Source organism: Halichoerus grypus, chromosome 11, assembly GCF_964656455.1.
Source record: "Halichoerus grypus chromosome 11, mHalGry1.hap1.1, whole genome shotgun sequence".
Taxonomy (NCBI): domain Eukaryota; kingdom Metazoa; phylum Chordata; class Mammalia; order Carnivora; family Phocidae; genus Halichoerus; species Halichoerus grypus.
Genome location: NC_135722.1, coordinates 24,000,996 through 24,145,174, shown reverse-complemented (window position 1 = coordinate 24,145,174; position 144,179 = coordinate 24,000,996). Strand labels below are relative to the sequence as shown.

The window sequence follows — 144,179 nt, the reverse complement described above, 5'->3', positions numbered from 1 at the left end:
AAGAGTCGCATGCTCCACCAACTGAGCCAGCCAGGTGCCCCATTTTTGGTTCTTTTTTGAAAAAAGAAATTGCTCTTTTTAGAGCTATCTTGGGTTCATAGCTAAATTAAGCCAAGGTACAGAGATTTCCCGTACTCCCTGCCCCCACACATTCATAGCATCCCCATTATCACCATTTCCAAACCAGAGTTTCCCAGCAGACATTTCCCACCAGAGTTTTCATGTGTTACAAATGATGGACCTATGTTAATATATCATTATCACCCAAAGTACATGTTTACATAAAGTTTCGCTTTTGGTGTTACACATTCTATGGATTTAAACAAATGTAAAATGACAGGTATCCACCATTATAGTAACATACAAACATATAGTTTCACTGCCCTCTGTGTTTGCCTATTACTTCTTCTTCTATTACTTCTTTCCTTCCCTCTAATCCCATTTTATTGTCTCCATAATTTTGCCTTTTCCAGAATGTCGTATAGTTGGAATCATACATGTGTAGCCTTTTCAGATTGAATTCTTCCATTTAATAATATGCAATTAAGGTTCTTCCCTGCCTTTTCATGGCTCTATAGCTCATTTCTTTTTAGGACTGAGTAATATTCCATTGTCTGGATGTTCTACAGCTTATTTATCCATTCACCCACTCAAGAACGTCTTGGTTGCTCCAAGTTTTTGGCAATCATAAATAAAGCTGCTATAAACACCCATGTGGAGATTTCTGTGAGGACACAAGCTTTTATCTCCTCTGGGTAAACACCAAGGAATGCAATTGCTGCGTCATGAGATAAGATGCAATTTACTTTTGTAAAAAACTGCCAAACTGTCTTCCAAAGTAGTATTCAGTTCTTTTTCAAAACTTCCCATTTTTTTAATATTTTCTTCTTTTCTCACGTTTTTAAGATGTATTCAATCAGTTAATGTATTCAATCCCTTGAAAGTGTAGATCGGATTACTCTAGCATCTGGGGTTCCGGGTGGTCTGCTCCTGCTATTTGTGTGTCTCCTGACTTTTGCACAGATAGGGTTGCCATGTAAAATTTAAATTTAGCCTTAAATTTTAGGTAAACAATAAATAATTCTTTAGTATAAGTATGTTGCATGCAATATTTGAGATACGCTTGTATAGAAAATTATTTTTTGTTTCTCTAAAATTCAGTTACCTGAATGTCTTGCTTTGTTTTGTTTCCTAAATCTGACAACCTGACTCACAGAAGCTTTGTATTTTGTGATTTTGGAGAGTAAGCTCATGCTCATCCAAGCTTTTACCTGTGATGCTCCCATTTTGTTTGGATTGGAATACATCCTTCCCAAGACATGTCATTTCCTTGTGTCAGGCAACCCAGGGTAAAAGGCAAAATTGGCTCGCTTTTATATTAATTATTTTGCCTGGAATTTGAGGCTCTGGATGATAGTGTAAATTTAAATACTAAACGTGTATGACAACAGGAGGAGCCTTCCCAGAGACTTTTATTTTCCCCAACCAGAGTTCAGGCTAAGATGAGCAATCTTTTCTCACACTGCCCTTTGCTGGAAGGATAGAATTTTTTTGAGGGTCTTAGCTTTATTCAGGGTGTTGGAAAGATCCAAATTCCCCACACACCCACCCCCAGCTGAAGCATATTAAGCCCAAATCACCTGATAACAAAGATCACACACACACTCACACACACACTCTCACACACTCATACACACACATTCTCACACACTCATACACACACACTCGTACACACACACACGCACACAATCAGGGCAGCCCCAGTTTCAGTTCACACCTATCACTCCAATTTTGATTCTCTCTTTGTTTTGGCCCCCTGGGGATTTTCCTTACATTTTTATGAGCTCAGCTATGCATTTAAAAAGATGTTTGTTATATTTTATAAAACATTTATAGGAGTTTTATAGAGGGAAGGTTTTTAGGTCATGTAGTTCGCCATTATTGCTGGAAACAAAGTCCACCTGATCTCTTTCTAAACCCTGCTCTCAAATTCTGCTTGCAATAAGCTGGCCCTTACTTGAGGAGTAAATGCCCTATTTGGTTATTCAGAAAGATTTCCCCACAGTGGAGACATTTAATAGGATTGGACCTGAAATAATCCATGAAACAAGTGACCCAGGAGTTAATAACAAATTCTGTTCTGTTTGCCACTGGCAAGTTTGAGATATAAGCCAGGAAAATGATTAAAAGGGAAGACGAAAGGCAAGGATTGGGAATGGGAAGACGGTGGATAAGGAGGGATTGTTAAAAAGAATCCCATGTGGTAGAAGGGCCAGGGGGCAGCATTTGCCCCTGGAACACCCGGCCCTCAGATTGACCTTCAATCAGCATCTGAGCTGAAGTGATGCCAAATTGAGGCAAAAGAGCTGGGCCTCCGCCTGGTACATTTAGGATTAAAGGAAGGTCAGGTAACTTCAAGGAAAATGACTTTCCATCTGCAGTCAGCTTCCTGCCTCCACCATAGCTCCCAACTAGGCAAAGTCCAGCCATTACCACTTGATCTTTGGCTGCTTGACCCTGTAGACCAGGCTCTGCCGACCTTGGGAAGAAAACAACACCTTGGCCGTCACACGTGCCTCTCGACCTTGCACTTCAAGGGGCAGCACGTTCAGTTTTATCATTTAGTGAGACCATCTCTCGGGACCTATTAGCAACATCAAAATGCCAATGAAGAAGAGGTTGAGCATCTCTGACTTCTCAAGGCATCAAGCTAATAAAAGATGTCCTCAAAAAAAGTTGCTGAATGGCTCTGTTTTCCTCCATGTGTTTGCAGTGGAGACCTATCTGAAGTTTCCCTTTAATCTATATTCATGACCCAACTCCACAGGAAATGTGTACCCTTTCCGATGCTGTGATCCTGGGTGCATGACTCATACCATACGAATTATCGTAATGCCTTTAAACTTAGCAACTCAGAAGCCGGTGCTCCACGTGAAATCCCTCTTGGGTGATTACTCATGTGATTACTCATGGCTCAGGTATGTTCAGTATATATCGGTACAGTTATGTTGGTTATTAGACTATTGAAATACTTCCAGTTTGGTTGATACATGCCTGCTGCCCTGAATGCCCAGAGAGCCTCTCCCACTTTCCCAAACACCCCAGTCCTTCTCCTGAACAATGCCCTACACCCATGATCCAGCCGCTAACAGGTGAACACCTAGAGGAGCAGGAAGTCTCTTGGACCAGTGTCCCAGGACTAAGACCAACAGTAAGTTCTGATTGCTCCTTATACAATTTGAATAACACCCCCTGGGTATAAGGTGTAATAAACAATGGAGTCGTCATCCTAAGCCCTATCTTTGGTTGCCCTGCCTTATTCAAAGCCTTCATTTATTTGGCAAGCAGACACTGAGCATCTATTCTTTCCACAAATATTTCCTGGCTGCTTACTTTGCGTCAAGCACTGTGTTAGGTGGTGGGGACAGGTCAGCAAACGGGAGACATAGTTTCTGCTCTTCTGGAGTGTCGAGCCTGGTAGAGGAGACAGACATTAAGCAAATCATTACTGTAATAAATGGGATGACAGGAAAATACATGGCCCTATGAGAGTATTAATAGGGGACAACCTCACATTGGAGGTTGAGGGATGTGGCATTTAAACAGAGACCAGAGCAATGAGTGGAAGTCAGCCAGCGTAGAGGGGAAAAAAGGGAGTGGAGAGAGCATTTCAATCCGAAGGAATTGCATATTTGAGGCTCGGAGAGAAGGAGTTTGCTGTTCAGAAATGAAAGAAGGTCAGTGTGATTGGAGAGTGTGGTCTCAGAAGGAGAATTGCGGGATTTGAGGCTACAAAGGTAAGCAGGCAGCTGCCCAAGTGCCAGGCACAGAGGGCAGGAGATGGATCACGTGACCCCTGCCCCTTGGGGAGGCTACAGCTTGGTAGCAAAGAGCTGGAATCTAGAGATTCTAGGTTCTGACCCTGGGTCCTCCATTTTTTTGACTCTGTGACCTTGGGCACTTACTTACGCTCTCTGACCGTCAGTTTTCTCATCTGAAAATAGGGATAATTAGAAGACCTACCTTTTATGAGTTAACACATGTAAAGCACTTAGAAAAACGCCTAGCACGTAGTAAAGAAACAGGAAGTATTAGGAATTGACCCCTAGGACACAAGTAAAGGCACAGGCAGATTAAGTGGTTTCTTTTCTACCCATTTCCACCCACTCATATAGTAAAATAGTCGTGTTTAATAATTGTGTTTAAAGACACCTCACATTGGGGCGCCTGGGTGGCTCGGGGTCGGTGGAGTGTCTTGACTCCTGCTTTCGGCTTGAGTCATGATCTTGGGGTGGTGAGATCTAGCCATGTATCTGACTCTGAGCTCAGTTCAGAGTCTGCTTGAGATTCTCTCTCCCTCTCCCTCTGTCCCTCCCTCCGCTCATGTGCACTCTCGCTCTCTCTCTCTCTCAAATAAATAAATAAACAAAATCTTAAAAAAAAAGACACCTCACATTGTCTGTGTTACTGTCACATCAGTTCACGAGAAGCTTGCTTGTTGACCCCCCTTCCCATGAGTCATCCTATGAAAAGCCAGTTTCACATGTCTTTGGGGGTTCACTAATGATTCTTCCCTGAACTAATTTCTTAGCATATGCCTCCAAAGACAAGCCACAGAAATCTGCTGATAAAGGGAGATCATCCAGATAGTCAAAGAAACAAGGCCATCATCTACAGAGCTGCTAAAAAAAAAAAAAAAAAAAAAAAAAGAATGAACCAAAGAGGATGAAACCACCTTTCTGAAATCGATCACAATGAGGAATAGAAGGAAAAAGAAATTCAAACTAGAAAAGGCACACCAAGGCCCCGAAGTGCTTCTGACAGGTTTACAAAAGACGTTCCCAAGGGCTTAGCTGGTGCCCATAGAAATGGTCAGGGTCCTGGGAGGAAACAAATAGCCTTGGGTTGCCATCCCAAGATTAGAGGTCCCTGGGGATCCTGTGGAGCTGTCATCAAAGCCATCATGGCATTAATCATTCTGGGCAGGAACGGCGGCGGGGGGGGCAGAGATTGGAGGTGAAAAGGGCCGATTGAGTTCCTGAGTCCTTCCCCAGAGAATGCCCGCGTGGAGATCACTGTGTGAAGTGTGCTCTCCTGAACTCGATGAACTTTGGGATTATTCAAGCTAAAGACAGGCAGCTCGTCCCTTGAGGTTGTGTTCTGCAGTCTGGCGGGCCTCAGGGGTTTTTCGCTGATCTATGCTTCCAGCACCTTCTGTGAAAGACCACACATGTGAAGTTCAGTTGGCAATAGCACCCCGTTTGCAGAGAGGGACCACAAAACATTTCCCCACCCCCACCCCCAGAGGACTTGGCAGGTAGAAGGAGCATTTGTCATGGTTGTGCCCACCCGGCGGCCATTGCTTCAAGAGCATCTGGTTTACTTTGGGAAATTACCCTGTTGTGGGTGGTTTGATTGAGTCCTAAATCTAGACATCCTCATATAACCGACAAGTGGGCATGTGGTCTCAGCTCAGTCAACTGGATTCTTCCTCCTAAGACTTTGCTTCTTAAGCAAGAAAAAAACCAAAAGCTGAAAGCCTATTTATTCTGGCTGGTGATGGAGTGGAGGGGTTCCCTACCAGAACTCTCTGCAGCTGCCTGGCACCTGTCTGTGCAAAACTGTCTACTTCAAGCCCCCTTTGAAGCCCGTGAGTGCATCATTTGTTACCATTTGGGTATTTTTTTTAAGACTGTATTTATTTATTTGACAGAGAGACAGAGGGAACACAAGCAGGGGGAGCAGCAGAGGGAGAGGGAGAAGCAGGCTCTCTGCTGAGCAGGGAGCTGGACGCGGGACTCGATCCCAGGACCCGGGACTCGATCCCAGGACCCCGGGATCACGACCTGAGCTGAACGCAGACACTTACCGACTGAGCCACCCAGGCGCCCGAACGTCTCTGTTTCTTATGTTTGCCAGAGTTTGTTTCTGTGGCTTACAATGAAAGACTCCTGACTAAAGAGAACATTCAAAAAGTAGGAGGGGTAGAAGGAATGTCTGGAAAGATCTCCTCTGACAACACATACTGCGCCTGCTACATCGCCACGAGGATGGGTAGGGATGAAGACTAGGGAGTCAGGGGAGGCAGAGTATCTGCCTCTCCCCATCAGCTTGATTGGAGAGCAGCCTTTGACCTTTCTGGCACCCCCGTTCTCGCCTGGCCCCGGGACCTGTGCAAAGGCAGGCTTAGAGGCCCCAGGAGTTCTCTCGTGCCCAGCAGTGTGTTGGTAAACGTTTAATGAGCGGGTTTGGGGAGGAAGAAGGGAGAGAGGCTGATCTGCTGTGTTCACCAATTTTCCTGGTGTAAAAACTCCCACCATGGCCAATTTCAGGCTAGCAGTGTGCTGTCCCTGAATGAAGAGTCAGGAAGAGATGCGCACCGAAGTGAGCGTGAGCCTGCTGCGCCTCTCCCCTCTGGCTGTAGTAGTTGCTTAGGAAAGCTTCCGGGTAATGATCACGACTAACTTTTATTAAACATTTTCCATTGTTCCCTTCCAGGTACCATTCTAAGCACTTCACAAGTATTAACTCATTGGATTTAATCACGACCTCTGAGACACGTACAATTCTTGTCCTGTTTTACAGATCAGGAGACTGACAATACAAGAGAATAAGAAATTCTTCAAAATCATAAGGCTTGGAAGCTGAGGTGCCATGGTCTGATCCCTGATTATTGACTCCAGGGACATCTCACTTAACCATGACACTGTGCTGATAGAATCAGATTATGAAAGGCATCTGCCTTCTAGTGTGGGAGGTGGCCTCAGACTCAAACATCCTGGCAGAAATGGCAGTGGCAACATCCCCAGGTAAACTCAACACAGATATTTTTCTTTTTAAGTCCAAATTTTATTTTCTATATATACATTCTGATTATTTATGCCCCATCCATCACCAAAGGATGAAAGGTAGCTTGAAATAGTCCTGTCTAATAACTATTGAGTACCTACGTGAACCATTGACTTGTCCTAAAATTTGCCTCTTCTCACAACAATCCTTTAGAGACAGGAGTTATTCTACCGATTAGCTCATTAAGAGTTGATCTACCAAAGCCCATATAGTTAATAAATGGCCAAAGCAAGGTAGATTTTTTTCTCATTCTCTTTATTTCATTGATGTGGAAACAGGCACAGAGAAGTTAAGTAATTTACCCCATGCGACATAATTAAGCAAGCCCCAGTCTGTCTGCTGCCAGAGCCCATGATGGTCATACCATCCTGGTGATATTTCCCTCTAAGCAGACCCCCGATAGTGCAGCTAGAAGTAATTTTCCTAGAGAGCCCTGTCTGGGTGGCTTAGGAAGGGGACTCTGCCAAGTGCCCATTGAAGGGCCAACTATACTTCCAGGACTCCGAGGGCTCCCTCCTAACCATTTCCTTAGGATCCACTAACCTCCTGCCATTTGCTCATGCACTAAATCAACACTTTTTCCTCTGAAAATCTCCTCTCTCTGCGAAGGTCAGCAACAGGTTAAAGGAACGTAAAGAAGCATACTGAGTTTGGTTTCTGAATAACGGTGACTTCTGATCTTCTCCTGCAGCTTTCCCTGCGGGGACGGGGCTGGATGGGTGAATTGCGTCACCAGAGTGCAGGATTCTCCTCGTGTGTGATGCCAGAGCTCGCTCTTTGGATACGTACACGACCCAACCTGACGGCCTTGACAGGAGTGATATGGATGAGGTTCTCCCGTTATTGGTGATAATGAGACTTTTCCGGTGGGTCTGTCAGTTACGGAACAATCGATGTCATCCGGTAACTGGCAGCTTCCCAGCTAAACCACCGCTCAGAGTCAGGGCTGCGGAAACATCGTATGCTTTGAGGAAGTCACTGATGCTGGTTCAGGAAGGGTTAACACATCCCAATGTGCCTGGCGTAGCTCATCCAGCAGAGAGAGGAGGGGGTGTTCGGGGTGGGATATGTGTCACATTCAGACACGTATCTATAGCAAAACAGTCGAGAAACAGTTTTAAACCGCATTGTTCCCTGTTCTGGTTTGCATACTAATATCTTTGGGATTACTTTCCCAGCTCTGGCAATCAGTCACCTGTAACTGGGGGGGAAAGCAGGCGACAGAGAGCCCCAACGACTGAGTAGCATGCCCCCTGCTTTTATGGAGCTGCCTTGTAGCTCCTTGAACTAATCTGGGGACTGATGATGAGGCAGTCCTGTAGGAACATCTGAGAACCGCCCAGGGTACCTCTCAACACCTCTTCTACTCCAAATAATGTATACAAAAGACGCCCAGATTCAAAAAATTAAACATAGAATTGCCATATGATCTAGCAATCCCACGTCTGGGTATATACCCCAAAGAATTGAAAGCAGGGAATTTGTACCCCTATATATATAACAGCGTTATTCACGATAGCCCAAAGGTGGAAACAACCCAAGTATCTATTGATAGATGAATGGATAAGCCAAATGTGGTCTATGCCTCCAATGAAATATTATTCAGCCTTAAAGAGGGATGGAGTTCTGACTTGTGCTGCAACGTGGATGAAAGCGGTATGCTAAGTGAAAGAAGTCAGACATAAAAAGACAAGCACGGTGTGATTCTACTTCTCTGAGGTCCCGGGAAGAGTCAAATTCACGGAGACAGAAAGTGGAATGGTGGTTGTCAGGGGCTGGAGGGAGGGGAAAATGGGGAGTTCGTGTTTAATGGGACAGAGTTTTAGGGAGGGAAGGTGAAAAGGTCCTGGAGATGGATGGTGGTGCCAGTCACACAACCATGTGAATGTACTTAATGCCACGGAACTCTACACTCCAAAATGGTTTAAATGGTCAATTTTATGTTATATGTATTTTACCACAAATTTAAAAAGAGAGAAATGCAGTATAGCACACGTACTGTACTTACAGATCATGAGCCAAATGAAAGCAAGCGCAGCCATTCATTGTTGTAAAGTGCCCGAAAGTGTTAGCTAAATGGGCGTGCTTTTCTCACCCTACTTAATCTTCGGGAAGGTATCGTCAGCTTCTTTTGACAGAGCAGGCAATCAAAGTTCAGAGGGGTGCACTAAGTTGCCCAAGTTCCACTACGGTGCTAGAGCGGAGAGTTTAACCTTGATCTGCCCATCATCAAATGCAGCACGATTTACATACTCCTGAAATGCCTGGAAAAAAAGCCCCATTCTTTCAGGGCATTCGTAAGCCAAGCAGTCCGAGGAAGCCGAATTCACCTGCTCTCTGAAACACGGGGCACCCCCAACCCAGAAATACTTTCAAATTCACCAGTAGAAGTCAACTTATCATTTGCAGAACTAAAATATACAGACGCTCTGACAAAAGTTAAGTGGAGAGAGACCCGGAGAATTTCCCTAATAAAGATGCAACTATCTGTCATGTGTGGCTTTGGTTGGCTTGTAGAAATAAAGTCACAGGATTCAAAGCACTCCACTGTAATCAAGAGGACCATGCCTGATCTGCATTGGTAATAACCACAAACCACCCGTTATTTTCCTAACCCCAGTTGGAATAACTTCCTTATACCTGGCCAGGTCTCTCTGTTGGTTTGAAACGATGTGTCCTCTGCAGTATGTTTTTCTTATCCGTTTGAACATCTTGGGGATGTGTGTTTTTCCCAGGTATTGGTGTCACCTCCACTATTTCTGTTAGGGTGTTCATTATAGCCTCAGCCATGATCGTAACTGTGGTTAATACCATGGGCTCGAGGGTCTTAACTGTCCGGGCACAGATCCTGGCTCTACCACTTACTGGTTTTATGACCTTGGGCAAGTCACTTCTCTGTGCCTCTGTTTCTTTATCTGTGATATGGGGATAATAATAGCATGTGAGTCATTGGATGATTGTGACATTTAAACTCTTGAATACATCAATGCATCTCAGTTCCCAAATGCCAGTGATATAGAAAAGGTCTAAGATCATTTATCTTTAGAAGTGCACCCATTACTATTTCAGGAGAGGGAGAGGCAGGGAGTGGGAGATGAGGAAAGGTGGCTTTGAACCAAGCATAAGCATCACACATTTTCCTCTGGTACCAATTACTGTGATAAATTGAAGGTGACAAGTTATTTTATGACATAAATGCAAATCAGTATCCACTTCCCTGTTATTTTCCGTTGCCCTGGCACTTTAATGGTCCCCATAAGTTTGCTCCACTTGCCGCAAGTATTGGTATGTTCACAGTCAGCCAGAGAATTTACTTTTAGGTGGGGAGTGCAATGAGCTGAGCCCACCGGCTGACTTAGAAAAATGATCGCATTCCCACCCACAAATTATTCACAAAGCTAGTTAGCATTTGAGTTTTTGTTGGTGAAATAACACAATAAATAGAGATTTGTCAACGGGGCTCATTTCCACCTGCCAGACTTGACTCTAAATATTAGGCACTCACGCATTTGTTGGTGCGTGTGTGTTTATGCGTGTTTATTAGAAAAACGAAAACCTGCCCCAGAATGTAACATTCCCCACAAATGCCAAGGCGCTGAGATGGGCTGCTCCTAAACCCAATGCCAGGGAGAAAAGAGGAGGGGCCAGCACTTCTCGGTGCCTGAAACTCTACTCCAGGGATTTCAACATGAAAGGTGACAAGAAGGAGAGAACCACTATTTGTTTGCTTTTCACCATTGAAGCTGATTTCCTGTCCTGCCAGTTCCACTGGCCTGTCATCCCTTCTCTTTTGATGTTAATGGGGTGGGGTGGGGGGCGGAAAAAACAAAAAGTAAAGAAAAAAAAGAGAGAGAGAGAGAGAAAAGAAGACCTAGGAGATAGGCAGCCTTGTCACTCTCAACAGGACCGTACCGCCCCACCTACTGCTCTCAAGCATGTTGGCGTTAACAGTGGAGGCTCTTAAATACACTGCTGGATTAATTTAAAATACAACTTCAGAGACAGCCCCTAATTGTTAAAAGTGCTTTTATAAGGGCATAAAGATAATCACAGAATTAAGTCATTAAGAGTCATAATAAGGAAACTGGTGTACAAAATGCAAGGCGATCTCCAATGTCACGGGACTGCTGGAGAGCTTGCGGCTGCATTCATTCATTGACCTGTTAACCAAATATTTAGTGAGCCCCTACTACCCCACTCCGGCCAGGAAGCCACCAGAATGTCCCACATGCTGAAGGTTGGTAGCTTTTTCTTTTTTCTTTTTCTTAAAGATTTTATTCCTTTGAGAGAGAGAGGGAGATAGGGAGAGAGAGAGAGCAGGAGCGGAGGGGAGGGGCAGAGGGAGAGGGAGAAGCAGACTCTCCGCTGAGCAGGGAGCCTGATGCGGGGCTCAATCCCAGGACCCTGGGATCATGACCTGAGCCGAAGGCAGACGCTTAACCGACTGAGCCACCCAGGTGCCCCGGTAGCTTTTTCTTTTTAAATTTTTCTGCTTCGTCCCGAGAATTGCTGCTTGACTGTGCATGAGTTTGTGTGTGTGTGTGTGTGTGTGTGTGTGTGATGCAATCAGCATGCAAGAGCAGGGCAGGCTGAGGGAAGCGGGCAGTGAGACATATTTTTCATGCATGCCACAGAGAAAGGAGCCTTTGTACCAACACCTTTCCTTAAGTGCATTGCATTAGGCATTCCATTCCGTCTGACAAGTTGCCACTCGGAGACACAGTCTACCCCTCCCCCATCCTCTAACCTGAAACCCGCCATTGCTTCATATCAAATGTTTAATTTCCCATTGTTTGAAAGAAAATGGTACGTAAAGCATGCGTTGCCATGGATGCAAAAGCCGATGATGCACAGAGAGGTTCCCGAAGCCTGTAACTTTGCATCTGCCCAGGTAACAAGGTGCTGAGTAAGTCAGAGGTACAACTGACCCTCCCAAAGACACTTCCCGTGGAAAGTTCTTCAGCTGTGGCCGTGCACTGGTATATTCACCCGCATCAAACTCTCCGTTCCGCCTAAAGAGGATGTGCCTGTTCTGCGGTCAAGAAGGGCATTTTCTTCTCCATGGAATGCTTCCAGGGTTCAAGGCCTTGGCCGGAGGAAGCTTGTCTGAAAAAGTTGCGGAGCAATGCTGTTGTCATTCCCGAAGAATGAAAGCAAGGAAGTTTAGTCTACGCACACTTAAGTTTAGGTAGTAGCTACGAAAGCCCAATAGGCCTTCCGTTCCACTCCTAGGTACACGTCCGATAGAAACGCATGCAGATCTTCACAAAAGACATGCTCTAGAATCTTGATAGCAGCACTAAGCTCAATAGCCCCAAAAGGGAAATGGCCCACACGCCCAACATGACAATGGAAGGCCCGTACACAGACTACCGAAGAGCAATGTGCACAACAGGAATGAATCTCACGAAGGACAATGGCGGAGAGAGGCCAGACCCAAGGAGGACCTGCTGTGTGAGTCTACTTACACACAACTTCAAAGTAGGCAAACTGATCTGTGGGGCTAGCTGCCCTCAGGGGAGAAGGAAGGAGAGGGTATGGGGAGGGCTTTCTGGGGGGTGCCAGCAACATTCCATTTCTTGAGTAGGTGTAGGTTTTGTGCACTTTTTTGTGTGTGTAATAGATTTCACAAAAAATAAAAAGTTAAGAAAAAAAAACCCTTAATGTTGGCCTTGAGGCAAGCAAGGACAATTAGCTCTCTTGGCTCCATGTGAATGTGCGGTTTCCTCAGGGCCACTTCAGGGAAGGCTGAGGGGCAAATCAGGACAGTCAGTCAGCTCAGGGCGGGAGGGAGGCAAGGCTTTCTGCTCCCACCCGGAGGCTCAGGGGTCCTGACAGTGAAGCAGGCTAAATCACTGCCTCAGTTTCCCGAAAGTACACATTCTTTTGGAAGATAAGAATTCACAATGGCCAGTGGTTTTTCACTTTTTCTTCTGTTTAAAATCAATTATCAGAGGCATTTCCCGAGGCACACACATGTTCACATCTTTGAAGTGGGCGTGTGCCTCAGTGTTGATGACGGGAAAGCCTTGTGTCAGTGTAATTGGGCCCATTTTTCCTGTTGCATCAAATAACAGTGTGTCTTAGATTTCCCACAGCACAGAGGTGTTTTGCTTCTGCCCTCTTTGCTTCACTAGAAGCCAGCACTAGATCTCTCGCCCCCTTTCCTGGCCTGGTTTCAGGTTCAGAAGGGCCACTGAGAAGCCCCTAAGGAGATATTTGGAAGGCAGGAGAGAAGAAGCCATTTTTCTCTTGAGGTAGTTATAAGCAGACGCATGGGTGGGCTGAGATCTGCGGTGGCTTCTGGGCAGACCTTTGAGGATCCCCTGCTCTGGGATAGCCAGACCAGACGGTCAGAGGCTGTGTAGGGGAGGAAAAAGTTTTGCTGGACCCTCTTAAGGTGCCTGGTCAGGTCTGCAAATTCAACTGACAGAGATTAACAGAAGAAAAGCATACAACTTTTATTGAATGTTTACATGTACCTGGACGCCTTCACAGAGAAGGAGGACTCCAAGAAACAGTATATTTGTGAAGAACTGTCAAGACAGAGGGGTCTGGGTTAGCGGAAGTACAAGGTAAAGAAGTTGCTAGAAGATGAAGGTAAGTTTAACAAGGTTTATCTGTAGAGATTTCTCAGCCCCCAGTTCCCCATCTCTGGGGATCAGAACGCCTTCCTTCCTCCTGGTACAGGGACGGCGCTTTTCACTCCGGAGTTTCACAATCCATTTGAGGAAAGAAACGGGGGAGGTTGCATGATATTCCTGCTTTGCTGTTTCTCAAATTCCTTCAGCTTAGTCTGCTAAGGTGCCATATCTGGGGGCAGTGTGTCCTAATCCCATCACCTGCTTCTCTGAACTTTGTTCTACCATCCCCTCTTGCCTCCTCTCAGTTTTATAAAACTTTAATTCCCTGGACCATAACCTTCAATCATGGAGTATATTGAGTGGCCTTTGTTTTCCCGACTGTTTATCCTTTCTAGAATAATAAAAAGATACACACAAAGGATTCTACCATTCTAGACCTAATGTCTAGACTTTGAACAGTGCTGTGAAGCTTCTACTAATCTCTGGGGCTCGCCTGAGGAGCTGGCTTCCACAGTTGAGCTGTAAAACCTCCATAATCCCACCTCCGGCTCTTTCTGTGACCTCACTCACCTAACACCCATCATCCCTTGCTCTCTGAGCTCCAGCCAAACGGGATCATTTTTGGTTTTCAGTTCTTTGACATGCCTCATTCCGCACTGACTCTGAGACACCACACTCTCTCTTCCCCTTATCTGGAGCCTCTGACTCTTCGGTGCCCTCCCCCTCAGCCACCTAACATTCACCCTCGAGGCATTAATTAGTCACTTCCTCAGGGAGGCTTACAGTCTGGTGGGAGTCAGGCATTGCAAACAGTAAGTAGGAAGGAGGCACTACAGGGTATCATTAGAATATGGAGCGGGAGGCCTAATGTATTCTCAGAATCACAAAACACCTCGGTTTTTCTGTAAAAACCCAGTCCCAAAGACAGTATTCCCATATCTCTGGTATCCAACACCCTCCCTGGGACGTGGAGGACACTGAGTAAATATTTGTTGTTTTTCAAACCCCCCCCCCCACTTCATGCGTAAATAATGTATTTCCCTCACAACAGATGGGACTCCGTTTTATAGCAGGTGGGATTGACAGCAGAGCAGAAGGAATTCACATATTCATATATTGGGCACTTTCCGGTGCACTCTGCATGGTGCCAAGCACTTTGCCTACATTACCATCATTTAAGCCTTATGAGAACACTAAAAGGTAGATGCTATTAACATCTCCACTTTACAAATGAGGGAACTGAGGCTTACAAGGCTAAGAAACTTGGCCAAGGTCGGAGAGCTGCCCAAGTCTCAATCCCTCATCCCCTATTTCACAAGTAACTGTTTATGATGTCATATGTCCCTCACGTGGCTGGCAAAAATGTCTCAGAAACAACAACAGTTAATTTCCATAATAATTGTGTGAGGTTGTTTTGAATGTGTCCTGATATTCTATTTTGTCACTTTAGCAATGACGGGCTTGCATTTCTACATCGCTTAGCTACGGTGGCTTAGTCTTGACCTCTCACCTCCCCCGGCTTTTTGAAATTGCTTCATTTCTCCCCCCTTCAAAGGAAGCCAGCCCTGCCTGGGTTAGGAGGCCACAACAATTTCCTTCCAAATCCCTCTTTTCTCAGGCTGCCTTGAGATTACCCGTTCTCTTGGAGGCTGCCCCACCCCCATCCCTCAGTAGCCTCCAGAGCGCATGGCCTGCCTGCGGAAACAGGTGGGGAATTAGCAACATTGTGTCATGGCCAAGTGCAGTACAGGCTCTGGAGTTGAAATATCGGTTCAAATCCTGGCTCCACCACTTAGCGTGTGAACTTGCATTAAGTTACTCTCAGCCTCAGTTTCCTCCCCTGTAAAATGCAAATGAGAATAGTATCCACCTGATGAGGTTGTTGAGGGGTCTAAAGGATGAAACAAAATACTGAGGGAATTAAACAATGTAACAAAATGCGCCGTGCTTAGAGCAGTGCCTGGGCGACAGTAAATGCTCTATATATGTGAGCATTTATCAGTGTCCATGTCTCATACCTGAGAACTTGAGACAGAACATCAGCAGCTTTATCCCGTGTTCCAACTGCAACCCCAGACCTCGTCTCTGTTTTGTGTTGTTTTCCTTCTCCCAATGATCCAGAAGCTAATACCCCCTGGGCTGTTTTGCAGTAAATTCAAGGAAGCTTGGATCCCAGGAAAAAGAATCACTGTACCCCACTGCGTGAGCCCTTGGCACCCCGAATTCAGTAAATTCAGGGAAGCTTGGAATCCAGGAAAAAGAATCCCTGTACCCCACTGCGTGAGTCCCTGGCACCCACCTTTTCTGGAAGGGTTTTCTTCCACACAGCAGTGCTAGCATCTTCTCTCACTTCTCACCAGTGCTCCCGTGGCAGAAAAATTCATTCCCCCCTCTAACTGAATCACAGCTTTAATAAAGCTATTGTATTTGACCACAGGCTTAGGAAACAGTAATATAACATAATAAGAAAAGATCATTAAAGTTCTATAAAGCGAGCTTTCAGCTCCTTCATTTCCAGTGTCCCTGAGCCTTAGATAAGGGATAAACATTTTTTAATCAAAATCTAAATAACAGTAAACCTCACTTTTCATTTCATTTCAAGTATTTTTCCAGTTAAGTATGGGGTGTTTTCTAATTTCCTGTGTAGATCAGATGAACTATAGAAGTTGGTTGTTGAATTTTTTTTTTTTTATGTTTTCGGGGCACTTTGCTGACTGCAATTTCAGCACATGTCTTTGGTAAGTTTGTCAGAGAAGTGAGCCAAGAATGATTAAAATTCTGGAGACTGATCTGTAAGAGAATAAGAACAAATCAGCACTAGGAGGAAAAACACTTATTGGAAGGATAACTGGGTACGTAGCTCAGACAGACTGAGGAAAAGCAGACATTAATTATATGATGCAAAGGGTTATGGTTGCAGAATTTTTTATAAAGGAAAATAGATGCCACCCCATTTTTGCTTATGTGAAAGACAGTGGTTATGGGCACAAGCCCAGAAGTCCCAGGCAGAGACTCAAGTCTTGTCTCTGCCATTTGCATGCTGGGGGGCCTTGGACAAGGAACTCAACTTCTGTGAGCCTCAACTGTCTATGTGCAAATGGCAGTAATAAAAGCCTAATCATTCATAAGACGATCATGAGAAGTCAAGATGGACAGTGCACAGTCCATCTTAACACAGTGTCCAGCACACCAGAAATCATGTTTTTCATTATCGATGTTTGTGGCGATAATTCTTCATTTCTCCCCCTTGTTCAATAGTACCGTATTTTGAACAATGAAAAATTTCCAACAGAGTTGTTCAAAGGGAACTTATCTGAGGCATTTTTAAACAGTCTGGGTTAAAAACAAATACTGTATTATTCAATTCATATGTGGAATATAAGAAACAAAATGAACAAACAAAGGAAAAAAGACACGAACAAAGGAAAAAAGATACAAACAAACAAATCGGACTCTTAAATACAGAGGACAAACTAGTGGTTGCCAGAGGGGAGGTGGGTAGGGGGATGGATGAAGTAGGTGAAGGGGATTGAGAGTACACTCATTGTGATCAGCACCGACTAATGTATAGAATCGTTGAATCATTAAATTGTACACCTGAAACTAATACAACACTGTATATGAGTTATATTTCCATAAAAAACCAGTTTGAGTTAAAACATAAGAAACCTAAATCATGGGTAAGCCCGAGAGTAGACTAGCAAAAGGGGATTTGACACTTCATCAACATCATCATTTAAAAAAAAAATTCTTTACTGTATTTTATGGAGTCCAAGATGCATATTTTTCCATGTTTGGCACCTCTCAAATTGAGAAGTCTTACAATCCTGACCAGGTTTTCTTTCCTAGTGCTATGTGGAATGAGTAGTGCCTATTCCAACTGATGGCAACTAAGAATTGCTGAGATAGGGTTTTAAGCATTCCACCTCCGGCTGTACTTTATGAGTAAATAAGTCCAGTCTTGGCCCTAAATAATTTACAAGGTGAGATGGACAATGTCTAAAGAGCATTGAAACAACTAAGTCAACATTACATGGAAACGGAGAATTTGCAGTTCTTTGTTAGCAAAAAAAAAAAAAAAAATTAAAATTCCATTTCACCATTTACTTATTGTGTAAATCTGATCAAGCTACTTAATTTCTATGAACCTTGATTTTCTCCTCTAGAAAAAGGGCCTAATAACATCTCTTGAAAGGTCATGGTGAGGGGCGCCTGGGTGGCTCAGTCGTTGGGCGTCTGCCTTCGGCTCGGGTCATGATCCCAGGGTCCTGAGATCGAGCCCCGCGTCGGGCTCCCTGCTCCGCGGGAAGCCTGCTTCTCCCTCTCCCGCTCCCCCTGCTCGTGCTCTCTCTCTCGCTGTGTCTCCCTCTGTCAAATAAATAAATAAAAATCTTTAAAAAAAAAAAAAAGAAAGGTCATGGTGAGGGTTGAACACGTAGAAGGTGTGTTTTTCATGCCCCCTGGTATCCAACCTGATGTCTCTCTCCTCCCTGATGCCCCCACACAGAGCAGCCAGACCAGTGTAACCTCAAGACTTCTGTCCTGGACTCCATCTAGGACAACATTTACTGCCTCAGCTCTGGTTTCAATTAACAAGCCATAGTCCCCCACTCCTTTCCCTCTCTGTGGGTTTCTGCCCCCCATCTCTGCCCTGTAGCTGCCTGGACTTACAACTTCTCATTCTCATTGGCAACTCTGATGCTTGTTGCCAAATTGGATTTCATAAGACCCTGCATGCTGCAGAATACATACCTCGTAAGCTCCATGAGGGTAGAGCCATGACTTTCTCATTCATCGCTGAGTCCATGGTAGCAGTTACAGAAAGATGTGGAGGAGAGGCTCAGTAGCAGGTCTCACTGGGCTAAAGTCCAGTTGTCAACATGGTTGCATTCCTTCCTGCAGGCTCTAGGGGAGAATTTGCTTCTCTGTCTTTGGCAGCTGTTGGAGGCTACCCACATTCCTTGGCCTGTGGCCCCTTTTCTCCATCTTCAAAGCTAGAACCAGATTGAGTTCTTCTTGCAACACATCACTCCAGTTACCTCCTCTGCCTCTCTCGTCCATTTTTAAGAACCTTGTGATTACATTAGACTCGGCTGGATAATCCAGGATTATCTTCCCATTATAAGGGCAGCTGATTGCCAACCTTAATTCCATCTGCAATCTTAATTCCCCCTTGCAGTGAAACATAATGTATTCACAGGTTCTGAGGATTGAGACATGGACATCTCTGTGTGGGTCATTACTCTGCCTATCACCTTAGGTTAGGTTTTCATTTAAAATAGCAAACATTTGTGAGAACCTCATGTGCCATACATAATGCTGGCTAAGCATTTTGCCTGCATTCCCTGCTTTTATCCTCACAATAACCCTAGGAGGCAGGAACCATTATTGTCCTAATTTTAAACATGTCGGAGCTAAAGAACACAGGGATTTAAAAGACCTGCCCAAGGTCACAGAGCTAATCAGTAGTAGAGCTGGGATTTGAACCAAGGGCCAAGCCTAGTCCCAAGGCCTTACTCTTAATGGCTAGACCATATAATTATGGGTGGTGGCAAGAACATTTATAGGAGTAGATGAACTTGGATGAGGAACAGAGGTTCAAGATAAAAGTTCCAGAGAGTACCCTAAAATCAAAGTGGTAGTTTGATGGAGGGGTTTCATAATGAGTAGCCATACTTCCTCAGTCCGGAGCCTTTTCCTTGCAAGTGACAGAAAGTCCCACCAGGACAGCTTATTCTAAAAAGGGAGATCAAATAACCCCCCCCCCAAAAAAAGCAAGATTATGACTTCAGGCATAGCTAGATCCAGAATTTGAGAGATCTTATCAAGAATCAGTTTTCTTGGGGCACCTGGGTGGATCAGTCGGTTAAGCATCTGACTCTTGGTTTTGGCTCAGGTCATGATCTCAGGATCATGAGATTAAGCAGTGCACCAGGCTCCATGCTCAGCACAGAGTCTGCCTGGGATTCTCTCCCTTTTCCTCTCCCTCCCCTCACTTGGGTTCTCTCTCTCTCTAAAAGAAATAAATAAAATCTTTAAAAAAAAATTGGTTTTCTTTTTATTCTTGAGTCTGTCTTCTTCAGAGTCGACTCTTCAAGTCCATGAGATGGTGGAAAAACAGTCGCAGTGGCCCTAGCTGCTATATCCTATCAGCTTTTAGGTGCAGCAGGGAAAAAAGTGAATGTCTTTTTCCAAAAGTTCCAAGATGAATTGCCTTGCCCCTCATTGGCTCTGCCAGAGTCTCTGGTCCATCTTGGCAGTAACTACTGTGGTCAGGTGAATGCACGTGCTAATTGCTTAGTTATGGGTTACATGTTCCTTCCTGGAGTGAGGGGTGGTCAGCATCACTAGAACAATATACACTCAGGGGAGTGGGGAAGGGATAGTTTTGACTGTAGATAACAGACTCACTTACTTATTATCTCACATAACAAGAAGTCCAGGGGCAGGCAGTTCCAGATCAGATAAATCCAAAACTTAATAATGTCAGGTGTCTGGGCACTTCTCTGCGATCCTTTAGGTTTACCACTCATGACCACAAGGTAGTTTCCACAGCTGGTTCTACACAACAAGATCATAAATCAGGAAAGAAGGGAAGAGTTTTCTCCTTACAAGTCTTTTTCTTTTGTTCAGGAAAGAAAATGTTTTCTGGAAGCTCCCCATGAGATTTGTCTTGATGTCTCACTGGTCAGTGCTGGGTCACTTGTTTAGCTTTTTGAAGATTCATGCCCCATATCTGAGGACAATAACATCTAAGTATCTGGGAAAATCAGGGCTCTGTTAGTCAGGCAGAATGGGGGGGTTGAATTTTGGGTAACCAGCTGTGTCTGCACCAGGTCCCTGGAGGGAAATTGGGGACTGGTCACCAGGAGGAGGCTGAGAGGATACTGGTTGACAAAAACAATGGATTTCAATTTGGGTAAAGTGAGAGCAGAGAAGGTTTCAAACCCTGGAGCCCCCTAGGTGCTCACTGGGGAGTTTATAAAGTCCATAAACCAAACTGAGAAGTGGGATTGCCCCAAAACTTTAGGTTTAAATATATGGACTGTCAGAGCTAGCATGTACAATAGGATTTCGGTGATTGTTTGGGAAAGTAGTCACAATGATCCGTGCCACTCTGCACGCTCTATTATAATGTGACTTTGAAAGTCTTCAGGACTTGGAGTCTTTTTCTTCCCCCCAGGAATCTTGACTGGCCTCCCACTTGCTTTGACAAATATTATACAAAGTAACACCGTGTGACATCTGGCCTAGGCCTGAAAATGCTTTGCAGTTTCCATTTTTGCCCTCTTGGAAGCCAGATGCCCTGTCATGAGTCTGTTATCCAGCTGGAGGGCCCTGCGGAAAGAGAATGGCCCTAGAGGATGACAGTTCATGCAGAGAACCAGAGCTGACCCATATAGCTGCCAACCAGGTGAGTGACACCATTCTGGATGTTCCAGCTCCAGCTGAGCATCCAGCGGCAAGCAGCTGCATGAGTGACCCCAGCCAACACCGTAAAGAGCAGAAGAACTGCCCAGCCGAGCCCAGACAATTCGCGAGATCCTGAGACATAACGGATCATTATTGGCTTAAGCCCCTGAGTTTTGGGGTGGTGTGTGGCATAGCAATGGGAAATTGAAACAGGAATCACTTCCAGTTCACACATTTCACAGAGGAGGTTAAAAACCAAAGAAGGGAAATAAATTGCTAAGCGCCACACAGCTCAATCATGGCAGAAACATGGCAGGCACCCGGATTTCTGCTTTCTCAGTTCACTGCTCTGATCGTTAAACCTGGCATAACTATTTTCATACAGATGAAATGAGTGCATTTGCAAGCCTTGCTGGTGTGCATATACTGTAATAGCTTGCACTGAGCTAGTGTGTATTATGTGCTGGCACGGTGCTAAATGCATTATCTCATTTAATTGGCACAATGAGCCTCCAAAGTAGGTCTGATGCAACCCTCCATTTTAAAAATAAGATAACTAAAGTTAAAGAAGAGAAAGAGAGAAAGAAAGAAAGAAAGAAAGAAAGAAAGAAAGAAAGAAAGAAAGCAAGCAAGCTTGCTCACAGTCGCTCAGCTAGGTAGGTGGTGGAATCAGGATTCAAATCTAGATCTAGCAAGTTCTGAAGCACTTCCTCCTATAACCATCCTGGAACATAGCTTCCACTGACCCATAAAAGCATTTTTTCAACCAACCAAGTTTTTCTTTCTTGCACGATGCCCGACTCTGCATTTCACGTCTTAAATGTGCCTCCAGGTCATGATGGATTTCAGGATGAAGACAAAGTACATATGTTTGCATCATTCTAAGAGTTTTTACTTACTGGGCATTTGCTCGGGGTCACTAAGATTCCTTTTAAGGTGAGAAATAAAAAAAGTCTTGAGTTTTGATCCCTCCCAAGAGCTATAATCATGGCACTTGCCACCCTACCCCCACGCACCATCCACTCTGCATCAGGATTCAATGGGCTCTTCTCACCCTTAAGTTACCTTGTGAAGTGAAGGATGGAAATTGTAGTGTTGTGGTTTAGCAAGTTTGTATGAGTCTTGCTGAGCAGGGAGAGAGAAAATAAGAAAGGAAAGAGGAATGGAAAAGAGGGGATATGCATGAAAGAAGTTGGACAGGTGAAAGGTAAAATATTGGTCTCTTATTTGGGGCCGAGAAACCTAAGACTGCCTTCCCTCATCACCTTATTAGGATGACTGTATGACCCAGTGTACCCAGGACAGCTTTGGTCCATGCCTAGTGTCCCAGCATGATGGTCAATAGTGCTTATTGCACTCTCAAGGTATCCCAATTTGGATGATAAATCATATGGTGGCCCTTTCAAGCATGTTCTACTCTCAGCCCACCTGATCAGTTTTCATGGAAGAGAACTAGATATGAGATGCTATGAAGGATGCCAAGGTCACCAGGGTCAAAAGACATGGCCCCCTGACCTCAAGGAGTCCACTGCACGGTAGGGGTGCCCTGTAACAGCTTTTCAATGTGTGAAGCACGGTAACAATGGTGCTATTGGGCACACTGGTAGGCGGCAGCTGGGGGAAGAGCTGGAGCAGTGCATTATGGGCAGAGGGAATATTTGGCAAAGACACGGACGCTTGGAAAGGCCTGGTGTGGTTTAGGGAACCACAGAAAGCAATCGCTCCTAATGGCCAATTGTAAGGCAAGATTCTCCTCCAAAATATTTTTCAGAAAAGGGTCACCTTGTATTTGGTTTCTTCCCAAGTCTCTCATTTTATGAGGTCATCTCCTGGTTACTTTATTTTAGATAAAAATAAGTTAAAAAAAAATTTGAGGAAGAAGATGAAATTGTTTGAGAGAGAGAGAGAGAGATTTAAAGATGTAATGCGTCGGTAGTGTTATTCCTTGCCTCGGATATGTCCTCAAAATTGTGAGTGCGGGCGCCTGGGTGGCTCAGTCGTTAAGCGTCTGCCTTCGGCTCAGGTCATGATCCCAGGGTCCTGGGATCGAGTCCCACATTGGGCTCCCTGCTCAGCAGGAAGCCTGCTTCTCCCTCTCCCACTCCCCCTGCTTGTGTTCCTGCTCTCACTATCTCTCTGTCAAATAAATAAATAAAATCTTTAAAAAAAAAAATTGTGAGTGGTACATGTCATTATAAAGTGGCCTTTTAAAAGTCCGTTAAAAAAAATAGCACATGGCTACATTGTGGAGAATACACATGTATACACCTGTAGGAGACTTTTTAACAATGTTCTATAATTATATAAAAAGGCACAGGTACATGTGGCTTGTGATAAAAATTCCAGTGGCAGCATCATTCACGGTTTCAAAAAGTTCTATGTTACAAACAACATCCAAACGCCGTGAAGACAATCTGCTTTGAAAAGCTGCGTTCTGTGACTCAAAAAGTGGCTCTAAGTGATCACGAGAAAAGCACTGTTCTCAGCGCTGCCCGTGGAGTTAGTATGATTATTTCATGAAATTGGAGAGACAAAAGGAATAGACCTTTAAATTAATATTTCATGTGCTATTCAACTTAAAACTTAACTTTTAAGTTAATATGTTAAATATTACTAGTGGATGTGTAAAATGTTCAGCTATATCCCCAAACATTTATACATTCAAGTTGGCCCTTAGAGCTTTTTGGGGTGGTCCTCATGAGAAGATGGGAGAATTGCCCTCCACTGGGGTCACCTGAGGTTTTGCATAGGCAATGGTTTGTTCTATTGGGGACCAGCCTGTAGAGTTGGGGGAGTAGCAAGAGATGACGTTGGAGAGGTGAGCAGGTGGTCAAATCCGGGATGACCTTGTGTGGCATGCCAAGTCTGCAGGAGGCAATGGAACTCTTTGAAATTTTGTAAGATCAGTGTATCTTAATTAAATTTGTGTTTTGGAAGGATTACATTGTTGGTAATTCAAAGGGTTGACCCGGAAATGCAAGAATATCAATTTCTGGTGGAAATACAAGCGCACTGGCAGTGACAGTCCCATTGGTCTTGTTTTATAGTGGCATCCTCAGGGCCTGGAAGAGTGTCTGGCTCATGGAAAGCAATCAAACCAGGTAAATGAAAAACCTGAGTGAATGAACAAATGGCCCACTCTGAAACTCACTGTTCTTACTGCTCATTTCACCCTCATCAGAAGAGGTTAGCTCAAGAGTTTTCGGGATGGTTTTCCTACTTTTGACTCTGTGTCCCCTCTGGTTTAATGTCTTTCCCAAGGGGAGCCCTTCTTCTAACCAATTCCACTCTTTTGATGTCTCATCATTATAGTCTGAACGACTACTATGGCTATATATTACCTTAAAACTTTTGTGCCGAGGAGCCTGGGTGGCTCACTTGGCTCAACATCCAAGTCTTGGTTTCAGCTCAGGTCATGATCTTAGGGTCATGAGATTGAGCCCCATGTCAGGCTCTGTGCTAAGCATGGAGCCTGCTTAAGATTATCTCTCTCCTTCTCCCTCTGCCTCTCCCGGTTCACACTCTTTCTTTCTCTCTCTCTGAAAAAAAAATAAGTAAAAATTTTTAAAAATTCAAAAAAACTTTTGTGGAAAGATACCACTTTTAAGGAGCATATTTAGGGAGAATAAGTCACCTGCTACCTGCCCATCACCCTCTACTCTTAGTCACTTCATTGTGGCACCTCCCCAAATAGAAATTTCTTCATTCCTGGTTAGGCCTAGAAATTGAATCAGGATATTGAGAAAACTGTCTCACTCTAGGGACTAAAATAAAGTTGGATCACTACCCCAAACTGTATACAAAGGTGCCCTCCAGGTGGGCCTCACTGTGAAAAGTGAAAACATGGAAAGATGAAAGAAGAAGTTGTATGTTCTTGGGGCAGAGCAGGACTTCTTAAACAAGATGGATCTGACTCCATCAAAACATCAGATCTCTATTTGAAAAGGACACTGCTATAGATAGTGTTAATAGACGGGTGACAGATCAGAAGATATTTGCAATGTCTAAAACCAACGGGGGTTAATATCTGGAAGGTACAAGAAAATCCTGCAAAACAATAAGAAAATGGCAGATAACTTAATCAAAAATAGGTAAAAGCTAAAAATAGGTTATTTATTGTTGAAATAAGTTTTTAGGGGGCACCTGGGTGGCTCAGTTGTTAAGCGTCTGCCTTCAGCTCAGGTCATGATCCCAGGGTCCTGGGATCGAGCCCCGCATCGGGCTCCCTGCTCAGTAGGAATCCTGCTTCTCCCTCTCCCACTCCCCCTGCTTGTGTTCCTTCTCTTGCTGTGTCTCTCTCTGTCAAATAAATAAATAAAATCTTAAAAAAAAAGAAAGAAGTTTTTAGGCCCAAGATGGAGCCACTCTGCCCAGGAGGCCATGTTTGCAAACTTTTATGTTCCTGTGACTGCTCCACGTGACCAGAAACAGAATATATCCAGTCAGCCAATCCGCAAACACCAGTCCAACTCTGGGTTCTCTACTTATTTCCTGTTCCTTGATTTTTCTAAATAAGACCAGATATGTAATGCAAGCCAATCATGCCCTGTTTCTGCATTATTGCTTCTAATGCTCTGTATAACTTTCAGTTGCCCAAAATCTGCTTATGAGGCACTGTACTCACCCAATCCATGGATTGTTTTCCCTTGAATAAAGAACATCAAACTCACTACTAAATTGTTTTTGTTTTGTCATTTGACACCACATAACAAGAGTATAAAGAGCTATTCATCTTTATTAGCAACCCCCAAAATGCACATACAATACCACAATGAGTTATCACTTTATACCCACTAGATAGAAACACATTAGAAATTCAGGTAATACCAAATGTCGAAGAGTGGATATCCAAGGTTTTAACAATCACAGCATTGGGGAAAGAAAGAAAGAAAGAGAGAAAGAGAGGAAGAAAGGAAGGAAGGAAGGAGGAAAGAGGGAGGAAGGAAGGAAGAAAAGAAGAAAGGAAGGAAGGAAGAAAGAAGGAAAGAGAAAGTAGGAAAGAAAGAGAGAGAAAGGAAGAAAGAATTCTCGAGTGTCCTATTTATATAAAGTTTAACACGTAAACAGAACGGATTAGTTTTTAAAGATATCTACATTTTCAAGGACATTTATCAAACACATTAAGAGAGTTTCTGTTAGAAGAAGTTGGGGGAATGGACGATAAAGGGAAAATAAAATGAAGTTAAAACAAAGTGAAACGAAATAAGAAAGCTCCCTTGCACAGACTAAAGGTGGGTTGTGCATCTGCGTAGCATGATTAAGTAGTCCATCTGCACCTGAGTTCCAAAATAAATAAATAAATGGATAGAACAAGCCTGGGAAGATTTCCCCTCATAATCCCTGATTTACAAGTGTAGTCCACTAACTGCTGAAACACAAAGTCTTTAATTAGTTCCTGTCCATAGGTGACTGCTTTTCCAACTGGAATAAATGGAAGGCAAATTTCGAGATTTTTCTCACTCCCAAAGAGTACTGCTCTTACAGTGATTAAGTGTCTGCTCTCATTCCCTGAAGCCCACTCAGATAAAAGCCAAGACCACCCCTACGAAAACATTTCCAAGGAGAGAAGTTTGAAAACATAATTTTGCCAAAAAAAAAGAATTAGCATCATCCGGAGGTTAGGGAGCTGGCTTGAAGACCAGGGAGGAAGTTAGAGATTAACTCACAATTGACTGGATGTTCTTTTTTTTTTTTTTTTCAGTTTTCACATGTGCTGCTTTAAGCAGCATACTTCTTATGCACCATTTAAAAAAAAATTGCTTCATTTTGTTTATTGTGACTGGATGCTTTTTCAAATAGCTCTCTTGGCATTTAGTTCCCACATGTTAAAATGGGGGCATCCACTATCAGGGACTTTGCAGGAAGTATCTTAAGAAAACTAAAACAAGTATCGAAGGCATCTTGAATTCTGGGGCTGAATGAAATGGTGATTATGAAAATGAGGTATTTTTATTATTTATTGTGGCTATAGGAGTTATTTAATGCTATGAAGCAAGTAAAATACTAAATGAAGTAATTAAAATAGCTCCATCAAAGCTAATCTGGGGTTGTCCTTACACATACCTTATTTTTTTAAGGGATAGGAGTGTTTAGGGCATTACAATATTAATAAGCAGTGAACCATTCACTTGTCAGAACTGGATGAAATGAAAACGTTCAAAAGAGTGTCGGGCCGAGGCAACATTTTGGCATTCAACTTCAATAGGCTTTTGAGGAAAAGAAAGAGGCCCAGGCTTAGAGCCTTTCTTCTTTATATTTCAGCAGGGTTGGGATTGGCCAGGGGATATCATATTTCACTGCACTGACTTTAATAAGGTAAGATGTTGGCTAATATGATAACAGCATGAGATGAGATTTAGGTGATCTCAGGGGCTTGGGGCAGGGGGAATGCAATCAGTCACTAAAGTGATAGTCTAATTACGTAAGAATGGGACCAGCTGAGGGGGTGCAAATACCTTCCCTGAAGCAGTGAACTTAGAAATTCCATACCGTTCTCTTTCAATTTCTAGACTTTTTTTCTGAAATTAAATGTACTATGTTATGAATCTTCTAAACCCAGCTCATCTCTTCGGAACAGATAAAGGGGATAGAACCTGATTTCACAGCTGGAAGGGAAAGCCAGGTAAGGTTACTGGGCAATGGCTGTCACCTACTTATACCACAGGTGAATATGGTAGGATGGAATCAGATACACCTGAGTTTGAATCCCACCTAGGCCACCTTTGGGTTGGGTAGCGTTTAACAAGTTTCTTTGCCTCTCTGCAAATAAGTTTCCACGTGTGTATAGAGTCTAATAATTGAAGAGCTATCACCCACATAAATTAACAGACCCCTCATTTTTTTTTTGAATACAACATTTATTTCTACAAGTCCCACACGCTCTCCCTGGCTAGTATCAAATGCAAGCTGCCCTGTTCTCCACAGGAGCATCTTGGAGATGCCTTCCAGCTACTGTGAACCACAATGGCAAGACAGCACCAATGCCAGTAAGACAGCCCCCAAGATGATTCAAAGTTCTGGGGTAATCTATTATACACGAGTTTACAATGAATACATATTTTATTATGAAGAGTGAGGTGCTTCTGTAACAGAAACCTAAAACGTTGGAGTGGCTTTGGAACTGGGCAGTGGGAGAAGCTGGAGGGACTTGGGAGAGAGTGTTAGTGAAAGCCTGAAAAGTCTTGAAGAAACTGTGAGGACAATCCTGATGGCTTTTGAGAAAGCTGTAGATGAAGGGGTAAGGGGATATAAAGAAAACGCTATTGAAAACAGGAGGAAACAGGTCCCTGTAATGTAGGAGCAGGAAGTTTAGCAACACTGTCACCTGTAGGAATGTGGAAGGTAGAAAATGTGTCTAATTAATTGAATGTTCTAGCTAAGTACATTTCCAGGTAGAGCGTTGAAGGTGCTGACCGATGTCTTCTTCCTTATTACAGCAAAATGTGAGAAGAAAGAGAAAATCTAGAGAAGGACTAAAAAGAAATATCCAGAACTTGCTAGACTTGAAAATTCTCATCTTCTCTAGATGAGGAATAATGCTAAAATGAAGAAATGGTTTCCAGTCAAAAATAAACTCTAGGATCCTGCAAGGAGCACATCGTCAAATGATGAAGCTGAGAATGTAGCTATAAAACCCTTTGTTCAGACCTTAAAAAGACCTACAGCAGTGATTCAGAGGATTATTCAGACAAACAACAGGGATTCAAAGAAGCTGATGTGTAGTGCCTTAGCAGCTTCTGCAGAGGGACTCTTCAGAGTAGAGAAGCGCTTATCCTAGAGAGATCTGTGGGTATGGCTTCTGAGCAATGGAGTGGTGGCTCAATTACAGTCATAGGAGACTCACAAACTTTTAAAAGAATTGTATTGGGAGAAACACTGCCAGTGTGGACTAAAGGGGACAGAGACAGTACAAAATGAAAAGGAGCCTTTCAACCCCCTAAATTCTACTAGCAGGAAGTGGACTGATAAATTACATAGCTGCAAACATGGGCTACTTTTCACAGAAAAGGAAGGATGACTCAGAGAGTGGAATCAAGAGCCCAAAGGGTAAAATCAAAAGCCATGGAGAACCATTTCCTGGCATGAGTAGGACCGAGCCCTAATCAAGGAATTTCTAACCTGTCCAACTGGATTTCAGGTTTACTATGGACCAGTGACTCCTGTGCGTCTCCTATCTTTTCTCCTTTTTGAACAGGAGCGTCTGTACCAGTTATCCTAAGCCTGCCCCACCATCGTAAGTTGGATGCAGGAACATAATTATTCAGATGAAGAGGAACTATACTTTAGGAGCTTCATTTAAGACACAAGAAGCTTCATCTACAGCTTCACCTGATTTAAATAATAAAATTCTGGACTTTGAGCTGATGATGTAATGGGTTGAGATTTTAGGGGATCTTGGGAGGAAATAAACATATACTGCATTTGAGATGTGAATCATTAGAGACCAAAGGGCAGACTATGGTAGCCAGCATCAAAGATGGTTCTGAAGATTCCTGCCTCTTGAGGTTCATGCCCTTGTGTAGTATCCTCCCACAACGAATAGGGCTGATCTCTGTAACTAATAGACTATGTTGGAACTGATGATGTGTGACTTCTGAGCTTAGGCCATAAAAGACATTGTATCTTCTACCTTGCCCTCTCTTGGATCATCACTAGCTTTGGGAGAATTCAGCTGCCGAGTCATGAGGACGCTCAAGCAGCCCAAGAGAAAGTGGTGAGGCTTCCTGCCAATAGCCATGTGAGTGAGCCATCTTGAAAGCAAATCTTACTTTTCTAGTTAAGCCTTTAGGTGACTATAGCCCCAGGTAACATCTTCACTGAAATCTCTTAAGAGATCCGGAGTTAGACCACCTACCTAAGCCACTCCCATATTCCTGGCTCACAGAAATTGTGTGAGATAATAAATGTTTATTGCTCTTAGCTGCTACTTTTTGAGGTAATTTTTTATGCAATAATAGATTAATATAACAAAGTTTCTATCTCTGGATGCTCCCAAAGATTCCTGGGGAATCATACCATTCTGGTTTCTGTGCAGAGGGGTACAGAAGGTCTGTCTGAGTCTGCCATACCTCAATGACAGAATTTTATGAAGTCCCTTTTGAACAGTTCCATCAACTTCTGCCTCTAAGATCATCTTACCATAGAGGATTCAAAGAAAGATTGTGAAGTGTTAGATACTGAACAGCACAGTACGATCTTTTCACTCTCTGTCAGATAAAACTAAGAACAAACAACAACAACAATATGACAACAAAAAGACATCTGTCCCTCCCCACCAAACACCCTGGACATAAAAATCTTCTTTAAGACATTAAAAAATTGTTTTCATTGAAAAAATATTTTCTAAATGTGATAACATTATGTTCGTATCACCTGTTATTTCCTTTTAAGCCTGGGGTGGTGGAAATAACCAAGCAAGAAACACTCACTATTCACTAGGTATATTAATGTTGATATTTGAGTTGACATTTGTTGAATTTTTTTTTTCCAGAATGGTGCATCAATCCCTGTTTCAAATGCAGATATAGAAATAATTCCCAAAGAAATGAACTGGAGAAAATAGAAATGTATATGGAATTGGAACAAAACAAACCTTCTGATTCCACCCCACCGCCCCGGCCCAACAGCCCAACATTCTACAGAATTGTTCTGAGGTTAAAAAAACAAAAGATTTCAAAAACATAAATCTTTGACAAAAGCCTCACACGGATTAAGCATACATTATATATGTGGAGACAATGAAAATTATTTCAAATGATTTTTGTCCCACCCCATGCCCTAGCATTTTTGGGAAAATCATAGGGAAATGCTAGCTCAAAATTACCTAAGGGAAATCAGTGGAAAACAGATACTACTCCATTCCCCTCCATCTGCTCAACCACACCTCAGCCTCTCCCTGGACTAGATCAAAATGTCCTTTTCCTCTCCTAAATACAAAACAAAAGCTCCTAAATACAAACACAAAAGATATGGGGTGGATTTAGGGGTTGCTTATACTACCAGCAGCCAGCCAAAAATGCCCAATGTGTTAAAAATTAAGTTTAGGGGCGCCTGGCTGGCTCAGTGATGGAGCCTGCAACTCTTGATCTCGGGGTGGTGAGTTTGAGCCTGACGCTGGGTGTAGAAATTACTTAAATAAATCCATCTTTTAAAAAATGTTTAAAACTTCCTTCAAAGGGTCATTATATGCACTAAATATAATTTGTGCCAATAATAATAGTTAAAATCTAGTGAATACTTCCAGAAGACAGGCACCTTTACATTTCATCCACAAAGGAGCCCCATCAGGTAGATATTATCATTATTTCCATTTTACATATCTTTTTAAAAAGTGGAAAACAGAATGATCAATTAACGTCTCCATGGTCACAAAGCCAATTAAGTTGTAGTACCAGGATTTGGGAGCCCTTAACAGTGGATCTTCCAAAACCAGCTTTTAAAATGCCACAAAAAGATCTGGCCTGATTCTGGGCACTTCGGTATTGGTTAATAAATAACAGTCCCTTTCATTTCTTTCGGAACCCAATCTGGATCTAGGTGGTCTCCTTACATAAAGGAAAATGGACAAATCCTCTTTCCCCACCTACCTCACCTGACATCTCAGAAGAACCCAAGGCAAGCACTCAGAAAAAGGCACAGAGGTTGCCACCCTAGAGATTCCAAGCCCCTAAGAAGCAGGAATGCAAATAGACTTTGCAAACAGACAAAGTGTAGTATTGCTTTGGATCGAAAATGTCTGTTTGCAGAGCCTGACTCTGAAATTCCCTGAGCCTGGGAGAACAAACACAACCCTTCCCGGGGCGCTCTGAAAATCCCAAGCGATCAGGTTCAGTCTGGTAAAAAAAAACACTCAGTCCTGGCACCCTGCAGAACACCTGGCGGTGGGGACTGGGATGGGCGGCGACAAACTGGAAGGACCGAGACTGAAATGCACACGTACACCTGCCTAGCGGCCTTGAAAAGTCAGGTTGACACCTCCAGGGCCGTGGGAGAATTTGACCCCGCCTCCGCAGCGAGCGGGAGACCTCCTCCATCCTCCCCCTCCTTCCGGGGCGGCCGAGCGCCCCCTTCCCCCCACTCCCTCTTCCCCCCGCCCCCGGGGAACGCGGAAAAGGGCCCTTGCCACTTTAAATGACTCAGGAAGTGAAAAGAGGCCGCTGACAGGGAAAGGGAAAGCGGAACCGGGGCGGCGGGGCCAGCGGCGCGGCGATCTCGCCGGGGGCAGCGCGAAGCAGGGCGGCGCGCGGCGCGGGGGCCGACGGGGGCGCGGGGCTGCCGCGCCGGAAGTGCCCGCGCCGCCGGAGGAAGCGCAGCGGGCGCCGAGCGGCCGAGCCGGCGGGAAGGCCCCTGGCTCCTCGGCCGGGCAGGGGCTGGCGGGAGCAGGCGGCAGCGGCGCCGCGGCCCCAAGCCTGCCTTGAGACCCGGCGCGGCCAGTGCCCGGGACGGGACCCGGGCGGGGAGGAAGTAGGGAGGAGGCCGCGCTGAAGCCCGGCGGCGAGCTCCGAGGCCCAGCGGCCTGGGCCGCGTCACCGCAGCCACATGGCCTCCGGAGTGGGCGCGGCCTTCGAGGAGCTGCCGCACGACGGCACGTGTGACGAGTGCGAGCCGGACGAGGCTCCGGGGGCCGAGGAAGTGTGCCGAGAGTGCGCCTTCTGCTACTGCCACCGCCACGCCGAGGCGCACAGGCAGAAGTTCCCCAGCCACCACCTGGCCCAGTACGTCCACGGCGCCGCCCAGGCCTGGACCGCCGGAGCCCCGGGGCAGGGCGACGCCAAGGAAGAAGCCGAGGCCAAGGTGGAGAATGAGCGGGACCTAGAGAGCGAGGTGGGAGAGGAGAGCGAGTCCGAGGAAGACAGTGAATCCGAAGAAGAGAGCGAGACGGAGGAAGAGAGCGAGGATGAGAGCGAGGATGAGAGTGAAGAGGACAGTGAGGAAGAAATGGAGGATGAGCAAGAGAGCGAAGCAGAGGAAGACAACCAAGAAGGAGAATCCGAGGCTGAGGGAGAAACGGAGGCAGAAAGTGAATTTGACCCAGAAATAGAAATGGAAGCAGAGAGAGTGGCCAAGAGGAAGTGTCCGGACCATGGGCTCGATTTGAGCACCTATTGCCAGGAAGATAAGCAACTCATCTGTGTCCTGTGCCCTGTCATTGGGACTCACCAGGGCCACCAGCTCTCCACCCTAGACGAAGCCTTTGAAGAACTAAGAGTAAGTATTGGGCATTCAGAGCATAGGCCTGGAGGTCTGTACACCTGGGTTTCAACTCAGGTGGCCTAGTTGTGGCCACATTCGCCTTCACCATGACCTTAAAAGGCTAGTCTGTTCAACTTAGTGAGGGCAGTGCTTATACCCTCTTTTTGGTTGAACTTTGAGAATCAGTTGAAAGTTCTGGACTCTGACCCGATGGGAAATATATGTACACATGAAACCTAGTGTACAGTTTCTGGAAAATTGCAAGCCTCTGGTGTCTGGATCCCAGTTAAAGCATTCATTGGGAGTTTTGACCCCATTTAAGCCAATTCCCACAGCATCGCCATTGTTGAGACTAGTGCCTTGACTTGGTAAGGCAGTCTCTTTGCGTACTTGAGAATATGGGAAACCGTGCTTCAGCCAGATGAACCCAAGCAGATGGTTCCTCTGTAGTGAAGAGACCCCCTGACAGGTGGTGGTTTCTGTATTAAGGTCATATGTGCCCCCAATTTCATTCAGGTTCTTCATGTGTGACAATTATTTGGAAAGGAGGATGAGAGGTTGGAAGCAAACTTGGAATGGGAGTTCCTGTGTCCACCATCTTTGGCAGGAGGGCAGGACCTTTATCTATCTTGGACCTTGCTGATCCCCTAGAACAGTGTTTGGAAAGTCGTAGACATTAATAAATCTTTTTTGGGCCAACAAATTTTTAAATGATTTGCCTTTTACTTATATTGTTGATCTTTATAGTCAGAGAAATTGCTGGAGTTAACCAGGGAGGAAAGTTGGAGCAGAGTGACCAGTTCATTAGTGAATGTTGTCATGTTATGACGATTTTTGTTTCCCTAAGTAACCTTGCAATTACTGGCACTGGGATAACAAATACTTTGTTAATGAAAATTTCCTGTGTTGAGATTTTCCTTTTTTTTAATTGTAAAATACACAAAGTATATAAAAATGTATGCACAGTCTAACAAAAAATTATAAAGCAAATTCTGATGTAACCTCTACCCAGATTAAGACAAAGAATATTAGTAGCAATATTGAAGACCTATGCCCTTTCCAATTATAACCATTTCCCTTCCCTATAGGTAACCATTTTCTGGACTTCTGTGGTGATATTTCCTTGCTTATCTTTATAGTTTATCACATATGTATGCATTCCTAAACTTACTTGAGCTTGACACAGTTGATGTCATATTGTGCATTCTTGTGGGTTTTGCTTCATTTTTTTAGCATTGTGTTTGTGAGATTCATCCAGTGGGAGCTGTGGTTTGTTCATTTTCATTGTTGTGTAGAATTCCATTTTATGACTATGCCACAAGTTACCTCTTCTATCAGTGATGAACATTCGATTTCCAGATTCTGAGGTTTCTGCTTATTATGAACAATGTTGGTATAGACATTCTTGTTCATGTCTCCTGGTGAACATCTACATATATTTAAATGGAATGTAAACCTAGGATGAGATTGTTGGGTCACAGACTGTGCATATCTTAAATAGCACCAGATTTTGCCAACTATTTTCCAAAGTGGTTGTACCAGTTTGCATTGCCTTGAAGAGTGTATGAGAGTTCCTGTTATTCTGTATCATCACCAGCACTTGCTATTAGAGAATTTAAAATTTTTGTCAATTTTGTGATGTATGGTATCTTCTTGTGGTTTAAATTTGCATTCCTCTAGTTACTGAGGACTTTGTGTATCTTTTATATCTCTCCTTTTGTGAAGTGCCCCATTGAGGTTTTTTTGTTCATTTTTCTGTTAGGTTGTCTTTTTCTCATTAATTTATAGAAATGTATTCTGACTTCTTTGTTGTTTCTGTGGGTTGCACATATCTTCTAGTCTGTTTTTTAAAACTGTGCCTTGAGTAGAAGCTCTTCATTTTAATATAGTAGAATTTATCAATAATTGCCTTCTATTGTTAGTGCTTTTTGTGTCTTGTTCCACTTAGTATTGCTTTTCCCATAGTGGAAATAGGGGCTCAATTTCATTTTTTCCTCTTGCAGGTAGCCAGTTGCTCTAGCAGCATTTATTGAAAAGCCTGTCTTTTCTACATGGATCTGCTGTGCCACCTGTCCATATGCCTGTGAATATGTTTCTTGGGTCTTCTGTTCTCTACCATTGACCTGTTAGTGCATCTCTGTGTGAAAAACATGTTTTCTTAGTTACCATAGCTTTGTAACATGTCTTAGTATCTGGTAGAGCAAGTTCTTCCACTTTGTTCTTCTAGAAAGTCTTGGCCTTTTACATTTCTTAGAAGCATACTATAAAGTTGTGTTAAGAAAGCCTGCAGAACGTTTTTTGTATTGAGTTTATAAACCAATATATAGAGAATTAACAGCATTCCAAGATAAAGTCTTCTCATATATTTAGGTCTAAATTGCCTCATGATAAGGTTTTATAATTTTTTTTTCAGAAAAATCTTGTATATCATTTTGACATTTATTGCTGGATACTTAAAATTCTACAGTATTGTACAAAATTTTAAAATTTTTGTTTTCTAATTGTTTGTATATAGGAATACGATTAACTTTTATGTATTGATTTTTATGTTAAGATGTCTGCTAAATTCTCATAAATATTCTAATAATTAATGTGTAGATTAATTCTACGTACATGACCATATTATCTGCAGAGAGGGACAGTTTTTGTTTCTTTCCAGTCCTTATATGTGTTGTTTTTTTTCTTGTCCTAATACTTTAGATAGGACCTCCAATATAATGTTGAATAGAAGTGATAGTGGGTATTCTGGTCTTGTTCTAATTGATGAATAATTTACATTTCACACATAAGTGTGATAGTAGTTTGTTTTTTTTCACAGATATATTTCATCAGATTAGGAAAATTCCTTTTAATCCTAGCTTAAGAGTTTTTCTTTTCTTTTAGATATTATTTATTTATTTATTTGACAGAGAGATAGCGCAAGTAGGCAGAGCGGCAGGCAGAGGGAAAGGGAGAAGCAGGCTGTCTGCTGAGCAGGGAGCCCAATGCGGGGCTCGATCCCAGGACCCCAGGATCATGACCTGAGCCGAAGGCAGCCGCTTAACTGACTGAGCCGCCCAGGCACCCCAAGAGTTTTTCTTAATATTCAGTGGCTACTGAATTTTGTCAAGTGGTTTTCCTGCATCTATTGGGGTGTTCATCTGATTTTACTAGGTTAATGTGGTAAGTTATGTTAATTGATTTTTTAAATTTAAAAATCAGTAATACGTTCACATGCCTCAAAAGTCTCTAGTTCACCTTTGTCCTTTTCACCTGGTTTCTTCCCCAGCAACTATTGGTGACCACTTTTATTAGTTTTTTGCACATCTTTCAAATGTTTCTTCTTGTATTTGTACACAGAAAGATGGGTGTGCATAAATATGGTCTTATTTTCATCCCTTCATGTCACTGTATTTTACAATTAAAGCAGCTTTGCATTTCTGGGGTAAATGCAACTTGGTCATGGTGAAGTATCTTCATGTTTTTAAATTTGGTTTATTAATAATTTAGGATTTTTTTCATTTGTATTTATGGGAGAAATTAGCTTGTAAATTTTCTTCTTTGTACTGGGATTCTGCTATCCAGGTTATGTTGGCTTCATAGTATGAGTCACACTGTATTGTTTCTCACATCGTTTCTCTCTTTTAATGCTCTGGAAGTGTTTGCTTAAGATTGGTATGTTTCTTCCTAGAATGATTGGTAGAACTGACCATGGAAGCTGTCTGGACCTGAAAAGAGAAAGAGAATTTTGTTACTTTGTTTTCTATTTTTGATTATGAATTCAATTTCTTTAATGGTCATAGGTCTGTCCAAGTTGTCTATTTTTCCTTAGGTCAGTTTTGATAAGTTACATTTTCCCAGAAGTTTGTCCATTTTGTTTAACTTTTCAAACGTACTAGTATAAATTTGTGAATCATATCCTCTATCTTTCTTCATACTGTAGCTATCCTCTTTATTCCTGTGAGAACAGTAAGCGTGTTGGTCATAATCTGTTTTTGGTAATTCCAGTATGTGGAGACTTTATAGATCTCCTCTGCTGTTGTTTTTGATGGTATTTTTCATGTTTCTTTATTTCCTTTTGTGTTATGTTTGCACAACTCTTCATTGCCTTTGAAAATTATTTGTGGGGATTTCCCAAGCCTTGGCATGAAGCTGTATTCTTCGAAAGAGGATTGACTTTGCTTGTGCTAAGGCCTGAGAGTACAATTTGTTTAGAACCCCCTTAAACTAAATGAATTGCTTGAGATTTCTTGGATCACATTTTCAGGAAGTACCTGCCTAAGTTTACAACTTCTTAAAGATTTCATTTTCATCCAGCCCTGCAGCTCCTCCCCTCCTTCTGTTCAGCTCCAAGGCAACACTCCCACAGTCCTCTTCAGAGGGTGAGATAGTGGCAAGTTTAGTTTGTTTTTACTCTAGGATTTTACTCTTTGGCAGGGGTGAGAGCATCCGAAGTCTGTGTGGAAAGGGCTCTTTTAAATGTCTCACCCTGGGGGCACCTGGCCGGCTCAGTTGGTAGAGCATCTGACTCTTTTATTTATTTATTTGACAGAGAGAGAGAGCGAGAGCAGGAACACAAGCAGGGGGAGTGGGAGGGGGAGAAGCAGGCTTCCCGCGGGGCAGGGAGCCCGATGCGGGGCTCGATCCCAGGACCCTGGGATCATGACCCGAGCCGAAGGCAGACGCTTAACGACTGAGCCACCCAGGCGCCCCACATCTGACTCTTAAGGTTGTGAGTTTGAGCCCTACATTGGGTGTAGACATTACTTAAAAGACAAATTAAAAAACAGTGTCTCACTCTGAGCATGCCACAGCTTTGCTTTCTCTTATCTTCTCCTTTTCCAGCTCACTTTGTAACCCCTATCAAATGCACAGCCCAATTTCTTGCAGATCAGTAAATGTCTTCAGATTGAGAGCCGCTTCCCATACTTTTTTATTTATTTATTTATTTATTTTGAGAGAGAGCACAAGTGAGAGAGCACAAGAAGGGGGAGCAGCAGAGGGAGAGGGAGAAGCAGACTCCCCACTGAGCTGGAGCCCGATATGGGGCTTGATCTCAGGACCCTGAGATCATGACCTGAGCTGAAGGTAGCCGCTCAACCAACTGAGCCACCCAGGCGCCCCTCCCGTACTCTTATGTTAACATTGGAACAGTATTGCTAACTAAACTATGGACATTATTAGAATTTCACCAGTGTTTCCTCTAATTACAGGATCCTGTGGTCACATTACATTTTTTTTTGCTTTTGATGAACTTGATAGTTTGGAGGAGTGCTAGTCAGGTGTTGTGTAGAATGTCTCTTAGTTTGGATTTGTCTGATGATTTTCTCATGGTGAAATTGGAATTAATGGGGTTTTGGGCAATATAAATTCTCTTTTTTGCTTTGCTTTTTTAACTTAGCAGTATGTCTTGGAAATCACTCCACAGATATGTCTATTTATTTATTTATCTATTTTTTTTTTTGACAGCTACAAATACTCCATTGTATGTCATTTGTTAAATTCTTAATTAATGATATTGTGTTTTTCAACTCTAGGATGCTTATTTGGTTATTTTTTAAAGCTCTATTTTTTTGAATCTTTTGGGGTCTGATTTTATATTTTCATAATTCTTCTCATATCTCATCATTTTTCATCCAATACTAGACATTGTGTTTAAAAGAACTATAGACACTAGAGTAGTATTTTCTTTTCTCCCCCTCAGAAGTGGTATGCCATTTACTCTACTAGGCAGCTAGGATGAGGGGCTGATTATTTTGATCCAGTAAAGATTTGAGCTTGATCAGAGCTTGGTTGCAGCTTTAATTAGTTTCAGTTCACTCTGGTTTCAAATGTTTTGAGGCCAGTGTACATTTGCTTATTGGAAGAGAGTAAGGCTCTTGGAATATTGAAAGTAGCACAGCATGATGATGGTGAGGGAACAGGGTCTTTGTTACACTGCATTCATACAGCCAGTATTTATGGAGTATTAGCCAAGGGCAGGAGCTTCTAAGCATTGGGGATATAGCAGTGAGCAGAATGGAGAAAGTCCTTAATTCTATTGGAGCTTACATTATATTGGGAGGAAATAGAGAAAAACCAATTAGCAAATAAACATGTAGTGAATGTTATAAAGAAAAAATGAAACAGTGTAGGATTAGAGAGGAACAGAAAGTATCCTAGCTCTGCCACTTGCTTTTTGACATTGGGCAAGCTATGTAACAGTTTGGTCTTATTTCCATATCTCTAAAATGGGTATGAAGTTATGAAATAAAACAGGATTTTCATGTGAATAAAATGGTTTAGTTTGTGATAAGACACTTTAACAATGCTTAACACATTGTAAGTTCTCAGTAAATGTTAGCTGCTGATTTTATTATTAATATGAAGAGTCTGGTTAAACATACATGTTCTGATAGCTTCGTGCCTAACCAGGCTGTGAGTGGCTGGTATTGGTGGAGGAAGGCCAAATTGTTGCGAAGGGTTGCTGACAGAGTAAAGCAAACTTCAGAATGGGCAGAGAACCAAGGTGACTGTATGGCAAGAGGGGCCTGAAGTTTCTGTCTCCAAAGGATTTTTGTGGGTCCAGATTTGAATTGCGCATGTGTTCCAGCTTTATCATAGAAATATAGTTACACAGCCCAAATTATGATCTCTCACCTGATTTATAACCTCTCATCCAGATATGCAGGTTTCTCTTACCATAATTTCTGGCTCTGAAAATGGGTCATTGGGTCTGACAAAGGAACTTGATCTGGCTTATGGATTTATTCATATGAAAATTCTTATATTGTCAAGGGGATTTGCATTCATAGCTATGTTAATGAGTCATTTTTGTTGAACAATAGAAGTGCAATTAGATGGTCTCAGAACTCTAGGCCAGTAGTTTAAAAAATTGAACATAACCTACAATAGGGGAAGTATATTTTACACTGTAACCTTGTTTACACACACACACACACACACACACACTTTTAAATAACTCAAATGGAACACTGTATGCCTTACCAGATAGGATGTTTTCTTTTTCTTTCTTTTTTTTTAAATTTTTTTATTGTTATGTTAATCCCCATACATTACATCATTAGTTTTAGATATAGTGTTCCATGATTCATTGTTTGTGCACAACACCCAGTGCTCCATGCAGAACGTGCCCTACCAATACCCATAACCAGGCTAACCCATCTTCCCACCCCCCTCCCCTCTAGAACCCTCAGTTTGTTTTTCAGAGTCCATCGTCTCTCATGGTTCTTCTCCCCCTCCGATTTCCCCCCCTTCATTCTTCCCCTCCTGCTACATTCTTCTTCTTTTTTTCTTTCTTAATATATATTGCATTATTTGTTTCAGAGGTACAGATCTGAGATTCAACAGTCTTGCACAATTCACAGCGCTTACCAGAGCACATACCCTCCCCAGTGTCCATCACCCAGTCACCCCATCCCTCCCACCCCACCCCCCACTCCAGCAACCCTCAGTTTGTTTCCTGAGATTAAGAATTCCTCATATCAGTGAGGTCATATGATACATGTCTTTCTCTGTTTGACTTATTTCGCTCAGCATAATACCCTCCAGTTCCATCCACGTCGTTGCAAATGGCAAGATCTCATTCCTTTTGATGGCTGCATAATATTCCATTGTATATATATACCACATCTTCTTTATCCATTCATCTGTTGATGGACATCTTGGCTCTTTCCACAGTTTGGCTATTGTGGACATTGCTGCTATAAACATCGGGATGCACGTACCCTTTCGGATCCCTACTTTTGTATCTTTGGGGTAAATACCCAGTAGTGCAATTGCTGGATCATATGGTAGCTCTATCAGATAGGATGTTTTCTGTTATTGTTCTATTCTGTTCAAAAGAATTCTGGATTCTCACATTAAAGTAATTATATTGCCTATTAATGGGTGTGTCCTGTGACTTGAAAAGTACGTGTCTAGTGCACTGTAGGATCACTGAAGGAAAGGTAGAGTTATAAAATGGCTAAAGGACAAGTGGTAAGCGGAGTTCAGCAGATGCTTATGAGCATCTGTGGAGTTCTTAACATGGCTTTATTATGTACAGATCCAAAGGGTTTGAAGCCACACCCTTTGCCCTGGAGTGTGCCTTTAAGAGGAGTATTTGGGGAGCAGAATGTTTGGTTAAGTGGCATTGGGAACAACTGCAGAGAAGAGCCAGTGAGGGAGCACTAGGAGCAGGGTGGTTCGAAGGATATAGGCATATGCTCAGAACAGCTGTGGCTCTAGGAGGGCTAGAAATGGAGGTATGTCACTGCTCTATCCCGTCATGGTTCATGACTCAGGCTCTTTAGTCAGCTCATAAGAAGCAGCTCTGGTAGGGAGGGAGAAGGTTGAAGGTCTGCCAAAAACATCTAATTATATTATTTTTAATTGTCTGAAAGGTTTGGGTTATCTTCTAATAAAACTATGAAGCCCTGGCTTCAGAATGTTGCAGTATCTTATTTATTTGTTTAGAATAAGACAAACTAAGACTAAGGTCTTTAAAGGGAATGGCTTCCTGTCAGTTAGAGCAGCCCCATATGGTTCTATGGAAAATTTCTAAGAGAGGCATACAGTTCTGGGATTGCCCATCTGAGTCTACCCTTCAGAATGTACTTACTTAACCTGTAGTAAGTCTTGGAGTTAATACAGTGACGAGGACAGACAGGGCCCTAGCTTTCATGGAGTTTTCCCTCTAGCTGGGGAGAAAGAGAGGTAATTTGGGATGGTAGTATGTGCTATGAAATCAGCATGTCATAGTGAAGGAGTGAGTGGCATGGCAGCAGAGGGTTACATTTTGGTGAGGTAGTCATGGAAAGCATCTCTGAGCATATGACATGTGGGCAGAGACCTGAATTTATGAGATCTAGCAAAGATCTAGGAAAACCCTTCTTTTGTGTTACCAATTGAGTACTGCTTATGCAAAGTTCAGTGATTTGTAGCAGAGACGATTGCTTTGGTTCCTACAACTTTTTATAAAGGGATTGTTGGCTCTTGAAGTGAGAAGATTATCATAATTCTCGCTGTTTTAGTGTTCTGTTAGCACAGGTAAAAATACTACCCTGTGGAAGGAGTATGAGCTTGTGGGGAGGTCCTGGAGGGCTTCTGCAGGGTTGAACATGGGAAAAGCTGTCTCACTGTGTCCTGTTAAAGCATGGACTCTTTGTATAATCTTCATTATTAAAATTATACCTTATAATCTAAAATTAAGAAAAATTCTGGGAGAAGAGTGGTTAAGGTAGAAAGAATAGTGAATGCAAAGGTTCTAAGGTAGAGGTGAGCTCGGGGTATTGGAGGGACAATAAAAAGGTCATTATGAAGCAGAGGGGAGTGAAGGAGGAGTAAGAGGTGAGGTCAGCAAAGTAAACAGCGTGTTTCTCACCTTGGTATCACATTTCTGAATCATCTGTGGAGGGCAATTCTTTAGAAAATACCTCTGATTGGCCCTATCCACGCCAGGTAAATCAAAATCTCCGGGATTTGTCAGGTATTTTGTAGAATGTCCTTTTATTGGGATTCGTCTTGTGTTCATCTCATGATTAGACTAGAGTTAGTGGTTTTGGGGAGGAAGACCACAGAGTTAAGGGTGCATGCTATCAAGATGACTTATCACGGTTGGTGTCTGGGAGCCAGAACAGATTAAGAGCTGGCACTTATTATATTACTACTTATGTGGTAGGCACTGTTCTAAGCTCTTTATACATATTAATTTGATCCTCATAACAATCCTAGAGGTCCATTTTATTTATTTTTTAAAAAGATTTATTTATTTTAGAGAGAGAGAGCATGTGTGCAAGCACGAGCAGGAACGGCAGAGGGAGAGAGAATCTCAAGCTGACTCTGCACTGAGCACAGAACCAATGCATTTTTACCATCATGACTTGAGCCGAAACCAAGAGTCAGATGCTTAACCAGCTGTGCCACCAAGGTGCCCCAAAGTACATTTTATTATCTCTATTTTAAAGAGGAAGGAAACTGAAGCATAGGGAGATCACGTAACTTGCCCAGGGTCATACAGTTGGAAAGTGGCAGAGCTTAGCCAGGAGTCCTAATAGCTGACTCCTGAGAAAAGGTCCAAGCTTTTCCTTCTCTCTCTCCCAAGAATCCAGTGCCTTCTTTTTCTCTTCCCTGACCTCTCGATCAAAATAGAATGGGTTACTGGGCATTATGTACTATTAGATTATTGCTTTTCAGGGTAAGGTTGCTGATGCAGTAGTCTTATTATTCTTAAACCCCTCTGAGAATAAAGGACTGTGTGCCTTTGACATCAGCTTTTCTTGACTACAGCCCACAATATAGAAGTTGCCCTGTCTATTCGTTGGTGTACCCACTTCTCCTCCCTTGCATCTGACCCAAGACTGAGAAGCCAAAGGTGGATCTGTGTCAGTGCTCATTGTGTCTTCTGCTGGAACTTACAGTTCAGTCTGAGATGACCAGCTCAGTTTCATATTCCTGTCCCAGTTGGTTCTTTTAATATCCAGAGCCACAGTCTAAACTTGTGTGGCAGGAAGGAGCACAGATGCTTATGGACTGTCAGAAGAGAGGGGGCAGAATATATACAAGGAATAGCTGGAACAAAAGCTTTGGTCCTGATATGTGGGGTAGAGATGAGAATGGGGTAGGAAACACAGAATTCTGGCCCTGGCAGACTTAAATCCTTTGTATGTGTGTTTTGTTTTTGTTTTTGGGGTGTGTGTGTGTGTGTTTATGTGTTTGTGTGTGTATCACTGTCATAGATCAAGCCAACATGGCATCAAAGAATATTAATATTGATGTCCTTTTCATATGTCACAAAATGAATGAAGAATTAAAAAAATAAAATCCTTCAGATATGCTAAAGGCTCAATCCATAATGTAGGCCAGATAACTATATTCTTGTTGAACATTTAACTATATCTTAAACTCACTTCAGATGTGTTTAACTAGTTTTTGGTCAGGTAGCAAAGAAATCTGCTTTTAACTTCAATAGAGTATTAGAGGAAACATTCATTTTAATGTGTACAAGCTATAGCATATAGTTAGCATTAAAGACTGGTATTTTAGGTTAATCTTATTTCTCTGAATAATTTTTGAGCATTTATGGTGAGCTGTGTGACGAATATTGAGAATAAAGAAAAGTTTTTGACATTAGGAAGCTTATAGTTTAATAGGAAAGACAGTCTTTTCAGGTGCTTATTTGTGTATAAATAGAGCAGAGGTACAAACAGTATACTATGGGGGCTCAAAGAAAAGAGAAACTAATTTCAGCTGAAAACATGGAATCAGGAAAGATTTCTCGGCAGGAATGGTATTCAAGGTGGACGGGATGGATAGGATTGTACTAGGTAAATATAGACTAGACTGCTAGGTAGCCTTCCTGTGTTCCCATAGCAACAGACTATATACATTAACTGTAGCATTAATTACAGTATACTCTGAGATGTTATTTCTTTCCATGTCCCCTGTGGGTTATAGTTATAAACTCTTCTAGGGTTACTACTATAAGTTGTTTATCTTTGTTCCCAGTACCTAGCACAGTGCCTGTTGAGTAGTAGATGTACGTGGAATATTTGGTGAATATATGATATGAAATATCTCATCTAGTTTCTAGGGTGTTGTTGAAGAACTGAAAGAGACAGTATTGCATAATAATTTAGTGTATCAATGTTTACATTAGTTCAGCTGCATCTAATATAATGAAATAATTTGGAAAAATCCAAAATAATAGCAACTCAAACAGATACTAATTTCTCTCTGTGTAAACGAAGTCTGGATGTAAGCAGTCTAAGGCTGGTGTGGAGGAACTGTGATGTTATTAGGAATCTACGCTCTTTCTAGCTCCACTCTGCCGCCCTTAGGGTATAGTTCTTGTCATGGACCAAGTTGACTGCTGGAGTTGAGCCAGCACATCCAAGTTCCAGGATACAGGCATAGGAAAGCGAAGAAGGACACACCCCTCCATTTTAAGGAAACCCTGCAGAAGTTGCACACATTGCTGCTTATGTTTCATTGGCTAGAATTCAGTCCTGTGGCCTTTTCTAGTTGCAAGGGAGTCTAGGAAACAGTCTTTTCTTCAGGCTACAGTGTGTCCAGCTAAAAGCTGGGGTCTGTTACTAAGGAAAAATGGGAGAATGAAATGAAGGACCAAGCAGTCTTGCATTAGTTGGCTTTGCAATCTATGAATTTGAGTATTTATTAGCTGTGTCATGTGGGATAATTCACTCAGCCTCTCTGAGTCTTGGTAACATCAGCATAATAATTGCTTCTTCTTGTTGGGTTATAGTGAGGAACAAAGATCATACTTCTAAAGAGCTTAGCGTAGTGCCTGGAGGATAATAAGCCCTCAGCCATTGGTGGCTCATTCTTATTACCATTTTAAAGCCATCTAAGGTTCTATTCTGAGTTCAATTCCAAACCAGTTAGTCTGGCAGCAGAAGTTCTGGACACCAAGTTTCTTTGGGTGAAAAGTGTTCAGCCCCCTCTCCTTCTGCTCCTTCTGCCTGCTTTATTCTGGTGGGTAGATAGGCTGAAGAAAAACTTGTCTTCGAGAAGAGGCTCCTGTATGTTTCAGTGTCCTGCTGGTGCCTAATGCACTAGCTAACCAAAACACAGCTGGTAGGTCTAATTTTAGGTTCACAAGTCTTGCTTGTTGTCCTCTTTAAAATCTGTTTTACATTCTGAACTGTGGGAAATTTTTATAGAAGCAGAGGGGAGGCAGGGGCAATACATTATTTTCTGGTTAGGAAATAGCTTCCATTTTCTTTCCAGTAGGCAGTCATGGGAGAGATATTATAGGCACCCTTCTGTTCTCTCTGTCCTTTGGGTCGGTGTAAACCCTGGTGGGGTGTAAGTTGTGAGTGGTAGACTCTGACTTCACGTGCATGAAGAATGAAAATACTGGTCTTCAGCTGAGGTTATAAAACTGAGACAGTCTAGAAACTCTGCTGTTGAATTTTGAGGCTCTTTCCAGAGATGAGAATATAGTAGTAATAGTTATTGAGTGGTTTTAGGTCAGGTGCTTTTCATTCATTGTTTCAATTGATCTCAGTAGAACTCCCACAATAAGCTATGTTACTATGATTCTCATTTTACCATGAGGAAACTGATACTCAAAGAGGTTGAACTTTGTGGAAGGTCACCTAGCTAGTAAGTAGAAGGACTAGGGTTTGAACCCAGGTCTGATGCCAAAGTACATGTACTTTCCACCACCCCATGTTGCCTCTACTCCCCCATTTTAATTATTTCCACTTACATCTAAACTTTAAAGTTGTACCAACGCAGTTTTCTGATGTTTACCTTCTGTATGAAAGTATTTAATACTTTCTGAATATTCTAAAACCGTTTTCTCTTCTACCTGAAGTTTTCTTCTAGATATTTTACAAAGTATTTTGATTAATAACAGGTTGTTTTGTCATTTTTTTCTGTTCATCCCTTCTCTATCTCAGTACTTGGTACTTAGTAGTGCTTCAGTATGTTGTCATTCAATTAATAATAACAACAACAATGATAACTAAAACTTATTGAGAACTTAGTATGTGCCAGGTTCTGTACTATAAGCTTCCTACATGTTGGTTTTTTTTTTAATTTTATTTATTTATTTGACAGAGAGTGAGAGAGAGGGAACACAAGCAGGGGGAGTGGGAGAGGGAGAAGCAGGCTTCCTGCCGAGCAGGGAGCCCAACGTGGGGCTCGATCCCAGGACACTGGGTTCATGACCTGAGCCAAAGGCAGACGCTTAACGGCTGAGCCACCCAGGCACCCCTAAGCTTCCTACATGTTATCTCATCTAATTTTTACCACAGTTCTTTGAGGTAAAGTATTTATTAAGATATTTTTATATAGTGGTTGAAGTTAGTAGCATGATGATTTTTTCCTTTGATCTATTCATTCAATCAGGTAGAGTGTTTGGAACAGTAGGAAATTTAACAGTGAGTAGTTCTAAGTTCCTGTTCTCATGGAGCTTATATGGTATGAGCAAAACAGACATAAGGAAGTTCAACAGTAAATTATATTTCAAATGATGATAAGGTAAATACTAGGGATAACAAACTAGGGGAAGGAGGAGGAGAGTGACTGGGATGGGAGAATAAGAGGGAGGCTATTTAAGGACGTGAGAAGGAGTTGTTTGAGGTAGTGACTTGGGTAGACTTTGAGCCAGTGATGGGAAGATCTAGGGGCATAGTGGCCCAAGTGGAGGGAATAGCATGTGAAGAGGCTCTGAGGTGAAGGAAGCTTGCTGGGGAATAGAAAGGATGGCTGGAGAATAACTGAGTAAGGGTAAGGGGATGAGGGAGTAGTAGTTGAGATCAGATTACCAAGTAGGTCGTGATGAGGACTTTGGATTTCCTTCTGAGTAGCCATAGACTATTCAAGCAAGGGAGTGAGTGAGTGACTTAGGTTCTTAGACTTTGACTCTGGTGTCTGTGTGGAGATGGACAGTAGGGTAGCAAGAAGGAGAACAGTGCTCTTGCTTGGCCTGAGGAGTAGGACAGATGGTGAAGAGTAGTTGGAGGTGGCACGTGTTTTAGAGCTAGCTTTAAAAGACTTGGCGATGGGTTTCTCAGAACCAAAAATGATTTTGGATCTGAGCAACTGTATAAAAGTAGTTGCCTGACATAGGAGTAGACTTGGAGCTGGAAAATCAAGTAATATTGGTAAAGAATTTTTGTACATGGCATGGTGATAAAAAATTCAGTTTCATTTCCTTTTGACAAGGCCTTTGCTTTCTGATTTGATTCCTTAGGAAGACTTGCTGTATATTCTTTTAGTCTGTTTCCACTGCTTTCCCCCCAAAAAAACTTTTTGTAAAAATAGAAAGTTGGGTTGATCTTTTTTTTTTTCTTTTTAAAAGCATGTTACCAACACAAGGCCAGTGGGATAGGAAAAAAACCAAAACAGCCAGCCAGTATTCTTTCTGAACTCAGCATCTTCTGATTTTTTATAAAGAGAATTCAATATTTAGGAGCCAGCTTAGGATGTTTAAGTGATTAACATTTACAGTTCTACAGAGAAATTACTGTTCTTTTGGTGCCCAGCTGCTTATTGGCATTAGACTAGACTAACTCCCATTAAACAGAGATACTTCTTGTCAAGAGACAAAAGTCAAGAGATATTTCTTGTTCTGTTGCCGCTTTCATCTACCATATTCCACCTTTGTTTCTGCTCCTCACACATTTTCAAAGGACGTTTACATTAAAATGAGCTATATTACTTTTTTTGTTTTGGGGGTAAACGGATGAACATGTGTTTATGAGGTGTTCTCAACCCCTTTAAAGAGAGACATCCCAGGTTTTTGGTGTTCAAATACAAGGACCCTTAGAGGTAGAAAACCTTCAGAGTGTTACTTCCAGGGATAGCAACTTCAGATGTCTGTAGGGACCAGAAAGGTAACGTAAATCGGGAGGCAAACCAGGGTAACCATGGCAAACTGGAGAGAGTTTGCCTGGTGTAAAGCGGATAGCTGCTGCTTAGCTTCAGCCAGTTGCTGCCATGTGGGAATGAGAGCCCAGTATAATCAGATCTTTCAGATTTTCAAAAGAAGCTAGAAATCTTTATTGCTAGGTCATATGTCCTGATTTTTAAATGCTGGCAACTAATTTAAAATTCCAAGTATGCTGTGTGGGATAACACTCTAAAAGTCCAAAAAAAAAAAAAAAAAAGTTCTGTAGGCTGCAGGCTACAAATTTGTAGATTCTGATTTGGTCCATTTTCTTCCTTCACAGATTGAGAAATAGAAATCCAAAGATATAAAATGACTTTTCCAGGCTCACGTAGGTAGTGGCAGAAGTAGGAATAGAACCTGGGTCTTTTTTCTGTGTGCAATTGTCTTAACACGGAAAGTTAAACTTTTTTGGTACCTTGAGGAAAGCTAATGTCCCTTTCCCTAGAAAAGTACATGTACATTCCAAATTTTGTACACAGTTTTAGGGGTTTTAAACACCCTGAAGTCTGTACATAAACAGGTAAAGAACCCTCTCTTGTACCTGCCGGTTTATATGTTTGCAGTGTAAAGGGAACAGTATTTAAGCAAACTCACGTAGAGAAGCACTGAAGAAGCCGTAGGTCTGTCCTCCCTTGCTCACTCCTACCTTTATGTATTCTAAATCTTAGACAGTAGGACTACCTTTAGCTAAGTCTAAGACTCTTCCTACTACTGTCTGCAGTACCAGTCCCTCCAATCATTTGTTTCAGGTGTTTTACATACATATATAGCACCCATGGAGAGTAACAGTTTTTTCTTTTTTTTTTTATAAATGTTATTTATAGTATGTATCCTTTCGCAAGTTTAAAAAAAATTCGGTATGTCTTGCCTTGTATCCAGGCACATTAACAGATCTACTTCATTCTTTTTATTTGCTATATTATATTCCACACTTTGTTAATTCCAGAGCTTATTTAGCCACCCACTGTTGATAGATGTTTAGAATGTTTGCAGTTTGTTCAGTACTACAAACAGTGCTACCATAAGTATTTCTGCGCATGCCTCCTTGACACATGAGCTAGGTTTTCTTAAGGGGATAAAGAGAGAAATGGACTGGCGAGGTATGTGATTTCAAAGTAGCTTCATCATTTTGTATCAGCAACATATGGAAGTCCCTAGTTTCTCCAAAGCCCCTCATCACTTGATATCAGATCAGAACTTTTTTTCAATATGATGGATAAGAAATATCTTAATTGCTAGTAAGTTTGTGCATCTTTTCTTTTAGTATGTATGTTAGCCATTCTGCATTTCTATTATATCATATCCTTTGTTTGGATTTCTTTTGGGCTTATTTGACTTTTTCTTATTTATAAGAATCCCTTTTGTATTTTCTTATGTATTGTTGACACCAATCTCTTTTGCTGTATATATTGTAAATCTTTTTCATTTGGATTGTTCTGATCCTGGTTTTGCTGCTGACTGACTAGCTTTGTGATTTGAGGGGCATTGTTTGACTTCCACAGAACCATTTTTGACCATTGTAAAGTGAGAATACACCACCTCTTAGTTACTGTGTAATTGTGAAATGCCAATGACAGAGTGTATAAGCCCTGTGATTTATAGGTTCCTCATTTGATTTCCACGAGCCATTTTCTCAGCTGTAAATTGTGAATACACTAGTTTTTAGGTTTATTGGGAAATGCCAGTGAAAGAGCATATAAAAGTGCTTTGGAGAATAAAGAATAACTTCAAGTGTAAGGCATTTGTCCTTTCTTTGGCTTTGTTATGACTCATCCCCAGGAGTTGGCTTTTGTGAAGCATGCTACATCTTCACAGATTAATCAAACTCTGAGAGGTGGGTGTCACAACATACCACTTGTTTCTTTTTATTCTACATTCTTTCAGGGCAGGAAAGAGGTGTGTAAACAAGGTATGTTCACACTGAACTCCTGTGTTCTTGGAACGTGTTAGGTGGGATGGAGGTGGAGAAGAACGGTATCAGGAGACTCTGACTTCACCACCCATAGTGCTGGCCGCAAGGGCTGACACAGTAGAATCAGGACACTTATGGAACCAAATGTCTATGAGGTTAGAATTAGCCTGCCCTTTGTTACTGTTGTGGTCCGCCTCTCAATTAGAACACAGTTTTCAGAGGCAGTTGTTCTATTCCACCACAAAAGGGAAGTATGAGGGTGTAATTTCCGATCCTGGTTACCTTTTGACTGATGACTGCCCTTTGCAAACAGATTAATTCACTAAAACATGATAACCACCCTTTGCTCTGGGGACACTTAAACTCAGATACCGCCTTAGACCTAGATAACCCTGTGCCCCTACCCTGTGCTGCATGCTTTAGAGGGCCCTTCCTTTAGAGGGCCTATGCCCATTCCCTTCTTGACTACTCTTCAAGTACCCAGGACCCAAGAATTACCTGACAAAATGTCGTGAACCTGCTTTTGAGGCCTGCAGAGCCTCTTTCTGAGTCTGTCCTCCCAAAGATGGATCAAGCCATTAGACTCTACCCCTGATGTGTGCATTACTGGGTCCCAGGTGTGACCAAGGGTGACTGTTTAGTACACCCACAGCTTGGGTGTACTAGCTCGAACATCTGTATACTATACAAGGCTTTTTGGGGTACAGAAAGTGTGTGGGGAAAGAAAGGAGGTGAATCTGGGGCCAGCGTCATCCACTTATACTTTTGCTCCAGCCCTGCAGCTGTTGGAGGCAGGTCTGCCCAGCGGAGCCTCTCCTTTCTGACCATCTGCTTATTTTATGGGTAGAAAAAAAAGCCATTGAGGAATGTTTTCTTCACCACCCATTTAGAAACTGGGTATCGCTGACTCAATGTAGACCCCAGTTAATCTCTGAGAATAATTCTCAAAACGGGGGTGGGGGTTGGAATGGGTGAATTTCCTGAAGGGAGAGTATCAGTGCATCTTCCTCTGTCTCTCCCCTGGGTAGGCAGTGCTGCTGATGCTTGGTGAAAGGAGGGAGGATTCTGCTGACACACTGTATTTTTATGAAAGAAGGCTAAGGGTTCCCTTATCTCTCCACACAAGGCACATCTGCCTGCAAAAGTGTCGTCTGCTTCTGAGGGATGCCTTCGTCGTTCTGTGTCTTTTCTGCATGTTTTAAGGCACAGTTTTGGTGCATTCCTTTCTGTTCTGTAGAGCCAGGGGGGAAGTCATAATATATCAGGGCTTTTGCTGAAGAACTTAAAATGGGCGCTGGCAGCTGGGATGTGGGGGAAGAGAGCTTTCCAGGGACGAGTGACCTGCTTGTTCAGCCAATGAGAAGCAGGTTACAGAAATGATATCACCAGACAGACTTTATTGTCTGATCATCTCATAAAAGCAGGATTGTGTCTGGCAACTTAACCCTTTTTTAGGTCCTTCAGGTCTCACCCACTCTGGTATGTGACCTCCAGATTCTTTTTCCCAGCTGTCTGCTGAGAGATCACAGAGATTAAAGATTTAAATTGGTGATGAAATTTGGAGAGTTGTAAACCATCATTTTAAAACTACAAATTATTAAAATTTAGAACCCCAACTAGAATGGGAATGTCAACTACACTGTGTTTGGAGAGCACATCTAAAGCTCCCCATCTAATCATGTTACACCAGGCTTTTGCTGGATAGACTTGGGAAAAGGAGTTAGAGGGAAAACAAGACTGAGCCTTTAGTCTATTTTAATCTACATAAAGGGGTCTTAGTAAGAATTTCCTGTTTTAGAGGAATTGGAATTGGTTCTGAAAATTTGGAAAATATTACTGATTCTGAGACCAATTTTGAGTAACATATTTGTAGTGTTTGTTTATATTTTACCTCTTGATTATCCCTTCCCCCATAAAAAATGTCAGTCATTTTACTTCTTCATGCTTCCTTTCATCACTGTTGAGATGCAGGTGATGATCCTACCTGATCCTACACAGGAGTTGAGATAAGAAAATAAACTAATTTATGTGATTTTGGAGTGTGCTACGCACATGTATTATAGTTAGGTCATTCATGTCTTAAGATTGCATGTTCGTTCATTCATTTGTTCAGCAGACTTTTTCAAATTGTTCTTGATGCTGGGCACAGATACAGAGATAGAAGCTATAGTTCTTACCCTTAAGGAATTTAAAACGTGGGGCGCCTGGGTGGCTCAGTCGTTAAGCATCTGCCTTTGTCTCAGGTCATGATCCCAGGGTCCTGGGATCGAGCCCCGTATCGGGCTCCCTGCTCAGCAGGAAGCCTGCTTCTCCCTCTCCCACTCCCCCTGCTTGTGTTCCCTCTCTTGTTGTGTCTCCCTCTGTCAAATAGGTAGATAAAATTAAAAAAAAAAAAAAAGGAGTTTAAAATATTGTGAGGCAGACAAACAATAATAGAAATGTCTCATGAATCTGTTGCATTTACCATGTTCCAGGCCCTTTTCTGAGCACCTTAGCATATATTAGTTCATTTAATCTTACTATAATGCTGTGAAATAAGTACTGTTATTAGCTTCATATTACAGATAAAGAAATAGAAGCATAGAGACGCTAAGTGACTTGCCTAAGGTCACACAGCTAGTTGGTAGAGTTGGGACTTGAATCCAGGCTGTGTGGCTCTAGAGTCTATTCTCTAAATCTCTGTTGACCAGTACAGTAGTTACTAGCTATATATAGCTCTGGAGGACTTGAAATGTGGTTTGTCTAAATTGAATTGGACTGATTTCAAAGACTTAGTATGAAAAAATGTATCTAATATCTCATGTTGAAATCACATGTTGCAGTGATAATATTTTGGATATACTAAGTTAAGTAAAATCTGTTAGAAATTAATTTCACTTTATTTTTGTGGCTACTAGAAAACTTAAAATTACATATGTGGCTTGCATTTGTGGCTTAACATTTCTCTTGGACTGTGCTACTCTAACTCGTTATAATGCAGGGGCACTTGGGTGGCTCAGTCGATTAAGCGTCTGCCTCTCTCTCTCTCTCAAATAAATAATATCTTAAAAAAATAAATCGTTATAATGCGGTAGTAATAATAGGAGACGTTTGTTGAGCACTTACTGTGTGCCACATACTGGGCAATACCTTGACACTGTTCTAGTTAAGCCTCAAAATAACCCTGTTTATTATCCACATTTTAAGAAGGGGCAGGAGGTTTTGAGAAAGTCAGTAATTTACCTGAGGTTAGTCCACTCGTTAATGACAGACCCCAAATTTGAAACCTTGTATGTCTGACTCAAAAACCTGTACTCAACCAGTACACTGTAATACCATTTCCAATTAAATCTTAGGGCATTTTCTTTGTTTTTATTTCTATAAGAATATTTAATACTGCATACTTCTGTATCTGGTATGTAGAAGTTCAAGATAAAAATCACTAGGTCATAAAGTGGACATCCTAGATCAAAATCTCTTTTCAGAGCTTCAGCTCTCAGTGAACACTGGCACAGTTGAACCCTAAGATGAAGCAGTGAGTCAGCCTGTACAAATTGCATTTAATTTTCATTCCAATGGTTCTCTCAGATCACTGGGCAATTTATGTCATGACCCTCTTTGTCCAATAGAGAGAGGAAGAGGGGCAGTGGAGCTTTCCTTAGTCATTCAGTTCTCTTGGCTAATAAGAAGAAAAAATTGCTTTCCATTTCATTGTTTCATGAAATGCTGTTTGTGTTTGAGAGAGCAACAAAACGCTGTCTAATGATCCCTGACTTTTCTTTCTTTTAGAGCAAAGACTCAGGCGGACTGAAGGCGGCTATGATAGAGTTGGTGGAAAGGTTGAAGTTCAAGAGCTCAGATCCTAAAGTAAGTATTGTTTTGGAATTGATTGGGTATTGTATTTCGTTCTCCTTGAGCTAAGTTCGAGGGATGTTAATGATCATCTATCTGAACATCGCATTGAGATCTAATTAAGCCTGCCTATCAGAAGCAGTGTTTTAATATGCCTAGAGATAAGTCATCTGTTTTTTCCCTTCTCTGTTTTATGACTTACAACATATAATCATTAATTGTTTTCCCTGAACTGCAGACAAGTGCATTTTTAATCTTCCTTTAACAGGCCTTTGAGACTACTGTCATCTGTGTCCATTAAACTCAGTCAAAGGCATCCAAGGTACTGATCATCTTAATGCTGGGGACTGGAACAGGCTCCAGACCCATCCAGTTGGTGTTCAGCACTAGTGTCTTGTCTTTCTCCCACTTATAGCAACCAGCGGCCACGGTGAATGCTTTTGTCCTCATGACCTGGAGTGTGGTCTGGGAAATGGTTTCAGCTTCCCAGCTTTCTTTGCAATATGTTGGGAGCTATAAGATTGATATTCTGGGAGACTCCATAGCGGGGTGGGGGTGGACTGGGATCTGAGCATGCCAGAGGGAATCTGACTAACACAGCCTCCCTTCTCCTACCCATAGACTTCCTGTGGCACTACTGGATATTGGTCCCAGCTGGCTCTGCCTGAGAGTCAAAGCCTTTTACAATCCAATAAGGAAAGGAGCACAATTTTGTTTGACTTTTGGTATCCCCACCCCCTTTCTTTTAATTTAAAGTTCTTTATATGGGGAAAAGACTAGCATTTCTTGAGTACCCACTGAGAGAGCCAGAACACTGTGCTAGGAGCATTACATATCTTTTTTAAAAATTGTGGTAAAATATACATAATGAAATTTACCACTTTAACCATTTTTAAGTGTATAGTTCAGTGGCATTCAGTATTCCCATTGTTGTCCAACCATCATCACCATCACCATCCATCTCCAGAACTTCTTCAGTTATTCCAAACTGAAACTTTCTGCCCATTAAACACTAACTTCTTTTTCTCCCTCTGCTCTTGCATACTTGTGATTTTTGTAACAACCTGGTAGAGTAGCTTATTATTCCCATTTTATTGATAAGGACACTGAGGCTTAAAGAGGTGGGGCCATTTGCCCTGAATCTAGTATAATTTATTTATTTATTTTTTGAATCTAGTATAATTTAGAGCTGGGATTCAAATTGACTCCAGTACCTGTGCTCTTTCTTTTATGTCACATTGCAGACCAAGCACTGGGGTTCATCTCCTTTCTACCATCTAATCCCGTTGTGCCCCGATTTTCTAATCTGAAACACTATCGAGGCGGAGCCACAGACAGTGACAGGCTTTTCAGAAGGTGGCTGCAGTCTCCAATCTACTAAATAACTTTCTCTTCATACAGCATTGGAGGTATTGGACATTGGTAATATCTCTTGCCTTCTGGTGTAGTTAGGACTCCAGAGATAGAGGGTATCTTGATAGAAAAAAGTTGGTGTAACCTTTATCAATTTTCTTAGCTCAAAGTAGAAAGACCCCTGGTATAAGTAGTTTTCCTTTAGTGAAGATGAACTAGTTAATTATTAAGGATTACTGAAAGCTTTTTTTTTTTTTACCGAGTTTTTCTGGTTTCTGGGGCAACAGCTATCCTGAAGGAGACAACTGTATTTTCTGTTTCTGCCACACCCACATGCTTGTAGGCAGTGAAGAGCAAGAGGATGTATACAGATTACACTGAGTGGCTTCTGTGCATGATGATAATACAGGTAAAGTGCTTTGGGGTCCTTTATGAATGCATAGAGTGCCTCTAATAGGAAACTTGCCAGAGGTGAAAAAATTGAGTGGTCCCATGAGAGCAGCTTGTAGAAGTCTCAGGATTTTCCCATGGTGCATCATGAGCTAAAGGATATTTCTTAGGACCAGACTTGATCTTGGATATGTGCATACACACCTCTTTTATCTTCTCTTTACCTTGTCCTGAATTATTTCCACCAATCTCCTTTATTTTCAGACCCCGTTCTGGTCTGCCATATGCATATACTGTACATACCTGGAGCCAGCTTGAAGAAGGTCCAATGTCATTGCAGAATGACTGCCAGATCACAAACAGGTGGGGGGGGGGTGGAAAATGGGACACTATATACATAGTTTTTGCAGCAAATAGTTGTCTTCCAAGAGAAGTTTTTAGTCTGTTCTGCATTCATTCCCTCAGAACTCTACCATCCCTTTTTTAAGTTGGCCTATTTAAGAAGGGCAGAATCTCTCAGGCTTTATGACCTGTCATTTCCTGGCACAGGAGCTTTTCATAGAAGCACTGATTTGAGTCATGGAGCACTGAGCGCTATCACTGCCTCACTTCCTCTAGAATTCCGTAAAGCATCACATAGCTTCATTAGTCCAGACACTGAAATCTACTGGGGACTGAGTTAATTTTTACCTCTGAGTTTTGTCAGAGAGGAGTGGAAGATGACTAGATTAACCATTTTTTAAAATTATAAAATAATATATGCTTATAGATTAAAAAATACAGATATTCATAAAGGAAAAGTCAAATAAATTTCCCCCAAGCTAACCACTATTAACAATTTGGTGTGTAACCTTCTAGACATTTTTCCCTGTGGAAATATACCTCTAAAATTTTTTACAAGAATTATACTGCACCTATGGTTTTATTACACAGAATATTTTGGACATTCTTCTGTGTCAATAATGTAGACTTAATTTTTCTTCTTAATGAGAAGCCTCATTTTGTCCAAAATATTTGTCACATGCCCTTTTTTCTTCCAGACCAGTTGTTCTTAACCTTTAATGTTCATAAAAATCACCTGGAGAACTTACAAACTACAGAGTGCTGGGCCCACCCCCACAGTTGCTGATTCAGTGGGTCTGGGGTGACTAGAGGCTATGCTGACCCTGGTGATTTTCCTTCTCTCTTGTTTTGATTTTTTTTTTCATTCCTTTCAGCAAATGGCCAGAAGAACCCTTATAAATAAGTCTAAGTGATTTCAACTTCAAAAAAAAGTGAGATCCATAAAAATCCAGGCTTAGAAAACCAACAAATTGAGCGGAGGTAGCAGAGGAGCAGGGGAGAGGAAAGGGAGGTGGCCTGCGGCTGCTTGAGAGGACAGGATTCCTGTAAAGTGCCATATCCAGCAGAGAAGCAGCAGGGCCCAAAGAGTGAGAGGAGTTCTGGTCAGGATTTACAAGGATCAAGACTCATGCCATGGGACAGGAGTGGGTTGAGTTCTAAAACCAGAGGAACAACAGGAGACACCAAATCCCAGCCACTAGGGGTGAGCCTGAGGACAGGAATCAGAGCCAGTGGTGGTTGGGAAATAAGGCACAGAACCAGGTTAAGTTGTGTGCATGCACTACTGGGTTTTACCCCAAAGATACAAATGTAGTGATCCGAAGGGGTATGTGCACCCCAATGTTTATAGCAGCCATGTCCACAATAGCCAAACTATGGAAAGAACCCAGATGTCCATCAACAGATGAATGGATAAAAAAGATGTGGTGTGTACACACACACACACACACACACACACACACACAGGAATATTATGCAGCCATCAAAAAACCCGAAATCTTACACACACACACACACACACACACACACACACACACACACACACAGGAATATTATGCAGCCATCAAAAAACCCGAAATCTTACACACACACACACACACACACACACAGGAATATTATGCAGCCATCAAAAAAACCGAAATCTTGCCATTTGCAATGACGTGGATGGAACTAGAGGGTATTATGCTAAGTGAAATAAGTCAACCAGAGAAAGACATGTATCATATGATCTCACTGATACGAGGAATTCTTTTTTTTTTTAAAGATTTTATTTATTTGACAGAGAGAGACACAGCGAGAGAGGGAACACAGCAGGGGGACTGAGAGAGGGAGAAGCAGGCTTCCCGCCGAGCAGGGAGCCCAATGCGGGGCTCGATCCCAGGACCTGGAATCATGACCTGAGCCGAAGGCAGACGGTTAACGACTGAGCCACCCAGGCGCCCCACGAGGAATTCTTAATTTTAGGAAACAAACTGAGGGTTGCTGGAGTGGTGGGGGGTGGGAGGGATGGGGTGGCTGGGTGATAGACATTGGGGAGGGTAAGTGCTATGGTGAGCGCTGTGAATTGTGTAAGACTGATGAATCACAGACCTGTACCTCTGAAACAAATAATACATTATAAGTTAAAAAAAGAGAGAAGATAGTAGGAAGGGAAAAATGAAGGGGGGGAGGTCAGAGGGGGAGACGAACCATGAGAGACTATGGACTCTGAGAAACAAACTGAGGGTTCTAGAGGGGAGGGGGTGGGGGGATGGGTTAGCCTGGTGATGGGTATTGAAGAGGGCACGTATTGAATGGAGCACTGGGTGTTACATGCAAACAATCATGGAACACCACAGCAAAAACTAATGATGTAATGTATGGTGATTAACATAACGTAATTAAAAAAAAAAAGTTGTGTGCATGCAGGTTGCTATGGTGAGCCCTGTTTTAAAGGATGCATATCTCCAGGGATCTAGAACTTTGTATATAATGGAGAGAGTATTTTTAAATTAAACAAACAATCTTTGTTTAATTTAAAGTAGTCTTTTAAATAGTAAGCCATCCCAATGTGTTTGATATGATCCAGTTTGCAAACATATTTTTTTCAGTCATACTATTCAGAAACATCTATTGCACAAAGTAGGATTTTTGTCTGTAGATTTCTTATATTTATGATAGACTTTAGGGAAATTAAAAGATGTAGTTAATCAGGTATGTGCATGTGCATGTCCGTGTCCATACCTGGATTTTTAAGAAATTGAAGGTATTCTGAGTTCTTTAAAACTCTCCTGTGAAGTGACTGTGCAGTTATCTTTCATAGTATACCCAATGGAAACTGAAGCTCAGAAAACACATGGAGTCCCTTCCCTCCCTTCCCACTGCCCAGCCTCTCAGAAAGCACTGAACCAAAAACATAACATGCTAAACTCAATCCAACTAACGTCTTACTATGCAGTTAATAACAGCCACTCTCTCTGTTAGTATTGATTGCTTTTCTTTCCATCTAACATGCGCTGTTCCTTGTTCCTATGGCTGGTGTGCTTGAAACAAACAGAAACACAGCTGTGTATCACGAAATCATACTAATCTTACAAGAAGTTATTCTCAAGAAAAGTGCCTTAAACTCAAGCCAAGTGGCTCACATTATTCTCTCAGATTGAAGTGGGATTAAACATGGGACCTAGCCATGCTAACACTGCCTAAAACATATCAGGTTTTTTTTTTCTGTATTCAATCTCTGAAGGTGTTCTTACTGAAGTTTAAAACCAGAGAATTGTCTAGCAACATGAAATTAAATAGATCTGAGAATTGTTTTATTTTTATTTAGCATTTACATGGCATTTTATAATTGCAAGAGAACTTTACAGTCCATTTTAGTAGCTGATATCCTTGACATGGAACATAGCCCAGTTCTTCACTCTCCTGTGCTAATCAGACTCTTGTTAAAATGATAGGTTCCGGGGCTCCTGAGTGGCTCAGTCGGTTAAGTGTCTACCTTTGGCTCAGATCATGATCCGGGGTCCTGGGATCAAGCCCCATGTCAGGCTCTCCACTCAGTGGGGAGTTGGCTTCTCCCTCTGCCCCTACCCCTGCTTGTGTTCTCTCTTTCTCTCAAATAAAATAAGTAAAATCTTAAGAAAATCTTAAAAAAAAAAAAATTAAAAAAAAAGACTCATTAAAGAAACGATAGGTTTTGCATGTACAAAGAGTAATGGATATAAGCAAAACCTACTTGAATTCTTGTTAGTGTCCTGTTATTTACCAGGGTCAAGCCAGGCTTCATGCTGGTCCTTGCCTTGTCCCAACACAGAAGCATTCACTGGGGCAGTGTTTATGCAGCCAACTGAAGCAGAGAATTGAGCTGCTTCAGTTATCAAGTTGATTCATTCAAAAGTGTTCCTTCGGTTGGAAAGTTATTAGAATTATTGACCTATTTCTATACTTTTCATAAAAAAAAGAAGATGTAAGTAGTAATCTTGAAGGGCATTCATAGTGTTTTATCTCTGTACCCTCAAGTCCTAGCCTGGTAGTTACTAGATGATGTAATAGTAATAGATACGCATGGTAATAGATATGCGTTATCTATTACAGTAACGCTATAAAAGAAATATTATTTGTCCTTTTTTATGGAGGAACAATCCAAGGTTTAGAGGGGGTAAAGAGCTTGCTAGTAAGTGACAGGACTAGGACTTCACATGTGTCATACTTCACGTTCTTCCCCTGCACACAATTGTTGAACCCATAGATGAGTAAATATAGAAGTATGTGCTGTCCTCATTAGCAGTATGACTCTTCACTGACTATTTTTCCCTTACATTCTCCTTCCTACCTGCCTTTACTAGATAGGGCAGCCCACAACCCCAGGATCCAGGACTGGAGAATGGCCTTTTCCAACAGAAAGTATGGGGAGATGGAAAGGAGTTGTGACAGCCCAGAGCATTTAGCACTGGAAAAATGAAGAATTGAGGCTGGTGCTTCAGTAGTTTCCCGTTAGTGATGGAGGACACCAGATGGGAAAATACCTGTGCTGTCTCAGGCCTGAGCTAGGCTCTGAGGCATGGAATCCACCGAGGAGCAAATGCAGCCCCTTTTCATCCTCTGTAGACACTTGGGTGGTAGAAAGAGGAGAAACAAGCTCTTTGCCCTCCTTCACCATCCCCCTGCCTTTATCAAAACAAAATGAAACAACTTCCCCTTTTACCCATCCCCCAATTATAAAAGTGTTACATGCTGTCTAGAAAATTGTGGAAAAAACAGACCAGTATATAGAAGAAGAAAAAAAATCTCCCTGCAGTCGTTTGTAAACTTTGAGTACCTCTTTTTTCAATTTAATTTAATCTTATTTAAATTCAATTGATTAATATATGGTGTATTATTAGTTTAAGAGGTAGAATTCAGTGATCCATCAGTTGTATATAGCACCCCGTGCTCATTATGTCACGTGCCCTCCTTAATGCCCATCACCCAGTTACCCCATCCCCCCACCCACCTCCCCTCCAGCCACCCTCAGTTGGTTTCCTATAGTTAAGAGTCTCTTGTCATTTATCTCCCTCTCTGATTTGGTCTTATTTTATTTTTCCCTCCCTTCCCGTATGATCCGCTGTTTTGTTTCTTAAATTCCACATATGAGTGAGATCATATGATAATTGTCTTTCTCTGACTTACTTAGCATAATACCTTCTAGTCCATCCACATGAGTACCTCTTTTTTTAAATGCAGATTCTTGAGCCTCACCCAGAATATCTAATTTGGTGGTTCTGAGACTGCTTTTTTAATATACAGCCTGGATGATTCTAATGCACATGGTCAATACATCACACTTCAAGACACACCTGTGAGAAAACTGGTTAATATCATGGTGCTTTGCCTTTCAAATAGAGAATTAGTATTCTCTCTCTAGATAACTATTATTCTGTGTGTGTGTAAGTATATATACAATTAGATAACTGTATATGTTTTTGTGTGTATAGACATGCATACATAGTTTGTATCCTGCTTTTTCCACCTGACATCATCCCTTATAAACATTTTTATCATTTGAATCCACTTCAGTCTTTGAACTGCAGCTTAGAAAACTAAAATCCTGAAGGCCAGTCTGCCATTATTGCCAAATGGAAGTTTTACCCAATATGGCATTTCTGTCTTCTTCCTAATAGCATAAGCACACTCTGAGGTTTGTTTTCCCCAGACATGCCAGTAACAGTCTAAGATTATTCAGAAATTTAGTTAATGCAAAGTCAGACACACAGTCATGCAGTCAGCCCCAAGCGGTCCTTTTGAAGCATCCCCCCCTGCTAGTCAGGGTGTCTCACAGGATGGGACTAAGTGAATACATGTAGGGCTCAGTGGGAAGTCTGAGGCCATCTGCAATCCCCCGCTTTACAGCAGAGGAAACTGAGGTGCCAGGAGGCCAAGCGTTCCTGCCCGAGGTCACCCAGGCAGTAATAGCAGAGCCGGAGCAGGTTGATGGTTTTTAGGACTACAGTTCTGTAGTTCTCTCAATAAAGAGAAGTTTTCCGTTTGTCAAGGATGTGGAAAAATTGGAAGTGGTACAGTCACTTTGGAGAACAGGCTGGCAGTTCCTCAGAAGGTTAACATAGAGTTGCCATATGACCCAGCAATTCCATTTTTGGGTACACACACAAGAGAAATGAAAACATCCACACAAAAACTGCACCCCAGTGTTCATAGCAGCATTATTCATACCACCCAGACTGTGGAAGCAACCCAGCAGATGACCAGGTAAGTAAAATCTGGTCTATCCACACAGCAGGACACTATTTGGCAGGAAGGAAGTGCGGTGTGGATACATGCTGCAATAAGGCTAACCCTCGAAAGTGGTGCTCGGTGGAAGAGGCCATTCCCAGAAGACCTCATACTGAGTGATTCCATTTGTGTGACATGTCCAGAGTAGGGCAGATTTCTACAGCTAGGAATAGACTTGTTTCCTGGGGCTGAGGGAGGTGGAGAAATGGGGTGGGGGTGATTGCTAAGGGCCGTGGAGTTTCTTTTTGGTGTGATGAAAATAAAATGTTCAAATTGATTGTGGGGTGATCGCACAGCTCTGAATATACTAAAGACCACTTTAAATGGGTGAATTGTATGATATGGGAATTCTATCTCAATAAAGCTGCTGAGAGAGGGTGAGAGATTTCCTTCTGAATCACTTTTGTTAGCCCTTCACTTGAAGTTCCTCAGAAGGCTAAACATAGAGTGGCCATATGACCCAGTAATTCTATTCATCAGTGAATAGTCTTTCTTTCTCCTTTCTTCTAGGCAGGGATGAGGGGCAGAAACCCGATGTTAGCTTGTCAGGGAGAGGCAGTATTCTACAGTTATTACCCACGTGGGCTCTGGATCAGACCGCACCTGGTCACATTACCTCCAGTGTTGACCACCAGTTCGACCTCAGGCAGATCCTGTGCTTCATATCGTCATGTCTCAGGTTTTTCATTTTTTTCAGCTGTGAAAGGGGATAATTGTATATACTTCACAGGGTCGTTAGGAAGATTAAATGAGATAATCCATTTAAAGTACTTAGTACAGCATCCTGTCCAGGGTGGCGGCTGCTAGCCTTCTCCTAGTCCTGAGATCCACCCCCTCTTCCAGCAGAAGGCCAGGGGTCCATGGGGGCAGCAATCCCACACCCATAGTTCAGGAGGCCTTCGGATCCTTGCGAGAAAAAGAAGCCACGTGTTTACAACTGACTAGATTCTATACTTAGATCAATTAACACTTCCTGGGATTAATGACACTTTAAAGGACCACTGCTACCTCTTTTGAGTGATAATAGCATTCAGATAAATTGAGTTAAATCCCCACAGTTGGAGCCCCTTGGTTTTGCTGCCTGGCTGGCTGGCTGACTCTGGGCCTTGCGTGGCTGCCTCGCCTGGGGTTAGTTCACTGTAGCTCCATTGCCCATTCAAGTTGAGGCAAATATATCTGCCTTGGGAGTTTACAGCTGTGTGTCCATATATTCCCAATAGAAACAAGAAATCAATGCATAGAAGCAATTATGTTTATTGTTATGGAGCAAATTCTCTAGTTAGCAAAACTGCCTGGTGCCAAATTAAAAGAAAAATAAATTAAGGGTCACAAAAGAAATTAAGTGTCACATTTAAGAGACACATTAGGAGATATGTCCTCACTTTAAACACCACTGAGATTCTTGTTCTCTTCCTACTTCCCCTTCCTGCTTCTCCTGTAGCTTTACCCTTTGGTCATCCTCTTTCTGTTGGGCACCAGAGCTCTTAATTGAAGTACTGTACAAATAAGCTCTAGGCGTTTTGAAACTAGGGTAGGCATGGTTTCTGAGCTGCCTGGTGGGCTGGAGCATTGTTAGAAAGCAAAGGGATTGAGCTTTAAATGGCTTAATAAAATTAACACATTGTGATGTCCTTTTCCCCCTGCTCCAGCTCCTGTCTGCACTGACAGGAAACTTGATAATATACTCTCTGCCAAAGCTTGAAGGGCTTATTACGTGACCAACAGGGAGAGGGGAGGGGAGCTGTCAGGACTCCCCCAAAGCAGCCACACTTCATGTTGCCAGTGCAGGATTGTATTTGACATTTAATTTAGGAGCCTGGGTGCCTAGATATAAAACTTTACTGTGATAATAGTGATAAAAACCACCCAGACTTATATTTAAGGGCCTCCTCTCCTGTCTCCCTTCTTCCCCTTTTCCTGTTAGTTCAACCTCTCATTCAGCTAGGAAATAAAACTCAGGTCTGTTCAAGGAAAAAGATGTTTTCTTTGATAACTTAAGGCTAGAGTTACAGAGTACAACTCTCAGTCTACCTCAGGTCTGTATGTAGATGCTTATGTGTGTATATAAAAGGCAAAATTTGAGAATCACATCTTTCCTGACTGCTTTTAGCCAAAGGACAAAATCCATCTGTAGCTGTAGAGAATGTCCATTCAACCCAGTGATTTAGTTGATGACTACGCTTTGTTGAAGGGCTTCTGTTTAATTCTGTGGCCAGTGAAATAGAATCTTTGATAGCTCCTTAATTCCTAACTCAACCTGATTAGCTAGACATTATAATCTCCATTTTACAGATCAAGAAGCAAAGATTTAAGAGGTTTAATGACCTAAGGCTAATGATGCCAATAAATTGTCTTTCTATGATTGCTATATAGAATTGTTAGTAGTTGTAGGAGGTTACTCACTTTTACCTATGGAAGATGGGTTGGGAATAGTATACCAGTAGAGAGTTTGTTCAGACTTTCGGGGAAAAAAAACTATTGAGTATGACATGCTTGCTTTTACTATGGTGGAAGAGCACAGGTGTTGGAGTCAGATGACCCGAGTCCTCTGGCACTTATTACCTGTTGATTTGCCTGAGCCTTTAGTGTCATCTGTAAGCTAGGGCTAATCATATTATACTTTTATTATTGAGTACCCTGAAAACAGAAACTGTTGAAGAGGAGATAAATAATGGAGGATCGGGCACCTGGATGGCTCAATCGGTTAAGCGTCTGCCTTCAGCTCAGGCCATCATCCTGGGATGGAGCCCTGTATCGGGCTCCCTGCTCAGTGAAGAGCCTGCTTCTCTCTTTGCCCTTAACCCCACTCATGCTCTCTCTCTCTCAAATAAATAAATAAAATCTTAAAAAAAGAAAGAAAGAATGGAGAATGGTTAGCATGGCCTTTAGGGGCCCCAAAAGTATTTTAGCAACGGTAGTTAGTTAACAAGCCCTGTGGTTCTTAGGTAAGCAGATTGTTAGCTGCTCCAGGGATCTAATACAGTTTTAGTCTGCAGAAGAGAGACAATATGATGGAAGCAGGTTGTGAGGTTGACTATACCTACAGACTGTGTGTGGGAGCGGAGGGGCAGAATGTGACCTATCCTTCCTGCACTCTGTGCTTTGCTGCAATATCATTGAAGTAGACTGTATCTGATTATATCAAACTAGAAAAGGCAAACATTGCTCCTTGACAGCTTGTGGCCATTTACTAAAACTGAGGCAAGGAGCTTCTGATTGACATCCTTAGTCTTCACGCCTAGGTCGTATGAGAAAGTCGTTCCTGTGTTCCTTTGGGAAATTAGCATCTGCACTCCCAAGGTTGTAGGCTCTTTCTCTAAGAAAACTAATTGGGGACTCTTTATCTGTGAAAGCTCAGTGGGGGGTACCATATGAAAAGCACACAATAAATGTTTGTGGTTACTGTTATCTGGACCAGCAGAATAGTTCTGCCAATGTTTCTATGTGCCCAGAGAATACTAAATTCTTTTTATGTATTATTTTGTGTAAACTTCACAAAAATACCTGTGAGAATGATATTATTACCTCTGTTTTACAAATAAAACTTTCACCTTTCTGAGCTTCAGAAGCATTGAGTTAGCAGAGTCAGTACTCACATCTCTTTATCACAACAGACTCCATGAGGTTTACCATTTGGACAGCTGTAACAAAGAAGACTGAGACATACATCTCAGTGCCCTTTCCTGAGTGTTCCTAGTGGTGCACAGTTGTTTGGTTTCGATAGTACACAAATAATTGTGGCTTTGCAGGGAAAATGTTTGGATAGAGAAGTGGAATAAAGGTGGAGGGATGAGTCTTGTTTTCAAATTGCTTTAATCTTCAGCAAATAATATAGACATGCTTTGTATATTCAAGTCTAAAAGGCTTAAAAATAATTTGTTTAGTTCCCCTGAAACTTTCAGTGTCAGTTCCCACCTCCCACTTCCTATGGGATAATTTCTGAAGCAGAAACTGTGTTTCTAGCTTATGCACAGGTTAAGATGGAAGAAAGGCAAGAAAACAAAGTGAAATAGTTCTCACTCATTCTTATTACAGGTCCTGGGTGTCTCTGGGGACTCCTTCTTCTACTTTCACATTTCTACAGGGGGGTCACCCAGAATTCTTTTTCTTTTCACTCAGGAAGAGTGGTGTTCAGAAGTTTGTGATTGCTTTCTTTATTGCCACCCTGGAGTCAGGCAAGATGAGAAGCATCTAAGAAGCAAGCAGTTGTATCGATTCAAAGGGAGCCTAGCATTCTTGTTGAACTTTTCTCTGGTGCATCCGGTTCAGTGCCATGACACTGGGTTCCACATCACGTTCTCATGGCGATAGAGTCATAGCAGTTGACAGCATGAACGGGCAGCCCTGGGAGGAGGGGATGCTTGGCAGGGATGCCACAACCATAGTGGCTAGATCGCCATCTCTCACGGTAAGGGCTGGACCGCAGTCTGCTGTGACCATGTCTCTCTCAGGTGGCTTCATAGCTGATTAGCAGATTCAGTTCAAATGTTTGTTAGGATCTTTCCAATACAAAGCCTTTAGATAATATAGTCCTCAGTCTCTAATGCTGTGTGTGCATGTGTGCATGTACATGTATATTCATATTTATATTTGGGGGAGGGAAGACCATGAAAGGGAGGAGATTCAGAAGAAGCATACTACAGGTTCATATGCACGAAGCCGTTGAAGAACAAGCGTACTTAGGCTCAAGGACCAAAATTTATAGTCTCAGGAAGAAGCACTTTGGCAGAAATAGAGGAAGGCTGGAGTATTCTGATTGAAATATGGGGCTCCTACCTGAGCTGAAGGTACAAGCCAAACCAAAGACTGTATAAGACAAAGCTAAGGTCTAAACACCAAGGAGGAGATAGAGGGGATCACCCGGAATCTCTTTCAGCAAGTTAGAGGTGCAAATGAGAGTGGGAGTGGGCTAAAAGGCCCTGGGGCAAGGGGGCAGGTGGAGCTAAGATGGAGCATTTGGGTCTAGAGACTGGATAGAGAGATTTAGTGGAGAGTAGTCTGAGGGAATGCAAAGAAGGGGGTTTTCATAGATACAAGGGCAGACTTCTTCAGTCAGTGTGGTGGAGAGGCAGATGTGGGATGGCTTCTGACATTTAATGTACTGACCACCATTTTGTGCAAGAGCCCAAGCAAAGGTGTCATCGTTTCTCCTCCAGATACTAAGTCAAGAGACCTGTTCCTGGTGGAGAAAATAAAACTGAGCTCCAGAATTTAGAGCCTAGGTGATTTCCTAAACCGTGGTGGTGTTAAGGGGGAAGGCAGGGAATAGGACAAGGTCTGAATGGAAGTTATGGAAGAATAATATTGTGGTTAAAAGGAAGCTTGTGTAGTCAAACTGTGTGGGTGCAGATCCCAGCTCTGCCACTTACTCTGTGTATGAATTTGGGCAGGTTTCTCACCCCCTCTGAACCTCAGTCTCTTCATTGGTAAAATTGATAGAATAATAATTGTCACCACTTGGTATCTTTGTGACGATTAATTGAAGTAACACGTGAAATGCTTAACGGTAGTACCTACTATCTGGGCACTCAGAAAAGGCAGCAGTGATAACAATGAGGAGGAGGGAGAGGACTCAGTTTGAGGCTTAATGGTTCGAGTAATAGAAAAGTATCCAGGCAGAGACAGACATCAAAAGAAATTGTGAGACTGGAGGCCTGGAGAGAAAATCCAGGTGTAGGAGCCATCTCTGTGGAGGGAGGAGTTGAATTGCAAAAGTGGGATGAAATCACTAAGATGGAAGTGTAGAGAGAAAGTGGTTTGGGCCCCAGAGGACATTTGACAACGTCTGGAGGTGAGGGGTGATGCTACTCTCACCACCTGTGTAGAGGCCAGGGGTGCTGCTGTATATTTCACAAGGCACAGGACATTTCCCCTACACAAAAAGCTATCAGCTCCAAGTATCAATAGTGCTGAGGTTGAAAAAACCCTGGTTTAGAGGAGTTTTTCTAGTCATCTAGAGAGAGTATGTAAAATTGTAGGGATGGAGCTGATAGAAAGCCAGAGGAGTCCAGGGTCACAGAAACCCTGGAAGGAAATTAAAGACTGAGGGGCATCAGTAGTGCTAAATGCTACAGACAGGTCAGTAGTGAGATTAAATAGAGTTGGCGACTAGTAGATTCTTTATTGGTGTTTATGACAGCAGGTTTTATGTGACCTTCTAAATAAGCTTGGTGGTTAAAGGTGGGAGGAGGGTAATTGCTTGATAGGGCAGCATTGTCAAAGGAAAAAGGTTATTTTATTCTCTTTACACTTACTTTGTTTCATCTTTAGAATTTCTAAGGCAGATTTCTAGTCCCCCAAAGCCCCTCTTGTTTAGGTAACAATTGTGATTAGAGACAAATCCAGATTGGTGAATTACTGCTCCAAGAATGCAAAATTTATGCAGTTGTATCATTTTAGAGATAAAAGGAGAACTGGCTCTTCATTTTTAGTAGCTCAGGAGCCTGAGGCTCTGAGAGATTCAGTGATTTGCCCCAAGTCACATAGCTGGTTGGTTCCAAAAGACAGGACTAACACTGAGGGCCTCTGACTTCTCATCCTGAGCACTCTCCTCTATGCCGAGTTGCTTTCCAGTGGTCTAATACTGGTTCTCAGGGGCTCAATTTCCTTTTCAGTAGCAGGATGCTCTATGGAGTGGTTGTCAGAGCACTGACCTGGAACAGAGCTGACCTGAGGTGAATCTTTGCTCCATAGTTTACCTGCTGCATAACACTGGCCAGGTGACTTAATCACTGTGGGCTTCAGTTTCCCTAACATAAAATGAAAATATCATTGCCTACTTGAAAGATGAGAAACACATATGTAATAGCCTCTGGCACACTGCCTACACGTGGTAGCTCTTTATGTTTTCATCTTCATTATTCATAAGGCCCTGTCTTTGTCATGGATTAAAGGACAAGAGAATGTCCAATGACGGAATCAGTCCAAAGTTAGGCATGCCTTCTCTTTTCACCCAGCATCGCTCCTAACTCCATCTCCCACTTTATTATATGAGCTGTATAATGAGGGTTAATGCCACTGTGCTTATATAATGTCCTGAAGCAGATGTCCCTCTAACATACTGTAAGGATGTCCATTTCTCATTGATGAGCCTGGTAGTTCTCTAAAGTAAGTGGCTTCACACTTTGGTCACTCATTGGATCACCTAGTTAGATCTTTTTTAGAGTTTTTCAAGACACTAAAATCTGCTCTTTTGAGGAGCCTCAGGATGACTGAAGCTCTCATAGGAGAACCTTCTTTTTTTTTTTTTTTTTTAAGATTTTATTTATTTATTTGACAGAGAGACACAGCGAGAGAGGGAACACAAGCAGAGGGAGTGGGAGAGGGAGAAGCAGGCTTCCCACAGAGCAGGAATCCCGATACGGGGCTCGATCCCAGGACCCTGGTATCATGACCTGAGCCAAAGGTAGAGGCTTAACGACTGAGCCACCTAGGCACCCCCATAGAAGAACCTTCAAATGACAGGAGCAGCATGTGCTAAGTGCTTGGCTGTTATGGAAGCCATTATTTTAATGGGCTTAAGTTGAAAAGGGCTTTAAAAAAAACTTTGATTTCTTATAGAAAAGGGAAGTCAGATTAGGAAGGATCTAGTATTAACTGGGAAGGCAAAGAATGAAAATGTTGACATGCTTGAGATGAAGGTTCAGGTGGAAGAACTATCCTGCGTGGCCCTTTGGATGGTCACTCCACCCCCATGCGCCCCTCCCCCACGTTCTCTAGGCTTCATTTCAGTGGCTATTTAGTTTTCTCTTTTGATTGTATTAATTTTTTTAAATAGACTTTTTTAGAGCAGTTTTAGATTCGAAGTTGAGCAAAAAATACTCAGTTCCCATGTACCTCCTGCCTCCACACTCTTACCCTTATCCACTATCAACATCTCACACCACAGTGGTAGATAAATTTGTTAACGATCAATGAACCTGTGTTGACTCATCATTATCACCCAAAGTCCGTAGTTTACATTAGGGTTCACTTTTGGTGTTGTATATTCAGTGGATTTGGACAAATGTATAGGATGTTATCTACCATGATAGTATCATACAGAGTATTTTCACTGCCCTAAAAAGTCCTCATACTCATCTTTCCTTCCTTCTAGACTTACGATATCTATGGAACTTTTTGCTATCTCCATAGCCTTTCCAGAATGTCATATAATTGGAATCATACAATGTGTAGCCTTGTTTCATATTAAATTCTTTAATTTAGTAAGATGCATTTAAGGTTCCTTCATGTCTTTTCATGGCTTTCTAGCTCATTTCTTTTTAGTGTTGAATAATATTTCATTGTGTAAATGTATCGCAGTTTAGTCATCTGTTCACCTAACTTCAAGACATCTTGGTTGCTTCCAGGTTTTGGCAGTTATGAATAAAGCTGCTGTAATACCCATGTGCAGGTTTTTGTTTGGACACACGTTTTCAACTCCTTTGGGTAAATACCAAGGAGCATAATTGCTGGATCATATGGTAAAAGTATGTTTAGTTTTGTAAGAAACTTCCTAACTATCTTCTAAAAGTGGCTGTACCATTTGGCATTCTCATCTCTCACCATTGTGCTCTATATCCTCGTCAGCATTTGGTGTTGTCAGTGTTTGGAATTTGGCCATTCTAGTAAGTATGTAGTGGTACTTTACTGTTGTTTTAATTTGCATTTCCCTAATGACATACGATGTTGAGCATCCTTCCTGTGCTTATTTGCCATCTGTATATCTTTGGCGAGATGTCTGTTCAGGTTGTTGGCCCATGTTTTAATTGGATTCTTTGTTTTATTATTGTATTTTAAGAGTTCTTTGTATATTTTGATAACAGTGCTTTATCAGATGTATCTTTTGCAAATATATCTGTGGCTAAGTCTGTGGCTTATCTTCTCATTCTTTTAACAGTGTCTTTCACAGAGAAATTTTTAATTTTAATGTAATCCAGTTTATCAAGTATTTCTTTCATGGATAGTGCCTTTGGAATTGTATTTAAAAAGTCATCACCATACCCAAAGTCATCTAGATTTTCTCCTGTGTTATCTTTTAGGAGTTTTATAGTTTTGCATTTTACATTTAGGTCTGTGATCCATTTTGAGTTAATTTTGGTGAACGATGAAAGTTCTATGGCTAGATTAATTTTTTTTGCACATGTGTGTCCAGTTGTTGTAGCACTATTTGTTAAAAAGACTTTTTCTATTGTATTGCCTGTGCTGCTTTGTTCAAGATCAATTGACTGCATTTATGTGGGTCTATTTCTAGACTCTGTATTCTGTTCTGTTGATATATTTGTTTGTTCTTTCCTCAGTTCCACACTGTCTTGATTACTGTAGCTTTATCATAAGTCTTAAAGTTAAGTAGTGTCCTCCAACTTTGTTCTTTTCCTTTGATATTATGTTGACTATTCTGCATCTTTTGCCTCTCCATGTAAACTTTAGAAGCATTTTATCAATATCCACAAAATAACTTGTTGGGATGTTTTATTGGAGTTGTAGTGTACCTATGGATCAAGTTGGGAGAACTGACATCTAACAATATTTAGTGTTCTTATCCATGAACATGGAATATCTTTATATTTATTTAGTTCTCCTTTGATTTCTTCCATCAGAATTTTGTAGTTTCCCTCGTACATATTTTCTTAGGTTTATACCTAAGTATTTGATTTTGGGGGTACTAATGTAAATGGTATTGTTTTTATATTCAAATTCCAGTTGTTCATTGCTGGTATATAAGAAAGTGATTGATGTTTGTATATGAACTCTGTATCTGGCAACCTTGCTGTAATTGCTTATTAGTTCCAGGAGTTTTTTTGTCAATTCTTTCAGATCTTTTACATAGACAGCCATGTTATTTGTGAACAAAGACAGCTTTATTTCTACTTTCCCAGTCTGTAAACCTTTTATTTCCTTTTTTGTCTTATTGCACTACCTAGCACTTTCCAGTATGATGATGAAAAGGAGTTGTAAGAGGAGACATCCTTGCCTTGTTCCTGATCTTAGCAGGAAAACTATAGATTTTCACTAATTTTTTTTTTTTTTAAGATTTTATTTTTAAGCAATCTCTGCACCCAACGTGAAGCTTGAACTCACAACTCCAAGATCAGGAGTCACATGTTCCATCAACTGGGCCCGCCAGGCACCCCTATAGTTTTTCATTATTAAGTGTGATGTTAGCTGTAGATTGTAGATATTTTTCATGAAGTTAAGACAGTTTCCCTATAATCTGGTTTGTTGAGAGTTTTTATCATAAATGGATCTTAGATTTTATCAAATGATTCTTCTGCATCTATTGATATGATAATGTGATTTTTCTTCTTTAGCCTGTTGACATGATAGGTTATATGAACTGATTTTCAAATGTTGAACCAGCCTTGCATACCTGGGATAAATCCTGCTTGGTCATGCTGTATAATTTTTTTATACATTGTTGGGTTCAATTAGCTAGTATCTTATTGAGGATTTAACTTTTTCTTTAAGCTTCATTTATTTTTAAAAATTACTGTTCAAGAAAAAATAAGTGTTACACATTATTATAGAAAATTTGGACTGAAAGTGGAAAAAAAAATACTCTTAATCCCATCACTCCGAAGTAATCACTCTCCATCATTTTGGTGTATTTCTTACAATCTTTTGTAATAGAAATATTAATAACAGCAACAGTAAATGTTATTATTACTTCTTTGGGTGGATACAGAGGTAGAGACCCCATGGTGCTGTATTTACACAGTGGAGTAATGAAAGGAGGTAAAGAGGATATACATGACTGCTTTTGTCTGCATTTTCTGATGAAGATGAGAAAATTGGTTTAAGGAAGAGATTAAATGGTCACTTTAATAACCTTTTCTTTTCTCAATACCCCCATTGTAAAATCCAAGCAACTGAGGCTTCTAACCAGGTTGTCAGGAAAATATTTGACCGCACTCAGAATGTTAGTAATGGAATGTAGTTCATAGTTCATGTCTGCTGTATTTCTAGACTGCTGTGGATAATTTTCCAAGCCTTAGGAATGAGCATTGGTTTTATTCACGAATAGTGGCTATTCTTCTCATACACGAAAGATCCTGAAAAAGGACTTTGTCCTCATCTCTTCCCTCACCTGCCCTCACTGGAGCCTGATAGAGATTTGGAAAGCACTGTCTTGGAGCAAAATGCCAGAATAAATACTGGAGGCTGTGCAGAAGCCTTAACTTTGAGATTCCCAACCTGAAAGTTTCCATGGACACTGGCATGTTGGGAAGGCACTCTGCTGGTGGGAGTGAAGACAGCTTGTAGCATCTGAAAAAATTGCATTTCCTGCTTTTTTATTTTTCTATTTTAGAATAGTGGCCATTCAGAAGAGAAAAGGGGGAGTAAAAGTGGACTTCTTGACCTTTTGGGGAGGTATTTAGAGTCCTCACAAACTATTTCATACAGTTCACACTTTTTAAGATCGTTTTTGGAGTAGGCTCCTTTAAACTTACTTGCAAGGAATTTGGCTAGTAGAACAAGTATTTCTGAACTCTTCAATCAACGTAGACTCAAATGTTTTTCTTTTGTGTAGCTTCCTGCTCCTGACCCTGTTCCATCTTTCTCAGTTCATGTCAGCAACACCTTTCTGGAACAAATCTTTCTTAAGCTATGATGCTTTCTAGCTAGTATGCCTTTTTTTTTTTTTTTTTTTAATAATTTGCCTATAATAGAAAACTAAATAAAATCTTAGTTTTCTACAAGCCAGCTAGCTAGGAGTTAATGGCTTGCAACCCATGTCAAGCACATTGAATGGTGTTGTTTTTAAGTATAAGCTCTTAATTCAAGGTTTTATGTGTTTAATTATGTATGTGTAAAGTGCCAGTCTGTATGCCTCGTGGGTCCAGCCTAGCATGGAAATATTAACTACAAGATCATATAGAAAGTAGCATGGGATGAAACTTAACTCTTCAGATGTGTATCATTTATCCCAAGATTCACTTGGAGGGGAATAACATCTCAGTGGGGATAATAACAGAGCTGCCTGTTGACCAAGGAAACATCTCAGTTAAGAAGAAATAAGTTTGAAGAACCTGAAGCAGGCAGAAAGGGATCATAACAGGCAATATATTGTAGCACAAAGTATACTGGACTGGACCAAAGGAAAGCTGGTTTCTAAGCTTGACATGTATGTGTGTGTATGTGTGTGGCCTATAAATTGAGGAGGTTGGACTCAGCTCTAATGAGAACAGTCAGATCTTCACTAGTTATGACTGTTCACATATAAGCCACCCAATTTTGCAAATTATAATGCTGTGTTTAAGTAATTTTAGTAAAATGCTATGTTTAAGTAACACAGATTTTCACCCTAATACGACGATAACAAAGATATATCAAATGGCTTGTAACCTAGGACTTTAAAGTTTCAACAACTTAGGGGCCAGTTGACCAAAGGGAGGAAGCTCCTATTAGGGTTTCATTTGTGTAGAGGACCCAGGTATCACAGGGGAGATTTTGCTGGAGGCCACTACCAGTGCCCTAGGAATTACTTTGAGGAGGGGGAGATTTTTCTTTTAACCAGAGTAGTTCTACTTTTGGTTCTGTTATGATTTAGGGTTCTACATTAAGATTTTGTTTAGGGTAAGTAAAGTTCTGTGCCTCTAAAAAAGCTTGTTCTGTGATACACCCAGGCTTCTCTTCTCTGCATATGTAGAATTTTCTTTTTACTGACACTGTATGTAATACAGTCAGGAGTATCAGACTGTCACTCTCACCTTTCAGGAGCTGTAGGATAGAGGCTGAAGAAATTCTGAGAAACCTACGCAGAAATGATGTCAGTGGCTCTCAGGTAGCAGGGGCTGACAGAAAGGGTCTGCTGCTCTTGGAGAACCGTGAAGTTTGTAGCAGAATGGAGTTTTGATGGCAGGGAGGTGAAATGAAGCTTGAAAGGGAGTTTTGAAAGCTGTTTCGCTCCTGCCATTGGTAAGAGTCCTTTCTCCAGAGTACTCAACCTACTATATGCCAGGTCCCCCAGGGAGTCTCTCCTTTGGCCTCTGAATGTGAATGGAAGCTATGACCCAGAAATTTGTTCTTACCATTTTGAACTAGGTTGGAGAATATCTTTTTGTTGATTAGTAGAGAACGGGGGTGAAAAGGATAAAGGTTTTAGAGAGTAGATTATTCTGCCTTCAGTTCTTATTTGTGGCCTGATCTGTATAAGATAAACTGTACAAAATAAAGGTTGAGAAATCTGTGTAAAACAATGGGAAATAGAGAATTTGATTTTTTTTTTTTTAAGCCCTATGATTTCGTCACCTACTGCAGTCTGGCCACACCTTTCCTGACTGATGTCAGCTTCTGACCTGAACCACATGTGTATGTGAGGGCTAGTAAAATAGGTTGCGAGTCAGTTTTTATTGTGTTCTCCATTTTTAGTCACTTGCAGCTGTTAAAGAGATTTTCGCAGGCATTCAGAAAAGTTCATCTCTTAGCTAAAATTTGCTAGGTTTAGTCTCTAAGAGAAGGTCTTAGGTCTTTATAAGACCTAATTTATTTCAGAGTTTGAGATCCATTCATAAAAGGTCATCATAAAGCATAACAACCTTGAAATAAACACACTAAAAATAAAAAGGAATTACATAAATAAGCACAAATCACAGTTCTCAATCTGATACAGAATTTGCGGGGACATTAATAACATTTAACACTCCCCCTCCCCTTTTCCTTCGCACCAGGGAGAGTACCTGCAGAGAGTATAATGAATTCCTGAGGGCTTATGTCACTTAGTCACTTGATGTGTGAAGAGAGACGTGTCCTACAGGCCTTATTTTGTATGGACGTTCTTATGGCAGTGTTACAAAAGCTGCTTAAAGTATCAAGCCTCTTTCAGTTTTTAAGAGGCTAATTAAAAATGGCCCCATCTTCCCCTCTTCTGTAGACTTTCTCTTCCTCAGTCTCCTTTTTAGGTTTTCCCAGTTTGGCTTTCCTTCCCGGAGACTGTTCTAGTGAACAGAGCACCAGACTGGGAGCAGGAAGATTGGTGTCCCCGGCATCTTCTCCAGGTGCCCTGCAGCTGCGGCTGTTCCCTTATCTGGCAAAGAAAGGGATTCGCTTAGGTGACAGCTATTTTCTCCTTCCTCCTTCTGTCCACTGCTCTACCTTTTCCCTTTTCCCTGCCATAGTTACCGTGCAGAGTTGTTTGAAAATATTCCTAAAATACACATAGTTGTGAGGAAGCATCAGTAAGTATAGTTACTGGTAAGATACAGAGTTTAGAAGTTCTTATTTTGGTAGTTTCTCACTTTGTTTACCTTATGCCCCAGCCAAATATATCCTGCAGCCATATTTTATTTGATCTGCTCAGTGGTTGCTATAAAATAAATCAATAATATATTTTTACTCATCAGAGAATAAACATTTTAAGGATTGGCATGATCTAATATTGGTGAAGGTATAAAGAAATGCCTACTTTCACACATTGTTGTGGGAATGTAATTGGTACATCTTTTTTGGAGGGCAATTTGGCTTTATCAGTCAGTATTTTTAGAGTATATAATAAATTGACTCGGTGACTCTAAAAGTCTCTAAAAAAATTCATATGCGAATATTAAGAGATATATCCAAGGATGTTCATTACTGTGTTGTTTGTAATAGCAAAAATTTGGAAATATCCTGTATTTCCATTAAGAAGGGAAATATTTAATGGGTACATTTATCTTTTTATTTATATATATAAATATTCATTGTATATATCCACATCATACAGACATTAAAAATAATATGATGAAGTTGATCTGTATGTACAAACATATTTTAAATAGAAAAGCAAGACCCAGAACCTAATGTTCACTATGACCCATTTATATAAAAACAACATAATTGTCTGTATATGTATATGTGTATAACTAGATAGAAAGATGGCTGGAAGGATACATACCAAACTGTTAATAGTAATTACCCTCCAAAGAGAAAAATGGTATTCAGATGGAGAGAAAAGAGGAATTTCATTTTTTACAATTTACACTCACCTATTAAATTGTTAAAAAGTAATCAGGTATTGCTGGTGTAAAAGTGAACAAAAGGAAGAGCAAAAAGGGAAGGAGGAAAAGAAATTACTTCCTAAGACTAAAAGAGGCAAAAGGATTACTAAGAAATTCATCAACAGTATTATGGGAACATTGTTTAGAGGATAGTCCCAAAATTTCAGGACCATGTAGGAACCATGGTTGGTTTATATTTTGGCCAGGGCTGCCTAGCATTTACAGTACAGTTCTATCCTTCCATTCTTTGTATGTCCAACTTACTATTTTTACTTGTTTGTGTTCTGCAGGTAACCCGGGACCAGATGAAGGTGTTTATACAGCAGGAATTTAAGAAAGTTCAGAAAGTGATTGCTGATGAGGAGCAGAAGGCCCTTCACCTAGTGGACATCCAGGAAGCAATGGCCACCGCTCATGTGACTGAGATACTGGCAGACATCCAGTCCCACATGGACAGGTTGATGACTCAGATGGCCCAAGCCAAGGAACAACTTGATACCTCTAATGAATCAGCTGAGCCAAAGGCAGAGGTAAAGGAGAATGCCTGCAATTATTAGTAGCAGGAGGAATAGGAGGAAACTGACTACTATGTTTGTTAGCTCTGGAAATTCTCTTTTATGGTCCTTAAACATGAATGAATTGAAAGCTTAGGGTATAGGTATTTAGACTGGTGTGTGAACCAGTGTGGAAGCATTGGCTGCTAGGGCCTGCACCCAGCAATTGGGCCTGGCAAAATATTTGTCTACCATGACTTAAAGGAGTATAGTCAGTAGGGCAAATACTAACTGCAGTTAAGGAGGGAAGCCAGAAATCAGAGCCAGAGAAGAAGGCAATTGACAGATTCCAAGTTGTGAAATGAGCCTATAAATAAAGTCATCATAGGGATGAGAACAGGGTGAATGAGAATGTCAGGAAGTGGAGCATAAAGCAGGCCAGAATGAAAGGTTTTGGACTGATTGTGTGAATAGTAAAAAAGTGCCTTAGTCTGGTTTTTATATGGAGCCAACTGCATAAATTGGGGGCATAACTGTTAGATTAAAGGAGGCATGTGGCACTGGAAAGATCAAAAAAGGTGTGAATGAAAGACACAAAGTAAATGTTGAATCACTACATATGTGAGTCTCTGTATTCATTGTTATTTAGTAACAGGCAAAAAAAGTCTTAAACATTTTATCAAACAACATATTCAGGCATTTAGAATATAATTCTAAAATAAAATTTAAGATAGCTATTTAAAAAAATATTATAGAACTTATATTTCACCCACTGGGGAGAAGCTTTTGTTCATAAGGTTTCATAGTGTTATGTTGAAAATTCTGGTCAGGCTTATGCCAGAAGGGTAGGTCCTTCTAGAAGAAAACCTAGGCGAGTCCCATGGACTCTCCAGGACTGCTACTGACTCACTGAGCTTACTGCTTAGCTAGCAGTCTTGCCTTGGCCCAGGAGAGCCTACATACAGAATAAATGAGCCGACAGAACAGCCAGGTTATCATTCAAGAGGCAGGTATTGTCTGAGCCATCTTGACAAAATGTCAGAGACCGTTGGACAGTTATCTGCTTCACTCATCCAAGGTTCTTGATTAATTTTCATCAGTGTGTGAAAAGAATAGAATGTCTTGTTCTTTTCATTTTATCCTCCGCAGGATGAAGAAAATATGTGCCTAAATACGTTTCTAGATAGGCAAGAGAGCATTCTATATTCATCATTTAATTTAACCCTTATATATCAGCATTCATTATTTCTGTTTTACAGATGGGATATTGAGATGCAGAGAACTGCAGAGACACTGAGCCAGTGTCATTTAGTTAGTAGAAAACAGAGCCAGGATTCAGATTGAAGTCTGTTCTATCCCAATGCCTATGTGTTTTCCCTACTATGTGCAGTATGTCAAGTGTTCCATTTATATATGTGGGAAAAATGAAGAGAATCAGTGCCCTAGACAGCTCTGTGTTCCTGAGACCTTTTATTTTATTTTTTTAAAGATTTTTGATTTATTTATCTTTGTGAGAAAGAGAGCATAAGAGAGCACGAGTGGGGGGAGGGGCAGAAGGAGAAGCCGACTCCTTGCTGAGCAGGGAGCCCGATGTGGGACTCAATCCCAGGACCCCAGGATCATGACCTGAGCCGAAGGCAGACGCTTAATTGACTGAGCCACCCAGGCGCTCTCCTGAGACCTTTTATAGTGTGGAGGTGGTCACTTTGTGTCTTAAACAAAAAAGTCAACCAGAATTAACTCAAAGGGATCAATGGCATGACCCTGTCCCAAATTCCCCCCAAATCGGAACCCCACATTTATTCTCTGTGTTGAGTAGGTTGTTTTTTCAAAAATAAAGATTTATTTTTGAGAGAGAGTCCCCTCTCTTTTATTTTCATTTCAAGTAATGAATTTAGTCCCTCCCCAGTATTAACCATCCTCTAAGCACTTCAGCTGCTCAACTGCGCTATGCTTGTTAACTCTGATGGAATTACTCCTAGGGATGCAAAACTGGCAAGGCCAAAGGACCAGGCTGTGGACAAAATAAGCTATTAAAGACAAAAAGTAGCATTCAGCTGGCTAGAGCTTTTACAAAGAACTGTTCTCATCTGATAGCCTCTCGCTCCAGCTAATCTGGTAACTTACTGATCAGTTCAAATCTCCAGTACCTCTTTTTCACTCAGCAGAGGAATTCTTTTCTTCCTTTTGCATGTTATGGATTTTTTTTAATCACCTGCATTTCGTATTTGGCCAAAAGAGTCTTCCTCCCAACATTTTATTACGAAAATTTTTGAACATATAGCAAAGTTGAAAAGATTTTACAGATTACACCCATACACTTCCACCTAGATTCTGCCATTAACATTTTAATATACTTGAATCATGATTTACACATAGCCATCTTTCCAGCCTTCCACTCTTTAATGCATCTTATTTTTTTGATGCATTTAAAATCGGATTGCAGATACTGATTCTGAACAAGATGGAGTAAACATATTTCACTTTATTACTTCCACTAATCACAGCAAAAATTCCTGGACAAAATATATGTATATATATGTATATTTATAAAAGATTTTATTTATTTGAGAGAGAAGGAGCATGAGCAGGAGGAGGGGCAGAGGGAGAGGAAGAAGCAGGCTCCCCGCTGACCTGGAAGCCAACGCAGGGCTTGATCCCAGGACCCTGAGGTCGTTACCCAAGCCGAAGTCAGATGCTTAATCAACTGAGCCACCCAGGCGCCCCTGGACAAAATATTTAAGTCACCTACCAGAAGACTCTCAAAAGTGAGAAAAGATGGTTCTGACCAGGGATCTTGGGATTTGAGGAACTACATGGCAGTGAGTTCCCTGGGATTTTTCTTGCTTCCTGTATATCCTGGCCTGGGTGCCTTGCAAACTGGAAACTATAATGAGCACAGACAGAAAGAAAATCTCCAAGAAAAGCCTGCTCTCTGTAGCCAAAGAACTAGGAAAAGGGCAGTTCAGCTATAGAGAAACGTTTTGACCAATCCTGCCTATTCTGGAAACACACCATGAATAAAACTATACCCTTTCCCAGCCCCAGTTGGCACTGCAGGAGTGGAGCCAGTGGGGTGGAAACCTATCTGTTATCTTCTCCTGCAGTAATGAGTTATCATTCCTTTTCCCTGGAGCCTTTAGGTAAAAGTTTGACTTCTGTCATCACCCCTGCCCCTCTCAGGAGTCAGTGGTGCCTGTCTCCCTTGGAGCCTAAAGGTAAACTCTTACTTCTACCCCTGCCCTGCAGTATCAGGAAGGAAATAGTATCCCTCCCCTTTGGAGACTGTAGATGGAGCTCTAACTCCTCCCTCCCACCCCTACATTAACCAGGCAATGTACATCCCCAACTGGGTCAGTGAGTAGAACCTTATCTTCCACTCTTGTCCTGTAGTAATGAGTTGGTACCCTCCTTCTCCCTAGCCAGCACTGTGGAGATGATAGCATGGAGTTTTGTCATCTGAGGGGGGCAGATCAGAATAGCATTGCAGAATCATTTAAACTATATTGATATTTGAACCACAGTCCACAAACCTGATCCAGGACATGTGTTCTGCTTCTTTCTTCTTTTTTTTTAATCATAATTTTTATTTTCATTTTATTTTGTTTTATTTTTTTAAATTGAAGTATAGCTGACACACAGTGTTCCATTAATGTAATAGGACATGTGTTCTGAATTTAAATATGTTGACTTCTTGCTAGAATAGAAGATTTAAATAGGAACCAGATTCTTAAATACTCAAAATGTTCAGGATACAGTCCCAAATCAGTCATTATACCAAGAACCAATAAATCTCAACTCTAATGAGAAAAGACTATCTAATGAGAAAAGATGCCACCGCCAGGATGACACAGTATAGAGTTATTAGACAAGGATTTTAAAGCTACTGTTTTGAAAATGACTTAGCAATAACAAACTCTGGAAACAAATGAAAAATAAAAAATCTCAGCAAAGAAGTAGAAGATATAAAGAAGGGCCAAATGAAAATTTTAGAACAGGAAAATACAATAACTGACATAAAAGATTCACTGGATTGGCTCAGTAGCAAATTGGAGATAAGAGAGGAAAGAATTGGTGAATTTGAAGATAGAGATCCAATCTGAACAACCAAGAAAAAAGATTGAAAACTAACTGAAATTGAGTCTTCAGGACCTGTGGGACAATAAAAGAAGATCTAACGTACATGTCACCCATGTCAGTAGGGGAGGAAAAGGATTGTGGTGCTGAAAAAATTGAAGAAATATGGCTCAAAACTTCTAAAATTTGGTTGAAAGATATAAACTTAGAGATTTAAGAAGTTAAGTGAACCCAAGCAAGATAAATTCTAAGAAATCCATACCTAGACATATCAAAATCAAAGTAATGAAAAGGAAGGACAAAGAAAAAAATCTTGAAAGCAAATTAGCCAGAGAGAAATGACACAATTAGCTATGGGGAACAATAATTTGAATGAATGTAGTATATATAAGATATTTGCTCTATATCTGTTGAAATGATTATATGGGGTTTTTTTCATTATTTTATTGTAATGGCTGATTATATTGGTTAATTTTACAATGTTAAATCAACCTTGCATTCTTGAAATAAACTCCCACTTCATTATTATGTATAATCTGGGTTCAATTTGTTAGTTTTTTATTTTATTTTTTTTAAAGATATTATTTATTTGAGAGAAAACAAAGACACAGAGAGAACACAAGGGGGGGGGCTAGGAGAGAGGGAGAAGCAGACTCCCCGCTGAGCAGGGAGCCCACTCCATCCAAGGACCCTGGGATCATGACCTGAGCCAAAGGTAGGCTTTAACGGACTGAGCCACCCAGGTGCCCCTCAATTCGTTAATTTTTTAAAAAGAATTTTAGGTCTGTGTTCAATGAGGGATATTCATCTGTAGTTTTATATTTTTATAACATCATTGTCAGGCTTTGGTATTAGGGTTAGCTGGCTTCAGAAAACAAGCTGAGAAGTATTCCCTCGTCATCTATTTTCTGAAAGTTTATGTACAATTCGTGTTATTTCTCCCTTAAATAGTTGGTAGTATTTACCAGCAGAATCATCTGTCCTGGAGTTCTTTATGTGAAGGTTTTTGATAACCAATTTAATTTCTTTAATATAGAGCTATTCAAATTTTGTTTGATCTCATGTTTATTTAAATTTTAATTTGTGTTATATTTAAATTGTGTTATTTAAATTTGTGTTGTAACTTTCAAAGAATTTGTTGGTTTCATTTAAGTTGTACTTTTTAGTGTAAAGTTGTTCATACTGTTTTCTTGTGATTTTTTTAACTGTCTGTAGCATCTAGAATGATAACCCATCTTTCATTTCTGATACTGATAATTTGTGATTTTCTCCTTTTTTTCCTTGACAATCTAATTACCATTTTATTAATTTTGTTAGTCTTAAAGAACTTTTTGACTTGCTAATTTTTTCTTTGTTTTCCATTTTGTTTATGTGTGCTCTTATTTCCTTTTTTCTGCTTATTTTGAGTTTACTTGTTCTTTTTTCTAGCTTTGTAGATGGTTGATTTTACTACTTTTTTATGTCAGCTTTCAAAGCTATACTTTTCTCTCTGGGCAGTGCTTTAGTTGAATCCTAAACTCTGGCAATGTTTTCTTTTCACTTATCATTCAGTTTGAAATATTATTCATTTACTTTGTGGTTTTTTTTCTCTTTACTCATTGATTATTTATGTCTTGTTTAGTTTCCAAATACTAGGGATTTTCTTACATGTCATACTGTTAATCATTTCTCATTTTTTCCATTGTGATCAGAGAACATGTTTTGAGTGGTTTCAAGCTTTTAACATTTATTAAGATTTGTTTTATGGCCCAGCCTATGGTCTGTCTTGGTGAATGCATATGTGCACCTATTTTATAGTTTGGGGTGTAGTGTTCTATTAAATATCAATTAGGTTTTCAAATAACTTATATTTTTACTGATTTTTGTGCCTAGTTCTGTCAACTGCTGAGAGGTGTTAAATTTCTAAGGATGATTAAGGAATTATCTCTCCCTTTAATTTTATCAACTTCACATATCTTGAAAGTCTCTTTAAGCAAATACATACTTAATGATTGTTCTGTCTTTCTGATGAACTGACCCTTTAATCGTTATGAAAGTCCCTCTTTTTCTCTGATAATACTGTTTGTCTTCATGTCTGTTTTATCTAACGTTAGTAGAGCCGATCCAGTCTTATGCTTACTGTTCTCATGGTATGTCCCCATCAATTTGTTTTTGGTCTGTTGTTAAAGTGTACGTCTCCTAGGCAGCATATGGCTGGGTTCTTATAATCTTTTATCCATTCTGATAATCTCTGCCTTTTAATTGAAGTGTGCAGTCCATTAACATTTAATGTTATTATTAATATGGTTAAATTTAAGTCAGCCATTTCATGATTTGTTTACTGCTTGTCCCTCTATTTCTATTCCTCTTGTCTTTTCCTGCCTTCTTTTAGACTTTTGAAACAGTTATTTGAATTCCATTTTAATACATTTTTTGGCCTTTTAGCTCTATTACTTTGTTCTTATTTTGTAATGATTTCTGTGTGGATTATAACATGTGTTATAGTATATGTAGCATATATAATATACATAGAAATCCTTTAATTTTCTGTCTACTAAAAATTAATACAGTACAACTTCACATAAAATGTAGATACCTTGAGGGGCGCCTGGTTGACTCAGTTGGTTAAGCGTCTGCGTTTGGCTCAGGTCAAGATCTGGGAGTCCTGGGGTCAAGTGCCATGTTGGGCTCCCTGCTCAGCGGGGAGCCTGCTTCTCCCTCTGCCCTCCACCCTACTTGTGATCTCTCTCGCTTGCTCTCTCTCTCAAATAAATAAATAAAATCTTCAAAAAAAATTGTAGATAGCTTGAAACTATATAGGCCAATTAACACTCTTTTTATGCCCTTTTGTTATAGTTGTCAAGTAGAAAATCTACATGTTATAAATACTGCAAGACAGTTACAATTTTAAACAATCATATGTTTCTAAAGAAATTAAGGAGGGTATAATCATAATTTTATATCTGTATATATATAGTTTTTAAGCAAGTTTGTAATAGTTGCATAACTGTAAATTTAAAGTCATTGAATATAAACTTAAAACAGGTAATTTTATGGTATTATAAATTATACCTCAGTAAAGCTGCTAAAAACAAAAATTGTAAATAGTCCACCTGCTCAAGTACTATTTGCCTTTGATATCTGAAAATCATTTTAAAACCAGTCCATTAACACAATATATTTTAAGAAATCTTTAGTACAGATGAATTTGACTAGGCTAAGCAGAATCACAGAGCTTCTGGTTGAAGAAGTCCAGAGATTACAAGGTTTCCTGATGACATTTCTTTTTAAAAATGTGTTTTTAATAAATCTTTTTGGGTCCTCTTATAGAATATAGTATACAGGACAAGTTTTAATACCATTCCCCAGATCTAATGAGATGTGGTGTTTCTCCTCTTCAAATAACTAAATAAAGTTATTTCCTTCTTACTCATTTTGGAATGCTAAAAACTTATAGACAGAGCAGAAAGTAAACACACTAAATTGATGGTTATTATTGGGGTATTTTTTTCCTTTTTTTTTCTTTTTTGTGTGTGTATTGAGAGAAAATAGACATATATGTAAGTTTAAGGTATACAGTGTGATTATTTGATACACATATATACTGCAAAATGATATCCACAGTAAGGTTAGTTAATATCTTCATCCCCTCATGATATTTTTTTTTTCTTTAAAGATTTTTATTTATTTGACAGAGCACAAGCAGAGGGAGAGAGAGGGAGAAGCAGGCTCCCTGCTGAGCAAGGGGCCCAATGTGGGACTTGATCCCAGGACCCTGGGATCATGACCCGGGCCGAAGGCAGCCGCTTAACCGACTGAGCCACCCAGGCGTCCCCCCCTTGATATTTTTTTCTTAACAGTATATTTAAAATTTTCCTCGTATTACCAGAAATTCTTAATAAACATAATGTTTGAATCCTGAATCAATGATACAAACTTAACTTTTATGTAATTTTAAGTTTTTTCCAACTTCCTTACTGCTATTTATTACATTATAGTGCATGCCTTTGTTTATAAATCGTAATTACTGAGTCAAAAGTATGGACATTTCTTAGGCTCTTGTACATATTTGTTAACTATCCCCAGAACAGTTACATCAGTGTATATTTTCATCACCAGTTTTGACAGTCTCTCATTTTTTTGCCTGAATTTTATAAACTTCTTTGCCAAAGTCAAGTACTAAAAAATGGTGTTTATTTTTATTTGCATGTCATGAGTACTTCCATCTTTTGTCTAGTTTTGAGAGAAGAGTACTGAACTATGTATATGTATATTTCTTTGATTTTTGACTCAGGCCTTTGAGTATACGGGTTTGCCACTTGGAGTGGAATGTTATGTTTCTGGCATAAACCACATCCATACTGCACTGTTTATAAGGTCCAATTTCAGGATAACATTCGAAGCAAGCTGAATGTGGAATCCTAGACTTTTATACTTTATTTTTTCTAATATTTTGCATGTGTCTCACCTACATCAAAGTTAACAGCAACTTTTTTTTAAAACATTTTATTTATTTATTTGACAGAGAGAGACACAGCGAGAGTGGGAACACAAGCAGGGGGAATGGAAGAGGGAGAAGCAGGCTTCCTGCTGAGCAGGGAGCCCGATGTGGGGCTCGATCCCAGGACCCTAGTATCATGTCATGACCTGAGCCGAAGGCAGACGGTTAATGACTGAGCCACCCAGGCACCCCAAAGTTGACAGCAATTTTCAAGTAACTCATCTTTATTGAATGCTTTGGAAGCATTCAGCTTAGTTTTCATGGAGGCAGTGTTTCCCTCTTGCATTCACTTTTTGTTATTTAATAAAATGTGTTGTCATAATTACAAGCTCAACTGATTTAAACAGCCTTAGGAACAAAATTATTTGCTTCTTGGTGAACAGACATTTCCACTGGTGGAAGTAGAAACAAGGTGGTAAGATACTAGAATGTAGCCTACCAGCCAAGAGCGTTGAGGATATTTGATGGAGGGATTTGGAAACATTGCTTAACCTGACAAGTCATTTAAATAGAAACTGGTATTTAGCAAACTTTCAGTTCTAATATTCTCTGAAACCAAGATTTACTCGTAATGGGGGGGGTAGAAATTAATCTTAAATCCTACTTATATCTTGCCTTCTCTCCTTTCCATTTTTGAATAATTGTTATTTTTTTTAAGATTTTTTTTTTATTTATTAGAGAGAGAATGCACGAGCAAGGGGGAGCGGTAGAGGGGAGAGGGAGAAGAAGACTCCCTGCTCTACAGGGAGCCTGATACAGGACTCGATCCCAGGACCCTGGGATCATGACCTGAGCCAAAGGCAGACGCTCAACAGACTGAGCTACCCAGGCGCCCCATTTTTGAATAATTATTAATTATGTGCCTTATGCTGTGTAAGGTACAGTGAATAAAGAGATTAACAGTACAGTTTCTCTTCTCAAGGAATTGAAATCCAAAGAGGGAGACACTGTATACTGCTGTCACTTGGTTTTCTGCTTTAAGTACCAGCCTAGGAGTATGAGCCATACAATTGTGAAGGACAGAGTAGGATTACTCCACTCAGTCTGTCAGTGAGAAAAAAATTTCCAAATGAGGCTTGATCTTCAAGAATGGACAGGAATTAGCTTAGGCTTTCAGAATAGGAGGGAATAGCATGCACATCTTTTACAAGGAAGATTAGCAATCTTCTGAGTGTCTGCTGACGTATTCAGAATTGCCATATGTATGTGTGTTTGTTCTTTCATTCATTTATTCATTCCTTCAACAGTGAAACTCTCACCCTGGTCTTCCCCCATGCTTTGTGATAGTGATTATTGCTTCTGAACAGCCACGTATCTATAAGCTGTAGAAATGGATGAATGTGAAGCACAGTCTTGTGTCCCATCTTCTCTGTCCTTCCTCACTCTTCCCTAGAGATGTTATTAATTAATTCAGGGAAAGTACAATAATGAGCACCATTTGTTGAACACTTACAATGTACCAAACATTTTCTTAGTGTTTTACATATTTTCTCATTTATTTTAATCTGTATTGCCACCCTGTAAGGTAGGAATTAGAATCTCCATGTGTAGATCAGGAAACTGAACCTGGAAAAGTTAAGGCAAATTGCCAAAAGCTTTGCTGTTGGAATTGATGAACGTAAATTTGAAGCCATGTTTCTCTAAGTCAGAAAGTCCATCTCTTAACCACTGTGCCAAGATTTACAGTTGTGAGGACTCACTCTAAATCACAGGAGAATGTTTGGATACTTTTTTCTGTAAGATTCTCCTAGACAATTATGTTTGAATATCCAAAGACAATTGAAAACTTGTGTTGAGGTTTAATTAAGTCACTGATAGTTATGTAACTCAAATTTAAATTATATGAATTTTTTCTTACTAGATGATAGTTCCCATAAGACATGTCAGTCATTCAAAATGGAAAGAAAGCTCCCACCATCCCTATACCCTCCTTGCACTACTCGCCCCACTTCTCTCTCATTAGAGTGTGGATGATTAGTGCCCTGACCAGTACTGCAAATCCTGAACAGTCTACTAAATGCCCTCCTTATCCAACCTCCAATGTATAATCTGACTTAAATCACCTTTCTAGCTATAGCTGTCCTTACATGCTTCTGCCCTGGCAATCTCCCTTTACTTCAGTTGCACTACCAACCCTCCAACCCCACACCATGGCCACTTCGCCACAACCCCTGTCCGAGACACACATAAACACATCCCCATTCTCTAGTATCCTCGAACTCAAAATTCCTTTAACATACTTTTTTTTTTTTTAAACATTGCTGTGCGTTTGCTCTTGCTTGTCCAGTGCCCTTCCCACTCATCTTCTGTTGCCAACCTGGGAAAATCCTGCTTATCCCTTAAGTTCCAATATAAATGTCACCTCTGTGAAGCCCTCCCTTCCCCTTTCTCCAGAAGAGGCTGTGTTTATCACTTTCCTTCTGACTTACAAACATTCTGTTTATGTCTTTGGTAGAGCCCTTAACATAATTCATTTTCTTTCTCTTTCTGTGTTTCCCCTGCTCCTGAATGGGAGTTCCTAGGTTAAGTTACTGTCTTTTACCCTTAGTGTTCACTGGGTAGTAGCTTATCATGCTGAATTGTTACTGATAGTGATGATAACCTTTATTAAGTGCATCCTGTGTCTTAGGCACTGTGCTTGATGTTTATACATATTAATTCATTTAATCCTCCTTTCGTCCTATGATACAGGCACAGTTATTACCCCATTTTACAAAGTAGGAAATTAAAATTAAATGAGGCAAAATAACGTGACCAACGTAATACAGCAAATGAGTGATGGAGTCAAGATTTGAACCTAGAGTGTCTGACTCCAGAGTTCATTCTTTATACCTATAGGAACAATCAAATTGATTAAGTGCTCTGGGGAGTTAACAACTAGGAGATACATTCTCCATTGAGACCAACCCTGAAAGGCTAAAAAGAAGGATGTAAAATACCCCATCACCAAAAGAAGGAGTGAGGTCCCTTGGAGAAGGCTTAAGAATCATTTGAAAAATTTTGTGTGATCACAAGAAGAGAGTCAAAGAACTCTGCTCTGATCACCGGTAAAGTTAGGTTCAGAGCATGCAGTACCTGACAGCTACCCCTCACACATTGTTTTTATAGACAGTGAATGAGAAAAAGTGAAAAGCCAGTGTTGGGCTGAGGGATGTTGTAGATCATCAAATGCCAGAGCTCCCCTTTTATAAAGAAGACCAAGGTTCAGATTAATTAATGAACTTGCCCAAGGGCACATAGCTAATAAATAATAGAGCTTGGACTAGAGTCCCAATTTTCTGAGTCCCAGTTCAGTGCCCTTTTTACCACAGTGTGCCCTATATTAGAGTTGCTATGTTCATATTTGGAGAGAAAAATGCTAGACCAGGGCAGAAATGACTCTTTGAAGGAAACAGCTTGATGCTTTTGGAGCTGGTCAGCTTTTGCCTAAGACCTGCTGCTATTTTGGGTTCTCAGTTTGCTCAGAACTAAATACTGCCAGCCATACAAATAAAAAGGCAAGGCTATTATTTAGGCCTCCTAGGTCTGTGCATTCACTTACCTGCTTGCAAAGGCAAATTATCAGTTGATCTCTGCTGGACAGTTCGAGCATAGGATTATATTAGCCCTTGCCTTAGCCCTTGGACATCTGCTGGTTTGTCTGTGTTAAAGTAAATGCACAAGCCTTGCTTTCAGGTTGCAAGAGGGGAGGGAAAAGAAAGAAACCTAAATCTGTCTCTACCAGTGTTGATTTCTAATGCTGTTTCTTTCTGTTTCTTTCAGGGTGACGAGGAAGGACCCAGGTAAGATCACATTATTGCTGCTTGTCTGTTCTCAGAATTGAAGTAGAGTGACATTTGTGGCCTTTTAATGCCCCATGAAATATGGACAGCCAAAGAACAGCACAGAAAAGGGATCAACATCTTAAGTCAGGGCTTTGAAAATCTTATTTTGTAAGACTCCCATCTCCTTCCCCATCTGTGCCATTTCCTGCCTGTAACCTTCAGATAAAGGTAGACTTTAAAGTATGTAATGACAGTAACTTCAGAATACCTTGCTTGGAAGAGTAGGCACTATATTTAAATGGTAATTAGGCTATCAGGTGGACTGCCTAGATAAACTTTTGCATTGTTCTTTCTTGACTGGAATTGGATTGCTTTTTTTAATGGGCTTTGGGTCCAATATTCTTTGTTTCTGACGTATAACATTTTTGCATCTGACTCGAGACACTGATACCATGAATCCTAGGTCATAGGTATTACATTTCTTAACTTGGTTTAGGAGAAAGAAGATGCTCCTTTCTGCTTCTGTATCACCACATGAAATGTGAAAGTGTATTTCATTATTGCCTCAGCCTTGCAGTAAACCTGGAGTTTTGGTTTCCTTACTTTTGCTGTCATGCTGCTCAGTGAGAACAGGCTCTAGGAAATGCTGCAGCTTTGCCATCCACACAGTCAAGGGGCATTTGTACAAAGTAAAATAAAATGTCCAGGTGGGTCCTGTGTCACATAGGATCAAGAACTGTTCAGGCTGGGAAGTGTCAGAGAGTTCAGTTAGGCCGCTGCTATTCAAGCTTTAGTTTTAGCAGAAGTGGCCCCCCCGCCTTTTTTTCAAATGAGCTTTAAGTAGAACCCCAGTATACAAAGAGTTTTTCTCTGGCTAAAGTTGCGGGCCAGATCCATTGGTGAACCTTCTCTCTTCAATACAATAGACCCTGAGGGGCTTCTGCAGAAACCTAGGGTTCCAAAGAACTCAGTTTGAAAATCACTTATCTAGTTCAAATTTCTCATTGGAAGAAGGTACATGAATTGTCCAAGGTTACCTTACTGGAACCAAAATTCAGTCCTTCTTTGGTTTATAAACCAACAAAGAAAGTTTCTTCTTTTTTCCTTCTCTGTCCCCCCACCCTCTGCCAGTTTCTTGGTGCCAGACATTATCCCACATCTGCATCTCTTGGTGCTTCTCTCCTTTGAGAACTATGGTTCTCAGCCTAGATCTAGCTCCTTGTCTACTGTGGCTAAAGCCACAGGCACCCTGCTTTAGAACTGCAAAGCCTCAAGGAATTTCTTCAAATTCACCTTCCAGCCGTTCTCAGGAACAGGCTCCCTCAGAATTGCAGTTCATTTCTTTCCTCCCTCTCTCCTTCCTTCCACTCCCTCCCTTTCTTTTCTCATGACCTACTATGTGTCGGGCACTGTGTTACTCACTGGGTATATAGTACCCAGTATTCCTGTCCTTGTGGGAGAAATAAGCATATCACTGGGCCCTTATACTGTGGGACAAGTGCTATGATTGAGGGAAGTTTAGGCTGCTTTGTTCTTGGAGGGTAAGGGAAGGCTTACCCTAAAAGGTCATATATAAACAGGGCTCTGAAAGATGAGAAGGCAGGCAAAGGAGGAGCAGGGGGTAGGGGGTAGGGTTGTTCTAGGTAGATGGAACAACTTGTGCAGAAGCTCTAGACAAGAGAAGAGTGGAAGAAAGAAAGCAGAATCCAGATCCTTTAGGGCCTTATAGGCCTTCTAAGGTGTTTGAGCTCTGTCTTGCAGGCAATGGGAAAGCTTGAAAGAATTGTAAACAGGAATTAACTCGAGTAGATTTGCATTTTGGAAGTCTCCCCTGCCTTAACTGGAAGTGGATTAACACCAGAGTGTGGGAGACTAGTTAGACTAAAGTAGTGATGATGGGAGCCTAAATCCACATCTTTTCTAGTTATTGGCCAGGTGTTTACCATTTTGCACAGACCTTTGGTTTCGACAGACTCTAAATTATCTCCTTGGCACTCCCATCTCTCCTACTGTCTAGACTAGCTTTAGCTCCTTAAAATCCAGGCCAAACAGAGCCCTAGACTTTCTTCTTCCCCAGAAAGAGCGTTCAGACAAGACCAGTATAATGAAAACACCTTAGCAGATGTCATGTAGCTTGGAGGAACCTGATTAGGATGAACACAGTCATTTGTCTTCATGGTTACATGTCAGAGTCACGTTGAGTAGAAGAATACAGGGACTTGATGAAGAGATTAACTTGCTTCAAAGATACTATTTAGTGTAGATACTGGTTTTAGAGTTTAATTGCAGATACCTTCATGTCATTTTGACAAGATAGTCGTGAAGCATAGAGTTTCTTTACTAGCAACCAAGATATCAAGCTGTCTCCTTTGAGCTAGGCTATCGTGGATGTCAGCAGCAAATCTGTTATACCAGGACTTGATAGAATCCTCTTTTGGTACAATGACAGAACCCTTTTTTGGTATAATGAACCCTTTGGTACAATGAAGAGCATGTTCTAATTTGACAGAAAGAAGAAAACGAAGTCAAATTTTCTTTTTAAACTTTATATTTGTTGGTTTCATTCAGTTTGTGTTGAACTACCATTTGTCTCAGTTAATTCCAATTAACACTTCAGGGCAGATTGCCTTTGATCTGAAATTCTCTCATTTATGATACACGTTTTACCATCTCAGTAAGCCAGAGTTTTGTTCCAGAGGCTTCTGTATTGCTGAAAGTATTGAATGAAAGTATTGAATGAAGGGAAGTGTGGGTGTGCCTGCACAGGGGATGGAAGAGAATGAATTGGGAGACTCTGTGTCCAGGCCTCTTGGATTAGGACACTTGTGTCTCCCTTGCTGGCATTCTTTCCATTCAGCCCCTTGTTCACCATCCGCACCCAAGTCCAGTGAGACTGGGCTCCAGCCACTCCACAGGAACAAAGGGAAATCGTGCTATGGATACATATTTGTCTATAATAGAGCTTGTGTTCTCCCTCCTGCCAGCCTCCCTGCCTTCTTTCCTCCTTTTGGTTCTGATTCCCCAAGCCATTTGACGTGAAGCATCCCAATATTGTGCTGTTGGTCATGTCTGTTCCTGGTCCTGAATTTTATTGTGTAGTTGTCCTGCTGATTAATAACAATAATCATAGCTATCATTTATTGAAGGTTTACTGTGTACGGTATTTTATATCACTTCTCATTTAATCCTTATGTAAAGCTTATGATGTAATTATTAGCCCACTTGTAAAATGAGGAAATTAATGCTCAGAAAGATTAACTTGCCCTAGATCACAGAGCCAGTAAGTAGCAGAGCTAGGATTTGAATCTACTCTGGCTTCAGGGTTCATGCCCTCCACCGCTGTTTGGACTGTCTGCCCTTACCTGCCCTCATCTGCCAGCGCATTTCTTTCTGTGACCCTGAAGGAAAGCCAGGAGGATTCACGCATACTCTCGGAGGATTGCTTTGCTCTTATTCCTCTAACCTGGGAGGTCTCACTTGCTTTGACATTGAATTGCTAGGGCCTCTGTTTTCTGCAAGCTACTTCTCCTCTCCTTAGCCTCTGTCATTATAAAGGGGTATTTCTTCATTTCACCCTCACACAGTGCCCTTTCAGGGTCAGCAGCAAAAGGAGTACTTTCAGACTCCCTGGGGAGCAGACAGCCAAGCCTTCCTTTGACCCTGCAGAATTCCCTGCCTGTTGCCCCTGTGTTTGGTGGTTTACTCTTCAAATCCATTCTACAGTTACATAGATGGCAAGGATTCTTGGAGGGCATGGACGAACAGAAATCCTAATCTGTAGAACATGGATATTAACCACCATGGAGTTATCTTTTAAGAGGGTGTCTTTGAAGCCCAGAGTGTTTTTTTTTTTTTCAAGCAAAAAAAAAGCAATTTACACTTTTGGCAGCAATTTTCTGTCTCTCTGTGCTATTATGGGAGATCTTGTGTTCATTCCCTCACAGATTGGCTCCTCAACTCCTACTGGAGCCTGCTGAGAAATAATATATATTCGAGGAGAGGGGGTGGCAGTAGGATCTGCTGCCTCGAAGCTGTTTTGTAGTGGGAGGAAGTCAGAGAGGGAAGGACCCTGAAACTCTTATGCTCAGAGGAAAAAGGAGCAAGATCAGTATTAAATCTTGATTTGCTATTAAGATTTTCTGTGCTTTTTTTTTTTTCTTAAACTTAGAGGGAAATGGCTTTTTAATAGTAACAACCATATTTGGGACTTCTGTAGAATATTTTATCTTCAGAGCTGGCTCTTATTCAGGCAGAAAGCTCCTGCTGAGATCAGTGTGAATCTGACCCATCTGAGTCTGTGATCAAACAGGCAGCGAGTTCTGAAGGAGTAGGAGCTCAAGGAGAGTCAGCAGACCTATTCTATTCTTGGTCTTGGTCTGCCTGAGACTGACTATGAGACCTTGGGCTAGTCATTCAACCTCGTTGCCTTGTTGTAGGCTGTTTTTATTTCCCTGTAAACACTAGCCTTTCTTTCCCCTGCTCCCCACCCAGTTTTTTTGGGCTAACGTTGTGTGAAGCAATAGTCTTATATCACGTATGGAGTGGAAGGAATCTGCCTATAGATTCTGTAATTTAGTAGATTTTTAAAAAATATTCTCAATTTTGTTTAAAAATTTTCTTGGGGCTATATACTAGGTACTCTCCCCCCTCCCCCAAATAATAACCATGTGTTCTTAGATACGACATTTCTCTTCTTGACAACTTAGTTTGGAAACATAAAAAGGAACTAAGTCAATGATACACTTAGGTTTCTTTTGTCCCCTGATTGCAAATTCCTGGTTTGGTTTTTGCATTGTCTTCATTTTGGAAGACCTAGCTAGAAGCCAAAGAACATGGCTCTGATAATTGTGGCATGGAATGGAGATGTCAGGGCTGTTTATTATACAGAAGTGGGATTCCAATATCTCAGTTGGCCTTCAGCGTACAGAATCTCTTGATCACATTTCCCTGTTTCGGAACCTGGGCTGACTTTGTTTTCCCCTGCTGATGTCAATTATTTATCCTCTACTCATCCAGACGAAGGATAAAGCTATGTTATGCATTATGCTGCCTACCTATAATAAAAGCAAGCCTCCTTTGCTAAAGTAATTGCTTTTCAGAAATTTACCTGTGATAGTCACTTTATTTTATTTTGTGCATATTGGTATATAACCAGAGAATCCATTCACAGCTGGAAAATTCAGCCAAGGTGCCTCTGGTTTACTTCCATCTGTCTCACACTAGAAATGCTGGCAAGGAGCATCCTGTATTCTAACATGCATCTGCCTGCCTTTTCTGGCTTCGTAATGCTAAAAAAGAAAAGAAAAGAAAAATGAAAGGCCCAGTAGAAGGGGCCTGAATATCACTTTGCATGCTATGGTTTTCCTCGAAACATTTGTGTATATTATCTCATTTATTTCTCTTAGCAGTCCTAATAGGTGGTTAATACATTACCTAGAGTTGCAGAGAGGTTATATATACATTAGATGGCACAGCTAAAAGTGGTAGAACTGGTGTTCAAACTATGTCGTCTGACTCAAGCACGTGGACTCTTAATCATAACGGTGCTCTATAATGAGTATGTTGGATGTAGAGTAGGGTACAACTAATGCAGAGTAGAGAATCAGAAAAGAGCATTTGTGCTGGACCCTGAAGAGTGGGGAGAGGGGGGCTTTTCCAGTTGGAAACGGTAGGAAGGGCACCCAAGCAGAGACCAGCATGCCTGAAAGCTCAGAGGAAGAACGCATGTGCTGTGTGGGGAATGGTGAGGCACTGCGTACCTGGGCTATGGCAGGAGAGGAGACTGAAAGATGGGTGAGTCCACCTTGAGGCGGGTCTCACGTGCTATACTGAGGTGCCAAAAGGTTTGTACTACCCCTTTGTCCTTTCTTTAGAAGAAGTGGGCAGAATCGTGAATCTTACGGGTCTCTTCCTGTAGTCACATCTTGTGATTTGTTGCAGGTGAATTGTTTGCTTTCTTCGTGCCTCAGTTTCCCCATCAAAATAGCACACTCTATTTACTTAAAGGGCAAATATGCTATGAAGCATTGAAAGTGTTCTCCTTTTGGGTTTCTTTTTTTAGTTGGAAAAACAAGTAACTGAGCTAAAGTAGCTGAAGAGGGAAATTGTTTGATTTATATCTTCTACCCCTATTTTGACAGCACCTGCCTCCCTCAAATTTAAGATCAGGTTTGGCAAGTAGTTATCTAGTTCCTTCCAAATTAATAGAGAAAAGGAATACTAAAGCCTCAACATTTTCCAAATAGATTTAAGACCAAAGGCATTTTTTAAAAGCTAGTTTAAGAATTAAATCGATGTTACCTTTGTCCCTGAATTAGATCTGGTGCTGAAGAGTCTGGCTGGGGCCTAGTTCTCTTCTTCCTTGTTTGTCTTCATAGCCATTCTGGACTGGCTCTAAACAATCAGTTTTAGGAAGTCACAAAACTCCAGTCTGTGTTTTAAGAATAACTAAATTTGATGTCATTACTCATGCCCCCTCAGCTGTGGCAGCCACAGTGAAATTGTGGTTAGTGGTATCTTGTCATTTTAGGAGAAACCTGCTAGCCTCTAGCATCTTCTCACTTCTTCCCAGTGAGAGGCAGGCAAGAGGTCAGTAATTCCATTTTCCCAACAGCTTCCAAGGATCCTCCCCTTTTTTGTAGCTCCATGTGGCTGAACTGCATTCGCCTCTATACCCAGAAACCCGCAGCAGGCATCTCTAGCAGATGCTGGGAGCAGAAGCTGGTGTGTTCCTGTGTTTTGGTTTGTTTTTGTTGTTTTTACTTTTCTCTTTTAAAGATGATGTGAAGTTTAGAGTCAATGAATGTAGTTTTCTTTAAAACTACAACTCCAGGAAGGTAGTTTCAGAACATTAAGAGAGATGGCCAAAGGCTGAGATAAAACTTGGGTAGCCTACATGGTGAGGTCTTTGCCAAGGAGCAGTGTTCATGTATGTGCCTGTGCTCGTTTGGACCTAGGACCTAACTATGAGTGGTTCATAAAAGAAATACTTCCTTATCCACAGGCAGGCAGAGGTTTCAGGGAAGAAAAGCACTTTCTTATAGAAATGCCTCATCCCCCCCCCCGCCCAGCACCACTACCAAATTGTTCCCCGTAGGTTGCAGTGTGGTTGTAAAACGGAAAAGCATTTTGTTTCCTTGGTGAGTACCTGTCTCCTTCCACTCTGGTTCCATCAATTCTATTTAAAGGAAAGTGAGATTGAGCACGAGGAACACAGCCCAGAGAAGGAGGAGCTGCAAGAGTTGCAGCGAAGGTCGGGAGAGAAGCATTTCTCAGCCGTCCCTGGCTGCTCGGCACTTCTTGGTCTTGAGGTGAGGGGCAGCGAGCTGTCACGGCCCAGCTGCACAGGGACTGCCCCTCAGGCAGGGACCGCTGAAAGCTGACCGCGCTGCCAGCTTTGCCCTGGCTTTACAGCTGTCCGGGGCTGACAGCTGCTCAGGTGCAGTAGTGATACCTGCTTCTGTGCTGAACAGTATAAATAGGAGCCAGACCCACATATATTCTTCAGAGCTTCAGAACCCCTCTGTGAGCTGTAGTTACTCCGTTCTTCTTTTTACAGATGAGGAAATTAATATTACAGGAGGTTATATGATTAAGCCATGGTCACACAGTCAGAAAGTGAGTCCACCAGGATTAGAACCCAGATCTCTCAGGCTTAAAATTCTATGCTTTCAACCACTGCATTATACTGCCTTTCTCAGGGGATGCAAGATTCATATCTTCCAACATCTTGGCTGGGAATAAGTGACAACCCAACAGGGATTTGGCATTTTTATCAGGAAATTTTTTCATTTTCTTTGTTGAATGGCGAAAAGCAGTTTGCCTGAGACAGAAGTTGAGATGGAGCTTGCCAGGAAAATGCCTAAAGTGGAACGAACCAGAACTTCTCTCCCCAGACAGGTAAACAGGAGTTTATTCCCTGGCTTTTGTCGAGCCAGCAACTACCATTGCCTCTTCTAAAAGAGCCACTGTTCACCCAGTGGCAGATGCAGGCCAACTGTTGTCATGGCAATGGCAGGAGAGGCTAGCATGTTTAATTCCAGAACTGATAATTAACTGGGGGGTGGGGTGGGGGCAGGGAGAGAAATGGGGGGATAATTGTTTCAGGAGGGAAAACTTAGCAATTACCGGCAAGCTGCATAGATGAAAAGGCCAGGCACAGATGCTCCAGCCCAGCATGCCCCTAGAATTCAGCACTCATCCCCTCTGGTTAGGAATTTTTGATAAACTGAAATGAAGGGTCAAGTCCCCACCCAACTAAGACTCTTTAAGGAACCAGATGAGGAAAGAAGAATGTTACATAAAAGTGCAGGGGGTCAGAGGAATGACTACCCTAAATGATATCACCCAGCCAGGAGCAATCTAGAAATGCTATCTAAACTCTGCGGGAAGAATTCGTGCTTGGGGAGAAAGCATACCTGTTTTGAGTTTTGACTTCTGTGGATGGAATGAGGGAGACTGGCTTATTAGAGAGTAAAAAGGAAGATTTGTAGAGACGATGCACTTGTTGAGGTACTTGATCATTGTGGCTGTTAGTCTATAAGCCCTCAGAGACTGTAATATTGAAAGTAAGCTAAGCATTCCATATGGATTATCCATCTCATGTAATCCTTACAGCAGCCTAGCACAAAGGTGTTTATTATTTTCATATCGGACTTTGATATATTCAGTACCTTGCCCAATGTCACAGAGCTCTTAAGTCACTGTACTGAATCCTATTGTCCTGTTGATTTGTATTTATAAAATAAAACCTGTATTACTCTGTAGGGAAGTCATGGTCCCAATCTAGAATAAAATCAGACTTAAGTAGATACAAACAATTTACAGTAAAAAGGAAAATAATATTTTTTCTAGCGGAGGTAAGGTCAGCTGCAACATAAAAATTATTGAAGGAGATATATTGGAGAATATCCTGTCATGCTTCTGAGATCTAACACACTCCTAGCTTATAGATTAACCCTATGTCTCCAGTGCTGATCAGGTGAATAAATATGAACTATGGTTCCTTCCTAACTTGTTCTGTGGCTCAGGATGGGTTAAGGCTTGGAAGAGGAGGTGACTTGGGGACATTATATGCAAATACGCAGGCTTAGAACTCCTCTAATGAAAAATATTTTTTTAAGTAATCTCTCCACCCAACATGGGGCTCGAACTCACAACCCCAAGATCAAGAGTTGCATGCTTTTCTGACTGAGCCAGCCAGGCGCTCCTAATGATGTATTTTAATCAAACTTCCATGTTTGTGTAGTTTTCATTGGGAAAAAAATGTCATAGTGTGTAGGAAGACTTTCCTGTATTCGTGTGTGTGTGTGTGTGTGTGAGAGAGAGAGAGAGAGAGAGAGAGAGATAGGGGTGGGTGGAGAGGGAAAGAGAGGATCAGGGGGAGAGAGAGAGATTTTTACTTTAAAATGATAAGTCTTGGGGGGGTGGCTGAGTCTCAGTCTCCTGGCTGGCTCAGTCAGTAGAGCATGTGACTCTTGATCTCAGGGTTGTGAGTTTGAGCCCCACATTGGGTGTAGAGATTAAATAACAGCTACAACAACAGAAGTGAGGAGTCTCTGTGGGAAGAGAAACATAGCATTTATCCAGCAGTATCTAGAGAGCACCTTCTTCGTTCCAGGTGTTGTCTTTGGTGCCAGGAATACAGTTTTCTTTCTTCTTCTTTTTTTTTTTTAATTTAAGATTTTATTTATTCATTTGACAGCACAAACGGGGGAACGACAGGCAGAGGGAGAGGGAGAAGCAGGCTCCCTGCTGAGCAGGGAGCCCAATGCGCAGCTGGATCCCAGGACTCTGGCAGATGCTTAACCGACTGAGCCACCCAGGTGTCCCAGGAATAATTTTCAACAAAACATTCAAGGTCCATGTCCTCAAAGAGTTTATATCCTAGAGTCTCAAGTAAGGACTGAGAAATGTAAGTGGTATGTAATTTAAAAACACATTTTAAAGAAACCCATTGGTTTCTCTCTTAAAACCAATTATAGGATATAAAACTTGCCCAGTCCTTCTGGCTGGGAAGAAAATATGCAGAAGATAGAATAAAAGAGAAGTATAGGTTGATAATCACTACTTAAAACTATGAGTTTCCCCTCAATTTTCCAGAGGCTTAACAAACTCTAATAAGTTGATGTTGCCTTTGCAAGTGAAACAATTAATATCAAAATTTGGGAGTTCGATTGACACAATAATTATGCTAGAAAATGTAATTTTGCCTGCATAATAGAGGTGGGATTATCTCAAGGAGCTCTCATTAATGTGCTGTTCATTAACAAAGAGCAGAGTAACCTTTCTCTTATTAGATTAGTACAGGGTCATGATGCAAAAGGCTGTTGGAATAATTCTCAGTCTTTTGTTCTAAGAAAATAAATTAAGCACTGTCTAGAAGTCTGGATATGAAAATTGAAATCATTGAAGACAGAAAAACAGTGTGGCCACTCATACTGAAATCAACATAACCTTCTTTCCTTTCTGCAAGTTTCATCCCTTTATCCATTTATTTAACAGATTTTACCAAGTGTCTGCCATGTACCAAGCAGTGCTAGCTGTTGGAGCTATAGTAGAAGTCAAAACCAAAAAAAGTCCTTGTTTACGCATAGCGATTGGTCTCTCCTCCACATTTCAGGGGCATACATCTGTTCTGTCTACTCAACTCTCCGCAAGCTTAAAGAATCAGCAACCTACTTTAAGAAAAAATACATGTCACATGCGGTTATAAATGGAAATCCCCAAATGTGAGGTTTCCCAGGTGTATTAGACTGAACACTAATTATTTGAATTGTTGAGTTTACCCTTCTCAACTAGGGTTCCATTGTCCAGTAAGCGTGGCACATGCTGCTGGCTGACCCACCTCTTGGACTTCCATAAGTACCGTGGTATAATAAAGAGTTTGAGAAGCCTTGTGATAATGAGTCCTGTCTCTTTGTTTAGCCCAGCATTCCCAAACTTACTGATTATAAGGCTCTTTTAACTCCTGTCACATAAATATACTCTAGCTGCCGTGTTCCTCAACTGGAGGAATGTAGCTCATTCTCCACTATATGTTGAGACCTGATACTAAAAATTTGCCACCCAGAAAGAGATGTAAGGCAATATATTAGGAGTCCACATCTTTCAGGCTGAAATCTCCCCCTCATTGTACTTCAAGTAACTGGGATTTTTGAACTGTTATTATTAATGTAATTTATTTCCAGTATAATTGGAAGTGTAGTTAACAGGGTTCAGATAATTGAAGCTGATAAACATTCCTGAGAAAAAGAAGCCTAGAAAGGGCCACTGGGATATATTTTTAAATTGACATGGGAAAAAAAAAAAAACAATTTGGATGTCTGTAATTTCATTAAAAATAAGATATCCATCATAAATAAGCTTTTTGTTCTTTTCGTCTTAATGTAACTCCTTTCACTTTTTAACAAAATGTTGCGGTACCAGTGTATATACCAGGCACCCAGCACATTGCCTAGTACGGAGTAGACCCTTAAACGTTGATTGAAGGAAGGAATAAATGAATGAATCAGACAATGACAAGGAGCATTACTAAATACAAAATAATGGAGAGCAAGGTCATTTTTGGTTTGTTTGTACACTGATATAGACAGTGTATAATAAAGTAGGCTTATCCTTTTGTCACATGATAGTGCCTCTTACATCCAGTAGGAATCATGTGCTTATCACAGATTTGGAGGAACTAAGAAAATAACTTACATAAGAGTATTTTGCCAACTGTCAAGTGCTGCATCCAAGGGTAGTTGTGGTTTTTTTTTCACTAAGATTATGGAAGTGCTCAGCATTCTATTTTAGAAATTTCCTTGATATGACCAAGCACTAATGCCAAATGGATTATACACCAGGATCACAGTATTTTTATTTAAAGGCCAAGAGAGGGGCGCCTGGTGGCTCAGTTGGTTAGGCGTCATGAGATTGAGCCCCATGTCGGGCTCTGTGCTCAGTACAGAGTCTGCTTGGGATTCTCTCTCCCTCTCCCTCTGTCCCTCCCACTCATGCTCTCTTCTCACTCTCTCTCAAAATAAATAAATCTTTAAAGAAAAATAAAAGCCAAGAGAGATAGGCAATGAAACCAAGATGTCAGGCCTTCAATGGAACTCTCTGTCCCTGAACTTCCTCATCAGTCATCTTGGGGCAGTGGCACCCACTCTGTATTAAGGAGCAAGCGAGATAATATATGTGAATGGTAGTATGTAAGAAATGCAAAGAAGAAATGGAAATGATGCTCTGTGCCCTTCAGAAGTATAAAGTACTAAACAAGTGAAACAGAATTGGATGATATAAAGTCTTTTTATAATGGTATTTGTTAAGAACATTATTGCATTCCAACTTGAGGTTCATATATTCATTTAAATAAATACCAAAAAAATTTTTTTAAGATGAATGAATAAACGTTTACCAGAAGTAATGAAGGAAACAAGAAGATTGATCTTGATTCATCACCTTTACAACTTAAAAGGTGCACATAGACTTCTCATTTCCTTATTCTAACAAGACTGAGAGATGGTTTTGCTATCCTCCTATTACATAATCAGCAGATTGGATGAGAGTAAGTGACTTGTCCAGGGTCTCCCAGCTAGAGCTGAAGTGGTGAGAGTTAGCCCCATTTGAAGTAGGGCCTCCTTACTTACATTCTGCACCTTTGTTCTCACAGCTACTTTGGTTCAAAACATAATTCTTATGCTCTCCTCCCTCTTCAGTGTGCTTCTCTGCCCTTGACTTCACCTTCTCAGTAAATGGTATCATCATGTCTCAATATCAGTATTCAGTATCTCTCTTTTCTTCACACTCCATGTCCAATTAATCAACAAATCCTGTCAGATTTGCCCCCAAATATACATCAAATCCAAGGACTTCTCAACACCACCACCCCACCATCCTGGTCCAATCATATACTTTCTCCTGAAGAATCTTCCTGCTTCTTTAAACAGGTGTGGTGTTCCTTCTGACTTCAGGGCCTCTGTGCTTGTGTTCCCTTCTGCCCACGTGTTCATCCCCAGGTCTTCACACATAGTTCGCTCTCTCACTTTATGTAGGCTTCTGCCAAAATATTACCTCTTTAGATCTCTAGTCCATACCCTGCTTTGATTTTCTGTATACACTTGTTACTACATGAAAATATATTATGTATTTAACATAGTATTTTCTTTCTTCCCCACTAGAAAATAAGTGTCATGAGGGTAAAAGCTTTGCCTTTTTCACCACCGTATATTAGTGCCTGGAACATCATAGGCACACAGTTCAATTTTTGAATGAATAAATAGCTCTGCAAAACCCATTTTGAGTTGTGGAGGGAACCCCGGTTTGGAATAGGAAACCCTTAGATTCACTTGAGAGCATTCTGAGTTTGTCACTTGTCAGGTCATCTACCTTCAGCTGTTGTTTGTGGGTCTGCTTTTGTTGTCCACAGAACTCCACAGAATGAGAATAACAAGGTCATAGGATTCAGAGTGGGAGGAGTGGGGGGAGATGAAATGAGCAAATGTATATGCACCCTTTGAAAAGACATGGAAGAGAAAACGTGCGTGACTTTCTGAGCCTGAGCTGCTCAAGGGCAGCGCTGGTAGGGGACTTTTCTTCTGTGCTGCTCTGGAGTTCTATACCCATAAGGCTTGCCAGAGACTATACTGGCAATGTTAACATTCTTAAGCCTAGGCTCTTTCATTCATCCTCAAACCCTAGCCTAAAGAACACCTTGCCCAAGCCATAGGGTTCCCAAGTGACTATCAAAATAATGCTTATGCATCATACTTTTTGCTTAGAACCAACTACTAAAGTATCTAGGGGCGGCTCACTGACCCAGACTACTTTAATGATAAGAAAGTCTTCTCTTGATTATTTTCAGTCTTGTTTTGTTTCTCTGAACATGCCCGTGTTTAAATAAATGAGTAGCACTGTCATTTCTCCAACCAGATCTAACCTTACTGCTGTTTGGGATGGGCAAGCCTCATCCTCTGCAGTTGCCAAATTGATTTAAAGGAACTGACCCTCCTGTCGGAAACGCTGTGTGTCGACACCTCCGGCAATTAGGGCTCCTTTCAGAGACTCATACTCTTCTATCTTTCTGCCCCTGGCTACTCAGCCTTTATGTGGTCTTAGTAGTTCCAGTATCCTTCTCCCCGTACCTCATCGAAGGGGCCTTCTTGCTTACCCTCGGACCCACATAAGCACTTGTCATTCTGAACCATTTCTTTCTCAATAGAAGCTGACCGGTAAGGCAGTGAAATTTCTAGTTGCTGTAAGTTGTGTTGACAGTTGTAGCGTGAATCCTGCAGCAATGAAGGTCCTTACCAGATAAGTAAAATCTAGCTGTTCACAGAAAAGAAGGACAGGAGGATGGTTTGTTGGTGAAGAGGAAGGACTGGACTATTCTAAGAGCCTGACCTGCTGCTGCTAGCCCCTTCAGATGGAGGGGAAGCAGTATAGGTAGGGGGAGGAGTGGTTACCTCCTGGAGCAGGTTCTGGAGCCAGCGTGATGGCTGAGACCGATTGTAGTACCAAGAGGAGTTTCAGTGGAGGAAGCTGTCTCTCTGAAGTCTGGAGCTGAGAGAATCATGCCTTCCTGATTCCACTGTAGGTCCTTTCGTTCTTTCCGAACTGAATCAAATTACAAATGTCGGATCTGTGTCAAAGTAACAGTAACATTATAATAGAAACCACTTACTGAATACTTACTAAGCGCCTAGTAAGTACTAAGCACCTTGCATGTATGTGAACATTGCCCTGAGCCTTCAGGCTTTGTGTTAGTGGGAATCTTTCAGGTACATAAAAGAGAAGTAAGGAGAAATTTCGTAAAGGAGAAGTTCTTGTGAGAATGCTCAGGTAAGTAAAGAGCACAGGGAAGAGTCAGTCTCCTTACAGGCCTCGTGGACACGCACACCACCATTCTGGATCTAGTGCCATGCTCCTGACCAGTGTCCCAGCTGCTTCTTCAGCAGCGGCTTCTCTGGCTTCCCTCCAGCGCTCTGCTGTTATGGAGACTCAGCTCTCTGTCTGCTTTTTAACCTGCACCACTCCTATTTTTCCTTCAAGGTCCAACTTCACTCCCTCTTCTTCCATGAATCCTTCTTTGATCCCCTCTCTGGTTTTTATGGTTCATCTCTGGACTTAGCACTTTCTTCTCTGTATTGTAATCAGGTGCGTGCTCTGTCACACCAACAGCCTATGAGCTCCGGCAACATCTGTGCTTGATTTTTCTTTCTCTCAGTAATGCGTAGCAGGACTGTTATACTATTTGCTAATGACATGCATGAGCAATATTTTGCCATGTTCCAGACTTGGAGAATGACTACTGACCAGGACGCATGAGCCCTTGGCCATTCCTTAGATAATAATGATCGTGGCCATAATAGCTGACACTGATTGAAGGCATACTGTGTGCCAGGCACTGTCCTAAGGGTGTTATGTGTCACGATTTCATTTAATTCTTGCAGTAGCCCCTTAAGGGTAGAGGCTGTTACCGTCCCCGTTTTCCAGATGAGGAAAATGAAATATGGAAAGATTTGAATAATGTGCCCCAGGTCACACAGCCAGTAAATGGGAGAGACCTAAGGTTTGAACCAGAGCCATCTGGATAGCCACCTCTCTACTGCCTTCTCGAATCACCATTGTAGGCTTGCACTGAAATAAATACGTTAATAAATAAACGAAAATTTAAAATATTTAGTAAATTAATATTAAGTAAATGAAATGTCTCTCTTGGACATGTGCTCTAATGAGGGGCTTTAACCTAATTATTTGAGGCTAGTTTCTTGGCTGTTTTCACTTCAAGCTGCACACTTGCCCCGTCTGCTGTGTTTGGGCCTTCTGAGAGGGCAGGGTTGTGGCAGGGAGAGCTTTGGAGGGAGTAAACTGCGCTCTCAGGACTGTGGCGGCAGAGCCTCTGGAGAGATTTGGGCAGTGCTCTTTGCCAGTCCTTGGCCGGTAGCAGGCTGCAGAAGTGCCATCGTGCCCGCGGCCGCCCATTAGGCTTCAAACTTGTGTGCGCATGCGCAAGGAGCTTGGAGAACAGCGGCCCATCTGAGCCAGCCTCGTGCAAGCTACTGTCTGGAAAAGCAGGGGCGAGGTCAGATGTATCATCACAAGGTATTTCCCAAGATAAACAGACTTTTTGTTCTGACTCCTGCTTTCCCAGCTTGAGGCCTGGCTGTTTCCTCTTTCTTCTTTTAAAACAATCTTTCCTGAAGGCGTTTCTCTTCCTTCCTGCCTTTGAGTGATTAGGGCTGACATCTGGGAAGAAGGAAGTGATCTCCTCCTTCAAAGGGCATGTCTCCATGAGACCTGAAAGTTGTTTAAAATGAAGGTGTTGCCGCTGGAGTTCTGAGTCAAGGTGTGGAGTGCGCAAGCCAGACTTCTGGCTCAGGGGACCGGAAATAAGAAAGGTGAGCTCTTGCCATGAATCAGCTATCATCAGTCAGTAAACAAGTCTTTCCGGAGTCTTACCCAGGTGATTAGGCTTGTGGTAGGATGCCAGTTGCTTACAACCAAGAGGAGATGGTGGGGGATAGTCAAGATTGTAATATATGAAGAAATAAGACAACAATGAGATAATACATTATTAAAAACCAAATGTGTGTTTCAAACTCTCATAATTTTAAGAGTTCTCGGAATCAGTGTGATGCACTGGTTAAAGAATGTGGGCTTTGGGATCAGAGGTTCTGGGTCTGAATTCCAGCTCATCACCTAGTGGTTTTAGAACCTTAGTCCTGCTGTTTAAACTAGGCCTTGGTTTTCTCATCTGCAAGATGGAGATGCTGGTAGTGTCTAAAGTAAGGTTACTGTGAGGATTAATGAGATGATGTATTTACTCAGTTAACAAAAAAGGTCTGTGGAGTGTCTTCTTTGTGCAAGGCAGTGTTGTAAGTGCATGGGGGATGCCCATGCGCCTGAAATCTCAGTGGCTACAACAACAAGAGACATTTCTTTCTCTCACTCACTACATGTCCACTGTGGATCAGCTTTAGCTCTGCTCCCTTCTCCTCCATTCTAAGACCAAGGCTAAGGAGCAGCTCCTATGTGGAACATGCCAGCAAAGGGAAAAGAGCAATGGCAAAACCGTGTACCCCACCCCAGCAGAGCAGGGGATGGCTGTTGGGGCAGTGTGTGACGTGATTTCAGATGGAGAGGAGTCTTGGCCCAAACATCATTGCAGTGATTCGTGTGAAAGATCTTGAAGTTCTAGGCCTGGATAAGAACAGGAGCAATGGGGGGAGGAGAATAGCTGGGGGCCACATGGGCTAGGCCAGGGAGATGGAGAGTATGGAGTGAATGGGTGTATTTGAGGAATAAAGGAGAAAGCTGGAGCTCATTCGGGAGCCCTGGCTTCCACGCCCAGCACGGCCACTACTTCCTTAGGTACACTCGGACAAGTCATTGAGCCTCGCTGGGCTTCAGTTTGAACATTTATAAAACGAGAGGCCTGAGTCTGATGTGGCCCCTTAGGTGCCTTCCAGCTCTATCCCTCTATGGCTCTAAGACTCCAAGGTCTTTGTCTTAGGAGACCACAGACTGTGGGGAGTCATGCTGTTGGGAGGAAAGGTTGGTTTGGAGAGGAAGATGTAATAACTCCATTTTGCATTTGTCTCAGTGCACCAGATTACGTGCCTTTCCACTGTGCCTCTGCTCATAGCCTTCACTTTCTCTTGGGCTTTGTTATGAATCTGAAACAGGAGCTAGAATTTATTTTTCATCTCCAAAGTGGGATCCATAGACACACAGGGCCTTGAGGTCATAGGACTTATGTAGCCTTGTGCACAGTGTGTCTCCAGCATCTTTGGTATGCTAGCATCTTTATATGCTTCTTCCAGCATATTTCATGTTATGATAACATGTTCACAGTGTCAGCCTGGGAGTCTGCTTGGGGAGAAAACTTATTTCCCCCCACCCCCATATATCCTCAGAATGAGAAATTTCTGACAACTCCTCCTCCCTTCCACGCTTCTGCCTCTCTTAGCCATTATTTGCCCCTTCCCTTGGGAAGAGGGGTAACTTGTCTGATTGGTGAGAGTCTGGCGGTCATTTGGCTTTTCTTCTCTGTTGTGCAGGGTTCATATGTTAACAATCACCGCACTGAAGAGACAACATGGCCATATCTTTCTCTCTTCTCTTTTGCATCTCTTGGATCACTGGGTTCAGGCAGGATGGGCCATCCTTGCTCTTCTCTCCTTTGCAGTAAGCAGATTAGGAAGGAACTGCCTCTGATGGACCCAGATAGGTCTTTGTTCCAGCACTTCCATCAGTGACTAGATGAGTAAGTTGAGTCACTCCTTCCCTGGGATTCAGAAAATGTTGATATAGTGGCAGGAAGCACCTCGTGTAGCCTCAGACACCATCCTCGGTCAGCACGACATTTTATTAATTGAGTCTCCATTAACAAAAGTAGCACCTTGATGGCAATTTAGCTCCTTAAGTCTTTGCTTTCCTTGTTTGAAATGAGAATACAGTGAATAAGTGACACCGTGACCTTCAACAGAACACTTCTGATGTCACATCACAGTTCATGGCTTTCTAGCCCCCATCCTCAGCTTTTCCAGGGGGAAAGTGCAGCCGTGAAAGAGGAGACTGTTCTTCACTGTGCATCAGAGGAAGTAGTTTATTTACAAAACTAAGTTTCCGTCAGCCAGTGTCTGCTTGACCTGGAAGCTGTGTTTCTAGGAAACGTAGTGCAGCTCTGGGTCTGGCATTTTAACCACTTCAGCCGGAATGCTGAATGTGGTGCTTTTCTCGTGTGGTCGTTTCAGTTAAATGACTACTTGGACTTTTCAGTATTGACGTTATTGTACAGTCTAAGCTCACCAAAGATGAGAGTTGTACCTAATGAGTTTGAGGTTTCTAACCTCTTGCCTATCTCCAACACCAGGCAGTGTTTTGAAATATACCTTTTAACTGGCAAATACTTAAATCCTGACGTGATACTGGCACGTTGTCTTTGTTTTTTACTATAGGCTTTTTTAAAGTTACAGGCTCACTCAGTTGAAATGGTTAAACCAATTTGTGTGCATTGTTGTGACCTCAGTTGATTTGTTACAGAAAAAGTTTCAGTCTTGATCACGGTCTGCAGGAATCCTCAGGAGACACAGCTAGTGGGCCTTGGTTTACTCCACCCGCACGTGTGCCAGACAGGCTGCGAGGCGCAGTAGGAATAAAGGACGAGCCACGGACCTGCTCTCAAGGCACTTACAGGCCAGTTGAGAACTGGAACTCGTGAGCAGAGAATTACACTGTACCAGTATGAGAACCACGTGGAGAAATGTGTTAAGTGCTATGGGAGGCAGAGTAAAAAGTAGTTCTTCCTAGCAAACTGGGAAGATGTCACAGATGGTGACCCATTCAAACCAGCAGCCTGCTCAGAGCTTTACAGCTGGAAGTGGATTGGGGGAGTGTGGAGAATGGACTCAGAATAGTAAACTCTGTTCATTACAAGGGGATTTGGAGCCACGGTTCGTTCACCAGGGGAAACTGTGTGCTATATGACTAGTTATGTCCTTGGTCGGCATTGTGCTTTATTCTGTAAGAAGAGAGCTTTGCCACCATTCATTCTTCTGGTTCTAAAAAGAGCATGAACATAATAGAAATAAATTTAGCATATATTGAGGCCATATTTGGGGGCCTGTTCAACTTGGAAGTTTCATTTGTTCATTCGTTCATTCATTCATTCATTCACTCCCTCTCTGCAATCTAAAAGAAAGAGATTTAGTTTCTTTTTAACAGCCTCCTAGTCTTCAGCTGTTCTGTATTCTAACTGCGGCTTCTTACTAGAGACTGCTGGTAAGGAGCAGAAACCCACCCAGACTGGTTCAGATCCACAGTGGGGCATGGAAAGGGCATTTCACAGAACCCCATTCAAGGAAGTGTTCCTGTGCCTGGTGGAGACTGTCAGGCTCCATTTTTGTCTGTGCTTCCTGCTTCTCTTTCCCCATGACAGAGCAGCCTCTTGTGTTTACTCCTGTCCCTCATCTTCCCTTATAATTCCTGCTCGCCCTGGCACTGCTTCAGATCCAGCTGTACAGCGGTTTTCTGAGGCAGGATTCAAAATTGCCTCATCACAGTCTCAAGAGAAAACCCAGCTAATTCACGTCTAGTAATTAGCTGCCCTTGAGTTAGGTGGTCATACCTCACACAGACAGCTCCAGTAACAAAGGGTATGTGGGGGTGGAGGAAGAGACCTGTGGTTTGCAGGGCTTCTCCTCCCCAAGGAGGGGGCAGGGCAGCAGAGTAAATTGGGAAAGGTAAGCAAAATTGAATGAAATTCTGCTATGCTACCCTAGAGGCAAACTAGTACATAATCTAAGATGATAATTTAGTCTTTCTTAACACAGTTTTTGATAATTAGACAAGAGAGTACCCCTAAGTGCCTACATCTAGTATCCCATCACAGACAAATTCCATTTCTTATTCAGCTAACATTTCACAGAAAAACAGAATAGTGATCACTCAGCCAACATGTGGCTCCTAATAGCACACTGTTTTCATTTGCTGTGACCTCTTACAGGCCAGGGTGTATGAGAAAAACAATTTGAAATCTCAGGAGCTACTTCCATGTCTTGCTAATTGGGTGACTATGAACAGTTCCAACTTCTTAGAACATGTTCCCTGATTCACAGAATGGGCTTGACTTGTTCCTCACCGGCCTCCCTGGGTGCTTTGCGAGGAGCAACTGATAATTTTGTGAATAGTAGAGCACTGTACAGATGAGTTCAGTTATTAATAAATTATGTTAGAGACAGTAACAAAGATACAGTTTTTTTGTTTGGGATTTAACATGAGGTGCTAAGGAATAGACCCTCTGGCATCTGCTTACCTAAGGCAGGCCATGGCTTCAGGCAAGATCCGTAAACACCAAGTTTCTGGCTCTATACCTTTACGTCTCAGGGCTGTCATCAAGCACTTGGAGTTCCTTGGATGAAAGGTGTAATGAAAGGTACTAGGTGCATGCGCCTCCATCAGTGTGCATATATCGTCATGGCTCTGGGTCATGATAGAGGGCCTTTTGTTCATTTTGGAGGTGGTAATGTTTTAATCATTATAATGGTGTTACATGGGCTGTTATCTGGGGTGCTTCTTTTAATTAGATGGTGATGGTGAGGAAGAAACATGGATCACAAATTATTTCCATTTTGCAAACAAGTAAAAAAAAACTGAATAATTTGTTGAAGGTCATTCAACTAGTAAGTTCAAGAGCTAGGATTCAATCCAGTTCTGCCTGAATCAAATTCCCACATTTTTCCACTATGCGTCACTGCCACCAGATCTTAGAGCTCAGTTTAGTCCAGTGATTTCTAATGGGGGCTCTCAAATCCCAAGAGGATCTATGAAGCTAGAAATAAAAGTCTGTGGACTGTTTTCAGTATTTCAGAAATTGTAATGGGAAATCTTCCATTTAACTATAACAGGGCATAGTTATGTTAGCTGTTTCCCCTCCTTCTGACCTAATTTGTCAGTTATTGATTATTTAATTCATACAAGAAAACTAATATTCAAAACTGCTATTTGTTAGACCAAGATTTTCTAATTCTGAAGCCCCTGGAGGGCATATAGGGGTCATTAGTGGTTAAAAAATTGTGAAATATAGTCTGATCCAAAGACTGTAAACTGATGGGTTATCAGCCAAATCTAGCCTAAGGAAGTGTTTTGTTTGGCTCATAAAGTATTTTTTTAATTTATGAGTTACCAGCATTTAAAAATTGGACAATTCCACATCAAAAAATAGATATTTTTAGCTTCTTTTGAAAATTCAAACATTCTGACAATATTAGATCCATATTTTCCCATGACATTGGCCAGCCGGCCCCTTAGATAGGGCATGCTCTTTCCAATTTACCATTCTTCACCTGGCCCAGTTTATTCATTTGTTCACATTACCTGCCAGATCCCTAGAAGCATCTGTGATGTCTGGGCTAGTCCAGTCTCCTCATTTTGTTGCTTGGTTTTATTTTTTTATTTTTTTTAAAGATTTATTTATTTGACAGAGAGAGACACAGCGAGAGAGGGAACACAAGCAGGGGGAGTGGTAGAGGGAGAAGCAGGCTTCCCGCCGAGCAGGGAGCCCGATGCGGGGCTCAATCCCAGGACCCTGGGACTGTGACCTGAGCCGAAGGCAGGCGCTTAACAACTGAGCCACCCAGGTGCCCCTTGTTGCTTGGTTTTAGTTAAACCCATTCCCTGGTTGTAATCACTCACATCTTTTGTACCCTGTACAGTTTTGTGTCTTGGTCTTCTTATGTTGTTATTTTAAGGTCTTTCATACCACCTTGTCTATTTGGCTGTACTATATCTTTGAGAACAGGAGCCACATGCTCATCATCAGTTCAGCAAGCACTATTGGCATAGTTTGGGGGGTTGGGAATGCAAAGAAGAGTAAGATGGAAATCCTACCCTGAGGAAGATCACAGCCCAGCCTTGTTTCTTTTTAATTCAGGAAAGCGGCTGTCACCTTGATAAGTACCAAATGCATCTTCAAGGCCTACTTAACTGGAGTATTGTGATTAACAGGGTGGGGTTTGATGTCAGAAAGATAGGTCGGAGCACTGACCCACCCTTTATTGCCCACTTAAGCAATTTATGTAAACTCTCCAGCTTTAGTTTTCTGGCCTATTAAATGGGGATAATCTTGATGCCTGTGGGGTGAAATGCAGATTGAATGACCTGATGCTCATAAGGGGTTAGGCATGGTGCTTAACATTTGGTAACTGCCAGTGTGTGCTGATTCTGATTACTAGGGCTAGACATGCAGTTGGCACTCAATTAATGCTTGTTGAATTAACAGATGAGTGGGCAGAATAAATTCAGTGTGAAGAATTGACTGTGTTTAAATAGGCAAATAGCTGTCAAGGATGATGTCACCAAAAGTGTCTGTGGCAGGCCTGGAGAACACAGATTTTTGATGGCTTTGAATGTTCTGGTTTTAATGAGCCTAGAGGAAGCACATGTTGTGGCTCAGCACCCAGAGTTTTTTAAAGCGGATTTATAAGCTTACCTCTGTGGAATAACATCAACCCTCAGTTTAATATAAGTTGATACAAAGTTGAGAAGAGAGGAATAAATCTCTACTAATCTTGCAAAGTAGACTTGTGCTTAGTGTTTTGAAAATGTACTCAGGACTTCAAAATTGGCCAGTAGGCTAAGACTCCCTGAAATAGCAGGTAGACGTTATCTCTGTGAACAATCATCATGGTTGCTAAGGTGACTGCCCAAATGGGAAGAAGCATCAGACCACTTTCCCAGAGCTACTGGACTGCTTCCTCTTTTTTTACAGCCTTAAAGGACAGGCTGAGGGGAACGGACGGACTTACTGTGTGCTAGCACTGTCTCATTTAATTGTTACACTGATCCTCTGAAACACTTTACTATACAGATGACAAAACTGAAGCTCAGAGAGATTAAGGGACACGTTCCAATTCTCGTACATCTTGTAAGCGGCAGGACAGGACTATGGTTCTTTCCGTAACCACACAGAGCCTCTCAGAGCCAACCTCACCATCTCAAAGTATTCATTGTGGCCACCAAACCCATCCTCATTCCCACTCCCAAAAGGAAGCTCAAGTAAAGGCCAGCAAAGTAGATTTACTAAGCTGCTCATTTTCTTCTTACTTCCATTCAGCACATGTTTTTTAAGCATCCATATTATGCCCAGCACAGCTCCTGTTGCTGAGGATACAGGGTGAACAAGACAGAGATGAGGTCCTTTCTCAGGTAGAATTTAACTCCAGTGGAAAGAGATAGACCAAAAAACAAAAACAAAAAAACAAAAGCACTAGTAAACCACTAAATACACAAAATAATCTCAGATATCATTGTTAGGAAATGAAATAAAGTGATTTGATTAAAAGGGACCGGAGAGAAGAAACTACTGTAGACAAGGTGTTCAAAGAAGAGCTGAGTAGGCCACTTCGGAGCTGAAACCTGACTGAACAAAGGACCTAGTCAAGCAGCAGTGCGCACAGGGAGCATTGCAGGCAAAGGGAACAGGAAGTTCAGACTAGAGGCTGGCCTCTGGTGAAGACCACCTCACCTCTTAGACATTTTTTAATGTGCTTAACAGAGCAGTGTGTCTGATATATAATCTGAATGATGATATTATATTGTTTGATACTATTATTTTTCTGGGTATTTTGGCAATGGGGCTAGTAATCTTACTTTAAGAAAGCTGTGATCTATACAAGTCACGGACCTAAGTTGGCTTTATAGGAAAAAGGTAGACACAGGGTTTACATCTGTTTCCTGGGAGAGAACCACATACCCTAGGCTCTGCCTGGGCAGTGGAGCACTGCATTCGAGGCTGGTAAGGATCCAGATATGGCAGGATCAGCGGGAAGCCTCTAGAAGCCCCAGTCACACAGAACTTAGATACCTAGGAAGGGAGCCGCTGGATGATGTGAACATTTGTTTTGGTGCCAAATGAGATTATTCCCAGGATGTTTTTGGTTATCCCAAGGGGTAAATTCTAAAACAACAAAGAGGGAAATAAAATTATATATATATATTTTTTGTAGAAAAGTAGGGACTAAATACACAGCCTAAAATAATTTAGGGAGTAGAAATAGGGGGAGTACCATGAACTCAAACAAGGTTCGAGTGGAGTAACTTTTAAAACAGTAAAAACCACTGCCTAGACCAATACTTCCCTAACCTAGACACCCTGAACATAGTAATAGGAATTAGAAAGCTCTTTACCATGTTTCAGAAATATGAATGGGTAATAGGGCTAGACAGGCTATCATTTACTCCGTGCCTTTCAGGTCACTCTTTCATTGGCTTATTCAGTATTGCAACAAACCCTTAATGAGATATCCACTGTGTGCCAGGTATAATGCAAAGTGCTAGGAAATTTTTTAAATGACTAAAATAAGAATCCTTGCTGTTGAGACATTTTAACCACCTGGAGAACAAAGAGACAAGTAAATGGATCATTACAAAGCAGTGTAACATGTACCAATAGAGGTGTTTATGGAGTGTTTTGAGAAGTCCACACAGTGGGGCTAGGGATAGGGTTTTGGAAAGCTTCCTAGAGGAGATCTTACTAAATCTAAGTTTAAAGGACATATATAAATTAGCCAGATGCGTCCAAGGGAATGAAATTCTTGGCAGAGGAGTGATCGTATATTTATATGAAAGGCTTTTAATTCTCCAGAGTACTTTTATGCATTGTATCAGAATTGTGTTCAGCTTTGAGGAAAACTCTGGTATCAGTAGCTTAAGCAAACAGAGGTTTATTTGTTTCACCTATTAAGTTTGGAGGGAGGTGACTGCTGGCTTTGGTTCAGTGCCTAATGATGTCAATACTGCCACGTGTCTCTGAGACTCCCTGGGCTTGTTGCCTTATGATTGAAAAGGGGCTGCAGCTTTGGGTATCGTATCTGTGTTCAAGCATGAAACAGGGGTCAGAAAAAGGGCCATGTCTATTAATCAGAAAAGTAAACATATCCCCAAGGAGCACCCCCACCCAAACCAGAAGACTTATCCTTCCGTGTCATGGGCTTGGACCAGGCACATGCCCCCTACCCCGCACTGCAGTACAGGCTTTGTGTGCAGATACTTAACCCTTCTACCCTCCAGAGTAGAAACCAGCAAGGGAAGCAAGTTAGCAGTCACTAAATCAACCCAACAGTAGTATCTGCCACACACATTTCATTTTACTTGCTCCTCATGATAAGCTTATAAGTAGGAAGAGCAGGTGTTATTGGCTCCACTTTAGAGAAGAAGAAACTGAGATCCTGCAATCACAGAGCTGTACCTTTATGTAGCAATAATAACACAAAAAATGAAAGCTAATGTTGATTGTGTGCTTAGTACAACCCAGACTATGCTAAGCACTTTGCATTGTTCTCTTACTTCCTCCTCTTGCAGTCCTGAGAGGGAGGCTCTCCTTATTTGATAGGTGAGCAGTCTGAGGTGTAGGGAGATGTTGGCCTAACTCGCATGGGATCACAAAGCTAGCATAGCGCAGAGCCGGGACTCCAATGTCAGTTCTCCAAAATGCCAGCCAGATGCTCTTCTTGCCTCTTCTACCTTTAAACTCTCGTAACTGTCTCCCTGTGGATCCAGTAAGTGTGCCATCTCACTGTAATGGCCCAGAGCCCTTGAAGCCACCCCATGCCCCTATTACTCATGTTAATTTATTTGACCCACTCCTGTTTCTTCATTATTGCTTTTATGAACAGAGAATCCAGCAACACATTATTTAAAATGTCCTGCCATTATGAATGCATTTCCTTTCATTGTAATAGCACCGACCATAATGAGTACATTTTGTATCCGTGCAGATGTCACTGGTGTTTTTGATGCTCCATTCTAATTTATGTTGGAAAATGAATACCTAAAGTATTGCCCAGGCTCCCATTACTCCAGAGGAAATGAGGGACACCCTGTGTGTATGCATATGTTTTTGCATTCATGCAGCAGATAGAATGTTTTGGTCAGAATGAATTGTGTGCCTGAAATGAGTCTGGCCCTTTCTTGGAAGGACACACTGGAGGTAATTCGCCGTGCGTGTCAGCAAACCTGTGCAAGCAGGTTTCTTTATGAATGTGTGTTTGGGCCAGCTGAAGGGGCACAAATTATAGTCCGATTTTGTTAGAAAGGGAAGAAGATAGCTGATTGGGGGATCCAGGTTCTGGGGTACCCCAAGATCTTGCCTTCATGTGCACAGGCGGCAAGGTTGCTATTATGCTTGGTGCCAACAAAATCACCCCATCAGTCAGCCACACACTGTCACTGCCTTTTTGACGTTGAGGGTGAATAGTGACACAGGGCCCCTGGGGAACATAAGGTGCTTGGTTTGGGGCTAGTTGCATGAACTGATCTTTACGTTGAGAGTCTGTCTGTGAAGTAGAGGGGTGATCATAGGCATAGAATTTGAAATGCCAGATTGTGGTAGAATGTGGCTCCTTTGTGGAGAGAGGCTGAGGTACTCAGCTATCCAAGAAATGGTTTTCCCTATGTTTGAAACAATATGTGGGCCATAAGTCTCTAGACCTTGAGCCTGTCTGTCTGTCGGGGATACTTGGGGTGGTATCTTTTTAGATACATCTATGCCAAACATTTCCAAGGCTCAGGATTGCGGTGGTGAAAGGGTACCTGGAAGATAACCTGTGAGACCCATTCTTAGGAATCTTCATTCATAACTAAGCTAAAAAGGAGGTAACACGGTGGTTTACAGAATAGAAGAATAGCCTAAATGTCTGTAAAATCCTACATTTTTATATCACCTATTCCAGCTAAATCTTTTAAATATCAGGAGTTGCCCCTTAATAAAAATTGTCTACTCAGTTTAGGACTACTGACTTACTATACACACAGATATGCGATATACACATAGATGAAGGGGTCTGGAAATGTTTTTCTTTTAACAAAAAAGGGCAAGACCCTTTCTAAAATTTGGCTTGGGGGAGAGCAGAATTTTTCTTTATATCTAAGTGATCTTAAATCTCACCAGGTTTTTATTGCTAAAAAATCTATCAGAATCTAGACTGGAATTTCAATATTTGTCCTTTTCTGTTTCATAGGGAATGCTTTCCCCTCCGAGTCTCTGCAGCCTTAACTTTTGCACAGTGCATCACCTGGCTCTTCTGTCAATACCCAAAAGACAGACTTGAAAGAACTAGTTTTTCCAAATCTACCTAGAAATCTAAGCCCAGATAAGACCAATGCAATAACCTTAAAGAAGTTTGTTCTTTGCTTCCTTGATGCCAGCAATCTACTAACACTTGTCCTATACTGAAAAGTCTACCGTTTTATAGGAGATTCTGTAGGAATGTTGTGTTTAAAACAGAAATGGATCTGGCTCTTGAGTTGAATTTCTGAGTCCCATATTCTCCATTATTGCAAACTCAAATGCTAGTAATGCCCGCTGCAGCCTCTAAAAGGGAACAGCAAGAGGCAAACACTTTCGGAGCTCTGCACGTCTGGGCAATCTGCGCCATTGTTCACCATTTGCTCAGGGGCAGCTATGTGAAGCACATTTTACTTTTGCCCAGGGGCAGGGTTAGTCTCTGAAAGGAGTGCAGAAACGAGGGTGCAGCTAGAAGCCGTGTCCTACAGTGGTGGCTTTAGGTTTCCATGGACAGATCACAGAAGAAGATGCAGTTTACCACCAGAGCCGTTTTGAGTCAGAAGTGTAGAAGACTGAAACCCAAGAACCTCTGGGTCTCCACACCACTGTTGGGGTTAGAGTGGGGAACCAGGGTGAGAACAAAGTATCTGCCCGGTGCTCCTTCCAGTCGCTGCTACCTGCTCGGTGAAGCAGGCGGGCAAGCCTGGGAGCCAGCCTGCACTGCTCTCCCGAGGAGCCGCCCATCTGAAGAGGGTACCTCTAGCAAATGTGCCTTCAGGGGACTATAGAACCAGAGGCAAAGCCATTTGCATTAATTCATCCTACACATGTCTTTAGCCTCCTAAAATGTTCAAGGTTCCTGCCATATGTGTATATAAGTTTCTGGTCTCTAAATAGCTGTGCTTAGAGTCTACTCTGAGTTGATTGAGCAGCAAGGGAGAGGACCAGGCCCAGGGAGAATATGGCTTGCTCTTTCCTGAATCAAGTTGTCTGCGCTTCCATGGCCATTCTGTTATAGTTGTCCTTAGCCATGAAACAAATGCAAGGGCTTTACGTTTTTCCTCAACAGCAAATGGCACCAACTGAGTGAGAACAGGTTGATGCCAAATCTGTGTGTTTTTTGAAACCGTTTATCTGAAATAAAGCAGAAATTACTCTTAATAGCTATCATTTATGTTGACCTGTGCCAGCTATAACTAAGGACTTTAATAAGGTATCTTATTTAGCGTTCACAACTGCTCTGTGACATAGGGTTTATTGGACCCATTTTACATGAGGATTTAAAACGTAGAGAGGAAAGTGACGTTCCCAACGTGACAGTAGCTACTTATTTCAGAGCCCAGTCCTTCCCTTTCACATGGTCATTGACAACTAGAAGACTGAAGAAAGAGTCCCTCGAAGAGACTCCGCTAGCCCACTTAAGAGAGCTGAGTTCCCTCCTCCTTTAAGCAAGTGCACAGGAAAGGCCACGGGGCTCCCCACACCAGCCACGCTAGTGCCTGATGCACCCCGTGGTAAGAGCTGCTGGCAGGCGGCTCAGCACCATGCACACCCGGCAAGGGGCCCAGCCCAGCCCAGCATTGTCTTTGGTGGGAAGAACAGTGGCTTTGCCGTGGGACAAACCTGGGCTCCAAACGTGAACAGGTCACTGACCTTTCTGAGCCTCAGTTTCCACATCTGTAAAACAGGGAGGCATAATGCCTTCTTCACAGAGATGCAGTCCACATGGGATGAGAGATTGTATATAACTACCAAATATGATGCATGCTCACTAGATGATTTTTTAAAAAGATACATAGTGCTTAAAATGTCATTTTACTCTGTGTTAACAAAAGGTTTCCCAGGCACCCTGAAGTGTTTTGGCTCCAGCAGGAGCAGGGTTGAACAATGCAGTGTTCTGCAGTTTTCCCAAAGGCAGGTTCATTCTTTAGAACCAGTTCTGCTTTTTATGGCCTGTTTTTCCCTCCAAGGTCGGAGGTGGGTCGATGCCTTCCCTTCTGCCCTCCCTATCCTATAGCTCTTCCCCAAGAATTCTCTCACCTCCCTTTTATGATTTCCTTAAGTGCTTTTGATGGCTGCTTGACACTAGAAAGATATTCCCAGCAGGCATTAGTTTGTAATTGCCGCTTGTTGCTTGATGTGAACTTGTGGCTGGCTTCTGGGAAAGCAGTGGGGCCTGGAGGGGGGAGGCAGGCTCTGCGCCCGCAAAGTGAGGCGATGGGCCCCGATGGGCTGGCGGGCCGCCGGAGGAGGGGCTCCACACATCCCCTCATGCCTTTTGCCACCTCTGTCCTGCGGGCCTGGAAGTGTGACCAGTAGAGGATTATGGTATGGGCAAACTCCCACATTCTTAGCCCCAACAAAAAAAGCAAAACAGAAACACAGATAAAGACCACAGGCTGCTAGGAGTACACGTCCGCAGTGTTTGTGTTACTGAGAGAAGGAATGCGGTGTCCTTAGGGTCGCCCTGTATGCACCAGAGCCAGCCAGCCCTCATTCCGGGGCCTGCCACCTGGGAACCTAGGCAGCCTCCCACTAAAACCTAAATAGGACTGTCCTCACCAAGGGGAAGGTGATTGAGGTACAAGAAATGGAGGCAAAATGCGAATCCCTTCTATCTTCATTTCACAAATAGACTCACAGCTGCAAAGCCGGGTTGGAAGTGTTTAGTCACAAGATACGCCCTCGAGCAACAGCTCTTGGTCTAGAGGAGGAAAAGCCAAGAATCCTACAGGGTTAATCCCACCGCAAGAGACATGCAGAGTAGCCGGTGACCAGTGCCAGGGAAATGCCTTTCACGTCAAGTGCTTCGTGCCTAGTCATGTGCCCCTGGCTCCCTTGTACCTTACGGTCTGTGCCCTAAACCGCACAGCCAGGACTTTACGAAGAGGCTTCGGTGCCCACCACTGTTCACAGCCTCCATCCTGATCTCAGACCTGCCCCCCTTGCACTCCACTTCCCGACCTGCCTGGCCCTCCCCAAGCTTGGACTTTGTGATGAATTGTCCTGTTCGTGGACACGGCTCACTGCTTAAGGCTGCCACTCTGCCCCTCGCGCCAGCTCTGCCCCTGCCGCGCCTCCATGGCGGTCGTTCGTGCGTATTTCCCTACGGAGGCGGCCTCTGGCTCGGCTGGCCTCACCGGGCCTCCAGACTGTACCTGTGTCCTGCTCCCCCGGGAGCAGTAGCACACCGCTAAGGTCCCCGCGGCCCTACAGGCCACACCAGGCTCTGTGAGTCTGAGGGGTGAATGCGGAATAGTCTCTGGAGGCCAGAGGGTTCCGCACAACGTGCGTGGAGGACGTACCTTTGAAGGCCGGGTCTGATTTGGGTAGGCCAAGGGAGAGGATACTGCTATTCCAGGCTGGAGCAAGAGAGGTCCTTGTTGTGACTTGTTAACAGCTGTTAAAGCCGTCAGTGTGAGGGAGGAGTTTAGAACTGGAGCTGCCACCGAGATTTAAGGATTATCTGTGGATTTCAATGCCATTACTGTTCTTTACTGGAGGGGAGGGGAGGAGGAGTTGGAATGAAAGAGAAAATAAAGCCTCTAGTACAGAGTTATGTCAGATTCATGGAGTCCTACACTCCTCCTCCAGGCAGTTTTTTCATTCCTATGGTGGGCCTGATTTGCGCGTCTGCTTTTAACCCCCAGCAGGAGTGCCCTTTACAGCCGTGTTGTGACCGTTCGTTCCAGTTGAGATGAGTAAGAGCTAAGTGGGTGAGCATCTTTTCTTTTCCAGAGACTGGTCGTTCCCACATTGGTTGCTAGGCCCCTCCAGTTAATCTAGCCCCATTTCTAAAGCCTGGTCTTGCCGTTCTCTCCAGTGGGCAGGAAGAGGTGTAGGATTAGCCACCAGAGCCCTTCGTCCCAGCAGCACTCCAAGCACTGTCAGCAGTCAGACTTACATCATAAGAGCAACAACCCAAAGGCAATTATGTGGGTAAAGGATGTGTTAACCTTATTGTGGCAGACATTTTAAAACCTATACTACGTGTGCCAGATTATGAGAGTGGCTACCTTAAACTCGCACTGTGTTACATGCCAGTTAGATCTCAGTAAAGCTGGGGGGAAATGAGACCCCAGAGATCGGAGAAGCAGTTTGGGAAGGAAAAGAACCTTCTCTTTCCAGCTGAGCATAAAGCAAGCAGTTCCGTAGGCTTTGTTGAAACTCCCATCTACAGAATTGTCCTCTTTTTTTAAACTTCTTTTCTTTCTTTCTTGCATGTATTTCAGTCAAGGGCCCTAAAAATAGTTCGTAGAGAGGAGTGACTTTATTGTCTCACAGCAAATGTTTTTTAATTTAAAAACAACCCCTGAAAGGATTCGCTCATCTTTTCCCCAAAGTGGTTAGCTGGAATGTTTATTTTGCTGTCATTCCCTCCCTCCACCCCTCTGGCGCCGGGCTGAGTGAAGACTGCAGGGGAACGTTTTAAATAGCGAGTGGGTGAGTGGGTAGGGAAAGCAAAAGATCTCTACGCTTCTTGTTAATTTCTCATGCCGGCGTAGAAGGGCCCTCTGATACGTGTACTATCCTATATGCGATGGAGTTCTGATTGGGACTCAGAAGTGAGAGCCCGAGCCATCATCTAATCCAGGAAGGAGGAAGGGAGCAGAGCAAGGCGGAGTGGAAGTCTGATGTGTCAGGCACTGTCTTACACACCATTTCCTGAGAGAAGCAGTCACTTCAGGAGCATTTACCATGTGCCATATGCTTTTACTTTCATAAAGAACCTGGAATCATCAACCCTGTTTAACTGATGAGGAAACTGAGGCCCAGTGGAGTAAGTTTTGCCCAGGGGGACCCAGTTAATAAGTGGGAGGACTGGATTCAAACCTTGGTTTCTCTGTGCCCTTCCTGCTCTTCTCTGTCTGAAAGCCAGGGTGAAAAGTCTGACAGCAGTGAGCCATCTAGATTGTAGACATTTACCTCTCAACTCTGCAGCTTTGGAGGGTGACTGGGCCTTATTCGATACTAAGGGGAACATTCCCCTGGTGCCCTTTGGGGTATTTGGATTATCTTGCTCTGGCTAAGCCCTGAAATTGGGCCAGTGAAGAGCAATTGCTTTTCAGGTATCATGAATAAATGTTATGACATCTGATTTGTGTTGAAAAGTGAGCCGTAATCAAGTTCTCCTGCAAATGGATGGGACAGGTCTGAAGTGGTGGGATGATGTCATTTGAGTGTCACAGCTGAGCTGGCCTCAGAAAAAACCAGGAGGAAGGCAGAATGTGTCTTTAATGATCTTTATGTGCTTCCTTCAGCACCCTCTGCTTAGACCCTAAACCTGGCCCTTTAAAGATGAGCATTTCTCTTTCCCTAGCAAAACTTAACCATCTTCCTTGTCCCATCAGCTTCTAAGAGGACAGCTGGCTCACCCAGAAACTCACCTGTGCTCAAGTGGTGTATGGTAGCCCCATGACCTACTCTTGTCTTACGATATGACTGATTTTTTCATTCTGGGAGCTCAGCCAGAAGTGCAGTACCTCAGACTAAAGAAACAACTTTGATAAGTTCTTCAGGTTTAGTGGTTTATGGGGAGATCTTTTGAACATGACAAAGGCCACAGCTGCCTTTTACCCAGTGTCATACGTGCCAGTACCTAGGGCAGCCCTTTGATTCAGAGCAGTGGGCTTTGTTCAGTCTTGAGATTGGGTGATGATATGCGAAGGGTGGAGACCTGCAGTGTCCCTTCCTCTTTTCTCTCTCTGTTTTGGGCCCTCTCCTGTTTGGTGTGTTCATGTGTTTTGGGTCATCTTCTTCTCTTCTGGCCAGGCTAGTGCCTGTCTGTCATCTGACAGAACTGGTGTGGAATCCAGGGAGAGCCTCTGGTAAGATTGGCTGAATGTAAATTGGATGTGATGTTCATCTCCTTGGCTCTGCACCCATAGGGGCAGATTCCTACAGTCCAGACCTAATGGCTGTATCGCGAGCTTTTGGAAGAGTGGGGTGGGGATAGCTTTCTTGCCTTCTCCATTTCCTGAGGGGTCTCCTAGCAAGAGTGTTCACTGCAAGGGCAGGGATAGGACAGGGTAATGAATAGGGAACCAGGCCTCCATCTGAATGGTTTCCTTTTACAAACCTCTGCTTCGTAGTTACACTCAGAGAAGGTGAGCTGGTGGGGGTGCCTGAGTTACTGATAGGCACAAGAAATCTCCTTGTAGTTCACTGTCTCCCTAGTTCCAAGCCCTCTCACTGTCCCTGGCATAGGCCTTAGACTCTTGGACAAGTGAGTCTGACTTTGGCGAAGAAGGAGCCCTCGGCTGTGCTTGGGAGTGCGTCCGCTCACTGCAGACCCCGGCATCATACATGGGTGCCTCGGATAGCCTTCCAAGCTGAGGGTCAGACTTGCACTGATGCTCCACAGTCGCACTGGAGCAGCCCGGTGCCTGCCTGGCCGCCACGCAGGCTTTATGTTGAGCCACCGCTGGCTGGTTGTCTTTTCCTGCTTCTCTGAGATATCTGTGTGTGCCGCCTCGGGGAATGCCACACGGAACCCAGGCTATTTTAAACATAGGCCTGGTTCCCGCTGTTCGTGCTGGCAGTGCGGTAGACGCCACATGGAGCCCTGGCGCCCTTCTCATTTGCTGCTCGGTCCCGCCCACACGCCTCCCATCTTCCTAGGAGACGCTTCCAGCGTGACCCCTGGAGAGCAGTATTGGGAGCTGCTCGGGAGATACTCTGTCTCTTGGGGCACCCCCTCATGCTCTGTCTGCAGCCGCTGTGAGCGCCTCACGGCTCCCTGGACGTGCTGAGTGGGACCGTTCAGGACTTTGTTCAGGCTGCTCCCCCCACCTGCCATGCCCTCCTCTCGCCCCATGGGCTTCCTGGAACATTCCAGTCCGTCTGCCCACATTGAGTGGCAGTCTTTGTTGACTCTACAGGTGGAATTTGCCATCTCTTCCTCTTCTCATAGAGCACTGGCTGCATTCTTTGCCAGTCTGAGAGCTCCAGCTGAGTGCCCTCTGTCTTCCCCTCCCTGGCATGTAGTGGGGGCTCAGCCGTCGTGAGGCAAAATAGAAGCAGTCGGCTTAGGAATGGGGAGCAATCTAAAAACAGTTGAATTTGGTAGAGTGCCCATTACTTGGTAGTAAGCAAGCTAAACACTTGAGCTCATTTAGTATTCCTGTCCACTCTAGCAGGGATATCCTGGTATTTCCCGTCTCGGTTGCCCTTCAGCACACATACGCCCATCGTTCTCTGTCCAGCATCCTGCTTTACCTTCTCCACAGTACTTTCCTCTATTTGAAATTATCCATTTCCTTGTTTATTAGATGTCTCCTTCACTAGAAGTGAGGCTCCGTAGAACTGGGACCTTGTCAGACTTGCTCACTACCGTGATGCCAGTGCCCAGGACAGCGCCTCATATCCTGTGGGTGCTCAGTAAGCATTTGTTCACTGAAATAGTGAATGAATGCATGACACCCTGTGTCACAGACAAGCAGGTTGAAGCGTACAGAGGTTCAGTAGCTGTGCCAAAGTCACCCAGCTCAGAAGGGCCTAGATGGGAATCCTGGTGTTACTCCAGCGTGGACGATCCTGACAGATTATACTACCTCCTTTAGGCGTTTTCCAAGAAAATAGATCTTATGCTCTTAGGAGAAAAGTCTGCTTTTCTTCTGGTCATAGTTACTGCCTTGAAGGCCAGTCTTCCCCACCCTGCACTTTACCTGCTAACTCCTTTCTCCTAGGCCAGTGCAGGTTGTGTGAGATCCTGTGTGACAGCCACCAAAATGCCTCCTAAGTGCCAGGCGTGGTGCTAACCACTGGGGGTAAAATGGTGAATGGGAAGCGGAGTCAGCCTCCCAGGAGCTCAAGCGGCAAAGACATTTACAATATAACCACACCAAGGGGTGCTGAATCCCTGAACCCCGGGAGGCGGCAAGGACAGAGCAGGGACCCATCAGACTACCTTCGTCGTCAGTTCTCCGTAGGCAGACAAGGGAGCATCATCCCAACTGAACTCATATTTTGTATCTTCTAGTGGCGGGGCGGGGGTGGGGGTGGGGAATCAGCTGAAGCCTTGGAAGAGTTTCTCTGCATCCTAATTAAAAGAGTGAGAAGTGGGTGCCTCTCACCTCAGGACAGGGTTGAAACTGAAAGTGGTATCTGACCCAGAGACCTTCTGCCCTGAGCCTGCGGGACGGTGTCTTGGGACTGTGTGCCAGAGCGCACAGGAACCAAGCAGGAATCCGAGGGAAACCACTACATTGCAGCCAGGTGGCTACAGGAATGTCCAGACAGATCACAGTTGTAGACGCAGAAGACATCTAGCCATACCCTTTTTTTTTTTTTTTAAAGAGACTATTGGGATGCCCTATAGCAGGGAGGAAGTTTTCTGGTAATTGGTGTCTAAGCTGGAGCTCGAGTCTGCCAAGGCCTTGGATGATCTTTAGCGATCCGCAGAGGTTCCCACCTCTGCTACTGGCAGTGAGGAATGCAGCCAAGCTGACGGGACAAGCGCCCTCCTGCGCGGCCTTCACCACCACCGAGGGCTCCCCCTCATCCCCGCCCAGGGGGAGGAACACGGGCCAGGCCACGGGTGTCGTTCCAGCCCTGCCTAGCTGTGGGACTTTGGGATGTCACTTCACTTCTGTGCTCCTCGTGTTTTTTCATCTGTAAAATGTTCATTCTGTTAGGGTTATTACTATGAAAACCGAATGTGAAAATGTTAGTAAGGTGATGAGTTCAGAGCCTAGCGAATAATAATGATAGCACCCGTTTAGTGAGTCCTTCCATGTATCACTGTCTTCATTTTACACATGTGGAAACCTTCGTTTAAAGAGGCATCCCTCAAAAACTAATGATGTACTCTATGTTGGCTAATTGCACATAATGAATGAGTGAATGAATGAGGCATCCCACCGAAGGTCATGTGCTAACGTGTGCTGGACCATGGTCTTGAAGGCACATCTCCGATTTGTAGTTGTGTGCTTGTCCCACTGTCCCCACCATCAGGACAGCTAACCCTGCTCTCCCACATGCGCACCCACGCCTCAGCTGGCTTTCCTACTAGGGAGGGAGGGGAACAGTGATAACCACCCCTTTACTTCCTTCTTGGCCTGGGTGTCATTCTCCCTTCACAGACCATTAGGGTGAAGGGCGGATGGTTAAAGTCTTAGAACCCAAGCCTGCCTTGAGCACAGCTCACAGCTGGATTGTGGAGGGCTGGAAGTTGCCAAACGTGCAGCTGTTTTATAAGGAAGCCAGATGAGAACATTTCCTCCAGCAGATGAATTGGTTCTTCAGATTTCCTTGCCTGGGAAGGGCTGGACCTGAGCTTGCTTCTGCTTTGCCCTCAGTGAAACAGCATTCCTTGGACACACCCAGCCTTTACCAGTAAGGCTTAGTCATTTGTAAGAGCAGTCCTGTTTATGATAACAGCATTTTCATCCATACCTGGTGCCTCCCCCCACCCCTTGTGGTTATATGTGCCTGGTGATTGTGGTGACAGTTAGAAAAGAAATAGAGCCTCTAGAAATAAGCTGTCCACGAGATGCCTGGGCAGTATTTCTAAGACCAGCAAGCTGCCCACAGTTAGCCTGGGAAAGCTTGGAAGGCTTCTAGATCAATAATACCTTAAGGAGTTGTTTTGATAATTCACTTAGTCATTCATTCAAAAAATATTTGGTGAGGTTTCCCTGGTGCCAGGCGCATTATCCAGTACAGGTGATGTAGCAGGGGACAAAATACTTCAGGACCCTTAGCATCTCAGAATAACTTTAGATAGTGACAAGTGCTGTAAAGACAGTACAACAGCCTGACCCCACAGTGCGGGGCTGGGGGGCTGCTCGAGACTGCTTGGTCAGGGGAGGCCTCAGAGAAGGTGACATTGAAGCTGAGACCTGAATGTTAAGGAGCCAGCCAGTCATTCCAAGGCATGAGGGGAGGAGCTTCTGGAACAGAACAGCAAATGCCAAGGCCTTCATGCAGGAACAAGCTCTACTTGTTTGAGGAGCGGAAAGAAAGCCAGTGTGCCGGCAGGTGTCCCGAAATAGGTTAGAGAGGTAAGCAGAGGCCAAATCATGTAGGGATTTGGGGCCATGGGGCTTTCTTCTAAGGCTGTAGGAAGCCATTAAAGGATTTTTAAGTGGGGCCGTGGCATAATCGGTTGCACATTTAAGAAGTATTACGCTGAATGCAGCTTGAAAATGGAACAGTAGTGAAGTAAGGGTACAAGTAGGAAGGCCAGACCGGTCAGAAGGCAGTGGCAGTCATTCCAGCAAGAGATGGTGGCGGCCGTGGAGAAGTGGAGGGGACAGGCAGGGGACAGAACTTGCTGTGGACCCGATGGGATAGGGAGATGGTGCTTCTAATGTTTTGAGCGCAATCGTCGGCACATAGGAAGTACTGAATAAGCTGTAGGTGTTTGCTGCCGTTATTAACAAATGGCCTCTTACCAAACACCAAGGGAACAGGCTCGGGAAGGAATCTGGAGCCCCTTCAAGTGACAGTGTGATGCCTCCAGCACTTGTGTCACATCAGTGTTAGCTGCTCTCTTCTGTTAATAAATGGCGTTCCGGGGCGCCTGGGGGGCTCAGTCATTAGGCGTCTGCCTTCGGCTCAGGTCATGGTCCCGGGGTCCTGGGATCGAGCCCCACATCGGGCTCCCTGCTTGGCGGGAAGCCTGCTTCTCCCTCTCCCACTCCCACTCCCGCTGCTTGTGTTCTGTCTCTCGCTAGGTCTCTCTCTGTCAAATAAATAAATAAAATCTTAAAAAAAAAAAAAATAAAGGTACAAGAACAGTCGACACAATTTAAATAAATAAATAAAATAATAAATAAACGGCATTCTTCGAGAAAATGGGGCTTGCAGGTTTGAAATGCTTTCAGGAACCGAGATGTTGACTTCCAGTATGTATGTATGTATGTATGTATGTATGTATGTATGTATGTGTGTATACGCCAGACACTCTATATATGCTCATCCCCACTTAATCTTTTCTGCGCCTCTTCCAGGTAGGCACTAAATTGTCCTCATTTCCAGGTAGGAGCACTGAGCTCACAATCCCACAGCTAGTAAATGGCAAAGTTGTGACCCAAGCCTAGGTGCTTCTAACTCTCAATTCCACATTTATAACCCTCTGCAATATAAGATAGTCGCAGGAGGTCTTGAGAGTTGGTTTGCTTCCAGTTTCCAACTTCCGGACTTCAATTCAAGGTCACTGTGGGACTCAAAACTACTGAGAACTAATCTGGAATACTTAGGAAAAAAAAAAAAGCCTACTATTCATACAGAGATTAGAGATTAGTGTCAAGTGTGTATTTATTTATTGATCCTTTCTCCGTCTCCCTTTGGTAACCTGTAAGATACAGCAGCTGAGGCAACAGGAAATTTGAAGTCCAGCATTTTATTAAATCTTACGTTTAAGATTTCTGTGGAAGGAAGCTGCTTGAGAGAGATTGGATTTCCATTATTTACTTGCCAAGAAAAAATGAGAAAACTGGGTGGTGGGGGGAGGGGTTTCCTGAAGGTGTAGGGAGCAGGGAAGGTAAGCTGTTGGGCTATTTTCTGCTTCTAGTTCCTCCACCCCCTGGAGTTGCCTGGGCTCTAATAGGGGTTTAGGAAAAGTTCCTTTCCAGCCCTCACCGCAGGAGGTTGTCAGGTGAAATCCCACTGTGCTGGAGGAAGGAAGGGAGGTTGAGGAAGGCCCACAGAAAGAGAAATGTCCCCATGGCATCTTCCTCTTGAAGTTCAATGGGAACCCGAATAATAACAAGGAAGTTATTTCAGAGAGGAGACACACACACACACACACACACACACACATGCACCCCATCCCCACAGACACTTTGCAGCTGCCTCGTGTCGGCAAGGGTGTGGGGAAAGGGGGCACTCTCAGGATTGTAAATCAGTATAAGGTGATGTCTCAAGGGCAATTTAACAATAATAGATCAAATACCTTTAAAAGTACATCTCCTTTGCTTGTTGGAGGAAATATCTGATTATAGGACTGGGGAAGGAAATCTACACGATGAGCCCGGAGCATTTTGTAGTGCCAGAAAGTAAGGAAGTACTCAGAACAAACCCCATGCAAACCCCACGCTGATGAGGATATGTCTGGGGCCATAGGAACTGATGAAAAGAGCTCCCAAAGACCAAAGCTGAACAATTTGAGCAACAATAAATAGAGTAGTATTGGGTTATGACCCAAAGTGTAAAAATAAACATCCATGAGTCCATAGTGTTCTAAGTAAACTATTGAATAAATAAAGGAGAAGAGACAGATCTCCTTTTCAGAAGAATTTACAATAATGTATGCAAATATTCTACCCTCCATGATGGGGAGAACAGCTCCTCACTCCATAGGTGTGATTTGCTCAGAGTGACTGCCTTCCAAAACGTACAGTTTGGGAAGCAGGGAAAGAGTAACTTTCCAGTGAGAAATGCTAACAAGCACAGCCTGGGCCAAGCGATCAAGGTCAGCATCTGCAGTGCTAGGTCAGACTGACTGTGTGTCCTGGCTGTGATGTGATGAGAATGGTAGGGTCCCTCTGTGGTTCCCTCTCAAAAGGCCTGTAACCATGGCCTAATCAGGACAAAAACATCAGACAAATCCCAACCAAGGGACACTCTACAAAATCTCTGCCCAGTACTCCTCAAACTGTCAGGGTAATCAAAAATAAGGAATCTGAGAAACTGTCACAGCCAAGAAGAGACCAGGGAGACATGATGACTAAATGTAGTGTGGTTCTTGGGTAGAATCTGGACCGGCATGAGAGCATCAGGGGAAAACTAAAGAAATCTGAATAAAATACAGACCTCAGTTAATGGTAGCATACCAGTATTGGCTCATTGTAACAAACGTACTTCACTAACATAAGATGTTAATAGTAGAGGAAGCTACATGTTGGAACCCTTGATGCTATCTCTGTAATTTTTCTGTAGATCTAAAGTTGCTGTAAAAAGGTGTATGACCCAGGCGTTTCCCTTCCCACTCCCTTTGGAAATAATTAAGGATGAACCTAAAGACTCATCCACATGGATATGTGTCACAGAGGTGTGGGTAATAAATGAAAAGGTAGAAATAATTTAAATATCCAGTAGTGGGTACAGTAAGTCCATACAATTCAGTCATGAATCACAATCTTATAGAAATATATTTCTTAATAAGGAAAGGTATTTATGATTGTTAGTTGAGTGGAAAAATCAGATTATGAAAGAGCCTGCAAAATATATATATTTTTATATATGCATGAGGGGGTATAGATAAATGTATTTCAGTGTGTTAATCGTAATTATCACTGATGCATAATGCTATGGATTTTTCTTTTCATGGAAGCAGTATTTGCTTGTTACAGAAAGTACAGATCAGCAAAAAATAAAATGTTACTTTCTGAAGTAAAAAAAAAAAAAAGGTTGGAAATGATTCCATTATAAATCCAACAGCAGCAACAGGAGACTCGATCCTAAAGAAGGCAGTTCTTTTTTTTTTTTTAATAAGATTTTATTTATTTATTTGACGGGGAGAGAGCGAGAGCAGGAACACAAGCAGGGGGAGTGGGAGAGGGAGAAGCAGGCTTCCGTGGAGCAGGGAGCCCGATGTGGGGCTCAATCCCAGGACTCTGGGATCATGACCTGAGCCAAAGGCAGATGCTTAACGACTGAGCCACCCAGGCGCTCCAAGAAGGCAGTTCTGAGAGCAGATGGGACGTTGGCAGGCTAGCAAGCCTGCCTGTTACTTCTGTTCAAGTGTCTCCCTATAGAAGCGCACTGCCTGAACAGACCCTCGGGCACCCTCCATCTTCCATAGAAACAGGCCACCACCCGCTTAGCCCTTGTGGGGTGCAAGGAGCGTAGCCCCCTGTAAACACAGTAAATAGGTTGCAAGGTGCGTGGAGATCAGTCTTGGCAGTGAGGTCCAGTGTGGACCTGAGGCCAAGCTGGAGCCCCAAGCCTCTTTCAGAAGCGCCTACGTGGGTCTGTAAGGCAGAGGCAGCTGGAGAGCTGAGAGACAAACCCAGGTGGGTTGCCTTCTCCTGTAGCAATCCTGTCAGTACCTAGCATTGTTTTGTCTTAGAATTTGTGTGTACCTTCCATCTCATCATAACAACCCTTGGAGGTAGGTATTGCACAGTGCACAGAACATTAAGTCAGCCCTCTGTGAATAATGGTTATTATTGAAGAGAAGGTTCAGGGGATAAAGTAGAATGCAATGTGGAGAGAAGGGTCCTTCTCCCTGTCTTTCCTGTGATTTGAGAAGGAAGATGCGGTCAGGCTGGAGCTATGTGAGACTTTTTAAGACCAACAATAAACGAGGCTTTTGAGGCTCATAGGCTCATGGGCTCATGGGGCTTTTGCTCCCAACAGACTTTTGCTCTTGGCTCTGTACTAGGTCCTGACCAGCCTGGTGTTTGGGCCCTGCCACAGAAAGAGGTGAAAGAACCATGACCATTTAGGCCAGCCTTCAGATTGAGCTGGGGAGGAACAGGGAGAAGGACGCACAACAAAAGCAGATGAGAGCCAGTGAATTAGCAAGTATGTAAGTCAGAAAGGAGCTTATTAGCTTTTGTCTGGTTTGGAATTTTTCTGAATTTTACTTGTAATGCAACACATCCTGATTTCCCAGAGTCACCAGCAAAGCCAGGACTAAAACTTTGAAGTCCTCTCATGTTTTCTCAGTTAACCCAGGATAAACGGAGGACATTTTGCCTTATTTTATATTTAGACCTCACTTAGTTCCCTAGGCGGCAGCTACAGATAGAAGTTCTGATTCCTTCCAGCACCGTGACCCCCCTCGCCCCAGGCTGGGCTGCTGGGTGACAGGGGACACAGAAGTAGCAGCTCTGCTCCGTCTGGTGGAGGAGTGTCTCTGGGTCGGGGCGGGTGGTCCATCCCCGAAGGCAGACTGACTGCACACCTCCCAGCACTGGGTGGCCACAGCCTCGGATGGTGAACGGACACTGCCCGTGAGCTCCTTGACAAGACCCGCGTGGCTGCATTCTGGGAGAATACTAAATCTATCTTTTCGAATCTAACCTTCCTCCCTTGTTGGTACCTCTTAATTTCTCTATCCTCTTGAGTTGAATAATCCTTTTACAGCAATAATGAATTAATAAATAGCCAAAGATTCAGCAGATAGGAGTGATGCCAAATCAAATTAAGTTGTATTATATTCTCAGGAAAAGAAACTATTAAACTTGCGAGGTCAGAGTGCCTTCCACCTCATTTATTAACGTCCTCTCATAAGCTGCCATCTCTGGGGAAGAAGTGGAAAGGCTGGGCTGCCTATCTGTGTGGACTGGCTGGAAAATTGCCAGGCAAGGAAACACGCCTCCATCGCAGCCGCTTTGTCAGCAGGTGTTTGGGGGCTGGCTGAGACGGGCCGTGGCATACCTCTCACAGCTTCTCAGTTTCGCAGGATTCCTCCTCTGACAGCGTGGCAGCTGTGGGCCACACGTGTCACTCTGTGTCGGCTGGCTGCTGGCTGGGGCTCCCTAGTCCCATCCCGCGCCCCCCCCCGACAGTGTGCCCCGACCCCAGCCCCCGGCCAGGGAAGTGGTAAATGGCACACCACTCTCCCAGTCAGGATTTGGGAGCCCTCAGTTCCTCAGCTAAACTTTGTGTTCTTACACCCCCTGAAATTTAGAAAAAACTGCGTGCCTCCTTGCCTATTTTAAAGTTAACTCCTGAAATGACAAATCAAGTGGAGATAGTTGAAAAGGGTGTGATATCTGACATATTACATGGTCTGAGCTTTACATAAGTTTTTGGCAAAGCTTTGGCACTACTTATTAAATGTACAGGCAAGATTCACTATATAATCTAATTGGCAAAGGTTTTTATGGTCAAACCATCCAGCCAAATCAGTCTTGCTTTCTGTCAGACCCAAGTCTGATTTCATTTTTTCAACTCAAATAAACTTATTAGTACATACCTCATGACCACCATCTGACTTCTGAATGTGAATTCTTAAGGTCTGTGGACAGACGGGAGCATGCAACCGTGCCAAGAGTTTATTGACTGGGCAAAATAAATATTTCTTGCTCTGCTCTCATAGGACTCCTCTTAGAAGGAAGGCCTTTTCAAATTGTCCCCTGGTAAGATTCAGGCGGGGGAGAGGTATGCATTTCTTTTCTGAAGTGCAGTACGGTGATTGTACTGGGAATGGGAGTGGCTGCTGAGAGAACGTATAGATCCCAGGCATGTTCTTGGAAAGGTCAGCTGTAAGAAGGAGTGTATATGGAAGTTTAAGGGTCTGAACGTGTATTTCCTTAAGATTACACATGCCCAAATACCCCCTGGAAAGTCATTACGTACCACAAAGATAAATGTGTCCCAGCCTTAAAACCACTGCTTTTAGATACGACAGCACACTCACCCTCCATCTGCCTATGACGGAGGCCAGTTAACTAGGCTTCGCTCAATATTTGTCCTCACCAGGGTTTGGCAGAGACCTGTCAGGTGGAAGGGTCAAAGCCATTGAACTCAGCCTTTCTTTCTCTTCAGTACCGGTGTTTCATTTTGTCTGGAGTTGTCATTAAAAAAACAAAACACAACACTCCCCAAGCAAGCAAAGAAGAGCACTATTGCTCTCCAGAAAGCTAAGGGCATCTGGGGATAGGAACACATTTGCTCTAGAGGGTAGTGTTTCAGATGCTAGGACCAGGAACAGTGAAGAGAAGTCAGGAGGAGGAGCTGCTGATTGAGGATAAGAAGGAAGGTGGGTTGAAGAAGAGAGTCCCCATTGTTAATCATTTATACTGCATGAAGTAAATAGAACTTTCACAATAAACCTATAAGATAGATAGAATTACCATGAGGAAACTGAGACTCAGAGAGGTTGGGTAACTCACCCAAGGTTCTACAGCTCATTAGTGCCAGAGCAGAGATTTGAACCTCGTTCAGTCTTGGTGACCTCAGAGCCATTATATAATACTGCCGCTCTCGTCGGTAAATACCTCCTACAGAGTGGGCTGTCCTTCATTCTTTCTCTTTGTTTTTAATGAAGTTTTTAATTTTAATTCCAGTATAGTTGACATGAATGGGCTTTCTTTTTTTTTTTTTTTAATTTTTTTATTGTTATGTTAATCCCCATACATTACATCATTAGTTTTAGATATAGTGTTCCCTGATTCATTGTTTGTGCATAACACCCAGTGCTCCATGCAGAACGTTGGGCTGTCTTTCTAACACAATTAGTTCATTCTCAGAACAGCAACAGTGACCTCAATGACAACACAGTAGAAAGAATTTCAGTAACCTCTGAGTACTGATCCGATTATAAATCTAAATGTGGCTGGTAGATGGGTCAGAGGAGGATGGTAAGCGGCCGAGGTAGAAGGCTGTGTTACTTCCCTTGGAGAAAGTAAAGACTTTTATAGACTATTTAAGATAAAATGTTATGAACACAGACCAGCTTATATACAAAGTGAAGAAGCATTCGGGAGATGCTGTCTCATACTAATTATATTGTGTAACCCTCCAGGAGAGACCACACACAGGGTGAGCAAAGTTCTGTTATCCATTCACTTAAGATCCTTTTTCTTCTTCATTATTGTGAAAAGCAGTTTGCTAGTTAATTATGAAAATGAATATGCTGTATTTGAAGATGCCAGTTGTGGGAAAATAATTATAATTCTCTCCCCCACCATTTCTCTTTTTCCCTCCCTCTCTCCTTCCCTCCCCTTTCCCCCTCCCCCTTCTCTCTCCCCTTCCCCCTCCCCCCTCCCCTACTAGGCTGTAAAGTCTGTGAGGGCAACTACTGTGTCCATCATTCATTGTTGTGCCTAGCATCATAGTAGACAGTCAATAAATGTTTAGCAAATGAAAGAATCAGTGATTCGCCAGAATCCCAAGATCTCATGCTTTTAAACCATGAGATGAACTTTATCAGACTCAAGAACAGATCTCTTTGAGGGTCATGAGAAAAGATTTTATCAGTCAGGACTTCTGATCTTTTCCCCAAGCCAACTGTACAAGTCTTAGAGAACCTGGCAACTAGAAAAACACTTAATTTATTCTCAATTTTATTATACTCAGTTTGGGGGGGAAGGGTTGTTGACCTTTTTGTGAATATGATGAAAATTATGGCCTTTCTCAAACAAAGGAACACACAGACAAAATTTTGTGTACAATTTAAGTAGGTTCATGAACCCTTTAAACTATGCATCTCAAGAATGCTGAAAAGTGAACCGCAGCTTAAGGAAAGGGTGCAGTCATCATGCTGGACCTCCTGTATTTGGAGGAAAATTGACAAGAGAACAATAGAGCTTGCTTTGGATATAATACCAAAGGGGAGAATATGGCGCCAATTCCAACTGTGCCTTGATTCTGGTGAGACACTTTCATAAAAGATCCTTTGTTCCCTTTGGGACAGATGCCACCAAACACTGCTTTTTTAATGACAGTCCACTGTCCAGCCCTTCCCAGCATGCACCCTTCATCCTGTGATCGGACACCAGGCAGGAAGAGGGAATGGAAGTAGGGCAGAGCTTTGGATCATGAAGGTTGCTGAGTTGGTTCTTTTGGCTGCTAGAGCACACTTCCATTCATTTCAGGCTCCGTGTCTTGAAATGTTTTCGCCTGTAGCAGAAGTACTACAAGTCTATTGCCTAGGATATTTTCCCTTAAAGTCTATCCCAAATGGATGCAAAAAAGCAGATTTTATATAGACACAGATGATCCCTTGTGAGATAAAAAATGTCTCCGTCATAGCTGGGAGCCGATGCACCCCAGGCCTTCCCTCTTCTCCAGCTCCTGTCTTTACCAGAGGAAGGAGAGTTTTCCTCCCTTCCAGACACCCCCACTTGATTACTTCAGACTTTCTCCAGCCAGAACTCATCCTTGAGTTTTAAGGACACAGACGTTACTGGTGACTGAGGATTTTCTGTCTCAGCTTTACTTTCTCCATCTGCAAAGTGGGGATAACAACACCAGTCCCTGCGTCCTGGGATTGTGGTGAGGAACAGTGGAAAGCGGAGCGCGCAGCTCAGTGTCCCCAGCACACAGTAGGCACTTGATCAGGTTGGCTCTTACTCTTCTAAGGATAGTGGCCTCTGGAAGTGGAGGAGGAGAAACGGGCAAGTTCGCTGCTTTCGTCCTTCTCAGTGTGCTCGCTTCTGCCCCTTTCCCTGTCTGGCCCTGCCTTTTCCCCACCCCAATCCCTGGATCAGCAGGACCAAGCCAGGGAGGCTCTAACCTTCGGCACCCGTGGGCCTGGCCATGCCCCTGGGACTCATAGCGCACGTTTTGGCCACTGAAATATCACTGACGTTTTGGACGCCCTGGCCAGGGCAATCATGACTGACTATTCCTTTCAGCTCCCTCCTTCCCTCCCTTCCTCTTGCTTTGATTTCTCACTCCCTTTTTGAAAACAACAATTTATTGAACACTTCTCTACTAGTAACACTAACACTTCTCTACTAATCCTAGTGCTGGTGCTGATAAACAGTGTTGCTACTTTTTTACACTCTAGTTGGAGGTAGAGGGGAGAGTAAATAGCAGACAATGTATAGAATGTAATAAGGACAATTAATGAAATAAAATGGAGAATAACGAGGGAATCCTACTTAGATAGAATACCTTCTCTAAAGAGGTGACATTTGAATCCTGTGGCTGTCCTGGGCAGGAATTGAAACCTTGGCTTGATTTCAAGTGAGAAGCTCTGTTGGGAGTGCCAAGCGGTAGCTTCTCCCGTTTTTCTCTCCTAACAATAGAGGGTTTCAGGCTAAGCGGAAGTCAAACTCCTGATTTTTACCAGCTCTTTATTTTGTCAAGTAAGCTTAAAAAATATTATGACCCTCACCTGTGCCTTTACAGAGATATTCACTTACCATGTACCAGGCATTGTACATTTTACATGTATCCTCTGATTTAATTCTCCAGTGACCCAAGGAAGTATATCTTATTATCAAAATTATCCCTGGAGTCAAATAAAGAAACCAGAACTTAGAGAAGCTAATTAACTTGCCCATGGCCAACGGCCCAACAGAGGTAGTGTTAGGCCCGGGATCCGGGTAGGTCTGAGAACAGAGCCCGTGTCTTCAGCCAGTAGACTAGGCTGCTCCCTTCTTTGATGTCTTAACTCACCCGGTTCTCCTTTCCTCTGCAGCGGTGCCAGTGAAGAAGAGGACACATGAAGGCTTGCCATCCCCCGTGGAAACTCACCCCTTCCCCCTGTGTGTATGTGACGGCGTGTATGTAGCGGCTTCTGAGTTCTGTGAAAGCTGCCCAGCAACAAACGTACTTCTACCGGACACATCCCCAGATCCACAGCAGGCACATATCTCTCCAAGGGATGACCAATTTTATTGTTACTGACTGTGCTTTTCATTCTCTTGTCGTGGTAGCTCAAGAAAAAGTGCCCCTATGATCAACCAGGAGCAGTTAATTAAGAAGCGTCCTTCAGGTAGTCCCTCAATGGCTGCTTTGAACTTACTCAGGAAAGCCAGCCCCCATGATATTGTATACCCAGATAGCATTGCTTTATCTGGAAGGATCTGGAATAATCCTGAAGGGCAGTCAGAATTTTTTCCCTACCTGCTAATAAAACCCCACTTTATTTATATTGCAGCATGAAATAGTGGGGGGCACAGTAGGGCTTTGTAGATAGTCTCTAAAAGTCCAATTATACATTTGTGAAAATGTGGCTCCACGAAGTAAGATGGGTGGCGTGAAGACGGGGTTGGAGAAAGAGTTAAAAGTTCGAAATACAGGGATATTTTTAGTACATGAGGTTATCCAGCACTTCAAATCCATAATTCAGTGCTGTGGAAATGAAAAAAATGATTGAAGAGGTAGAAAGGAAATGACTTTAAAAAAAAAAAAAAAGGACCAAAGAGATCTGATTAAAAGTTGAAATCAGTATTTCTGAACTCAAATTGCCTGAGTTTCCAAAATAGTCACTAAAGGATCTGATGGAACCTGAATTATTTGGGTGCTTTCTGCCGGTTTTCTGGGTCTTGTCGCAACATGAAGGCCGGGATGTGTATTACCAAGTGGGGATTTTCAGTGTAGGTTTTTGTCACTCCTGCTCCAGCCCCCTTGGCCTCATTTGGCTTAAAGGCAGTGTAGAGAGAGTTCTCGTCACTCTGGTGTGCTGAATCAAGCCCCGTCTCCCGGCAGGTACACCCTCCTTTCCCTCCAGCTGGAACCCCTCTTTCCATGGCACCCCGCCACAGGCCTTCAGCCCCGCCCCCACACCCAGGTTCTTCCCTCTCAAGTACCCTGAGCAGAGACATCCCACGGTTGGACTTCCAGCCTTTCCCCCTTGCCAAGTCACATTTCCTTACAACCAAGTTTTCTCCTCCCAAGTAAGGTGATTGCCAGGGAATACCAACCTGCAAGTTAAAAAGCCTGCATTTTCTGAAACATCAGTTTTACTGAAATGGTTTGGAGTCGGGGGATGACCTTCTTTTTTGATAAAACAGCTACATTATGAAATAGAGTGTTCATACACACAGTTAAGATAGAGTGGGACACTTCAGAGGGAATGCTTATTTGCAAGTGGGGTACGTGGTCCCTCTCCTCTGCCTTTAGTGGTATTTTGGTGTTCACTTCCGAGAAGTACAATTAGAACTGTATCCAAGCAGCTGACTTGGGGCCTAGACCTCTAGTCGCCTCTGAAGCAAAACTGAAGGCGCCTGCACTGGGAGAAGTCCCTCTTCCAGCCTGCCTGCCCGTGACCTGTGTACCTGGCACAGAGCATTAGGGCCAGCTGGTGTGTGTGTGTGCAGGATGGTTTTGAGGCAGAAACAGTACTTACTGTAAGAATCCTATTTATGTCATTGTTCAATCCTGTGCATGCTATAAAATTATTTCTTTGAGGCCAGGAAGCTACCAGGCGTATATGCTTCTGGGTTAAGATTATCCTAGCTCACTAAATATGTTAGGATGTTGGGACTGAGAGTACTTTGGGCTGTTAAAAAAAAAAAAAAAGTATTTTTCTCTCAAACTGGTGGCCAAAAAATGGCTAAGACAATTTCGGTGCTTTACCTGTCCTCCTGCAAAGACTGGAGAATTTGGCATACCACTAATTACAACCCCCAGCCGTATCCCACAGAACTACCCATAAAGAAGGACAAGTGGCCACTCTTATAAGAGTTTAAAAGCCAGAAGATGAAGAACTTCGATTTTAGGGTCTGGATGCTTGTGTTTGTCTTTCCCCAATAATTATTGTTTCATCTCTAAATAGCAGCCTTATCTTCACAATGGATAGACCATTGGCTCCTCCCTACCTGATTGTATGTTATTAGTTAAAATCAGTATTTGGGAAACCCAAGCATTTATGCAGCGGATATGAACAGAAATATAAAAATACATGCCAGCTTGTCTCAATATATTATCATTATATTATCATATCTCTGTAATCCTCAAGGAAAGCCCTTTTGCTTTTACTTAAGATTTCAGATTTGCTTTATGGGCTCCTGCTGTCTTCAGCACCTGATAAAACTTTAACCAGGGGAGCATTAAACACAGAGCAGCAGCTTCTGCCCAGGCTCCGGAGTCCCTGCCAACAGCCTTTCTCAGTGTAAGAACTAGGGTGCTTCCTGCAGTGGCACCAGCTTCCCCCAGAGCTGGAGGATGCGGCTCGGCCTTAAGCTCCTGCCAGGTGAGTAAGTTAGAGTGCTCAGCAGTGTGTGCCGACTGGCTGCAGGCTCTGGGTTTGCAGAAACCCCCAGGGAGATGTCATCAAGGGCAGCAGGTAATGAATGTCTCCAGAATGAATTGGGGCCTCACAGCAGTCCCTGGCTGCCTTCCAGATTTGGGTTCTCTGGAGGCTGAGAGTGGGTTGGTCCTTTGATTTGATGTCCTGAAATCCAGGGCAATTCCAAGAGGTTCTCCTAGGAGTCTCAGCTCTGACAGCCCAGGAGGGGAAATGACCTGTATTGAGGACCAGCTGTGAGCCAGGCCCTGTACTTGGCCCCCATTTGTCAGATGATAGAACGGATGTGGAGTAATAGAGCCCCTTGCCTTGAGTTACACAGCTAGGAAATACTGGAGCTCTTCCTAACTTTGTGGTGGTCCGTGGTACATCTACAGTACAGAGGGAGGAAAAGGCTTCCAGTTCCCCCACTGCAGTCTGACTATCCCACTTTATGGATTCTTTTTCAAAGTTACATTTCATGGCTACCGTTTGGGCTCAGAAATGGCATCAAGGTGGCCTCACTCTTCCACCTTAGCAGGTCTGTGAAGTGCACATTGCTAACTTGAGCCTGCCCCCAGGAGTTGGGGGGACCTTTCCTTTTTGGTGCCATCCCCCATAAATAAAGTGTCTCTAGGCCTTCAAGAGTATAGAAGTTCTAAGAAATAGTAAAAGTGGAGGGTGTTCTGCTCTAAGTTTATCTGAAAATGTCTGGTGCTGCAATCCTGCAGAAAAGGAAATCTTCATATTTGAGCCCAGCCAGTGCTGTGCTCTGTGAGGCTGTGTTAACTCAGAGTCCAGTGAATCTAGACTTTCCTGCTGACACTGGTGTGTATATGCACGCACACACACACGATATGCGGGCATCTGTATATACACACACGTAAACATATGCGCGCACACGCAATTTAAGAACTAGGGGAATTCAGAACAGCCCCTCATGACCTCGCATATCCCTGCAGAGGTTTCTGCCAGCCCTGATCACAGGCGTCACCAGATAGTCGGAGCTTCGGTGCTTGCTTACAAGGTGCTTACAAGAAGAACAGCTCCTTGGCGACGGTTGTCAGCTCCTAAAGCACTGAGCCAACATGGCGCCCCTGAGGGGACTTCCCAGGCTGCTCCAAGATGTCTAACGGTTTGGGTGACCCGGGGATCTGTCCACGCCGGTCAGGCCTGAGGGCACAGCTGCTGAGTTTATGACTTGTGGTTGTGGCAGGGCATAGGAAGCCCTCTCCCCCACCTAGAAAATATTCCCTTTCTAATACCTGAAATTCCATACTCAACATAATGGCCGCTCAGTACATGCTTTGTAATAAGAAAATCGGTTGCATGTTTACTGTGTGCCTAGCACATCTGGAAGTTTCTATTTAAAACACAAATCTCATTTTGGATGAAGTTGGCCCGGCCTTAGGAGAGAAAGAAGGCCCATAGGGGAGAGTTGAGATCTCATTACCATTGCCTCTACCCAGCGGCGTTCTAAAGCCCCCACCCCAGCCCATTCCAAGACCCAGAGGCCCAGGGGATCTGCCTGGTAGAAGAGTAGCATTCGAAACTGAGAGCACACCAGAAACAGCAGAGCAAGTGCCAGAGCAGGAAAAGGAAAACGAATTAAGACACTTGTGGGTATACTGGTGCAAAAGTTGCCACAGAGCTCTGGGCTTGATATGACCTTGAGGGGACAGTAGATTTATATTAACAGGAGTCTGTTATATTAACCTGACCAGTCTTTGTACAGTGACAGGCCACACTGCATGGGGTTGGGGGGGCAACCGACGAGCCCTTTGTCCTCTGCCTGTTTTCCCGTGCACAGTCACATTCCCTCCTTAGTCACCTTCCCCTTTCACCCTCCACATTAAACAAGGGGACACGCGATGTTTCAAGGGAATTACACATTTGAGTTAATGTTTCAGTATATCATTTTCATACTGTAAATTATTTTGTAAGAGAGATTTACCGCTATCCCAGGATGTTTGGACTCAGTGCCCCTGTGCATTTGGAAATCAATAAACTATTACTGGAAATACCATTTGTCTCTGAGAGTTGTGCACAAAGGACCCTGCTAGGTGTAAATATTCATGATGATCTCCACTCTTAACTGTGGTAAAGCTGGAGATGATGGTGTTTGGTTATTAATACAGGATGCTCATTTACTCCTGACTTCTCCGGAGCGACTTAGATCTCTGGGAAGGGGCACGCGAGCACATGTAATGTCATCGTTATTTAGAGATATGTTTTCGCCTCAAAGTAAAACAGTCTGTGCCTAGGTTAAAGTTTCTGAGCAAAGTTAGATTATAACCTGAAGAATACTTGATCCTGAATGATGTTTTCAAATAACATTAAAGCTTTACCATTTGGGTTAACCTGATTTTAATTTTTATCATATTTTCTAGAAATAAAAACTCTTTGTAGAGCAAATTACAGGTAGGCCAGCAAAATCATCTTGGTGGAACGTTAGTTAGAGCTACCCATTTGTTATAATTGATACAGAGGTAGAATCAAGCTGTCAATGAAGTAGTTCTGGTCCAGTTTGTCATACGAGGACCAGAGGCTGCACTGAAACCAACAGTCCTATACACAGAGGCAAAATGCAAACACCCAACATGGTCGATGATGCTGTGTGAGCCAGAAGGCGCCAAGTCCTGCCTGAAGGCCTTGAAATTCACTGCTTAAAAGCCCGCCCTGCCCCTCCCCTGCCCCCACCCAGCAGGTGTGTCTGGAGGAGCTATGGTTCAGGAACCCTGCTCTAAATTTGCTTTGAACAAATCCGTCTCCATCAGACCTCGTTAGTTAGCCGGGGGGACTGTGTGAACTTCAGAGAAATTGTCCAAGATGAGCTGAGTCCATCGCTGAAGGTCAGCCAGCGAGCCACACGGATAGAGCCGGGACAGCAGACTTTCTGTCTCCTGGAGCGATCATTAGGCCCTCCCTCCTCCCTCCCCAGTGGCCGAGGCCACTTCTGCCTGGTGGGGTGGGATTGCCAAGCCCTGGGGCACTGGGGAGTCTCAGCGTTTTAACAAACCACAATGTGTGTGGAGGTTTTCTTCCCTACTGCCTGGTGCCAGTATCTCAACACCACATCCCGTTGCCCCAGGCCTCTCTCATTTTATTGTCTTCCCCTCTGAGAGCTACAACTCTCTATTTTGTTTCATTGATCTTCACCTGGTCCAACTTACAGGTGGCCCCATTTCCTTTACACTCCTAAAAGGGTGAAATTGCAGCTTGTCTGGAGTCTCTCCTGGACTTAACGAGGCATCAGAGGTACCAACACCCAGCACAGTCAGAGGAGAAAATGTCACAGAAAAAAACAAACAACAAAACGACTGCTCTAAGTCCGTAACTGGCCACCCTGGGTATGTGTCTGTACTTGTTAAATACTGCAATCTCCAGGGTTAAATCCTTTCGTTAATAACTCTAGCTACCATTCAGGGAGCTCTTTCTCTGGGCCAGGCGCTGGCCTAGTTGCTTTTCATTATCTTACTGAATTCTCAGAGCACTGGTATTACCATCTCCTATTTTATTGCACAGGAATCAGATTTAGAGAGTTAAATACTCTGCCCAAAGTCACATCCTAATAAATGGGAAGCCAGGATTTAAATCTGGCTTTTCACAGGCCTTGCAACCCCTGCTCTCAATCTCTCCTTCCGAGCGGCATGGGGTCCACCTTGGATTGGTGAATAAACTCACAGCGTGGCTTTGGGGCAGAGGACTTCGCCCTTCGTGTTAGGCCTTGCTTTGTACCATCTGCAAAGTACAGTGTACAGTGAGGGAAGGGGGCTAAGGA

At 42.5% G+C, this 144,179-nt stretch overlaps 1 protein-coding gene across 2 annotated transcripts; it reads left to right on the top strand.

The window, feature by feature from the left end:
- Positions 1–32,088: 32,088 nt before the first annotated feature.
- Positions 32,089–142,424, top strand: TRIM44 (tripartite motif containing 44). Of its 2 annotated transcripts, XM_036106705.2 has the most exons (6): positions 32,089–33,053; positions 54,101–54,178; positions 55,860–55,925; positions 77,742–77,981; positions 90,265–90,284; positions 137,867–142,424. In XM_036106705.2, exons 1-6 carry the CDS (start codon positions 32,385–32,387, stop codon positions 137,892–137,894), a joined length of 1,101 nt encoding a protein of 366 aa, XP_035962598.1. In that variant the 5' UTR covers positions 32,089–32,384; the 3' UTR covers positions 137,895–142,424. The 2 variants fall into 2 exon arrangements, with proteins under 2 accessions (XP_035962598.1, XP_035962609.1); XM_036106716.2 differs by lacking the exon at positions 55,860–55,925 and having other exon boundaries at positions 32,098–33,053.
- Positions 142,425–144,179: the final 1,755 nt, after the last annotated feature.

Excerpts from the sequence above, each read along its gene's own strand:
- TRIM44 (XM_036106705.2), top strand. The coding sequence starts at position 32,385 with ATGGCCTCCGGAGTGGGCGCGGCCTTCGAGGAGCTGCCGCACGACGGC. Across the intron at positions 54,179-55,859 it reads TCAAGAGCTCAGATCCTAAA|GCAGTGAAGAGCAAGAGGAT; the intron begins GTAAGTATTGTT and ends ACATGCTTGTAG. Across the intron at positions 90,285-137,866 it reads GGTGACGAGGAAGGACCCAG|CGGTGCCAGTGAAGAAGAGG; the intron begins GTAAGATCACAT and ends TTTCCTCTGCAG.